This window comes from Lycorma delicatula, chromosome 2 (assembly GCF_047948215.1).
Source record: "Lycorma delicatula isolate Av1 chromosome 2, ASM4794821v1, whole genome shotgun sequence".
NCBI lineage: Eukaryota > Metazoa > Arthropoda > Insecta > Hemiptera > Fulgoridae > Lycorma > Lycorma delicatula.
This window is the reverse complement of record NC_134456.1, coordinates 93,052,671-93,166,191: the sequence shown is the minus strand read 5'-3', so window position 1 is coordinate 93,166,191 and position 113,521 is coordinate 93,052,671. Positions and strand designations below refer to the sequence as shown.

Here is a 113,521-nt window from a genome sequence, read left to right as displayed (position 1 = left end):
ATAATTTTTTTCCTGAAACTGATAACACAATTTCAGAACCATAGATTTATGGTTCTAAACAAATTTTAAATACTAATAGAAATATGCATTAACTTTTTATGTAGACACTGTATATTACATGACATTACAATTATATTATTATGTAACAAAAAATATCCTCAAAGTAACTACAATTTATTATTGCAATATTCATATTATAAAAGAGATAATGAATTAAATATTAATTGAGCTTTTGTTATAACTAAAAATCATCTAAAGAATACAGTGCTTTAATTAAAGCATAAATTTTTTTTTACATTAAATTTCTTTACACTTTTTTACTGTCATTTAGTAGTTAATGATACATTACTTCTTATAAACGGGTTATTTTCACTGGACACTTTTAATGTTGATCAAAAAATATAATTTTGTAGTTTGTTTCCCAAGTTTAGCACTTTACTTCATTATTAACATTTTTTCATAATCAAAGTAATTATTTTGTACAAATACGAGAAAAGAAAAGAAAAACAATGTTTGTAATAAAATGGGACAGTGCAATAAAAAAATGAGTCATACAAAATTGAAGATTTCAACATGTACTCTTATGCTACATTCTAGATGGTGTACAAGGCCGTAATATATGTTAAAAGATAATTAAAAAGTAACTTAACTCACCAGGTTGATCTACTGGTAAAACTGTGATCATAAATCAGCTGATTTAAGTTGAGAGTTCTTAGGTTCAAATCCTAGTAAAGATAGTTGTTTTTATTTGAATACTAGATCATGGATACCGATGTTCTTTGGTGGTTACGTGAAACGTAACCACTTGTCTCAGGAATGGTCGGCCTGATTTTATAAAACTACAAATTTATCAGTACATTACACTCAAGAAAGAAAATGCCGCACCATACAGTGATTGTAAATCTGTGTTAAAAACTGCCTTACACAGTTTCATGAGGATTTACTTCGATCCATGTGTGCTCATTGCCTAAGGTGTTGATGCCATCTCAAGTGAAATTTGCCTTCAGTAAACAAAACTTACTTTAAGAGTTGTCAAATTGTATTCCACCAGTTGCAAAACTCCAAGTGAAGTGGACCTCCTGCATGTACTGGCTGTTTATGATAGGGATAAAACTTCTTTTGTTTAAGTCTCCTCCAAACCACTGAATGTGGAATTTCAATCCGCTTAGAAATACGTTGTGTAACTGATGCCTGCACTGTGCTGAACTGCATCGATAATAATAATTTCCCAATAACACATCGTGTTGACAGATCATAGCTGGTAAAAATACTAGGTAGTGAACCTCGTATTCACTATCTAGTATTTTTGAATTAAACTCTACAAGTTTTATGTGTTTATTACCAATTTACTACAGTTATTGCACGTCAAACATAAAGAACAATGTTTTTTACCCAATTTATTGGTTTTCAATCCAGACCTCTAAAAAAAAATTACTATTACAGTTACAGTTAAAAGATTACTATTGCAGTTACAGTTCTGGGGCATATTTTATTCAATTTTTCAGGTCATAAGCCATAAGAAATCACTAATTCTGCCCCTTAATTAACATCCTAAAAATTTCAGTACAATTCATTTTTATAGTAGAATAGGTTATGAAATTCCCAGGAAAACTTACTTGTGATATACTCTGTATATATAAATATATTAAAAAAATAAAAACAAAGTTATAATCATAACTAAAATTATTATTTATTAAAAAGTTCTGCTTTTACATGATCAGGTATTCTAATTCTACGTCTCCTTTTTTTACCAGTTTCAAAATTTTGTTGTTGCACAGTATGTATTTTTTGCTTGTTTGGCTTTTTACATGATAAGGGATTAGGACCACCTTTTTTCTTTTTCTTTCGTTTTGTTTCAAGTTCCTTCACTCCAAATTCTTCTTTCAAATTAGAAATATTTTCTGCATCAAATTTAGTCAAACCATTACTGGAAATAAAACAGTCATTAAATTTTTATTAAAATAAAAATGATATCTGTTACATAATAGTTTTTTCTTTAAGATCTTATTTCTTAAAAATTAAGAAATAATTCACCATGATCAGAAAGTAGAATTCAACTAAATAACTGATCTTAAGTAATCTACTTTAGTCTACTGATTGGAGTAAATAGTATAAACACTGATAGTCAAATTCACATGTTAAGTAACAGTAATACTTATATAGACCGAAACTAAAACAAAACTTCTGCTTTGTGGAATATAGCTTAAAATTATGCTATTAAAAAAATGCTAATATTTATTTAACATATTGAGTTCACTGTCTATTAATATAATTCATTAAGTATTAATTAATTATTTGAACCACACAGACAATAAAACGATGACTCCTAGATAATGGTTGTTAATCACACCATTTGCAGTCTAAATAATAAAAATTTATATATTGAAACACTTTGGTTGAAACCTCATCAAAAGCAGAATGCAGTGAGGTCCAATACCTCACTACTCTGAGGCTAGAGGCAGACTTAAATGCTAAATAAAATAAACCTTCTTATAATCTAATTAGTTAATTAGATTTGGTGATTTATTATTTAATTTGGTGATTTATTAGTTTAATCTATCTCTAAATTTATATAATTAATCCTTTCCAATGCTATCAATTTCTCTTTTATTTTGGTTAAAATGTTGTATTTTCCTTTATTCTACTGTCATTTCCAATCATTAGATTGTATTTTATTATGTTTTTAATTAAATCATCATCATCTTCTTCAAATGTGATTTGGTGGTGTTTATATTTCAGTTAATATTAAATTTTATTAGCAGTGATCAGTATGAATTATTTGAATTCTTAAAAAAAATATATATATATACATAAACTTGTCCATACTAGAGAATTGCCTGTATATGGGCAAAACATTTCAGTACGACTTCAGCTGAAACTCAGGTAGTTTCAGCTACCCCAGTGAAATGAAGTCGTACTGAAATTTTTTGCCCATATACAGGCTATACTCTAGTATGGACAAGTTTTTGGAACCAAAAATTATACATTTTACTATCTCTGTAAACACATATACTAAAATTTAAGTGATTTATAAGCTGCTTGAACAATAAAATGTTAACAGAAGCTGCTGATTTGTAGTAAAGTAATTAAATTATCAAAAAGGCAATAAAAATGTTATTTTACTGAAATAAACATTTTATTGCTCCTTTCCTTTATTTTGTTATATTAATATACTCGAGTCATGTTTTACTTAAATAAACAATAAATTAAATCATGTACTATACATCAATAATTCAAGTAATACACAAATCAATTCAACTAAGTGGCCCTCTTGTATATGCACACTGTTTATCCAGATCAAACTTTTTTCACAGCAAATGTTCAGACAAGAACAATTCTACTGCAGTAATACAATAAATTAACCAAAAACTTTATTTACTACAATGCTGTCTGGTGTATTTCAATTTTTTATTTTCACTTGCGTAGTATTCTTCACAATTTCATTTCAATCCTCCAATGATTCACTGAAATGGTCTCTTAGTACTTATCTATAACACTTTTGAAATCAATTAATTAGGAAAATTTAGCACAAATAGATAACTTTTATAAAAAAAAATCATTCAAATATTTTAATTAACTTGGCAATGTGAAAAGGGGCAGCTTGAATATTGGTGGCACTGAAACACACTACTAAATTGGCTGCTGGGGATGTCAGCAGTGGTTGCTTAGGAATTCTGGCATCAACCTTGTTAACAATGAAGTAAGCTGTTTGGTTTGAGAACTCTCAGAATTGACAGCAGCTATGAATGGATCATTCAGAGGGTCTTTACTTCAAAGTTCTTAGAAGAACCATGCTGTCTCACTACCAAGTGGATGGAGTCAGAAGCCTGACTGGAGTGATAGGCTTCAATCTCAAAATATGGTTTGGAAAAATATCATTTGTGCTCTTTCGTAAATGGCAACAAACAATGCAGAAATTGGCAATGATGGTGAAGGGGCTCAGCTCCTCTTTTTTCAGCATCTCATCCATCATCTTCTTAGGATCATCTGAGTTAATTGTTCACTTTTTGTACACACAATTTAAAAACCTTTCTCATAGACAACACACTAAATTTTTGGATACAAACTATTGAAATAAGCATTTCTGTTAAATCAACATTGGATTACAGTTAATATTATACACAATTTATCTTTGGATCTATCTTTGTACGCTTGAATGTGAAAATCTATACCATATATTCATTTATACAAGGCAGCAGAGCTTTTTCTGTTGACATTGCACTAAACAGAGATAGTCTTATAAACAGTATAGTCTTACCTTGGAGTACAAAATTATTGAAATGAATAAAACCTTTACTTATCATTAAGCCTGACTTATATGCTACAAACATTTTTTACCAAGTAACTTTGTAAATCGTACTATTTTTAAGAGACCCTCTTTTCTGCTTGTAACAAACAGAAATTGATAAGAAAAAATACTTTGAATTTTGTGTAAATTTAAATATTAAAAAATCCTTGCAATAACAATCATAAAAAGAAATATTTAAAACATTAAAATATAACAAAAACATAAGATAAATAGTGCATATCACTTTTGTTCTGGTTATCGTAATTCTCCTCAAACCTATAAATTTTTCTCACATGGATTAAAACTTCTTTACCTTGATTTATGTCCTTCAGCAATGCCATCTCTCTTTAGCAAAATAAAGTAATCGGCCATCACATTAACATTCCATCTCCCTTCGTACCTCTTTTTCATGTTTTTGATGCCCTGATGGAAATGTTCTCTTTGTTCTTTGCTGACATCTCTGAGGTTCTCAGGAAAAAATCAATATATGTATATAAAAAATGAAACTTCACTCTCATGTTACAGCCCAATTTCATGAAATTCTGCAACACTGTTTTAACTATGGCTTTGTAGTTCAGATCTTTGTTGTTACCCAAAAAACTGGCCACTTCTTTAAATGAAACCCAAGCACTTTCATCTACTGGATTCATTGATAGTAGGTTCAAACTCTTTATTCCATTAAATTCCTGGTCTACAGAACTACAAAGATTCCTTCTTTAAGTTTTTCATAAGATATCTTTGAAAACCTTGTTATTAAGTCCTGGAAACAGCCAACATATTTTGGAAGGGCTTTGGTAAACTGTTTGATTCCTTCTTTAAGTTTTTCATAATATATTTTTGAAAACCTTGTTATTAAGTCCTGGAAACAGCCAACATATTTTGGAAGGGCTTTGGTAAACTGTTTGATTTAGCCAAGCTTGATATGAGGAGGAGATAATAGTATCTTTTCTGATTAAACAATTTCTTTACTTATGTTCTTTGAACCAGGTTGGAGTTTTTCTCTTTTGGACTAGTCTGTTACCTTCCAATGCTTACCTTTGGCAATTTTTTCACAAATGAAACATGGCATATTCATATACCTGGATTACTGACTGAGCAGCATATCGCAACGGCTTTCAAATTGCCACAGACTTTCGAAGAATGTTATTCATAGTTGATGTTTTTTAAAGATTTTAAAACTCCTTAAGATGCATTGAACGACCAACAGAGACTAAGTCAAAACAATTACCACTGTGTAAAAGTATACCCTTCAGACTTTGTTTTGACAACATTCTCCACCGACTTGAGTCATGAGTGACATTAAAAAAAATTCATTAAGCATCAATATTACAGCAGAAAATCAGAGCACTTCTTTAAATAATTGTAACAGTGTTTTTTTATGTTTCTATACCAAGGGAACAATACTACAGGTAGTAAAAGATTTTTTGCTTTCAGTTTTGATCCTAGCAATTCAGCAGCATCTTTTGTCAGAAAGTCAAATTTATATTGGCTGAACAATTTAGATACATTATCTTCTGGTTTGTAATCATCATCAGTTTAATTTTCTGAGTTGCAATCAATAACATCTGACACATCTTCAAGAGTTGTAAGTGAAATTGGAATACAAAGAGATTTTTTGCAACTGGTCTTATGGTAGAAGGAATATTTGGATATACTAAATTTTTTTACTTTTAGTGTTGTGACCTTCATAGCTAATCATCCAAAAATTAACAATCATGTACATGATTTTGTGGCTCCCTCCAAATCATTGGAACTGCAAAAGGCATTGATTTTTTCTTACCATATTTTATTACAGTCTCAGTCCCTCTACAACACATATGGCTGCTTTATGCAACACCCAGCTTTTATCTTGATCTCTATGCCTTGTACCAAAGTATGCATAATATTCATTTTTCACAAAACTAGTAATATCTTGCCTCTGCTTTGCAATTATATAACTACCAAAAACATTACAGAAAACATCTAGCTTAATCAACCACTTGTGCGAGCTCATTTCTACAAAAGGTGCACAATCTAAAGATCACAGCATAAACTTAACCTCAAAACACTATAGCAATTTAACAATAACTACAGTTTGATGCTTTAAAGCCAGCTGGGTCTACCAAGTACTGCCAACTGTTCCTTCCCTTAGAAAGAAAATATTACCTTTCCCCTGCAAAAACTTATGGAAATTACATTTTAGGAAATAAAGCACTTATTTGACCTGCAAAAAACTGTATGTGACAGGAAAAAACAAACACGAAATCTGAAATCGGCAGAAAAAACTAGTATAAAACACCTAAAATTATATGATCAACAAAACTCATTCAGTTTGGACATTTGGATAAAGGGAAAGAAATTAGAACGAGTAAAATCATTTAAGTACTTACATAATTACAGAGACTGAAAGCTGGAATGGAGAAAAGAAGTAGAATTTATAATGGAAAAACAGCATTTCTACAAGTTTAAGGATTGTTAGGAGCAACTAAAATATTACTGGAATTATGGAAGACTCATGAAATGTTTTATTGGAGTATATAAACATGTATGAAAGGGAAACATGGGCATCATGAAGAAAATAGAATAGAGAGACAGAAAGATATCTGCTGAAAAGTACAAAAAGGAAAATGTCATGGAGTGGACATATATTGAGAAGGAACTGCTTTCAATCAAAAGGAACCAGAGAACAAGGAAGAAAGAGGGCTATAATTACATTGTAGGACAAGGTGTAATGAAGGAGTTATGTTCAGGTAAACAAGGATGTATGGGATGGAGAGCCAGTTGATATATTTCTTAGAACAGTTTAATTAAATAATAATAATAATTATAATACAATTACAGATGAACTCATAGAACTTATCTTCAGAAGTTAACAAGGCAGCAAAGTGGTGACTTTAACTTAGAGAATGAAAATAAGGTAGTTAAACTAGTATTTACTAGGAAGTCAGTAAATAAAATTTTAGATTAATTACAAAACCAAATTCTGAAGTTAGAACACTCATGGAATGCATGAGATGAAGTATTAAATTTAAACAGATGATATAAATTCTAATGGCATCATATGTACAAGAAGTTTGTAAGGAATCTGAAACAAATTAACAATAAAAAAACTACAAAATATTTTTAAAAAGTGGAAAATTATATATTCCAAAATGTAATCAATTTTAATTAATAAAAATTTGAAAATAACAAATTAACAGTAGATTTATTTATTATTTTTTTTTTTTTATAAAAACATTTAATTAACCAGGTATTATTATATATGGTAACTAATTTACTAAAAAAAATTGTTCACACCTTAGAGCAGATCTTTCTTGTGCAACTTCTATACTTCGCTTTGATGGTTGCTCCAAAGTAGGTGTTTTTTTATGTAAATATAGAACAGGAGTTCCCGGAGAACTGCGAGCAATTTCCTGCAATTCCCTGTCTTGTGTTGCAATTATATATCTGGAAGTATTAACAATATCAAAATATCACAAATAATTACCAATGAGATAATGTCAACAAATGACATAAAAAATCTCTTTAATATAAACTAATCTTTGTCATTGAAGTTGAATAAAATATAATACTTATTAATATTACATTAATAAATGTAACATTATTAAGAAATAATATAATATGAATTGGTTAAAGTTCTATTTTTCCTATTCTAATATCTAAACAAGCACTATTTGCTTGAATTACACTTTGAATTTATATTTACAATCAATTCATTTCTTTTAAGTCCTGTAACACTCATTGTATGCTAGGTTCCATGAACAAATGATTTAAACAATATACAAGCTACCAGGTAAAATAAATATTATCTCATTTATTCTAGCTTGTACCCAAGCTACTTCCAAAACTGGAAAACTCATACCAAGAATAACAAGTATCCCACATTAAGCTTACTAGGAATGAGAGAATAAAGTGGTGTTCCAATGTCTTATTCATCAAGTCAAATTTACTGTTGTGCTTCAGCATTACAAGCCTGCTGAATGCAGATGATACTCAGCCTTACAACTAACATGATCATTCACCACATGGTGAATGACCAAGGGTGAACAGTAAATATCAATACTGTTAAGTTATTTTAGCAATACTTTTTAAGTTACTTACACATTTTTTAAAGTTTACAGTAAAAGTTTCTCACAGAAATAAACAAAAAATTCCTCTTTACAGTAGATAATGTAATAATCTGCTTCCGTATCAACTCCAACATATCCATCATTTGCTCACTCATAAAACATTACATTAGATGAAATATAGTTTGTTCGCTTCCATCAAAGCAAAACATTCTAATCACAGGGTATGACTGAATGCCGTGATTTATCACCACAGACAGTAAAGCCAACAAACAAACATTTAAAGGATGTAAAGGACATAATGAAACATCAAAAACTGTGCTTAAACTGGCATATACAATAAAATGCATTTTAAATTCTATTTTTACTCTCCAATTAAATTCAAAATAACAAAAAGACTGAGCTTCTTTAATGTTTTTTAACTCAATAAATATTTAAAACGCTAAGCCTTTTTTAAAAAAGTTTTCTTTTCAGTTCTTTCTGTTAGAATTCAACTCTTATTACTGCAGAAAAACTGTGAATACATTCTCACTATGGTTACCAGAGCATGAAGTACCATGCATATGTTACTCCACATGTATGATTTTAAGCTACATGCTGTGTCTTTGCCATTAAAAAAAAGTATAGCAAATACAGATTAATTTTATTTAGAAAAGAGTAAACCTTTATATATGTATGTATGTGAGTATATATATATAGGCGGGATCAGTGAATATATAAAATTAAATGTCTGTAGAGAAAATTTACTGATTAGATATAGCTGAACTAAGAAATAAATATGTTACAATAATAACCTGAGAGGTAAGACATTATGAAATTGTAGTTAGATCAGAAGCATTATATACTATACAATATTTGTCACAAAAAAAGATACTGGCAATGAAGATTACTGAGAAGAAAAAAAAGGATAATTTTGAGGAAGATTCTAGGACCAATTAGAGTAAATGTGGAGAATATAAATTAAGAAGCAATTAAGAAAGATCTACACAAAAAAAATTCAAAGGATATTCCTAACATTCAAGAAGAGAAGGTTAACATTCTATGGTAACATTAAAAGAATGAATAAGATAGATTAATGAAGAAGCCAGTGCTTCTTCATTAATCTATCTTATCTATTCTGAAAAACTGAAGTTAAAATTGAAGATGTCCAAAATAGGATTATTATATAGATATGACAAAAGGATTACAAATTAAAAATTTAATGAAGAAAAAAAGCACAGGTACTTTAGAATGAGAAAATATTGGGAAAAAAGGAAAGAGAAACATCAGAAGAAAATGTAATTGCTAACTTTTGGGTGGTTTTATGAGATTAGAATGAATTAAAAAATAATAATAAATTAACAACTTGAAATGGCATTTTTAATGACAGTATAATCATAATTCATGATCACAATCAAGTAACTGATGCTTGATTGATTAAAAATCAATTATTTGAATTATTTTTATAAACTTTATACACACTGAAGTTTTTTAGGTGTACATCTATTACTTTTGAAAAAAATTATATATGCTGATATTACAACAGCTGTTTATGTACAATATTATACTCGTCATTTAATTTTATTTTACGACTTTTTTAACCCCAACAAAAGTCATCCAAAATTTAAAAAAGTGACATCAAATGTTTCATTAATGTACATTTTAAGAGAATACTACTCAAATTTCTAAGAGAGACTTTAAAATATTGCATTTAAAAAAAATAGTATCATAAAAAATCTATAGAAAGTATTTAGAAAACCAGTCATTGTAATCCCTTAAACGTTGGCTCAATTGACAGGAAATATCTCTAAGATTTGTTCTGAATTATCTCAAAGTCAGCAGAATACACTTGCACAGGCAAACTGACTCACAATGCAATTGTAGTCAATCAAAATTTGGACCACCACAACAGAAGGTTCTGTGTGTGCTTTGGTTAACGGAATTTCAATCAGTTATATGCGTTCAACGGAGTGTACAAATTGAATGGAATATCGATTGTTCTACAAATTTACTTGTCAGTAGGGTATGACTTTACGAGAGACTGGAAACTTGGTTTCTCAAACTGAAAATCATCCAAAACTTTCAGTTAGTGGATCGCACATGCGATGCATTCACTGCCAGTCCTGGTAAGTTAATTAGTGGATAGTTATGACAGCAAATTTCTCATTCCACTGTTCACAACATTGTTTGTAAGTGGCTCTGTTTATGAGCGTACACGTTACACCTCATTCATTGCATTAAACAAAATCATCACCACCTACAATATAAGTTTGCTACAGAGATAATTCACTGTGTTGAAAACAGTCCTAACTATCTTGATACATTGTTATTTAGCGATGAGGCAACCTTTCATATGTGCAGGAAATTTAATGGACACAATTACTGAATTTGGGGTACTGAAAACCCTCAAACAGTAATCAAAATGAAAGGTACACACCAAAAGTCAATATCTGGTAAGGACTGCACAAAAATGGCGTCATCGGCCCATTTTTTTTTTTTTTTTTTTATGGAGCCGCTGTGACAGGGCACATGTACCTCAACATGCTTGAGAACTTTGCTCTTCTCAAATTCCTGCAGGCTTTCAACAAGATGGTGCTCCGTCACACTTTCATCACGATGTTATCATGTTCTTGAACAACACTTTCCCTGGATGTTGGATCGGATTGAGGAGATGCAACTGCATGGATACCTAGATCTCCAGATATCACTCCTTTGGACGTTTTTGCTTGGGAATTTATTAAAAGTTGTGTGTACCAAAGGATAGCTCAAGATTTGGATGATCTAAAACTGAGATGTTGATCTAATAATGCCTAAGATGCTCCTAAACACCTGGCAAGAGTTAGATTATTGTCTAGACATCTGTAGAGCTATAAAAGGTGCACACATTGAATTTGACTAAGGAGCATTAAAACTTGGTAAGTTAATGTGTTTATAGTAAAAAATTATTAAATTATATTAATTAGTTTTCTTAATATAAGCTGTTACCTTTGGATACCTTTAGCCTGGGCACCCTGTATTGGAGAAGCAGTTTTTCAAAATCCTTCCAAATCTGTCAATTCTAAAAAAAATGTTATTTTTTTAGTTTTAAGGCTTAAAAAAATCAGTCTTAATTTTGGTACCAACCTTTAGATGGATTTCAGCAGTTTTGGGTTTTGATAAAAAGCTAAAAACATGTAAATTCAGAATTGTACTTTAAAGATGAATTATAGTTTCACCTCCATTTAACAGATTAATTATAATTCATTATAATTAATGAATTATACAAGATAATTCAAAATTATATGAGGACTTTAATAAAGTTGATATTTTCTTATATTTTGATAAAGAACAATTTATTTTGAACTCATTCCTAAAAATAAACCTAATATTATGCAGATATAAACTTAATACTACAATTTTTCCTATTGAGCAGAAATAATACATATAAGCATTGTTTCTTGACACAGAAATACATTAATCTGTTGCTTTATACTAACACTCCTGGTCTTCCTTAGTCATATATGTATCTAAAGCATCTGAGGTAGAGATACAAGTCAGGTTGTTTTCTTTGCGAGTAATGATATCAACTAACTACCAATCATGGGATAAACAAAGTGAAAGTCAATTATTCTTGCAGTGACTGAATATGAATATCTCCTCCATTTTAATGGGTTTTACATGCCAATATATGACAGTCAGTAAGTTCGGCTCAATAATAAAGGCAATGGGAAGCCTTTTTATCTCTCATTTTCCTAATTAAGCCTGTCATAAAATTATTTTTAACTCGAGAATGACTATGTATGTCAATTTCAAAAAAAAACTTATACTTATGTCAGGCTGCCTAACACCTTTTATCTTATTATGGTACCTAATGTACATATATACTATAAAATAAGTGTAGAGAATAACATTAAACAAATCAAACTTCTAAAACTTGTTTTTTTATAATAATTTATTTGTTATTCAATCTTCAAATGATAAATATGACGATCAACTTCAAATTGAAACATCAAATAAACACAAAATAAAGAGTCAGATAAAAACTAATATAATAACAGAACAAACTAATATTTATATTCAGTAAATAAATATATAATTTACATTGTTATTTTTACCTATTTGGATTATTATCAGCGATCATCGACTCAAAACACACAGAACCAGGAACTGGTTTTGAATCATGGCCACACTGATGTACAGCAAATTGTTTTACAATCAACATAGCACCACACAAATGTTTACCTGAAATAAAAATAATCTTTTCTCTTTCAAAGTAACAAAAACTATAATAAATAAACATTTGGAATAAATTAGGAACAACAAATACTATTCACGATAACACTAATAGAACTACTAAACTGCTGTCTCAACAGTCAGGAGTTGAAGCATACAATATCTTTACCAACATTAATTTGATGAACATTAATTTGTTAGTCAGAAGAGAGTAAAATTACATTGTACTAATTATGTAGCATTAATGTTTATTATGCTAACAAACGATGATGAATTTTTATAGTAATCACTGATGGGAGCCATAACAGGTTTAATAACCAGAAAACTCTTAAACTAATACACTGCTGATGGTGCTTACATTCTTGTAGCACTTGGGTAGGCTTTGGAGGTGTTAAAATAAACAGGATAATGACTACATTAACATTGTTTTATAAGCAGAAAATCCAAAATTAAAAATATTTTTCCAATTAGAAAATAAAACATAAAAAAGCTAAATGTAATAGGTTAAATTAAGTTAAATTGTACTTTTAAAAATCTCCATCCTTTTCTGATATACTTCATCTGATCAGTTTTCATGTTCGATTTTTAAAAGAATGATATTATAAAACAAAGAAGATTTATCAGCATAAAAAATCTACTTTTTTGAGTAGATATACATTTCTTTTTGTTCAACCAATCTTCAAAAAGTTATCTAAATACCTACTTTCTTTTTTCTTTTTTTTCCCTGTTTAACCTAATTACCGTTCAGGTATTACTTCAGAGGATGAATTAGGTTGATATGTTTGAGGGTAAATTACAGTCTCAGTTCAACCATTCCTGAGATGTGTGGTTAATTGAAACCCAACCACCAAAGATCACTGGTATCCAAGATCTAGTATTCAAATCCATGTAGAAATAACTGACTTGAATGCTATAACTCTCGACTTCCAAATCAGCTTATTTGAGAAGACACGTTCACCACTAGACCAACCTGGTAGTTATCTAAATACCTACTAGGCTAGCTTTTATTCACCATGCCATTACTTGCTCCCTTGATGATATGCTAGAACAAAACTGCAGAAACTATACCTAACAAGGCATACAAAATATGTCAATAAGGAAAACTTATTTTTAATAATCTGTCTTTTGCTATAAAATTTTAATACGGCAACTTCATTAGGTAACTAGACTGAAATGTTTTCACAAGAATTATCCAAGATTTGAAAACAAAGGAGATTATAAAGAGTATAGATGTTAAACGAAACAAGATACATTTGATATTGTCTCCAATATGCAACAGTATGAGCTGTTGCTTATCATTGTACTAACAATCATATGTTATCTGTAGAATTTAATTATTTACAGGACAAGACACTTACTACAAGATAAAATAAATTTAAATAAAACACATACATACTCCAAAAAATGGTTTTAATAGTATAAGAAACAAAGATTAAATGAAATAGATTCACAATAAAGGACAAAACAACACAGTTCATAACTGCCAAGACAAAAAACACCTCAAAATAAGTAACTTATATTGATTATTTCTCTTTAACTTTCCAAGGCAAATACTGGAGAAGTTCCATTTTATAACAAACGTTTTTTGGAATAACAAACTTATCATTCCTGATGTGAAGTATGTAATGTGTAATTTTGTTATAATCTCATACTGTACTTTTAACAGCACAGAACATATCAAAACCAATCAATATGTTACACTACACTAACTGTAGAAAAAAAGCACACCGAAGTACATTCTTTTATAGGTACGAACGACACTATAAATAAAAAGATTCTAAATGTAACCTTACCTAACATTTCAGTTTCTAAGATTACACATTTAGTAGTCAATAGCTTCACATCTACACCAAGGTAATTTTTTAGCTGATCTTGAATATTTACTTTATTCTGAAATACAAAATTCAAATTTTAATGTAATGCAAGACACAATGCAGTAATGCAGTAACACAAATGTACATAATCACAAAGTTTGTATACATTCCAATGAGGGTAAAAATATTAAGTATCTATGAAAAAAATCCCTTTCGGCATGCCGGAAGGTGGAGGTAGATTTCACTGGTGCTAAGTAGGGGATAAAAAATATTTCCACCTTAAAATTAAGAAAAACTTCAAATTTACATAATACAACGATGGTTGCATGCGAAAAAAGTTTCACATGTTTAGCATATGACAAGCTCATCTTAATCTTGCAATTCCAGCAAAACTTTTGTCATCCCTTGCCGTACGAGTTGGTCATATCAAAAATTGATTCAGACAAAGGTTTTAGGTAATGTTTAGAGGACTAAAAAACACTTTAAACCAATACCATACAGATGCCTATAGGTAGGTATGGATTTTTTGTCTTCAAAACCCCATTTTTTCCATCCCCTGGGTCAATGTTAGTTATATCAAAACCTTTACTTTTTTCTGGTGTTTTTTTTGTGTTTAGTTTTGGCCATCCCTTGCCGTAATGGTTGGTCATATCAAAAGTTGCTTCAGACAAAGGTTTTAGGTAATGTTTAAAGGACTAACGACCACTTTAAACCGATGCGATACTGTGCCTATTAAGGAAGATATGAATTTTTTTTCTTCAAAACCCCCTTTTTCCCACCCCTTGAGCCAATGGTTGGTGATATCAAAAAACTTTACTTTTACTTTTAGACCTTACTCAAAGAATCGTAAGAACTTTAAATGCATTTGATATTTTACTTAATAGATGATACGTTTTAGAGATATTTTGTTTTTTCAAAAAAACCACCCCATTTTCACTCCCAAGGTCCGATTTTGGCCATTAACAAACTCAACCGAGATTTTGGGTCGAGTTTTTGTTAGGGAACAATTTGAAAGTGACTGGTGCAAAATTACGGCAGTTATCATGTCCACCATAAAGTGAAATATATGTATATAGACATATATATATATAAACTTTTGAGCTGATGGTGGTTTTTGGAGTTTGGGGGATGTGAAATGCGAAGATATCAAAATTTTCCAGAAGTTGAATCGTGGTACCCATTACAATAGATAGCTTTCTTATGAAATCTACCTAAAAAATAATTTTATGTGAAATAAGGCTGACCGGAATTACTTACTGAAAACAATTTTTAAGGACATTTTAAAGTGATGGGTTCTGTGATTAGAGTTTTAATATGCATAATAAAATATGGTTACGTTTAAAAAAAATTGCTGGTTAAAAACACTGTTTGCTTTCTACATACATAGATAGTGTTTCAAAATTTTAAACAAATATGTGCTTTTTAACTATAAATGTACTGAATTGTATGTTCCCACATCGCAGATGCAAACTGCATCAACTTAAATGAAGGAACAGCAAAGCAGTTTCAAAAAATGTTCTAGTCACAATCCCTTATATTTATTAGGTGAAGCAACATAATTTATGATGTTTCAAAGAAAATCACAAAAATATATTCAATTAAATTATGCTTGCAATGATGAAACTATTAATAAATCAGTAGTAGTATTTGTTTAAAGTTAATATATCCAATCCATTTTACAGGTATGATTTCTTAAGAGCTCAATTCTTTATATTACTTGGGTATAAAGTTCTACTATATTTTTTACTCTTTTAACACCTGTTTGATATTTCAGAGATTAAAAATACTTTTTAAAATCAAAATATATTAGAATATATAAAAAAAAAATGTTAATCTGGTAAGTTAGCAAGAACTTTTTATTATTTTCAAGAGAAAACATAAAGGCTAAAGAATTGAGAGACTCAAGAGAACAGTGACTTTACTCGACTTTAATAATTACTATTTTAATCAAACTAACCGAGACTCACTGCCAAAACGCCTACTGTCGACCAATCAAATATCCTAGCCGAAACCTTAGCCTCCTGTGAACCTACTCCATTTAAACACCTTCAGCCAACCTATGTAATCCAAGAAAATGAAGGAAACCAGCCACTACCAACCATTCTCCATGGACCTTCTAATTAACTCAGAGATCCAGAAAGGAGTTCACCCTCTCAAGTTCTCTAACTATTCTGGTACGTTCAGCATCGTACTGGGAACAGACATAGAGGGCATGAGCCACTGTGTTCTCAACCCCACAATCTGGGCATAGACACGAATCTATTAAACAAAACCTAGCCAAATTTCCCCTAAAGGCACCATGCCCAGAAACAAATTGTGTAATATACCAATAGGGGGAAATCCACCTAACCGCACACAAATCAGTTACAGTTGGGAATATACCATGCATGTAATGACCATAGAAGAGTCATCCCATCTGGCCTGCCAAGATCCAGAATCTTGCTCCTCAATCTCCCACATGCATTTTGGAGTAAGAAGATTAAACTTCTTGGAAATATAACGTTCCTTATGTTCAGTGGCAAGAATATCTATCGGCTTAATGCCTGCTATAACATAGACTGCCTCTCGTGAGACAGTCCTATAACCACCAACAACAGCTAACAAAAGGAGATGCTGGGCTCTCAAGAGAAAGCTCCTATAACACCTTAAAACCATATGATGAGCCCTAACAAGCGCAGCATACAATATAATAGCCTCACTGACACTCTTGTAAATGATACGTGTGGTAAGGAAATTCAACCCCCAATTGGGATGGATAACTCGATGTCTAAAAAAGACATCAACGGCCTTTTTGGCAACATATTGAAGGTCCTCCTTGAATCAAAGATTCTCATCAAGGATTACACCCAAGTATTTCTGAATGGAAATACTGATACAGAAACGTATCTGATAGGAAGACAGGCCACTGAAACTCGAGCTCGATGCAAATTGGCCAATCAACCTTTCAGCAACATCATCGTGGTTTTTTCCGGACTGAAAATCATCTTATGCTGAAGACTCCACAACCTGAGAATCTCACAAGCATGAACAGCTCTAAATTCTACTTCATTCTGCAAGTCCCCCTCAACTAGCAATAGCCCATCATCTGCATAAGCATGTGACAGCCAGTAGGCAACCTCAACATAGAATCAAACTCAATAATCCAAAGAAGGGGACTCAGTACATTGCCCTACGGGCACCCTTTGGGCAGGATCTTCCCTACTTCTGAGTTGCCATCATGAAGGGCTGAAATAACTTGAGAGAGTTTCTATTTCATTCCATGTACAACCACACTTCTGCATTTGAAATAAGGCAGAGGGGGCCACCATAAGTTGTTAAAGGCCTAGGATATATCCAGGAAAACACCTGGCACATACTTACATACACTGGAGGAGGCAATATTCATTACACTCAGTATAGCCTGCTCTGTGCTCTTGCCAGGCCGGAAGCCATATTGGCTGTCCATCAACAAGTGCTCACAAGTTAACCTATTATTAACACAGAGATACAAAATTTTTTCAAAAGCCTTACCAATCACAGGCAAGAACGTCAAAGGCCGGTAAGAAGAACTAATAATGAAGTCCTTGCCGCCACCTTTAACAAGCAATATCAGTTCTCCATGCTTCCAACAGGCCAGGAAATACCCAGCAGAAAGCATTCTATTATAAACTCTAGTCAGAGGACTGAGAACCACAGGTAACGAGTGAACAAGAAGTTCCACCGTAATGCAATCATACCTGGGGGCTTTATGCCATGCCATACCACAGATCACCTGATGAACCTGCATCTCGGTAATCTCAAGAGATTGTTCCTCAGTATGGAACCCTACGACTTCCCGCTGGACACGTTGGTGGTACAAAGTCTCATCAGGAAGTAAATTATTCAATAAAATGTGGAGGGCATGATTTTTGCCCATCACAATACCATCCTCAGTCGAAAGGGCCAACAATAGTACATCCTTTCTATTCTTACGTCCAAGAACTCTATACACAACACCCCAAGGGTCCTTATTCCCTTACTCTTGAACAAAAGAGTGCCAGGAATTCCACTTAGAGGACTTAATACAATGAAAGTGCCTGGCCCACTTCCTGCGGTAATCCACCAGTAGAGCTGTGCACCAATCAGGATCGCTTTCATGTTGCACAGCCCTCCTGAGTCGACACACAGACTGCTTCATCTCAGTCAAGCCCTGACTCCACCAGCCTGCCTGCAATTCATTCTCGGCTAGTGCCCAGGGGAATGGAACTATCAGCAGCTGCTATCACCACAGAAGTAAAACGTTCTGCCAGGTCATCCAATGGAAGCTTGTCCAGGTTCCAAGAAAACATCCTAAGCCCGGATGCAAAAAGATTTGAAAATCTAGGCCAATCCATCCTCTTGTGCAAGAAGTGCCCCTGTGGAACAGGAAAATGTCTTCTATGGACATCGCGCAGCCCGTCCACCAGTTTAAAAAGTATCTACATTGATCAATTATAAAAAGTACAACTGGACTAAATTAAGTGTAATCTATCAAAAGGCTAGCTAACAAGTATAGACAAGATGATGAGGCAGGTGTAAAATTAGCTATGATAAACAGCAAAAACCGAAAACCTCAATTTTGAATAATTGCATAAAATTATTTACCAAAAATTGGATCATATTCTTAGCAAGAATTTTTTCCTAGCAGAACAAACAAAATTTGCTAAACTAAGTGTAAAAAAAATTGCTAAAGACTAAATAAAAATTTAGTCTAAAAATATTTGACAATATTTCAGTACTCCCAAGACATTTAAATAAATCCATAGTATTCTGTATTATACCTGCAGGTTTAATACAGCTAACAACTGTTTTACAGCATATTTGTACAACTGATGTTTAGAAGCGTAATTCCCAATTTGCATACCTTGGAACAGATGACAGACAATGGTGCATCTCTCTACAGCGCAAGAATGGCATTTTTTTTATAACAGTAACTAAATCTAAGTCATGAGCAAATTATTAAAATAATCACATTTATCAATACAAATTATCATTACACATCTATATTTGGTCATATAAGAGATAACATCTAATCTTATTTATTGTATACTTTATTAATCAATATCAATAATAACTTTTCAATTGATTATTGTAACAGTCTAATTAATGATTATAAATGTTATATTTTCTGTGGTAACAAGAAGGCACCACAAAGCTAAGACACATTACATCTGAACTCTGTGCTAATTTATTGCAGAAATAAGATATAAATACTTGAATTATAAAGCAAGATTATCAGATTGTCAAAATCTATGTTACCAGCTGACAGACATAACTATTATTCTCAGCTATAGCAAAAGGTGCATTAATATAGTGACCAAAGTTAAAGAATTTAGATGAAACAATAATTCTTTTTAAAGGAAAAATATGACAAGCAAAGACAACCTACCTATGGAAATATTGAAGAATTTCAACCAAAGAAAAGTAGTTTAAAACTATAGGGAGGCTATATTAATAAATTGGTTGATAAACCAACCAAACCTAACCTTAACCTAAAACTAAACCCAACTAAATTTCACTTAAACCGAGTCATTTACTTTGTAAATAAGATATAATGCACTTAACTTAATTTCCACTTCAGCTTAACCTAACTTAATTTAGTCTTAAGTGAATCTAATCTCATTCTTAACTTAAATAACAAACTTAAACAAATTAATTAGTCTGAAAATAATGTATATTACACTTATATGGCGATAAATAATGAAATATTTGGTAAGGGTACAATGTAACTTACGAGGGATGCAACTTGGATGAAAAGCATTTCTGATGAATAATTTCAATTGTAACAAATAACTTAGGTCCTAAATATGTTCAAATTTCATAAAAATTGGAGGAGAGACAGAATCTCCTCCAATTATTCGTGTAATTATGTATAATAATTATGCAGAATGCAAAAGTTGATATAAAACTTGACCATACAATCTTAGGCAAGGTTGAACTTTTTGCTACCTAGAGAGGATTATCGGTAATGAAAATTAATGACAGAGATTAATAGAATAGCAATAGCTAAAAAAATGTTCCAAAAAAATATACTTTTTTACTAAATAAATTTATAAGCTTGGAGGTTAGGAAAAGGTTTGCTAAATTGTTTATATGGAGTGTATTAATCTATGTTTGTGAGATGTGAGCCTTCAGGAAAACAGAAAGAGGCATGTGGAAATGGAAAGATAAATTTTGAAAAACTAATTAGGACAAGCTGGACGGATAGAAAAACTACTAAACAAGTCCTACAAGTGAATGAAATGAGATTACTTGAATGGACAAAGAAAATCAAAATTGATTGGATATGTGTTATGGCATAATCAATTTTTAATGAATGTATTTAAAGGAAATGTGGTAAGAAACCCATGTGGATGTCCCAGAGCTGCATTTTTCAAGAATGATTAAGGATTACAATTTTTGACATCATATTATACAACAAAAAAAATATATATATATTTATATATAATAAAATTAAAAGCTTATAATTAATTTATGTTAATAAACATAATAGAATGGATACAAAATCTAGTAACTTAACTGGATACTATACAGACTGTTCCAGTTTTAAGCATATATACAGGGCAGCAGGTCTCAACAGCCAGTATGGGATTTTAATTGCAAGCCACAAAAAGAAGGTAATTTTAAATATAGGAAAATTTTTATATCTGATAATGAAATTTCATGAATGGTTTAACTATAAGAATGAAGATGTGAAACTAACAGCAATCACTCGTGTCAAGTTGTATCATTCTATTATTTTGTAAAAAGAAAATAACATGTAGCTTTAGAAATAAATAAATACGAAGAAAACAATTACCATTAGTGGAAAGTGGTACATATATAAAAAAATAATAAATTAAAGATTACTGGAAATAAATCTTACTACATTTGGAAATGTAGTTTTTTTAAAAAGGTACACTCACACTTTGATTACATATCATACATTTAAATATACAGCAATAACTGTTGTGAATTCAGCAAGAGAATAGACAAAATTTAGCGGCTGGAGGGAAAAGTAAGTCTTGTTCCCATCCATCTGTAGTATTTGTATAACTCTTAAGCAGAGTCCTATAAATATCATTTGGCACAATGTAGATTTGTAAGCCTTGTTTGCACAATGTGTAAATTAAATAATACTAAACTTATTACACTCCCTTTACAAAAATCAATTAAAAACCGGTGATCTAAACCTACTGAGACAAAAAATAAAGATTGGTCATACCCACTTAACTGTTTCAAAATGATGGAAAATGGAAAAATGATGGAAAATCTCATCATCATGCATGAAATTTTAGACTCCTAAAACATAATGAACCATCACACAAGTTTCCTAGGCAAAAATTAAATAAAGAAACACTAAACAAATCTATCTTATACTCAACATTAAACTCAGAGACCAAATCATTTTAATTTACTACATACTGTAAGATAACATTGCATAATTACAAATACTGTTTTCATACAACACAACAAAATAATTAATTCTTCCATTAAATTACAGTTATTAGCTATTAGTTCAATGAACATATTCAATATTCTATTATCAATACAACAGTTTACCTTCAATGCACTATAACATAAAGTTCCATCAATTAAAACTTGAAAAGGCTTCCTAAAACCGAAGTTGTTAGAAAAAAAGTTTAAACATTTATGAACTTTTTTATGACGATTAATTCTCATTTTAGAAGCACAAAGTGTAATAAACAAATGGCAAATATATTTTTCACATTAAGGTTATGTGTTAAAACATTCAACATAGTGTTTTATACTCAGTATCAAAAGAATTACTTTTATTCGAACAAATTCTACCGAAGTACTCATGGTGTTGAACTACTCCACCATTTCTAGTTATCTGGATTTAGTTTACAATATTGCTAAAAATCTACAATCGTATTTTTTCCTTGAGTTTTACAACTTTGTACGTACAACATAAGTGATTTAACGAGAAGTATGTAATGGTTAGTAAAAAATGCTAAATAAAGTTGTAAGGTCTGCACAACCTTAAAAAAAGTAATTCTACGAAAAAAACTTTTTCATGAACGATCAACGATACAGAGAAAGAAATCTTTAATAATTCTAATAATGAATTGCATTTATCGTTTAATTAATAAAGTAATTTATATGATTTATTCATGTTAACTATAATAAACCTCCTGTTTATTAATAGTTGATAAATATTCTGTAAATAAAAATCACATTCATAAATACTTTAAACGATGAGATTCTTATTATTATTATATATATATATATACACACATAGTTATCTTTTATGACCGCATAGAATCACTTTAAAAGTCCGTTGTCCACGTCTCTTCGATGGGACTGTTAGTCTTGTGGTCCTCTCAGTACTTTTTCATACGTTTCGATCTGTGTGCCCTCTCTAGACTTTAAAATGTTTGTGTTGTGAGTTTTTACTTCTACGAAGTAAGGAACTATTGCGATCGCGAAAATTTCGGTTTTCAGATTTCAACGGAAATACCCATTTTGACCATCCCTGAATCCATTTTAACTAGTTTCGGAGTGACGTCTGTACGTACGTATGTTTCTCGTATAACTCAAAAACGATTAACCGTAGTATATTAAAATTTTAGATTTAGGACTGCTGTAACATCTAGTTGTCCACCTTCCCTTTTCATTGCAGTGGACTGAACCAAAAGTATCCCAAAATCCAAAAACGTTTCGATCTTGAACTTTTTCTTAATTGCATTAATAAGCCCTCATTGAGAGCTTTTAAATGATATCATAAGTGGTACTTATTTTCATTGGTTTCAGAGTTATAGCCAAATGAAATCTAAAAAATGAAAATTTGGATCGCACAAGGGAAAGGCACATTGGTTCAAATCAGATTTCATTTACTTTTACATTTAAGCTTACCTTTTTCTTTTTTTTTTTTTGTTTAACCTCCGAGTCCACAGTTAAGCATTACTTCAGAGGATGAGATGAATGATTTGTAGCGTGTGTGAAAATGCCATGCCTGACCGGGATTCGAATCCGGGACCTCTGGGTGAAAGGCCGAGACGCTACCACTCGCGCCACAGAGGCCGGCTACATTTAAGCTTACCTGAAATCTAAAATGTTATCATCATGTCTGTTTCTTTTCCTGTTGTAATCCATTATTAGCTTTAGATTCATGATCTGGTCTGAACAGCTCCGCCAGGGTCTGAAACCTCACTGTTGATTCTTCGCAATTTTCGATTAATTGTTTGACATGGTTTTTGGGGATGTTATTTGTGGTCATGTCGTGTATATCTCAGAACTTTTCTGTTTCTTTACGGTGTTTCGGTTAATTATTTTTATTATTAGTGGGTGTTTATTATAGTATAGATTTTATAAGATGCTTTTAGGGTGAGTGTTAAGATTCTTGGGGATTGTGACTTGAATTCTTGTACGGAGTTTATTATTTTGAGGCTGACTAAAAAGCCTGTTTCAAAGTGTGGGACATATATATATTTTAAATATTTAATAAAATTATGTGATATCATTTTTTAGTTGAGGTATATTTCTATTTATAAGGTTGTTCATGTTTGAAAACCGAATTAGACCTTGAAAGTGTTTGTAAATAATTTGGTTGTTATGGTGTTGCTATTCGATATTTTAGCCATTGAATTTAACGTCATTTGTTCAATAACAGAAGTGATTCTGTAAAATTAATTCTTTGTTTAATTATGTTATGAAAGATAGTTTATATTTTCACCTTGCTTTTATTAAGATTTAAATAAATGTTTCAGAGAACAGAGGTTAGAATCGGTTTTAGTTTAAAAAAATTTTTTTTTTTTTTGAAGTTGTACGTTGGATAACTGATAGATATTTTTATTACAGTTAATCTGATTAAAAAATTTGTTTAAGTTTTTTTTAATCCTGGAGTTCTTTGATGGAGTGTTCTCTATCTGAGAAACACTCTCTCAATAAATTATAATATTGGTGTACTTCTTTTTACTAATAAGCTGTTATTGAAATATAATAAGTTTTAATTCATTTCTTTTATAAAGAGCGATATATTTAGTGATGTTTTATGTAGGTTACCTTAAGAATGGTTCTGTTAGTAATGTTTTTAAATACACATGAATTTATTACAACCTTTTGCTTTCGAGTATTTTTGTATTTTTAAGGTTCTTCTTGTAGTTTAAAGTATTTTTATTTTTAACCATGAAAACTAAGAAAGTTACTAAAGATTACATTAAAGGGTTGCTTTGATGAAGGTAACACAATGTGTGTGTGTTTGTTTATTTGTTACTTTCATCAAATTAATCTGTGCTCTGTTGTTCTCATTTGTATTGTTTGCACAAAAAAAATTTATCAAATTTTCCTTAAGAGATAATAAAAACTTAATGATATTATGAAAGATTATTATACGTTCATGATCAAAAAAGAGTATATTCAAATTGTTGGAGGTGTTTAGCATGTAATAAAAATTGTTTATACTCTATTGTTTGTTAATAGTTAATTTGTTATGTCAAAATTTGCCTATAATCAAATTAATATTGACAAGTAGTAATATATGATAATAAGCCATTTAAAAAGTAAACCTTACTAAATTAAACACATTAAGAAATAAATAGTTTTTATATCATACGGTTGTCTGCCCTGTGACAGTGTCTTTTAATTCTGTATTGTCTCCCGTCCTCTCTAATCCCAGGTAAACTTTTAAGATTCTGATAGTTTTCTATACTTTTTACCATCTTATGTCACTTTAGTTGGTTTTAATCACTCCTTCTATCATGATATGTTCCATCCAGTTAGATTTTATATTCTGAATAGTTCTGATTAAATTCTATTCTCATTAACTATTACTTGTATTCTAATATTCTATTACTGATTCATTATTTCCTGTCCAATCATTTCTTTGCCCATATTTGAGCTGTCTCCCGTGTAATATGTGTAATTAGATAACTTTACATACAGTTAGATATGATTAAATATAAATCAATATTCGACTGAGAGTACATAAAGTAATCATAGTGTAAGCATTTAAAGGAAATAAAAAATTAAAAAAAAAAAAAGATTTTTTATTCCTGAAGAAGGAACTACTATATTTGCTGGTCCCTGGCAGTATTTATATCCCCTGGCCTGCAGAATCAGTACCCACCTTATCCCTTAAACTGTTGAAGCGTAATAATTTTCATTGCCCGCATCTTTACATTTTTTTCTACAAATTCTTAGGCATTAAGAGTAGGCGATCTACTTCTGTAGTTAGTTCTTAGATGGTGCCTCCAAAATGCTACATTGAAATAAGAAAATAAATACAAAAAAAAATGAATAAATGGTTTAATATAAGAATAATTAGAACTATTTTTATTTAATTAATACCGAAATTATAAATATAATCTAATCAAACTTAACCTATGCTCGCTAGTTAAGGTTAGCAAGCTTAGGTTAAGTTTGGTTAGAATATATTTGTTATAAGCATATAATTATAATATGAGCAAGGTTTATTTTTTTTAAATTAGTCCATTTATTAATTTTTTTTATTGTATTTATTTTCTTATTTCAATATAGTGTTTCAATGGCACCATCTAAGAACTAACTACAGAGGTTGGTTGCCTACTACATTAACACCAATTCTTATTCCAATCTGGTAACCCTTTTGGGTCGAACAACATCTTTTGAAGATGCCATTGTCTGTATTACTAAGAGCAGATTGTTAAATGGATTTGTTAGTCTAAGAAAAGAATCCCTTTTAGTTCCTTCTTGATTCTTTTTCATTATTATTATTCTCTTTCTTTCTTCTTAATTGGAAGAAATCCATTACCCTGGTCCGTTATACTGGTCCTGTTACATTAATATTCATTTGTTCAGTGGGACCAAGTGTTTATGACTTGAAAGACAACCTTAGGATCATCTTAATCTTAAGATTGAAGACAATCTTGGAATCATCATGTTTATGAATATGGGCTTCGGAGATTGTTTTACGAAGTGCCCCCCTCCCATTGTTCAGTTACTATGATGTTTCAATTAACAGAATATTTTCTTTGTTTAGTTTTAAAATACCAGGCATGTATCATGCTGGTTGTTGTGAACTCCCTGGTGTAAGCTTAGCGCATATGTACTCCCATCTAATATTAATATTATTGAAGAAAGAAATTACCCATTACCTGGTACATTGGTTAGAGTTTTAATTTTTTTCTGTAATTTTTGGTTAGTTTATATTTGTGACTGATGGATTTTTGTTTCCCACTCTTAAAAAAACTTTGCTTCTTTTTCTATAAAGTAAATTTAATTCTAAAAAAGTATTTGCCGAAAAAGTCTTAGGTCCTTTGCCATCCCTTATTGCTTACATTTGTTGTATGCTGTATTTGAAATATTTATTTTGGTCTATTTAATTTCTTCTATTCAACTTTTTTTTATAAATTTTGTAAATGTTCCCTATAATTTGATACTATTTAACATATTATTGCTCCTTTTTTCTGACAATAATATTCTAACTGGATGTTTATAAAAAAAAATTGTTTGGTTGCAGTAGAAAATGAGTTCCTATAACATATTAATATATTAAATATTAAATTTAACATATTAAAAATTAACAATTTAAATGTTAATTTTATTTACAGAAGCGTAATTAACGTAAACCATAAAATTGTATAGCCTATCAATTCTTAGAAAAATTCTGTGATAGTTTTGAATATTTTTTTTTTTTTTTTGTTTTTTTAATGAAAAGCCTTATTTTGCTTAATAAAATATTTACTTTAGTACATTAGTTTTGAAAACTATAATTTATGAACTTTAAACATTATTAAATAAATACCTTTACAGTGTCTATTCTTCGTAGCTCAGATGATTTCATGTAATTGTGAATCTTTTTAATAAAATTGTTTTTTGTAGGCATTAAAATGTTATAAATCTCATCATCTTATTATGTAATAAAATATTATTTAGTATTAGATATTAAAATAAACAACAATAACAATTTTTACCATTTTCTGTTGGTAAAAAAATTATTTGTAGTGACATTTCATTAATCTATCAGAAAGTATTATTTTTTGTTTCAGATCCAGCATTTTTTTAAATAGATCATATCAGTGGTATCCCAATCTTTTCAGAGTTGCAGTGCTGTTTTTTAATTAAAGTTTTTTCATGGTGCCCTACTCTTAAGTAAAAGTATAACTACTCATAAGTAAGAGATAAAAATAAATAAAACTCGTGTAGCTTCATTATTTTTTTTACTTTATTAACATTAAATTAATAATTATAAATGCCTTGGTTCAATTAATTATGAAGCTTTAAAATATTTCGCGGCACCCCTCTGAAGAGGCCACGGCTCCCCAGGGCGCCATGGGGTGCAGTTTGGGAATCACTGGATTATATATTCTTCTGTTACTGATGTATTTATTTTTCAGATTTGAAACACGCTGTTCAAAGAAAGAAGACATGTAGAATAACAATTTTAACAATAACGATAAGAAGTATACAGTAACATTGAAGAAACTAAATCATGACGCTGTATTTTGATTACACAGTTAATATTGAGGATCCGGTTACTGCAGTTAATTCTGTGGCATGGCATTCTCAACAGGCTTTGTTGGCAGTTGCTTCTTACAGTCAGGAAACTGGAGGAACAGTCACAGTTTGTGATGAACTGGTAACTTTATAGTTTATGGCATTCTGAAGTCTATTAAGGTTAATCATATTTTTTAAATATTTATTCTTTCTTCAAAGTATTGCCTTTTTTTGTTAGAATTGTTATTTTGAATCTGAAAGAAACTAATGTGCTTTTATTTTTGGAAAAATTACTGTGATTGTATTTTTAATTTTTTAACTGAATTCTATTGGGAGTTTGATACAATCAAGAATCAAAAACCTAATATATTTCATCTTTCCCAAAATATGTGTTGTTATCTGTCTTAATAATTACATGATCAGTTTTCATTGGACAAAAGTTTCCAGTAAACAGAAGGAAGATTCATAAAAATCCCATCTAATATTTATCTTAAGATGTTAAGGGTCCATCATAAATTATATGAGCATAAAATTATTTGTCTGTAACCATCTGAAATGTCAGATTTTAGAAGACTCCCCCTCCCATTTTTACATAATGTTTGGATCTATACTATTATCTATTATTAAGAATAAGAGGATTATTTCCTTGTTTGGGATAAATGAAAAACTACCTGATAAATCACAACCAAATTTTTACCCATGTTTCTTAGCATAACTGAAGTTTTTAGATATATTTCATCTCGGAAAAAAAAAAAATGTAGTAGTGGAGATTTGCCAGATGAAGTACAAACTTGAATGAATTGTGTACTGTGGGTATCTATTACTGTGTGAACTGGGTTTTAACAGAATGATTATGAATATCATCTATAAACCAATTTCTAAAGTTTTTGAAATTACCAGTTTCAAGTGTTAAAGGAGAATTTTGAAACCCTGTCTTTTTTCATTTTCTTGGTCACAAATGAAGAAATCAACCTGATTTTTTGTGAGTATAATCTTCATGTCATATCAATTTCTAGATATTTGAAAGGGGATAAAGAAAGGTAAAAAAAATTTTGAACAATGATTGTAAATTTTCCCAATCCTGACTATAGTAAATGAGATATTCAGTAGATTTGGGCTGGAAATACTCTTTAGATAAATATTTAAAAACCATTTTCTGTTTTTTTTAATTCACATTTTTTTAACAGGTACAAAGGTATAGACTATTGGATTCTGGCTGTTCTAATTTTATTTCTGGTGGTTTATTAGGACTTTTAAGTTGATTGGGTTTTATTTTTGATAAGTTTACTTTAAATATTTCTAAGATGTAATTTTTTTTTATGCTGTAGCTCAACCAACACAGCCACTGCCACTGTTATTGTATGTGTGACTGGCTGCACCTTCTTTTTCCTGTTTAGCCTCCGGTAACTATCGTTTAGATAATTCTTCAGAGGATGAATGAGGATGATATGTATGAGTGTAAATGAAGTGTAGTCTTGTACATTCTCAGTTCGACCATTCCTGAGATGTGTGGTTAATTGAAACCCAACCACCAAAGAACACTGAAAAATGACTGGCTGCACCTGCCACCAGTTACTTGACTAAAAAAAAAACATACAATAAAAAGATTAACCGCTACGGGAAATGCAAGAAACCATATAGAGCAGGTGAAGCTGCAATTGGGGAGCTAGTTAAGAATAAATGTAAGGAGCAATGAAACATTTTTTTTTTACAAACAGTTAAAATTACCTTAAGATATTCAATTGAGTCCAAATTGAGATATTCAAAAGTCAGTCGGTCAGTTAATTCACCTTTACACAATGCTAATTAAAAACATTACAATAAAAATTGCTTTATGGAAGTTCAGTAGATTAAAAAATAATTAAATATTAACAAACAAATCTTTTTAAAAAAATAATTTTTTTTTTTTTAGTTTTTAGTAGTTTTTAGTTTATCTGTTACTTGTCTTTTGACATCTTTTTTCCCCTAGAAAAGATTGTTTCTCACAATGAAAAATTAAATATTGAGTTACTGAAATTAAAAAATAACCCAGTTTTAATGTAACTCCTTTACAACTATTATTTATTTGACATTTTAGTACTCTATTGGTTCTCTGTTATTAGGATTATGTACAACATAAAATGCTTAAAATATGCATGAAAAGTGTCAAAATATGCAACTTTATAATAAAAAAATAAGGTTCAAAGCCTGGGTGTTGTTCAAAATGTTTTCAAATTTTTCTTTAAGTTTACACAGGAATACCTCTGGCAATGCGGAGTCCATTATGTGGATTTTATTCATTATTTGAATAGATTCAGTCAATGCCAAACCTTTAGTTTCAAGCTTTTTAATACTCACAGATTTGTGGGAAAAATGAGTGCTAATCACAGTTATGTTTTTTTTTATACTAGAATCATTAAATGTTTCCAACTGCCATAGCCTCTGCAGTATCGAAGTCGTTTACTATACTTTTGATGCCCTTGAAATGTTCATTGTAAAACAGTATAGCTTCAATCCACTTTCCCCATTGAGTTACCACTGGTTCAGGAGGTAAAGGCACATTTGGCAGTCTTTCTTTGTAAGGCTTATTGTGAACAGATGCCTTAAGAAACACTTTATTTACATTCCCAAACGTGGATCGTACTTCTTCAGTGAGTCGATGTACTCCATGAACAAAGCAAGTCACATGAATCAAATTGGGATAAAATACTTGGAAGGCTTTGGCTGGTTTGGTCAAATAGGGAGCAGCATCTAAGAGAAATATAAACACTTTCATCTGCAGAAGATTCAGGAAATAAGTTTTTAATATCTTCATTCACAAATCTGGCGATCATAGAATGATTTGTCTTTGCAGGCCAACAGATAGGAAGAAGAAGGTTCTAGTTTTAATGCACCAACAATTAAATTCACAATGTAACGGCCACAATTGTTGGTAGTTTTGTCAGCTGAAATCCAAATAATGCTATCCCAGTTCATTGTGTATTTCTTCCAGAACGTAGGTAAATTGTTGGTATGTAATTTTTATGCAATATTGATTCATCTGGTTTATTTTGATTCAAGCAATATTTTTGCAGAAATTCTTTGAAGGTAGGATTTATAAGTTTGTGAAGAGGAATATTACTTGTAAGCAATTCTTCACATAAATCCATGCTAAAGTGTTTTTTTTTGTTTACCCTTGGAAATGAGATCACTGCTACTTGCTGCTGTTATGAGTTGTTGTTGTGGGCCTTTCTTTTGCAATCCTGCAATATGAAGACTTGTCTTGACATGCTGGTCTGTTTGAAACCTTTTTTGCATGAAATATTTTTCTCACAAACTCAACAATATAAAACATTTCTGTCATACATAAATGTTCCAGGATAGTCTGCTATCCACAAAGAGACACTTTTTTTTGGGAGGCATGGTACACATTAAACTTTGCACAAATAAACGAAAAAGTAAACTGATCCATTGAGTGCTTCAACAATAACATGCATAATTTACTTGCCTAGTGGGAGTAGTGCTGCAGTAGGTATGCGCAATGCAGAACTGTTATCGTCTATCCTTGTCTTGTGTTTTACTTGGCCTCATAATAATACTATACTACCAAAACAATAGATTTGCAGCTGCTAAGTGTGCTTTAAGAGCCATGCGGCTAATAAGTTGAGCTAGCTATAATGTAATATTTCATTTATTAACTAGGTATCCTACCGAAAAATATTGTAAATATTGCAAAAATATGCATCATCACTAGATTTTAAGGAAAATATGCAATAACCAGTAAGAATGGGTGTACTATGCAAATGCATATAATCTGGCCTCTAGTTATTACAAACTTATCAGCAAGTCAGTAAACTTGTTACAGTTTTTGTTGTAAAATGCTAGGTATAAAATTATGTGTTTCAAGGTTTTTGATCAGCACCATCAGTTTGAAGTGCTAATTTATAAATTAAATATATATTTGCACACTTTCATCAAATTGAGCAATTTAAGTAAGAAGGAAAATATAAATATACTGATTGATGTATTCTGTATTACTTGGCAAAATGCCATCAAAAAAAATTTGAGACTTCTTGCCTTAATTCACACCCAAGCAGATGAAAAGCATTTTTTCTTTAAATATGAAAAAAAAATTACTAGTAAAAAAGCAAAGAGCAAAAATCATATTTCATAAAATATGTCAATTTGAGATGTATCACATTCTATTTTGTAAAAATTGATCAATATCTTTTAAAGAAAGTACGTAAGTTTTTGTTGAAAGCATGCCTTTCTTACAAATATACAGTTTGTGAAAGCCAATATTATTCAAGAATATTTTTTTAATTTAGTCAAAATGTAATACCCCTGTACAAAAAAGCTTCCTATATACAGGTGTTTGCCAAAGTTCTCCCATGACTTTCATAACTTATTACACTCATGAAAATAATGGGAATAGTTCATATAAACATATGTCCTAAAATGCTTCCTTTGCAAGTTACAGCTAGTGAAAGATTTCGCTTAGATTTCAGCTACCTCTGTGAAATGAGGCCATATTGAAATTTTTAGGCTCTTAATTAAGAGGCAGAATTAGTGATTTATTATGGTTTTTGACATGGAAAATCGAATAAAAAAGGTCCCAGAACTGTATCTGCATTAATTTTTGAGAAATCAGGGGATAAAACCAATAAATTAGGATAAAAACTGCTATTTTATTATATTTGATGTACAATTACTTTGTTAATTGGTTAATAAACACATAAAACTTTTAAACGAAAGATGTACAGAACTTAATTGTAAACAAAATGGTGTAAAATAATTAGAATAAAACAAAGAAGTTAGAAAAATTTGAATTTATTTAGAAACAGTACTGTTATTTTTAGAATATTTCTTGGTACGCTTCTTAAGGTTCTTGGTTTCTTCAGGTTTGTCCTTAAGTTGCTGAGCTGCATCCATATTGCAAACAGTTAATTCCTCACAAGAATTTGTTTTGTTTTGTATACAATATTTTTCATCCACTACCAGATACAAATATCTAAAGATGTTTGATCAGGCAATCTTGGTAGCCAGGAATATGATTCTCTACAACTGAACCATTTCTCAGGGAATTGATGATTTAAGAGTGGAAACTGCACAAGAGAATTGGGGAGACCTGCCATTGAGCTGGAAGTATATTCTTAATCTTAGTGATACAGGAAGATCTTCAAGCAGAGATGTGCAATTCTTCTTGAAGAAAGTAAAAGTAGACCTCCACATTTAAGCAGTCAGGAAAAATGAGTGTTCCAAACAGCTGATTGTGAAGAAGGCATACATTGATGCTAAATCAGTGTTGAAAATTTCCTTCCATCGTTTCATGAGGATTTACTTCTGCCCGTGTGTGCTCATTGTATAAGTTGCTGATGCTATCTCGATTGAAATTTGGCTTGTCAGTAGTCAAAACTACTTGTATTCCAAGCAAAGCAGACCGTATTCTGAGTATAGAAATTGCTTTTTTGATAAGGAAAAACTTGTTTTAAGTGTTCTCCAAACCATCGAATGCGAAACTATGATCTGCTTAGAAAGATGTGTACTGACACCTGGACTGTGCTAAACTGCATAGATAATAATTTTATCAATAACAGTGTCATGTTGGGCTGATAGTTCATTGCTGTACAGTAGTGAATTTGTTTCCCAAGATTGTGAAAAGTTGTGCTAATTGTTTAGGAATCTGGAATCCTGCAATTCAGAAAATACATTTGGTATTCTATTGAAGCAACTGTAGAATTACCATTACATACACCCAAAATGAATACCATATCAGTGTATTCCTCTGTTGTAAGGCATAATAAGTAATGCATTACTTCAATGGCAAACAGATCACATTCAAACTAAAATTCACAGAAGACCTTCGCCAATGACAGCATAGTTAATAATACCTGATATCCTTAATATACCTTACCAAATGATTTAAAAACTTACAATATTGTGCATTGTTGATCAGTTTTTCATTTTATTGCCAACTTTGAAATAATAACTTTTTAAGTAATTTATTTTATTTCTGTCGTTTACATGTTCAATGCGGAAGACGTCAAATTTGTGTTCCTTATTTATGCTTTTTTTAAGTGGTAAGGGATCAAGCAGTAGTACTTATGATTTATTCACTACTGCCTAAAGGAAGGCTTGAATTACGTATTCACGGCTTAGTTTACCATTCCTTTCTTGAGTTAATTTTTTACAAATTAAACATTTTTTCCTATACTACTCAAATTTTCTAAACATTTTTGATTTATTTTAGATTTTTTTCAATTTTTTTCTATTAGAATTTAATATAAGTTGAACATAGGAATATTGAATATAAGTTCTTTGAAAATCAGCCCAGCAATAACATATAAAAGAGTAAGTTCATCTTTTGATTGTATTTTTCAGATGATTATTTTAGTATTAATACTAAACAATTTTAATATGTAACATTTTTTAGCACATAACTTCATGTAATCACTAGTTATATACTGCTTTGAAATTTAGAAAAAATTAAATTTAAAAATTCGTTTACATAATGAAAATAGTTCTTATTTTATGTCGTATAATCATATATATGATTTCAGTTTCTTTGAAACTATTGCTTTATCTTAATTGATTCGTCACTTTTACATATTCTTTGAATTCATAAAATGCGTTTCACTTTTTTTATAAAATCATTTATAATCATTTTTTGTAATCTTTTCTTTTAAAAATGTGTAAGATTATTTTCATGTTAATATTCCTGATTGTTTGAACTTCTTTTTTTTAGAAACATGAAGATAATTCTGAGCCACCCTTCAGGAATAAATAAAAGAAACCTGTTCGTTACTGCAGAAGAAAGACTCTTATCATTGGAAGAAGTGTTTAATTTCCTAATGAATTCAGATATCGAAGAAAATCAGCTGGGTGATAAGGGCTATGTAGGAAAGGTTTTAAACACCTACTCCAGGATTATTTAGACATAGGACACATTGTATATATGGATAATTTTTATGATAGTGTACCTCTGACCGATGAATTGTTGGGAAGAAGAACTTATGTAACAGGGACCCTGAAAGCAAACTGTGAAGGAAATCCAGTCCATATTATTAATAAAAGAATTTCAAGAGGAGAATTTGAGCAAGGTTACACAGTGTATCTGTGTAATTATGTGGTTTGACAAACACCAGATAATGATTTCTTCAATGCAGTGCATAAATGACATCCATCAAAATCAGATCTGGAAAAGAAAAAGATAAGCCTGCGGCTATCACAAAATATATTGAAAGTTTGGGCAGAATTGATCTTGCAGATCAACTCATGGCACCCAGAAAGTAAAACTTTGCGATGTTATGCAAAAGTTGGTATTCATTAGAGTGGTCCAAATAGGGCAAAATTTTTGTCTAAAAACTGCACGTTTTTAATCAGGGGGTGCACCCCCCTGATTTAAAAGTACTCTCAAAAACAAAATTTTCTGACGCGTTGATGAACCCTTTCCGTTCTAAAAAAGTCATCCTCCACTCCACTTGAATTTTAAAGGGGATTTAACATGGGTTTTAGGTTATTTTCAGTCGTTACGATATAGCGCTAGCATGTTTCATCACAAAACTTCAAAAATAACGTATATAATTGTTTTTGGGGTCGGAGAACACGAATTTGAAGTCAGAAACTTATTTTGACACATCACAACTGTCAAAATTGCTGTCAATCAATTTAAAACTAGCGTTTTTATGAAAAAAAATCAATGCTCAACATTACAAAAATTGCCAATAAGGGTTTTTGGGGTTGGAGAACATGAATTTGAAGTGAAAAAATTGTTTTGACACATTAAAACTGTTGAAGTCGTTTCAATTAAAAAAAATCTGAAGGATAGATTCAAAAAGATCAACTCTCATATTTTTTTCAAAATTTTTTATTCATGCATATAATTATTCAAATATCTGAAGGATATAATATTATTCAAATAATCTGAAGGATAGATTCAAAAAGATCAACTCTCATATTTTTTTCAAAATTTTTTATTCATGCATATAATTATTCAAATAATGTTGTTAAAATTTTATGATTTCTATTTCTATTATTATATTACATTACATATGTAATGTAATTATATACATTTGGATGTTTTTTGCGATGATCATTTAGAATTTGTAGTATATATTGCAATTGACTTTCATCTTTACTGAATTTACATCTAAATTCTTTGACCAACTTAACCATTCTTTCTGAGCAGTCATTGACGACCTTTAGATTTTTAACACAATTCAAAGCAGCCAAATAATCTTCGTTTTCGCTCTACTTACATGGATCAATTTCTAGAAAGCTAGTCGCAAGTTCGAATTGTTTAAAAAAATTCAAGGACTCCTTGTTGACAAAAAAGTCGATTTCTTTGTTTAACAATTCGTTAACATTTTTAGTTTCGTGTGAGCAGGTTCGTTATCATAATCACAATCATCATCTGTCGCAGATAATAAATTTTCGTAAGTTTCACCTGAAATTGCTAGTTTTTCAACCATTTTCAGTTTTAATTCAGTTGAGATGTCTTCATCAAAAAGAGCTAGCGTACCCAGCCAAAATGAGTTTTTTTACTTCAAATTCGTGTTCTCTGACCCCAAAAACCCTAATTAACGTTGTTTGTAATGTCTAACATTGATTTTCCTTCATAAGAACGCTAGTTGTCAATTGATTGACAGCGATTTTGACAGTTACAATGTGTCAAAATAAGTTTTTGACTTCAAATTCGTGTTCTCCGACCCCCAAAACCCTTATATACGTTATTTTTGAAGTTTTGTGATGAAACATGCTAGCGCTATATCGTCACGACTTGAAAATAACCTTAAACCCATGTTAAATCCCCTTTAAAATTCAAGTGGAGTAGGGGATGACTTTTTTTGAACGGAAAGGGTTCATCAACGCGTCAAAAATTTTGTTTTTAAGAGTACTTTTAAATCAGGGGGTGCACGTTTTTAGACAAAAATTTTACCCTATTTGGACCACTCTAGTATTCATATGATTATGAATAATGCCTATCTACTGTATAAAAATGTAGGCATAACAAGAAAATGACATTGTTAAAATTTCAAGATGTGTTATTGAAAAATTAATCTATATTAACCAACAGAAAATAATGCTGGTACCATCAGTTTATAGAGACATTGAAAAGACCCAAATTCATATTCCACGGCAAATGGAAAAGAATGAATCTGATAGAAAATCATGGAGGAAATGCTGAGAGTGCTCTCAAAAAAGAGTTAGAAGAGAATCTCAATATTGTTGTTTGTTGTGTCCTTTGCAACCAGCTCTTTGTTTGTCTCATTGTTTTGAAATCTATCATAAGTACATTTAGGCTAGTTTACACTTAAATTAAATTTTGTTTTTGTTTTTATTTCCATTTCAATACTGTGTTTTATTTACTACTGTTAGTGTTATTCCTTTGAACTGTTTTTTCAATACTGTACTGTATTATGATTGTATTTAATAAAATATCAATGTTTTGTTTGATTATTATAATAAAATTGATAATTATCAATTCTGATATTTGTGTTTTTATTTTATGTCTCTTATAGTATAACTTACACATAATATAATTAAACATAACATAGTATAATTTACACTCTGTTTTATCTGTAAAGTTCATAATATCTAATAACCTTCTATTAGTGTAGATTGTGCAGTATGAATAAAACTAATGAAAATATAACAAAATAATTATTTTGTTTGCTGCTTATCATGTTCTACAAAGTAACCCATAACATGAAGATATATTTGAATATAAACAAGCCTATATTTTGATAAAGAATATAAGTTATATCGATGCGATAAATATTTCATTATTTACAAATAATAGCAGACTGTATAGTAAAAGTATGGATGATATGGTAGATGTAGTCAGATGATGTGTTAGGTCTGTGTTCTGTGGTGAGCGACATCACTGTGATGTCTTAAATATCGTCGGTTTCCAGCCAAAAAAGCATTACAAAATTAAAAAAAAAGAAAAATATTGGCATTGATAAAGGTCTTAGAGATGAATTAAAAAAAAATCAGCCACATTGATTGTTTTCTTGATACCCCACTAGCACTGAACGTTTTAATAAAAAAATCTGATGTGGATAACACATGACTTCCTTGTACACCTATTAAATTACAGACACATTTTTTTACAATCAGAGGTTAATAATTATTTATAAATCAATATATTTAAATTAAAAAAAAAGCTATAAAAAAAGTAAATGAAGTCTGATTTGAACCAATGTGCCTTCCCCTTGTATGATGCAAATATTTCATGTATTTAAATTTTATTTATAACTCTGGAACCAGTGAAAATAAGTACTACTTATGATATATCGTTTAAAAACTCTCAATGAGGGCATATTAATGCAGTTAAGAAAAGTCCAATATCTAATTTATTTTGGTTTTTTGCTTTTTTGGATGCTTTTGGTCCAGTTGCTTGCAATCAACAAGGGGAGCTGCACAACTAGTCCTAAATCCAAAATTTCAATATTCTATGGTTAATCGTTTTTGAGTTATGCAAGATACATATGTACATACGTCATGCTGAAACTGGTCAAAATGGATTCAGGAATTGTCAAAATGGATATTTCTGTTTAAATCTGAAAACCGAAATTTTTCATAATCACAATACTTCCTTTACTTTTGTTCTTAAAATTATTATCTAATTAATTTTTATTTATTTATTTCTATTTTACAATTGCTGTGTAATTTTTTTTTTTAATTTTTCAATGGCAATTATTAACAGTAAAATTTTTTTTACAAATTTTTCACATCACCAAAAATAATTTGGTTTTTTTATATTATTAAATAAGTACTTTTCTGACAAATGTAGTAGTAACATATTGTATCTAAAGAAAATTAACATTTTTCCAACTTTTCTTTTATTCAACTTATCTTTTACCATTTTGTTGAAAATTAAACTTTCTACAAAGTTTTGTTTTAAAATTTTATGTTTATTTACCATTTAAAACAGTTATTGCACATCATACATAAAAAAAGAAGATTTTTGTTCTCCATTATATTGGTTTTCACCCCAGATTCCTGAAAAACTAGTGCAAATATGTTTCTGGGACCCTGTTGTATTTTATTTTTCAGGTAAAAGAAATCACCAATTCTGTCTCGTAATTATTGTCCTAAAACTCACAAATGAAGCATTTTAGGACATATTTATATGAACTTTCCCATTTTTTCATGTGTAGAATAGGTTATGAAAGTCCCAGGAGAAACTTCATGATACAATCTGTAGATCAAAGTATTTAATTCTTTAATTTCAAATCTATCAGATCAATTTAGGTCATGAATAATCCAAGTCAGGTTATAGACATGTAAATAATTATAATAAAAAGATTAATATTAGTATTTTACTTTTTTATCAAGCTACCAATAACAAAATTAAAAAAAAAAAAAAAAACATTATGAATGGGGTTTATTTTACTAAAAACATCCCAAAAGAAATTTTGTGCGTTTGAAATGTAAAATGTCATAATTCATAGAAAAGGAACATATTTATTTCAGTTATTTTAATAACTGAAAATAACTTTTTCTGTTGTTAATTACAAATATGAGGAAAATTTCCTTTTATGAAAAATTTAATTTTTTGTATGAAAAAAGTTTTTTTCTAAACTAAACTAGTCAGCTAAAAATGTGTAATGAAGATCCTGTTTATTTATGTAGTTTTGATTGGTTGAATTTTAAAAATGTTGATTAATAATAATGATTATTTAAGGATGTGTTTTATAAATTTAAGGTAATTTCGTGAATTATTTTTGATACAAAGTAATCTCACTGATTTTAAATTAAAGAGAATTGAATAAATGTCATCATTGAAGGAACCTTTGCAAAAAAATTATTTTTTTGTGTAAATTGTTTTTGCAAAAGGAGTAAAAGTACATTTTTTTAAAAATTATATTTTGATCAATCTTTAATGAAGCTGAATGTGACAAATCTCAGGTTAATGAAAATTCAGTAAAATATAAATTTTTACTCTTAGGTGTGTTCTTTTTTAAAGTCAACAGTATTTGAAATAGTTGTCTGATTATCTCAGTTTGTGGGATGATGGATGAAGTCCATATATATATATATATATAGGTTACATTTTAGGGGTGTCAAAAAATCCAAAAAAATTGGATTTTGGTCTTTTTCTTAACTGTAGTAATAAGCCCTCATTGAGAGCTTTTAAATGATACATCATAAGTGGTACTTATTTTCATTGGTTCCAGTAGCCAAATAAAATTTTAATTAATGAAATATTTGGATCTTACAAGGGATGGCACATCGGTTCGAATTAGACTTCATCTCCTTTTCTTTTTTTTTAATTTTAATTTAAATATATTGATTTATTAATAATTATTAACCTGTGATTATTAAAAATATATATATAATAAATAATTCAATAATAACAATAAAAAAAATATGAAAATTGTTTGAGTTATGTAGCTTTTTTTTACATTTATTTTATTTATTTTTTATTAAAGGGAGACGCTCTTAAGGATGTTCATTCCACAAGACATTCATCTTGTTCCGCATCTGGACTTGCCTGGCATCCAACTCGTAGAACTCTTATATCAACATGGGAAAATGGAGAACTGAGAGTGTGGAATGGTGAAAAAGAATTTGTAAATATTTCATCGCTTCATACTTCTCCAGTAGTTTTGGTTAGATGGTCGCAGTTGGGAGGTCGTCTAGTTACTATTGATTCTGTGAGTAAAAGTTCTTTACATATATTTTATGTCAATCGTATTAAAGTAAGTTGCAAGTAAAAATAATAATTATTGATTAAACAAAAAATTTATTTCCTAAAAGAAGTGAAACGTCTTCAATTACAGTGGAGTCTCAAGTAATCCGGCAGTGGTTGGAACCAAGGGGGTGCTGAATTACCGAACATGCTAACATCCCATATCTTATGGGATATGATTTGAAGAAAACAAGCTGTCTAGGATTTAAAGAAAAATACTAGAAAAAGATAGATCTTTCTCTAGTTCTTATCTTTAAAAGCCAAAGGTTTTTACTGAGAGCTGTTTTTAGGCAGGTTCACCATTGATGATTGAAGTTGATACTTTAATTTGGTCTATTATTATTTACCATACAGAGTAACACTTTTTTTATGGATATTTTGGGTTAAGGGTATTGCTCTTAGATATCAGGGGTTCTGCTATCACTGATATCTAATGCACCTTGTTGGAATTTGAATGTGAACTGCAATAAAATAAATCCTTTTATCATCTAAATGCTGAATTTTCTCCCTATCTACTTAAACTTGGCTGCCTACATTGTGCATTGGAAGACTCATTTGTGCAGATGTGTTTTCTGTAGTTGCATGGATTGTAGGGTTTAGACTACTAATTTGTACCACCATTATCTAAGCTTTCTGTTTTACCTTATCAGGTCTTCCTTTCTTACTGAATGGTTAGTGGGTGAACAGGAGTCTTACACTGCAGAAATTTTTCTGGGGATTTATGTCTTTTATTGGATGCATAAGCCTATTGCATTTCTGCTTATAATATATATATACATATATATATATATATATATATATCATTGTATATTTTTAATGAGATCTTTGCAGAATACAATTTTATAATTTAGAGGATAATTTTTTTATATAAATGCACATGGTTTAATAAAGTCAGTTGCTATGCAAATTGTGCTAATATACAGCCATTCTAGATAGTGAAGGTTACTGTTCACCTTCATGAATGGAAAGAAAGTATTTCCTGTAATATTGAATGCCACTTGCATTTTGATGTGCTTGGCACAATGATTTATGTTATAATACTGGTTCAGTGAAGAATACAAGGAAAAAAAATTTTTGTCTTATTTTTCTATTAATCATGGGATGGGATATTTGTTTTCTTGAAGACTGGTATTTAGGGTTATTTGCATCTCATGTCAGCTGACCTGTAATAGTTTATCTAGGGCACTTATCTGATAACAAGTTTCTGCAGGATTGTAGGAAGTTCTCTAATGTTTATGTTTCTTTATAAATAACCTTGTTTTTTTTTTGGAGTTACTGCTTATTCATTCTGATTTCCAGTCACTGCTAAGCCCTGTATTACTTACTAATTCTGATCATTAATTTAATTTATGTACATCATTTCTGGTATTTATTTTGAACATTATCTTCTCTGTAACTAGTTCATTGATGTTTATTTCTTAAAACTATATTATATATTGTTTGAAATATTTATTTTTATTATTTTGTTCTTTATTCTTATGTATTTAAACTTTTTCTTTTCTTTTTTGTCTCTAATTTTATTTGTTATTCTTAATGTTTATGTTATTCTGTGTTAATGTTAATAATTAATTTTTCAATTTCCTTTGTTGTGTTTACAGTATTTATGTTTAATTTTCAGCACGGCATGATTGTTGGTTGGCGTGTTGATTCTCGTGGTCAACTTGTAGTTGTGTATCAGCATGATTTACCAGCACCTCCTTCATGCATGGAATTTCGTCTTACACGTCCAGGACCTGATCTGAGTAATCTAGCCAGACGTGCTGTTGCTGGGGACCAACATGCTTTGGATATGTTTAGTGCATGGAGACCTCGAACTGCTGGGCACCATACTCTACTTCATCAAGATAACATGGCTCTTTATATCGCTACCCGTACTGGTTAGTGATAAAATTATGTTAATTATCTCTGTAGTTTTACTGCTGAATTTACTGAATGAATTGTTTTAGTTTTATTTGTATAAGTAATGTATTTTTATTATTAATCATGGCCAGTTGGTATTGATATAAATTAATTATATAATAATTTCCACTTACCAACTATTTTTATTATTATGTTGGAACACTTTAGGATATTAGTCCATCATCAGGAATATTTGTTTGTTACGCATTATAATCATTTCCTTCACAATTTAATATATTAAATGGATTTTGAATTTTAAAAACAAAAATTATAAATACAACAATTGATTGTCAAAAGGTGAAGCTCTCAATTATTGTTTCAACAGAAACGTAACAATTGAGAGCTTCATACTGACATGATGGACAACATCGGCATTATTTTTCCCTTTGACAATCAATTGTATTAATAATTTTTATTTTTAAAATTCAAAATTCATTTAATTTAATAATTTGTGAAGAAAATAATTATAATGCGTAACACATAAATGTTCCTGATGATGGATTAATATATGAAAGTGCTTGTACATAATAAAAATAGTTGGTAAGTGGAAATTATTATATAATTAAGTAATGTATTAACAAATCTCTTGTTAATTAAAGAAATAGAAATTGTTACTTAATGGTAGAACATTTTAAAACATTTACGTACTGATTTAGAATTAATGGCTTTTGGTAGGAAAGTGTTATTATAATTAGCACCATCAGATTTTGTAATTTTGGAAAATTTCTACTTACTTATTATCTCTATATGTCTGCAATAGCTACTGTATCGTAGAGATAATCTTAGTAAAAAATGCTTTAGGGTATTGCTGACAAAATGAGGGCTTGTATTGTGCATGTATTGCTCAATGAGGGCTTATTACTGCAGTTGAGAAAAAGTCCAAAATTCAAATTTTTTTTGATTTTGGGCTTTTTTTGACACTTGGTTCAGTCCATTGCAGTCAAAAGGGGAGGTGCACATTTAGATGTTACAAAGCTCTAAATACAACATTTCAACATCTTATGGCTATTTGTTTTTGAGTTATGCGAGATATGTATGTACATACTGTCACCAAATGGCTTCGATGGCATGTGGCACTTACTAACATTATGGTAGCCCTGAAAAGGGCTGTTGTCATTGAATGGCTTTGACGGTTCATATCTCATAACCTTGTGGTGGCCCTGAAAAGGGAGTTTTTGCGTTAGCTCAGAGAAGAGCTGTTGGGTCCAGAAGCTGGTCTCCAACGAAGTCAGGGAGTTGTGGCTCGTTCATTGAAGTCAGACTGGGCTTTCCCTCAGTGGCAGTTGGGTCCCCACTACAGCTTGGTAGTGGTGGCCCCCATAGCACCTTAGTGTCAGGTCGGTGTTAGTCATCCTTCTCCAGCATGGCTGAGGCAGTTCTCCCTGAGCGATCCCATACTGGGCCGGCTCCTGCTGCTGAGTCTGCTGGCCAGGGTGATTGAAGCTTGGTGAGCTGGAGCGGGAAGGTAGCATTCGTGTCCAGTAGCTCCCTCAGCTGGCTGAGGGAGCTGCTGCTCTGGTGGAGATGTTGGCATCCACCGGGAGGTCCCACGTTAAGCCAGCCAGGGAACTTTTTCTGTCTTCTTCTTGTTGGTCTTCTCCAGGTGGTGGTCGATGATGAATTGAAAATTCACTCTCGTGCGTGCTCTTTTATTGGAGCCTGAGAATGGTGGGGCTGCAGCGTTACTATGGTGGGAGAACTGCATGGTCACCTGCACGGCAGTAGTGATGCTTGTATCAGTGTGTCTACATACTGTGCGCCAGTTCGAAGTTGCTATACTGTGTTCAGCCACTGATATTAAATTAGACATATATGTGGTAACAATACGTATATACATGCGTACGTACAGACGTCATGCCGAAACTAAGTCAAAATAAATTCAGGGTGGTCAAAATGGATATTTCTGTTTATATCTGGAAACCAAAAATTTTTTGCGATCACAATACTTACTTTACTTTGTACAAGGAAGTTAAAATTGATAAAGAAAAACCTTTATTAAAGCTTATAAATTTATCTTTGATTTCTCTTTTGTTTTTCTATGTGAGAACTGATTGAGATAGAATTTTTTAACCTTCAGTAAATTTTATGCTTTTTTTTTAAAGAAAGAGGTTATTTGTCATTAGTAAATATGTTGTAATATAATTATAGAATTTAATAACAACTGAAGATGCAGCATCCCATGGAAATTGATTCCTGGATTTAATATAGTAAGTTTAATTTTTATATTTCTTGTGTTTTGGTGGTTTATATTTCATTTAATATATAATACCATGTAAATTAAATTAAACTATATATTTTTTAAATTTTCAAATGCTTACCATCCAAGAACTGCTTGACTTTAAAATGAGAGACTTTTACTTAACCCATTTAGAAATATGAGAATTAAAATTTTTAGAGTTTTTTTTTTTTTACAAAAGTTACTTTTTGATATATGACAATAAACTTTTGTTGCTAAAAGATAACTCCACTAATCCTTCTTCAAAGTTTATTGAATAATGGGAAGAGAGTAAATGTCTTCTTCATCTCTGATACATATGTTGGAATTTTTTTTTATGTGTGGTAAGTCTAAAATATTGTAAATAAAATTACTTGTGAAATTTTAATTTTTAGTGTACTGTCAAGTAGGGGATAAAAACTTGTTGCTTTTAGGATATTACTTCCTACTGTTACTAAAAACCATAAAACTTTTATTATGATTTTTAATGTATTTCATTATTACATAATAACATTGCAAATTGCAATTATTTTCTACAGGAAAAGTGTATTACATGACAGAAAATGGACAATGTCAAGAAACATTATCAGTAGGTGGAAGGATTGAGAAGATATTATATCACGAACGAGATGACAGCTTAATTATTTTGTCAGATGGTCTTAGTCTTGGACATTACAATGTTAATCATGATGGTACACTGAATGAACTAACAAAAGTGAGTATGAGTTTTTTCTTCTTGCATTTGATATCTGTATTTTCATCACAAACACAAGTACATGATTAAATAATTAGTAGTAGCTTATTAGTGGAACTCTGAGTGTGATAAAAATGATTTGAATGCTACATATGATTTACTATTATAATTTATTTTTTTTTTATAATGAATTCTGTGTTAGCAAGTTTAAATGTTTAAATAACAATATTAAAGACAACATTCCCATTGTCTTCATGATGGCAGACTATAGTTTAATAAAATTCTCTTGAATGAAAAGAAATTACAAAAAAAAGGTTGTGTACTTTTATGTCTAATCTAAAACTGGTATCAAACATTTCCACATGGTTTTTTTTATTTGATCAGCAGAATATATTCTGATTATCTCTATGTGATTGGCTGTTTGCTCTTTAAAACTTGACTGCTCTCAACATTGCTAGGTTCAATGATGAGAGTAGAAAGGTTTTAATCAATTCTTTCAGGATGGTTGGAGTAGTAAAGAAAGTGGCTGATTGTTCGCTTCTTTTAATTGTTTAATAATTCTTCTGTTGTAGTTCCAGTTTACGACATGCAGTATTTCTTTCTATCCTATGAAATTTAGTATAAATCTCTAAGAAAATTTAATTATGTAAAAATAAGACTTAAATGCTTACTGAGGTATGTTCTCTTATTTTATTTAATATAAAATTGTTGTCTGAACGGTTTATATTAAGAAAATGTTTTTTATTTATTAACAAAAATATTATTTTTGAGTATTTTCATTATGATGTTATAGATTTAATTTATTATTCCAGGTGAAGTTGAGCGGGGTAGGCTTGGGTGGGAGTGGATCAGTTGTGTGGGCTGGTATTGGTGTGATAGCTTGTTCAGTTGGTGAAATGATCATTAGGTGCTGGGAACCTTCTACTGGGGATTCGTATTCATTATCAGCACATTTACCTGATACACAGATTGGTGTTTCATCTAAGTCAAAGCAGGCTATTACTGCACTTGCTTACTCGTCCCAAAAAGGTATTCTGCATCTTTTCTTGTATATGATAGTTTGTAGTTATTTTCATTGTTTTCATGTCTTTATCAATTAAAATTTGTCTTGGGAATAAAATATATATTTTTATGTTGATCTTAATATATTATATTAATTGATCTTAATATCAATCTCATTCTCTTTTGTCGCTTCTTTATTTATTTTTTTTTACCTTAAAAAAATGTGGATTATATTTGCAGATTAATAATTAGTTAATAATGCAGTTACTGTAAATAAAACAGGGTTAAATACCTACCATAGGCAGTAATTCCAATCATGTCCCAACCAACCCTATCACCCACAGCCACTGAATTAGCTAAAAAAAAGTAATCTTCCCTTTTCCTGAGACTTTTTCTTGTAACATTAAAACTTATTGGCTGTGTGTAGTTAGACATCTTTGTTGGATTTGTAAACCTGATCTGTCAGGTTTTAGACAAACCTGAAATCTATGCATCTGGTGGGAAGAACAGGTATGAAAAATCCAATAAGGTTGTCAAACTGATTTCCAATTACTACCTGCAATTGTAGAAACAGAACTGTAAATCTCTTTCTTAATAACATTTATATTAAGCTCTTTGTAATTAATTACTCTGCCTCTTCGCAGATGTGAGATATCCTATCCTGCAAACATCAGTCAAACTATATGCTTGTCATTTTAACTCTTGATCATTGACATCATGTCAGATTCTAAATAGTCCTTAACTGTTGAATATAATTTCAGATCATATGTGTGCACATCCTATGTATTTTAATTCAATGTTGTGTGTTGAGTACTATAACCAAATGGTTGTATACAAGTCAGCCCTGAAAACGGTTTATTAATACTGAAAGAGTTATAAAAATCCCATGCCGGTGTGATGATGAGAGTGAGATGGCTTTTTTCCCTTCTTCACTGAGCTTATCATGTAATATTGTAGCCAGCATGCTAAGCTAAATGAAATATAGGTACATTTGGCCCTACAGATGACACTTCACTCTTCAAGTCGGGTAATTAATATATATAAATTATTATTCTCAGATAACATAACCTGACTGGTGAGTCTTGTACCTGCTGTAAAGGAGGCATCAATAAGTTACCTTATTAGTACATAACTGTGTGTAATGTATGGGTATCAGGAGTACCCTGCTTCAGGTTTTATCTGGTTGGTCTTATACTGCCATCATCTATCATATCAGCAATAAATATTATTCTCACAAAAATAATATAAAAAATATGATTTGGTAAGAATTTAAGTACTTTCCTAAAAAAATTGTTTTAGAATTTTATGCCCATTAATTTTTTTCATTTGACTTTTTGTGAACTGTATATTGAGTGAGTAAATCATAAAAAAATGTTTGTACCATGCTATTGCATATTTTATGTCCTTTTCCAGTTTTAATTGTTTTGAGTAGATGCAACCTGAAATATTTTAAAATGTTTTAAATCCCTCCTGTAAATATTTTACATTAAAAAGTAGAATATATTTCAATCATTGTCAAGATAACCTGTTTCGAAGTTTCAAGATCAATACTACTGTAGTTATACGATTAATTGAAAATTGATTGATAGGAATAATATAAAGTCAGATTCAAACGTGTTATTTGTGTGTTTGTGACACTTCATGAAATTATTTCGTTGAAACTATATGTACTCAGAATTTTAATTTTATACTTATAGCTAATAATAGTAATTAATATTTATAAATATTGATTTTTAATTAATTAAAGGTCCTCAGATTCTCATAATTGATTGTTGTGCAACAAGTATAATGGGACCCAGATCTTTTTGACTTTACCAACTGGCTTCCAAAATCAAAAGAGGTTTTGAAAAAATGTTAACTATCATATTTCAAATTTAAATTTTTAAGTTGGGCTAGAATCCTGAATTGAGAAGATTGACAGATAATATCAACCTCTTCAAAATTATTGAACTTTTCACATACTCTTCAAGGTTAATTGCGCTTTGAAAATAAAGATTGAATATCACAGAATTCCAATTTCTGTTAATGAGAAGGGCTAAGAAACCTAAGGTAATTGACAGGGCAATGGAATTCAGAATTTTTATTACATGAATTTTTTTACTGGCTGTATTGACCTAAAACAAATCTCTTTAGATATCCCAGTGTATAAAATTCTTTAATTAAGGGGCTAAATCACTGCATTCTATGGGTTCCAAATCTCTTTAAAATCATCAAATTTAAATTTATTATGGAAAAAATTATAAAAATATAAAACATCTCAATTATGGAACTTTTAATTTTTTGTAAATTAAGAACTTCAGGACTAGAGTACTGCAATTTAAGGAAATAAACTATTACAATTGTGTTTTAATTTGTCCTCAGAAATGGAATGTGTTCTGGAAATTAATTGCTAAAACATGGCAGTTCTTTGATTTTCAGTAATTATGGGGACCAAGGGGTTAAAGACCCCACTTGGAGGATAAACTATTTGACACCGCAATTTTTGTTACAGTTTTTGTAACGGTTCCAAATACAGACCAGTTTTAAAAGAACTTGTTTAAATGTAACTTCATTTAATCTTCAGAGCTAAGCTATAAAAAAACCTTGATAGTTATTGGTTGATTTTTTGTTTTGTTCTAATGACTATTATTATTGTTTGTTCTTAATGTTAGAAGTGGCTGATTAGTTGAGTGGAAAACAGTTTAGTACTACTGTCAAGTTCTCAAAGTTGTAGTATCATGGTGTTATTTTCTAACAGTTTGCAAACAGTTGACTTAGTTTTGAGAAGAAGAATAAAGAAGTCACCTGGGCTACCAGATACATAAAATCTATCCAATCTTGTAATATAATAAACATTTGAAATTATTGTTACTATTTTTTTTTTTTTTTTGTCTGGTGTCTAATTCTAAATCTTTAGCAGGTGTTCTCATTCTCTATATATCTAGTATTTATTTTTATTTTTTAGGGGTCCTATGTGGTTGCACAAATATGGGTGCCATTTTATTTTGGCGATCAGGTGTTGATGGTTGGGAAGAGATGCCAGGATGTAGAGTGCGAGGGCATATTCATGAATGCTGCTGGGGAGGTGCCAATTTAGCTGTTAATACATTATCTACAGCTTATGTGCTTCGAGAGCATTCTTTATGTGCTGCTTACAGTAATGGGGTAAATAAAATTAAATAGTATTGCGCATGAATAATGGAATACCTATGTGTGGTCTGTGTGACATGTGGATTGTAGAAGAAATGAGTTATATTTCTCTTGAAGTAACACTGCAGTTATATAATAATAATTAAATGATATTACAGAGAAAAAGTGAACAGAAAAATAGAAAGAAAGTAAGAGATGGGATAAAAATATTATTGATTAGATTCAGTGTTCTTGTACAACTTCAGACTTGCTGATCTGGATTGAGCATCAGCTTCTAGAATTGGTCATTATTGTATTTTAATCGCTCAGCAAAATTTGTATTGCATTTTAAAACTGGTAATTACATTTAATTGTAGTTGATTTATTAATAGATTTCAAATTTATGAAATGTTTAAATTATATCAGGATGTCATATATTTATTTTGAGGAATTAAGGAAAAACTTGACTAAACTTTGATTGGAGTAAATATAAGTACAAATAAAAAAATGTGTACTACATGTTAACACTTTAAAATTATAATAAATTAGTGGTTGACAAAATATTTATAATTTAATCAACAGTGTTAGACTAGTCATCCATTCTTTGTTCTCTTAGGTGAACTATCAAGGTTATTATCTAAAAATCTTAAAACTTAAGTTTACTGAAATAATTATTTAATCTCAAACTTCCAAAACCAAAGTAACTTTTCCCTAGCATTTGTGCATTATGAAAGAATTTTTTTTTTAGGTTGTAATGCAGTTGTGTACAATATGTATCATACGAGAAGTGGCAGGTAAGCTATTCAATGATATTAAAAAAATATATTCAGGATATAAAAAAGGAACTGCTCCAGAGTAATGTGGGTTATTGTCTGTATGCATTTATTACTATTACTACAGAGCAAATCAGTCCAAAAGTTGCCTGGTTATCGTATAAAACCATTATTTGTTCAAATGTAAAGAATTAAAAAAAAGGACCATGTAAGCATTATTTGTGTATGGTGTGCCATGTGTACACAAGCTGTAAGAGAATGAAGGCTTTTAAAAATATGTTGGGATGACATATTCAAATATGTTGGGAGGAAAAAATTCAAGGTATATGTCATGGTAAAAGGATCTGATGATTGAAAAACAGTCTGTAGTATTGGAGTGTTAATTCAGAACACTTTAACTTAATCTCTGACCAGTACACCAGATTGTGATGGTCTGAAGCTAAACCACAGACGTGCGGTCACTTCCTGGAGGTCATAACCTGAAATCTACAGGAGCTGAACTTCCCAAAAATATTCATGAATGTTAGATAGGCCTAAATTTCTTAGTTTGCAAAGTGGTTATGAATCTCATAAATTTAACTAACTGGTGGCTCTTGCATAAAGAAGATGAAACCTTTTATATTGAGCCATTACTAATCTACTTTGTCGTATTAGAATACAAGGTTTCCTTAAAATGTTTGATAAACTGGTATTATCAACCAAACCAAACATAGTATCAACTCCAGAACCGCAGAGCCTACTCCAGAATTGTGGAGAGATAAAGGGAAGATATCTTGATGAGAGTTGGATTAAAATTAAAAAATTAATGAATAAAAAGCAAAATATTATAAAACATGGATGTAATTAAACTGTTGTTTTAATTATTTTTAATAGTTATTTTTTTCTTTGGTATTTCCCAGCATTGAAATTATAGCTTAGGTTTAAAGTTATAATACATTATTTTTCTGGAATTTTAATTATTAATTAAATAAACCTTCTTGAACTCTTCTTTACATTCAATTGACAGTAGTTATGTAGATTTTCTTAGAATTAAATTTTGTCATAAAATTTTATTTGTTTGCTGGCAGTTTAACAAAGTTGTTTTACATCATCATACCTAAAAGACTTATGTTTTGAGACACCAGTGTTTTATGTTGTACAATAATTTTCTCAAAATTATTAGAAATACAGACTAAGAGCTGTTTTATTAAATTTTTCAGGCCAAATATCATATGAAGTTATAAATCTATTCCTTAATTTAAATTTCAAGAATTTCAGTATTATTTCATTTTAACCATGGAACAGAAATCAGAGTAAATTTTTTTTTGCAATTGTAACTTGGAAATGAAGGTTTTTTCAGATCCATGTTTATATGTAAGCTTTTGTCTTTATTTTCAAATACAATAAAAATCTTTTATTTGTCTTCTGTTTTAGCTGTCTGCAGTTCAGGTATCTGCATCACAGTTAGTAGTGTCTTCAAACGAAGAAAATTCTGAATTGAAAACTGATGTTAAAGTCTCTGGTGTTTGTATAAGTAAGGATAACATAGCTGTTTGGAGTGGTAAAACTGTTGTGGTTTATCAGTCAGCTCCTCTGACATCGTTGAATGTTATTAGTAAGTTGAGTGTTAATGCACTTTTTAGTTATAATTAATTGAATTAATAAATTTATTCAAATTAAGTTTAGCTTATTTTTTAAAATATGTTTGCAAATTTGGATTTTTCTGTATTGTTATTGTTATTGATTTTTTTGACAGAATTTATGTATTCTTTAATCATGCATTTCACATTAGAAATAGGAATAATATAGTTCTGTACTACCAGGCCTATTTATTAAATTTTTCAGAGATGTCTTGTTAGCTTTGATTATGAACATAAATTAGTTGTATTAAATATTATCATTTTGAAACTAGTGTCTCATATTAGTGTATTACAATAACTGTGTACATTAATATCAAGCTTGTTACAACTGAAAGAGTTACAATATAGAATGGAACAACAAAGATTTATATTTAGAATTAACTTGAAATTTTTTTAACTAGGGTTTACAAAAAAGTGGTATAACAGAGTATTTGTTGTTATGTATCAAACATTTCTTAAAATAGTTTTTAATATTGTTTACAGGTTCATTCAGTTGTGAATGTGAAAGTGTTCAGTTATATGAACAGAGTTTAATTGTATTGGAGATGAAAGGTTATGTACAAATAATGACATTCCAGGGAACTGTTAAACAGACTTTGGAATGCGATAGCACTCCAATTGGTATACATCTTTCTAATTCATATCTTGTAATTTTTACTATATCAGGTGTATTACATTTATGGGATTTAACTCGCAGGTGATTGATTTTTTAATTGATTGATTTTATGTCTGTATTTTAATCATATACATTTATAATGTAAGTGGATTATAGATATATTAACTGTTTTTCATTAGTTATACTCTATATAGTTTAGTATTTTTTATGCAGCATATATTTTGTCTCTAAAATTAGATTATTAGATTTAGTAATTGTTTTATATGAAAAAAAATTACTGTTAAGTGGTTATTATATCATGTTCAGAAATGGATAGATATGCTATTCTATGGATAAAAAACAAGGAACTGCCATGTTATTTTACTCTTGCTTATTTTGAATTTGTGTAGTTTTGAAATTATATTGTCAATTTTTTAAAATGCCTTCTTTTGAATGTAAATCACTTAGGTTTCAACAGGAGATGAGTTAAATGAACAGGAGATTATTATGAACTTAATATTATCAACGAACAAAACTTTTTAAGAGAACCTTGCATTCTATTATGACAAAGTAGTTTAACAGTGGCTCAGTATAAAAAACTTCATATTTTTTGTGCATGAGCCACTATTTAATTAAATTTACAAGATTCGTAGCCACTTTGCAAACATTAACTTTGCAAGTCATTAACTTCTGTTTAAGCTTCTTCAGAAGATTGTTAAGAAATGTTCAGATTTTATGAGAATTATTTTTGCATTAGTCTAATTTTTATAAAATTAAAACAAAAAAAAAATCATTTTGGCATGCTGGAAAGTGGAGGTAGATTTCACTGGGGCAAAATAGGGGTAGGTGAACGCGGATTGTAAGAGCTTGTATCAAACATTACTTTCCATGTTTTACAGACACTACGTTTTCTCGTTAAACTGCAAGCTATTGTTAAATTTATCAAGACTTCCTTATGATTTTTCCTGAAGTGCTTGACAACACACCTATTTGAGGATTAGTGGGAGATTCTAGGTTTGTCTCTTTGTATTGATAAAAAAAGACAATGTTTTTGGAAAGTTTTATTTAAAAAATGTATAAATGTAACAACAGTGATTTTGAGAAGATGATTTGAAAGTACAATAGGCCTACATTACTCACATAAAATTTTGTCACTTGCAAAAATTAACATATACCGTACTGGTATATGACTTAGTACTTAAGTCATGGCATTTTAAATGTGTTCTCTTCAAATTCACTCAATACGACAGTGGTTTCATATGTAAACAAGTTTCACATGTTTAGCATATGGGAAGCCTCTTCTTCTTACAATTCCAACAATATCATTCCTAGATTTCTGCAAAACAAATTTCATTCATTTTAACAAAAAAAAAAAAATTAGTTGAATGGAATATATGCTTCTCTCTATACATAAAACAGTTTTCAGAGTTCCATTCTGTAGTTAAAGAAAGATATAGCTGTTTATTTCACATTAATAAGATTTGATTGATTGGTTGGTTCCAGGTATCTAATATAGTTTTGTTAAATTGAAGCCTGTAAGCTGTTGTATCACTTTTTCACATAGTGAGTGTATGTTACTTTTGTGCAAATTTGAATATTAGATCATGGATACTGATGTACTTTGGTGGATTAACCACTAAAGTACACCGGATTCAATTTGTGTACTTTGGATTACAATTAACCACACATCTCAGAAATGGTTGACCTGACACTGTATTACACTTCATTATTCATACACATCATCCTCTGAAGTAATACCTTATGGTGGTTCCAGGAGCTAAACAGAAAAAGAATTGAGTGTATGTGCAAATTGTTTCATTCAGACTAGGGTGTGACGTCAAGGCAATGGTGAGAGAGGATCATATAGATAATTTTAACATAAAACTGGTGCAGTACACCCCTTTAACTGTCAACACCCCCACAAAAATGCAAATACTTAACTCTTATCATACTGATTCACATTAATTGGTAATAAAGGAAAAGGAATTGATAAAAAATGTTTTATTCTAATAAATTATACAATGACATATGTACATTTGAATGCTTAAATTAGCAACTATATCTCATAAAAAAAGATAAAAAACTTGCCTGATGTATTAAGAGAAAATCAAATTAAAATTGATGGAACTAATTGGTTGATAGTGGTAAAGGACTGATTTGGATCAAGGCAATTTGAAATATCAAGAATAATTATTCCTTTGTTATTTAGAGTTGCAAACAAAAATGTTTTGCTACAGTTGTATTGTAAAATGCAATTTTATATTTTACTGCTACCTTAATTATCTATTGTTACTGCTACATTAAGAATTATTTTCTTTTTGTTGTTATATATAATTTTTTATTTGGTTTGAAGGGAAGCAAAAAGTGTTGGACAGCCTAAAGATTTAATGGATTGTATTGATGATTTTGGTGAAGTGATTTGTGCTCGAGTGAACAGTAATGGTACCAAAATATCTATGAGTATTGCTGGTGTTAATTTGTTACCTGTACCATGTTTATATGTCTGGGATATCGAATCAAATTCAATTTACAAGCATTCATTTTCTGCTAAAAATGAGAGGTAAGATGTATTTTGTTCAATGTAGTGTTTTGTTTAATTTAATTATTTTTTTTTTGTAAGATTGTTTATTTTAACATTTCCCTATATCAGATTGTTAATGTTTACTATGTTAATTTCCTATAGCTGTTTCTCATCAGAAATATCAGAGTTCGTGATTATTTTCAATTTCCTTTTCTTCTTGAGAAGTGTCAAGTTCCTTTGACTATTAAAAGAATATGCCATTGAACTTTTCAATGATAGTATCAGGGTGATTAAATTGTTAAATGTTTTTTTGTTTCTTTGCAAGATGGTCAACAGTACAAGCTCAAGGATACAATATCCTAGATATTTTATCTTGACAATTTCTTTTTTAAATTTGTTTTTGTAATTTTAAACATATAATTAATTTTTGTTTACAGTGAATCTACAAGATTTGTAATCAATCATTACTGGGATCAGGAAGAACCAAGGTTATTAGTGTGTGAGGCTAAACGTGTTCCTCCTGCTTCAAACAATTCAGGACCAGCTCCCTCTTATGGTCGGCAGACGAGTTATGGATCTTCTAATCAACAACCAGTTACTGTATGTACTCGTAATTAATTTTTTTTAAATTTAAAGCTTCATTCGCCTCATTATTATCTAGCTGACATTAGTGCATTGTGCACTAATGTTGGGTTGGTATTAGGTTTAATTATTAACTATATTATACTTCTATACAGATATGAGAGTTTTAGTGCTATGCATAATTCAGAAAAAATACTACCTTGCAAAAATGAGTTTTCAGTTGAATAAATTTAGTTAATTAATTTTTTTATATTGGATATATTATAGTACTGTTTGCAATGTTATATAAACGCAAGGAATTGTTAAGATGTTACTTTATGCTGTGCTATAACCTTTGTTATTGTCCTTTATTGGCAAACATTCTTACTAGTTGATGACTTATTTGATGTTAACAATATGGTAGCTCTTACATGACTCTGTTTAAAATTCTTATTTTAACAATTCTGAATTTAAAAAAGGAAATATTATTCCAGACTTATTTGTAGAAGAACCTCTAGAAGCAAGTGTTCTAACTAATGAACAGAGGGAAGTAGACAGTCCGAGTGGACGCCAACTTAAGACTGATGCTCCTACTTCTTATGCAGAGATAATGAATCGGTACAAGAAAAACTATAAATATGAAAAAACATGACTACACAGTTAACTATGTGTGCTTAAAAGATTTCAAACACCATCCAAGACCAACCAGGTTGGTCTAGTGGTGAACATGTCTTTGCAAATCAGCTGATTTTGAAGTCGAGAGTTCCAACATTCAAATCCTAGTAAAGGCAGTTACTTTTATATGGATTTGAATACTAGCTTGAGGATACTGGTGTTCTTTGGTGGTTGGGTTTCAATTAACCACACATCTCAGAAATGGTTGACCTCAGAATGTACAAGACTACATTCTTCACTTACACTCATACATATTATCCTCATTTATCCTCTAAAGTAATGCCTGACGGTGTTTCCCAGAGGCTAAACAGAAAAAAAAACACCACCCAAGACAATTTTCTTCTATAGATTATTCTTTGTTGCTAATTTATCTCTTGTGGAATTCTTTGAGTCAATTTTAAACCCAAAACAGTTGGCTTATGTTGTTTATTATATATAGATACAGAAATATATATTTTATATTTAAATTGTAAAAACACAAACAAATGCTTAAATGAATTAAAGTAATTTAATGGAGCTATGTTGTGTCAAGGGTTCAAAACTGTCTGCAGAGAAGAGACTATACTGCGACCCTTTTAGTGGTATGAGGATTATGGTTGTTTATGAACTAATTCAACCTGATCAATTTATTCAAGTCTTGTGTTATGTTCACTTTGCTAATAACACAGAAATTTCAGTTGTAATAAAATGTGAATATTTTAGTCTCTTATGAATAAAATAAAAATAAAAATGTTTAAATATTTTGAACCTTCTCAAAATCTGATTTGATTAATCTGTGATTAAGTACTATGGATGTAGCTGGTGTAAAAAAATTATTTAAGGAAAACATATAAAGTCCAGTTGCAAATTGTATTAGTGATGCTTACCTGTGAATTTTTACATGCACCAAAGGAATCCAGGTGGAACAGTGTATGAAGAAAAATTTAGAAAATGTGTTTCAATTTTAGTACTGATGATAGATGAATTGTCAGATGAAAAAAAAGTCTTTGTGAGTCGTCTATTCTTTTACAAAGATCAGCCTGCTCTACCAATAGTTGAGAGAATGGACTTGTACTATCTCTGATACCTGTAAATCTAAACAGTGCCCTGTAAAGTTTTAAGGAAATGAAGAAAAAAGTATGGAGTACATGACTCAGCAATATGTACAAATCATGGAATAATTGTGGTAAGATAGTTAGATAATGCTGTTGTAACAGTTTCATAATATGTTTTGGAGTAAATTCTGCAAATAATGTAAAAATATATTCCTCTGTTCAGACAAAGTGAATTCAGGTACAGTACTCTAACTTGTCAACAATAAGAATATAATAGGAATTAATAATCAAAAAATGAGATCACAAAACCGCTAACTACAAAATAAAACATTAGGCATGTAAAATATACTCATAAAAATTACAGCTTAGCACATTAAAAAATTTGTGTAAAAAAATATATGATTAACATATTTCATGTAAATGACTAATCAAAGAAAAAAAAAGTATAACAATTTTTATTCAACTACGTTAGTTTTGGGTTTGGGTTTCATTATTTTATTAGGTAAAATAGCAATGAGTTTTTTTTATTATCTCCAATTCGTTATTCAATTTCCATGATTATTTTAAAAACTACTTTCAGATATTTGTAGTCAGTTTTGCTGTAAATGTTTCATTAATAACTACTTTTGTGTGAAGTTTCATTAATGAAACGACATTATCAATGAAGATCATAATGCCTTTCATCAGTCAGGTCTTTCAGTCATTCTCTTATCAAACCCACAGAGTTCTGTAATGTTGAATAAAATAAAGCCTTCACCAGGATTTTTTGTGCATTATCAAGAACAGCCGAATTTCTTTGAGGTTTTTATTGCTATTTAGTTTTGATACTGTCTAGGGAAATCTTTGTTTGTAACAACTTTTTAATATGCTTATTTTTACTTGTTCCATGAACAATTTGTTTTTTTTTTTATTACATTGAAAATAGTGACTTAATTTTGTTTCACTATAGAGAAATTTGACATTAAGTGTGAAGATTTTTTTGTTGTTGTAATAATTGGTTGTGGATGGTTTTGTATATTGATTTACATCATTGGAATGTTACATTAATAATGTTAAATTGTTAGAGTATGTTGTCTTACTTCGTTATGATGTAACACAAAAGATGTAGTAGGTATTGGTGACAACAAATGTTATTTACTAATTGCATGATGGTGCAATTCCTATAATTATTATTCCAAGTAATATTTTTATTTCATGCCTAAAATTTAAAGTACAGAGTAAATTATATGGTATTATTTATTTATTCTAAAAATTTAATGTAACAGTTTAGATAAGAAGAAATTTTTCTGATGAAAAACCCATGTAAAAAAAAACATTATGTTTTGTATGAATAAATATACCTCCATGTAAAATCAAATCTGATATTGTCAAAACCATGAATACCTCCATGTAAAATCAAATCCGATATTATCAAAACCATGAATTGTGACCTACAAATATTTAAAGTTTCTTCAACTTTAACTCATTTTATTTTGTCAATTTCATTTTCTAATTGTTTCTTATAGACTTTGCTTTGTTAATATTTCTGATTTAAATCTTTTCCATTTTAACAATCTTCTTTTACTAAGCTTTGTCAGTCTTTTTTTTAAATTTGTCATTAATTCATTCTTATTTTTTAACATTTGCTTTCATATAATTGTTTGGTTTTTTAATTAACAACACTCAGGACTATCCACTTTAGAGGTTAGAAAAGATCAACTGATAATTTTGTGATTGTCTTTTAAAGTAATAAAAAGAAATCTACGTAATTATGCTCATACAGTATACGTGCACAAAAAAGCATTCTACTTGTTTGATAATAGATCTTTTCTTTCCTACCATAAGTTTAATTAACATGTAAAAGTTCTTAAAAGATGAATGTTTCATTTTGATATTAAAGAGAATAGTGCAGTTGTAATGTAGAATATATCAGTAATATAGTTTTCAATTTTAGTTGTTGCTTTTGTTGTATTTTTGTATTAAATGGTTATATTTTTTGTCTGTGTATTTTTTTATAGTTACTGGTCAGTCTCATTTGTTCTCCAAATCATGGTCTGCTAGTTCAAGACAGTGTACCTGTATCTGATGATTTTGTATCTTTGCTTGCTGTTAACACACCACATTTCATTGTTCTTATTAAACTTCCTAATCAACAAGTGAGTATTATGTGCTTATGTCAAAGGTAAAGGTCAGCTTGCCATAAAAATAAACAACTGAGGCAAAAGTTTATTATTAGCTAAATTTTGTTAAATCCATTTCATTTTTTTATATAAACCATTTCTGAGCTCTTTTACTCCCAAGAAACAACCTCTTTCATACTGTGTGTAAAATTTTCCTACTGGGTTTCAACTTGTTCAATGTTGCTGTTTTTTTTTCAACTCTTCAGTTTTTGAGGTGAAAATGTATAAGTTAGAAGGTGAGGAGGGGTTTGTTTCAAAGTGTAGTGATCATTCAGTTTCATTGGAATTGCTGAATACTCTTGTCAGTGTGGGCAACGGTGAGTGAACAGCTGTAATTGACTCTTTCTTATTTCATCATTCTGAATGTTTTACCTCAATTTTAAATCATTTCTCAATATACTTCATTGTGATTGTATTTGGTTCACAAGTATTTGGTTCATTGTAATTGTATTTGATGGAAGGCTAATCACACTTTTGTGTGATTAGCCTTCTCGGAATTTTTGTCAGGTAAATGTCAAAGTTTATGGTAACTTAATTTTTCAGTAACATTTCTGAATATAGTATTCTGTAAAATGTTTGAAATTCCATCGTAGAACAATTATTGTGATCTATTAATTCACTCTAATTCTCGCATTTGTTTGTTCAGCAAGGTTATCCAATGGACCTTCCACTCTTTCATCACAGATATTTTTAAGGCCTTAAATAAATTAAAACACCAAGACATCATTTCTTAATACTTCATGATGGAAGTAACTGTAACCTTTTACGATTTCCTTTTCTTACTGTTGATAAATTTTATATAATTTATGGTGAATTTTAGCAGCATGAAAACTTAGGCAAATGAAAAACTGATTTTCAGATTAGATTTCACAGCTGGCTGGATTGTTTATTATTCCAGTTATATTCACTGTCAGGGGAACACAGACACAGCAGAATTTTACTAGAATACCTAACAATATTTACTAAACCTGCTTCCTCTGGATTATAATTTATTTTTTTGGTTTTATCAGTCGTAGTTCTTGATATATGTGATTATTTCATAATCTGTCTTTTAACGTTCACCTTTCACTGATCTTCAAAGATTTCACCTCAAAAGCTGGCAGTCTTTATTAATGCAATATCGGTTTCCAATTCACAAGTCAGAACAGGAACAGTCATCATTTTATTAAATTTTAATATTATCTAGTTATTTATTCTTAATAATACATCTAGTAATTCCACACATAAAGATAAATTATATTCATCCCTTTCAAATGTCCCTAACGTTTTATAGAGAATGTAAGTAAAGTAATCTTCATTGTAAAGTCAAAGTTCAGGTAGTTGAAATGCATGATCTGTTCAAAGAGATCATTGTTCAGGACTAATTTAATTCTGAACAGTTATTTACCAAAAAAGCCATCGTTTTGTTTTTTTGTGGTAGAATTTCCATATTTTATTCTTTACTTAATAAATATAATTTTTATACTGAATTTTGTGGTTGATCTTTACTAATGTAGACAATTACCTGATAATCTATGTAAGTATCGGCATGAGTAAAATGTACCCATCACATAATTCAGTGCCAGTATCAGCTTCCAAACTACATCTTTGACAAGGCCTTCGATGTTAATATTAAACAAAGTATTAGATAAGTTGCAACCTTGTTTTATTCTTGATTTATTGAATGGATGTGATGAAATTTTATTAGCCATCTGGATCATGGTACTAAATTCATCCAACATAAACAATTTTGATAACGTTTTGATCCTATTTATTAATTAATAGAATTTTCTTACGAATATTATTAAGTAAAACTTTAGTATAGTCAATAAAAGCTAGGTTTGTTTGATGGTGATAAATAATATGCTTTAAAGTAAAAACTTATCTATACAAGATCCACTTCTTTGTTGGAACCCTGATTGTAACTAATATTTAAACATTCTAAATCCATTGAAGATATTTAAGATCTTTTAATAAATTTTGTTGGCACTTAATAAAACAGATTCCAGTGTTAGTTCTTTTATCTCACTTGCCTTTTTTAAACAAAGATTCATTACGAAAATCATTTAAGTAAAAATCAGATCTTATTCTTAAATTGTGTTTTTTTTGTTTTTCATTTAAATACTTTAATATGAAATGCTAAACTGTTGATTTGATCTCCCATTTATCTATCTACTCATATTTTCTTTTGTATCATAAATCATAAATTTCTTTTTCTTCCTATAACACTTTTATCAGATGGTTTTTCTTATGTTACTTCTACATATTTCTGCTAGCTATTTACTCTTATTTTTCTCTCCAACAAATCTTTTTCTTTTTCTCTCTTTTCCATATGCACTTTTTAGAAGTAATATATCTCTGCTTCATTTTCTAAAAGTTGTTTTTTTATTTTTCTGCATGTTACACTACTTTTCCAGTAATTGTATTTTTTGGTACTTCAAATTACATATTTCCTTCAACCAGTTTTCCTTTGCTATTTTTTTTACTTTCCATTTATTTAATTTATTGTACATGATACAATTTTTTGTCTTCATTGTTTGAGTTTTTATACTTTCTATGTTCATCCACAGTTTTAATATATTTCTGTTTGTTCTGTTATTTTCTACCTAATATCTCTTCTGTCTTAATTATTTCAGAATTCTAAAACTAGATGATTATTCTTATTGTTAAATAATCATAATCTGTGCTTACTGAAGAGAGTTATTATATGGTCATCTTTTATTATATTTTGTTTGTAATTTTTACTTACTTCTACCAAGTAAAGGAAGTATTGTGATCGCGAAAAATTTCAGTTTCCAGATTTCAACGGAAATATCCATTTTGACCATCCCTGAATCCATTTTGACTAGTTTTGGCATGATTTCTGTGCGTACGTACAGAATGCTAAACATCACTGTACGTACATACGTACATATGTATGTGTGTATGTGCATGTATATACACGTATGTACATACATATGTATCCTGCATAACTCAAAAATGATTAACCATAGGATGTTGTAATTTTGGATTTAGGACTGTTGTAACATCTAGTTCTGCACCTCCCCTTTTGATTGCAATCGACTGAACCAAAAGTGTCCAAAAAAGCCCAGAAAACAAAAAAAATTAGATTTTTAACTTTTCCTTAACTGTAATAATAAGCCCTCATTGAGAGCTTTTCAACGATATATCATAGCAGAACTATTTTCATTGGTTCCATAGTTATAGCCAAATAACATTTTAATTAATGAAATATTTGGATCTTAAGGGAGGTACATTGGTTTGAATCAGACTTCATCTACTTTTTTTTTAAATTTAAATGTATTGATTTATTAATAATTATTAATCTCTCATTGTAAAAAAAAATTATGATGAATAATAATAATTCAGTAAAAAAAAATCAGGAGTTTATTATGAAATAAAATTTTATATAGTTTAATTTTAAAAAATGTGTAAATGTAATTTAATAGGCATATAAGGAAGTCATGTCTTGTCTACATCAGATTTTTTAATATGTACTGTTTTCAGATCTAAGTTAATGATTGTTTAACAATTTGAAATAGTCATGTAATTAAAACCTTTTAATTACATATCTTCACTTAGTGTAAAATTCACTTAAGTGAATTTTGAGCATTTTATAATTTTGAATTTATTTTAATAACTGTAGTTCTACATAGCTCTTACTTTGATCTTAGTATTAATCATTGTTATGGCATCTTTTTTTGTTTTTTTGCAGTGGGTAACGGAGAAAAGAATATTAATGAAAGATTTTATTGGAATTGAAAAATGTGATACACGAACAAAATCGGCTATTTTAAATTTTAGTTTTAGTCTTAGTATTGGAGATATTGATCAAGCTTTTAAAACAATTCGAAACATCAAAAGGTATGTTTATACTTTTGTTGTGAATTGAAATTTTATTTTATTTATTTGTATACTTCTTATGTTATCTTTTTAGATGATGAATTTCTTAAAGAAGGGCTTGGAAGCAATTGTCTGTTGTAAATTTTTAATATTCCTTATTGTTTTAATTATAAAGAAAATTAATAAATTTGATTTAAAAATTGAAAAAAAAAAATTTAACAAATAAATCATTTCATTAATTTTGAAATGATGTGTAGGTTCTTCCTCTTGGAATTCTGGAATTATGAAAAGTCCAGATATAAAAGAAATTTAAAATAATGTAAATATTATTTATGACATTTAATATACTTTTAAAAAATAATTTTTTAAATGTATAATAATTACTTTTCTTGAAAAAAGACTATTCAATATAACAATAGTTTAAAATATAATCTTAACAAATTTTATTAAAAAATAAAAAAAAGTAATATTTTGAATTCATATCCTGGTTTGATCCTTTAAAATACCTTTAAAGAAAATAATAAATCCCACTATAAAAAAAAAAAATATTCTCTGAAAATCTATGTAAAAAAGTTTTTCAATTTAAAAAAGAAAAGAAATAAATTTATGCCAAAAATTATGCTCTGGCTACCAAGGGCCTCTACTCTTCACAGACTAGTATTTAGGAGGAAAATTAAGTAGAACACTAAAGTTTCTATGTCACGTAAAGGATTATGTAAAAAACATTATTCTATTCTTTCATTAAAATTTGGCGATGTCTGATCCATGATGACCTTCACACCCTCTTTGACTAAATTGTAACCGAAATTAAATGACATTATGCCTCACATACAGAAATTACCAGATATCATTCAAATTGGTTCTTCTAGACTGAAGATATCAAGTAAAAAACTACCCAACATACATAAATACATCCTTCTTGAATTTTTTTAAAATTGTGTTTTTTTTTGTTTGAGAGGAGGTCATGAAACGTTAAGCTTTGCAAAAACCTGGATATGCAAAATTTGACCTGATTAGCATACTTCTCTTATGTAGTATACTTTTAATAATTTAAAGCTATAACTACGATATAGCTACCATATACGTACTAGTAGTAGCTACATATATGTAGCTACCATTTACTGACGCATATTCTGCATTTTTTTAGAGGAAAGAATTGTCTTAAAATAAGACTGTAAATTATGCAAGAACAAAAAAAATTAGAACATTTCACAATTGAGTTTTGTTTGAACCCTACATATTATAATTTCTAAGCTAACACAATAAATTTTCTATATTTAATGAAGGAATTGAATTCAGTTGCGATGCTTGTGTGTTTCTGCTTCTTCAAGGCTGGTTTTTTACTATCTGAGTGAGATGGCTGTGGAAACTGTCTTACATGAGAAGGAACTTTAGATGAAGCAGGCACCTGATCGTTGTTTCCAAACTTTTTTTGATCCAATCCAAAATCAGTTTGCTGGATATCCACTCTTTCTCCTGTGCCACAACATGAACACCAGCAGGAAACCTTAATGCTTTAGCTACGGTTTGCCTTTGGAAAATGATGTTTGGTGATAATTTCCTTTCATTAGCAGTAATTGCCAGCGTCTCAGTGCAATGCTGTTTTTCAGCACCAGATATAATTATCAGCATATTTGATGCTTCCTTTTCTTCTATATTGGTATAGCTCAGCATGTTGAAGTACACCAGCGTCTGATCTGCATTAATAATTTATGACAGCAGATATCTATTCTTTTTAATGTACTCTAGTGACACGTTGATAGAGGGCAACCACTTTGTCCATATAATCTAGGGGCAGTTTCTGGCATAAAGTTGTAAACCTTCTCGGGGAATAGTTCTTCCTCCTCATGAAGCGCCAAACCTACCCACTGCTAGCTTTGAAACTTGCTGTGCAGAATTCCTTTAGCAGATATAAGCTATTAGAACTGCTCAAAAATTTTTAATTGGAGTTTATTCAGAAAAGGGGCCGAGTTAGAAGCTGCCATTTTGGATTTAAAGTAGAGACCTCTCCTATCACCCTGCAAAAGGGTGTCAGTAAACTCTGTTGTAAGCTCTTGTAAAGTATGCTCTTGTAAGCTTAGATATTAATTTTAAACCTGAAATATTTGAGCTTATAATTTTGCAAATATAATCTTCCTAGTCATTCCAAAAAAGGTTATAGTCAATTTCATACACTTAAAAATGTTTGTTGTCATGAATTTTGTATAATTGCAGTATAAATCATTTGAATAATTGCTTACATATTTTGTGTGGAAATTTATGTTTTGTATTTAATTTAAAATATTAAGACTGTGTTAGAACCGTTTTGGCTTTCTAATAATTTGAAATGAGAATTAATTTTTATTAATAGTTTATTTATGTTATTATGTAAAAATAATTTTTGTGTAGTGTTGCAGTATGGAGTAATTTAGCTAAATTGTGTGTGAAAGCAAAAAGATTAGATGTGGCTGGTGTTTGCCTCGGACATACTAGGGATGCTAGAGGTGTAGCTGCACTTCGTGAAGCTCAGTCATACCCAGAACAGGAAGCAAAATTAGCAACACTAGCTGTACATTTGGGTTTAATAGTAAGTAAATATCCAAAATTAAATATTTTAATTATAAAATGAAAGATGACTCTGCCCTTGAGCCATATGTCACACCAGTCCTCAGTGAGAAGTCACAAAACTGGATTCATGGTTAGTTTTAAAGCTTGTTCTTTTCTTAATTAATTAATGTATAGTACTTGTAATAAAAAACAATCAAATCAATTTGCAGTTTATTATTAAAGAAAATATTGCCTGATCTTTACTAAATCTTTAATGCAAGTTCATTTTGAGATCATGTAGCTCGTACAAATTTATATTGAAAAAAAATATTCTTTAACATCAAATATATGTGATGTAATTTAGAAAAATCTTAGTTCTCTTGTGCAATAAATTTAAGAGTTAAGTTTTAAAAATATCTCATTTCTGTTCCTTAGGTATATAGGAACCATAAATGGCTCAAACACTGTTATCCTTATATTATAAGAAAGAAAGGAAAGGCTAATTTTTGTGGATTTTAAGACTTTATTGTAAAAAGAAAAAGTGAAAGAAATTGAAAAGTAGTGTATAATACTCGTACTATAACAGTGTGAATGTAACCACAGAGTAAATTCAAATTTGAAGAGCTCATGCATAGTAATGATTATATTGTAGATTTAAACATTACTGAACTGTGTGACAGTTTGGTAGATTTCATAAGAAAGCTACCTATTGTAATAGGTACCATGATTCGACTTCTAGAAAATTTAGACATATCTTAACGTTTCATATCCCCCAGATCCCAAAACCATGGTCAGTTTTAAATTTTATACATACATTTATATATTGATTTTTCTGAAGTCAATACTTATAAAACCCATATTGTATTTTTTGTAATCAAAAACTAACTTCAACAACCCAAGTACAGAATTACAAAGTAAATGAAATTGCACTTACCTTATTTTTTTTTCTTTATTCCAATTGTACTTTCATGGGATACCACATCATCAGTGGCATATAAATTATATAAAGTTACATATCAAAACAACAATTGTTTTTTTTTAGAAAAAAATTAATATATTAAAATTCCTATCATATATTGAAACATGAAGTCAATTAAATAAAACAATTACATATATATTTAAATATGATGTCAATTAAGAATAAAAATTAAAATTAACTTTAAAAATAAAATAATTGGAAGATTATTTATACCATGTAACCTGGACAGCCAATGTTACATTACTGAGTGAATTTGAAATTATTTATATACATTCTGATTATATCTATTTTTATCTAAAAACATGCTGCCATCTGTTGCTGCTTTTATAATAGTGTTGTCATCTTCATACTCTGTCTGAAAGTTGATCAAGTTGGAAGTTCTTTTGTACTTATATATATAAAATTTCTCAAAAATTTCCAAACTTTTACTATTATTATTTAAATTAAATTTCTTGATTTCCACTGTTTTCAAATTTGTCCGAATATTAGATACAGAATGTTTGTTATTATAAGGTGGTCAGCAACATTAGATAAATCCAATTTACCATTTTTATAATTTCTAACGTGCTCTAAAAATCTAGTTTTAAAAGACCTATTAGTTTTGTTTTATATATATATATATCGTCATAATCATTGCATTTTATTTTATAAATTCCGCATGAATTATGTGTGTTTGTTATTTTTTAAATATTTTATTATATGATTGTTTGTTTTGTGTGCTGGTTTGCAATTCAAACCAGCATACAAAACAAACAATCAAAGTATGAAGATGACAACACTATATAACTCATCCCAAAATCTCAGTCGAGTTCATTAACAGCCAAAATCAGACCATACGGTGGGGGACTTTTTTTGGAAAAAGCGAAATATCACTATAACCTTCTTACTAAGTAAAATATCGAATTTGTTTAAAGTTGTTTCTACTATTCTTTGGATAAAGGCCTAAAACTTATCTAAGTAAAGTTTTTTTGATATCACCAACCATTAGCCCAGGGGATGGAAAAAATAATTTCCATCCCCTGGGGTTTTGAAGACAAAAAAAATTATACCACCCTTAGTAGGCACAGTATCATATCAGTTTAAATTGGTTGTTAGTCCTCTATAAACATTACCTAAAATGTTTCTGATATCTAAAACAATTTTTGATATGACCACTTTTATAGTAAGGGATGACCAAAATCTCTAAGGGATTAATTGTAATGTAAGGGGTTAATTGAAATTCAACCACCAAAGAACATCGGTATCCACGATCTAGTATTCAAATCCATATAAAAGTTACTGCCTTTACTAGGATTTGAACCTTAGAACTCTCGACTTTGAAAATCAGCTGATTTGCGAATACATGTTCACTACTAGACCAACCCGGTGGGTTTTTATCCCGTACTTAGCACCAGTGAAATCTACCTTCCGGCATACCAAAAGGGATATTTTTTTTTAATATGATATGTTTTAATTTCCAGAAGTAAATGTGCTAGAGTGTAGTAAAATTGTGAGTATTATAATATTATTTAAATAAGTCTAATAATATCCTAAATATTAACAAATATATTGTTCATATAATTAAATTTACCTGCATCTGTGTGATTCGTTATGAAGTCTATTAAATAGTGGATAATCAAATACTTACTGGATAATAAATTATAATTAGATAATAAATAATGATTCTAAGTTCTGGATAGTAAAAATTAAATTTAACTTTAAAGAAATATTAATATACTTATGGCCATTTTTTATCTTAATTTTCCATGAGTTTATGATCTTTTTAGTAAAAACTTTTTCAAAATTATTATTTTTTTCTTTAATAAGAAGCTGGAAGTTGACTTAAAAAAAAACAAACAAGTTTTAAACAAGCCATGAACCCAGTTTCTTTTTTTCTTTGTCTTCTCATTAATGGGATATGTGGTTTCAAAGGCAGGCTTCATCCTTTATTTTATGCATTTTGATATGTTCACTGCTTGTTGATCTACAGTAGAACATCTTTTGTGATGAATGTGTTTATGTGAAATTTACTTCAGAAATTCCTGGTGAGTGTAACAGTTTTGGTTTATATTTTTTCATTTGTAAAAATTCATTTAATATAAATAAAAACTTACGTGTGTTGTATGGATAGTTTGGTACTTAAAAAACAGATGAAAGTTTAAAGAGTAGAATGTAGATCTTCTATATTAAATACTTCTCCTGTATGTATTTCTTTTGATTGATTTTTTGTTAGCATCTTGTACGAGTAGTGTTTTTTAATTCAATTTTTCATATTTAAATAAAATCATTTTATACTTTATGTTAAGTGTATGAAGAGAACATTTTTTTATTATAATAAAATAAATGAATTTATTTTCTTTACATTTAGGTGGGTTAATTCAGTTGTAACTTAACATTCATTTTTTCTAAAAATGGGATATTGAAAATATAACCCATTAGTATAAAATATAACCTATAAGTATAAATATATACAGTATAAAAATAAATCTTGTTCATTTAGTGGATTAAAGCAAGCAGCCATCATTTATGTGGTTGGTATTAATTGCTACAAAATCAAGCCTAAATCTCATTTTATTCTTTAATCTCTTGTTAATTCCAAATATGTTAATTCATCATCCTGTGTAATCTTAAAATCTCATTATTGCTCTTTCCTAAATATCATTTCTAAGCCTTTTTCCTGCTCTTGCCTGTTATTTAATGTCAGTTCCTTTATTACTGTTAGGCAGCTCGGGTGCAGCGATCATTTTTTGCAGTTTTATTTAGTGCTTGATAGTTACCTTGCAAAACCTCCTAATTTTTCTACATGTAATAATCTCTCATTCGCAGTTTAGTTTGTGCTTGGTTATTGTATAAAATAAAATATAAACAATTGAGATTATATTTACTTTATGTCTATTTTTTTGTTTTGGAATAATTAAATTTATACAGTATTTTAATCAAATAATTATTTTTCTTTTACTTTTGGTTATTAGTTATTGAACAACTTACCTGTGAGTGAAAAGGTGACAGAAGGATTGGAAGAATTAATAATGCAGAATTCCAATATGAAGGGTAATTAATAATGGTGATGATTAGGATAATGTAGGATGGTGAATCTAATCTCACAATGAATAAATATTTGATTTAAGAAATGATTAAATTTAGAAGTGAATGTTTAACAGGAATATGTGTAAAGAAATCTCTAGAAGAAATGGAAAATAAAAATTAATTTGTGTAGAACATTATTAGTTCTCATAAATAAAAAATAACAAAAATTCAGTTAGATTTTTAGTAGTTGTGTTTAGTTATGTGATAAGTTATGGGGTTTTTCAGTAAGTAAAAGGTCAAGAAAATGGGGTTTTGAAGACAAAAAAAAATCATACCTTCCGTAGTAGGCACAGTATCGAATCTGTTTAAAGTGGTCGTTAGTCCTCAAAACATTACTTAAAACGTTTGTCTGAAACAATTTTTGATATGACCAACCCTTACGACAAGGGATGACCGAAATGTTGCTGGAATTGTAAGAAGATGGGGCTTGTTGTATGTTAAACATGTGAAACCTTTTTCACATGCAACCATTGTAATATTGAGTAAGTTAGAATTTTTTCTTAACTTTAAGGTGCAAATCTTTTTTCCCCCCTACTTAGCACTGGTGAAATGTACCTCTCCGCCTTCTGACATGCCGAAAGGGATTTTTTTTTATTTATTAATGTTGTATTTCATGTTGTTTTGATCAAAATTTTCCCCATAATTTTGTTTGTCTTTTCTGAAAAATGGTGGAGAAGTTTCTATTTTAATTAGTTTTTATCTATTGAATAACATATCCAATCATTTCTGATATCTGTACAGTGTTTAATTATGTGTAGTTTTGCATCAAATATTTCTTTATTAAACAATCGTATGATATATTCAGTTGAGTTACATTTTTCAATTGTTAAACATTTTGAAAATCTTTTTTAATTTGTTTGTATTTTAACAGGAGGAAGCAGAGAAGTTATATGAAAGCTGTAGTCGATGGGATTTGTTAAACAAATTATATCAGAGTTTAGATCAGTGGGATAGAGCAATCAAATTGGCTGAAGAGAAAGATCGTATTCATTTGCGCCATACTTATCACGCTTATGCTCAGTATCTAGAAGAGAGAGGGGATACAGAAGGTGCAGCACAGATGTACCAACGAGCTGATACTCATCGTTATCAAGTAACAAGAATGTATCTTGATGATCCTTTAACATTGGAATCATATGTGTTGAAGTCAAAAGACATGTATGTTTATAATATTACACCATAGTTAGATTGTTAAAGTAATCACTTATTTATTATATAAATTGACACCCTTTCAAATTGTTTATTGTACTTTTATTTGAATATTATGAAAATCGTATAAAAATTTGATTCAAAATCTGTCTTATAGCTTAATTATTTTCTTGTAGAGTTTTTATAATAATTTAGTGGTAAGTATTAAATAGTTCCTAATAACTTTTAACCGTGTTGCATATCTTTAGTTATGTATAATCTCTGTATTGTAATATTGGAATAGGGGTTATAATAACAGTAAAAAATTATGTGTAAGTGAAACAGCAGCTTTTTTCTATGGTCTTCAAGATTGGGTTCATGTTTTTATTTAGAATGGTCAACATTGAAAAATTTATTAACAGATAAAAGCCTGTTTCTTCATTTCTTGATTGAAAGATACTATTGATATGCTCTTTGAATCAGATTTAAACAGAAAATTTTATCAACTTTCTTCAATAAGAGGAATATAAAAGGGAAATAATTTGGGCCTGATTCTGTTTTTTGTGGTCATGGATGAAATGCATAAGATCTTTAAGAACATAAACAGCTTTCGTTGGATACTAGAAATTATTTTTAGTTTCATTGATGAAGATTGTGATAATGATAGATGACATAGAGCTCATTAAGAATTCTAGAGAGAAATTCCAATCAGCCATGAGGAGTATTACATTTTAATTCAACAAATTTTCAAAAAATTTCATTGTATCACTATTTTTGATTTTGATGATATTTGGTATATCATAACTACCCACCTTGCAGTGGCCAAAAAATATTTTTTTTATATTTAAAAAAAAATTGTTCTTGAGTAATAGACTATTTTATAACTCGGCAACAGGTAAAAACAGCCATTTTTGTCACTTTTTCCATGAGCTGTAGTAAAAATAAAAAAGGGCTTTTTGGCATATGTATGCATGTGCACATATATATATATATATATATATATATATGTGTGTGTGCGTGTGCGGGTGTGTGCGCGCGCGCGCGCGCGCGTGTGTGTGTGTGTATGTTATAACTGTTTAAAATAAAAAGATGCTAAGTTATGTAAGAAAGTTATTTTATTCCAAACCTAAAAAAGTGTATTTTCTGACAAAACATTTTCATATTTTACCCCATTTTTTCTGAAAATCTAAGTGAGATAGCGATCTGGGGCCATTTTTATTCAATTTGTTACGATTAAAAACCATAAGGAAGCACCAAATTTACTCAATTTGTACCCCAAGAATTTTAGTATGGCTTAATTTCACAAAGGGGGCAGAAAGCAGGCTAAATGTTTTGCAAGCCAAATCTCCTGAGAGATTTGAATCATCTCCTGAAAGATTGTTGTGCAATTTGGAATCATTCTATATATCTGGAAATGCAGGAATGACTGCGTGGAAGTTTTCATTGAAAAAGAACTTTTCTTATTGCCAAATCAAATTTTTATTGTTACCAGAAGGTTTTTCTTATGAACCTCTGAATGTATCTCAAAAACTACAATATGTATGACATAACTGGAAGCTCAAAATTCTGCAACATAAAAAAAATCACAGTAAAACCTAAAAACATAGAATCACAAAAAACATATTTTTCTACCTAATGAGAAACATTGCTATTATACCAAAAAACCTTAAAAATATCTCATATTTATTGTAAAATCATTGATAATTTGAAAGTCTTTATAAATATATCAGATGTTTATAATTAACCTTTTTACTATTACCATTTTATAAATTGAATGTATTCACATAAGTTTTAGATAGTTAGTTTACATGTTAGTAACATTGGGGCTTTTGTCCACTTTAGAAAACAACTTATCTCTCTTTCTGTAGTGTGCTTTATAATTTTAAATCCAGATACAATTTTAGTTTATTTTGAAGTTCAGTTGTTTATGAACATGAAGACTTATTTTTTTTCCTGAAAACTGGTCTCGGGGTTCCCATTCAGTTAATCATGTCTTTCTGATAAACTGTCATATATATAACTTATGTGTCCACCACCTAATTCAGATTTAATAAAATTTCATATTAAATACCTGGACTAGCCACAAAACAAATTAGAATAAAAACTGAACATGATTTGTAATGTTAAGTGTCACTTGTCAGTGGTATTTAAGGATACTGGTAACGTCAGCACATTCAATGATTTTAAATTTAACATGCCAGTAGTGGAAATAGTTCATTTTAAATCCTATGAATTATGGAATGTGATGTTGCAAAAATGAATCCAGTTGCACAAACATGATGGTAGTATTCTACCAGCATAGTTGGAAAAAAATATACCCAAAAGCAAGTTATATGAGTACTTTGTGTACATGTGATTCCAGTCATTAGTTAAAGAATATTTTTTTTTGTGAATTTGTAAAAAAGCTTAATGCTTATTCAATTTCTACATAGGTTGGATTGTACTGAAGAAGGGTTGTGCTATTTTTCTCAATTCTACACTTTAGATAACTTCTGTTTCTGTCTAATTTAATAGGAATCAGTATGTTGTGAATGCTTTATGGTTAAAATATAATGCTTGAATCGTTTCTTCTGTATTATAATACAGTTTAATCTTAATTTCCTTATATTATTTATAGTTTGAGTAAATTTTTGATAATTTACCTATTGACTATTTTTTATAATGAAAAATGAAATTTTTTATAAGTGAAAAATTAATATTCACATTCAAAACTGGTTGAAAGGAAGAGATGCTGTCTTATGTTTTGAGATATTGTACTTATGTTTTTCCTTCAAATTTTTCTCATCAAAAATCATTGGCTAAGTTATAAGTATGTTATTGGCTGTAAGACAGACAGAAGGTAACTAAAAAATGACACTTGTTGAGTTAGACATTAGTTACAGATGAACATTTATTTGCTTGAAAAAATATCTACACTATTACATTGTGTATATTTTTGTGAATATATTAAATAATTTTTACAGGTCACTTATAAAATGGTGGGCCCAGTATATGGAGAGCAGTAATGATATGGAATTAGCAATGAAATATTATAAAGAGGCAGAAGATCACCTTTCTATGGTCCGTGTTATGTGTTTTCTTGAAGAATTTGATCGTGCTGCTGAAATTGCTAGTTCATCTGGTGATAAAGCTGCTTGCTATCATCTTGCTCGGCAGTATGAAAATATGGGTCATATTCCAGAAGCGATACACTTCTTTACTCGTGCCACTGCATATGCTAATGCAATTCGAATGTGCAAGGTAACTTTTTATTCAGTATTTTTAACAGGAAATTGTTTGGAGTTTTGGCTAGAATTAGTTATCAGTTGACAAAAAAAAAATAAAGATAACAGTTTAGAGTTCTTTAAAATAACTATCAGAATGACAAATAAACTGAATTTCAAAATAAAATTGGATTTGTATCTAATAACTACTTATCCAAATTAATATATTACTGGGTAAGTGATTTTATTGATTAAAAGAAAACTATTGAAATAGATTATATGAAATGCATTTCTTTAATTTTTTTGAGGAACAAAACTTGGATGAGCAGTTGTGGACTTTAGCATTATCTGCTGGTACCAGAGAGCAAGTTGAAGCCGCTAGACACCTTGAACCTACTGCTCCTGATAAATCAGTGCTTTTATATCATCGTGCTGGAATGTTACGCAGAGCACTTGATTTAGCATTTAAGTTAGTATACTTTCTACAATTATTTTAAAATAATTTCTTTCTCTATTGCTTATCAGTAAATTTTAAGCTTTCCATATTAATATTATTGGACTGACTTCACCTGTTTTTGTTCATTTATTAATTTAAATATTTGATAATAATTCTAACTTATATTTTTAATAATTTATTTATATTAATGAAATAAATATAATGAATACATTTTCTTATAAATTCATTCTTAATTCTTTATTGAATATTTAAAAATGAAATGACATCCCTTGTACAGATTCCCTAAAATGTCACAAGGGGCTAATAAAAACTATTGGTGTGAATTATGTAGAAAAAGCTAAAGGAACAAGTTTATATCTTAAAGATATGCCTTTATGAATTAACCAAAATATTTAATATAGTACGAAATATAAACCACCAAAACACAGTAATTAGACAAGTTAAACTTACTATATTAATTTCCAAAACTTATCTAATTACTGTTTTGGTAGTTTATATTTCATGTAATATTAAATCTTATTAAAACAGTGGTCAATATGTTAATGAATTATTTGAATCTTCAAAAAATTGTATATACAATACAATTTTGTGTATAAAAAATATATTTTTACAGTTTAAAATTATATATATATATATCTATCATTTTTTGAAGATATGTGGTATTATATATCTTCTTTATGAATTTTTATATTATGTAATAATATATTATATATTAACTGATTAATATTTATAACTAATATATATATATATAATATATATATATAAAGGATCCTACATCCTCAGCTATGATTGAATTATTTAATTAAACTGCATATTAAAAAGTTAAAATTAAAAGTTTTAAAATAAACCATACACATGATATAATGTTTGTTACACTACTGTAATATTGTAATGAAAATTGCATATTAATTTATTAAATGATTGCTACTATCTGTTGCAATTTTTATAAGTCTCTCTCAAATACTGTCTTAATGGTTTGTCAAATTTAAATTTTGTTTAAATATGTAATTTATTTGTTTTATATGTATAATTATATATGTATTTTATTTAATATGTTAGTATAATGTATTTAATTTTTTTTTCACCTTTACTAATCTCTAATATTTCTAAATTTGTGTTAGTATCAGAAATAGTGTTTATTGTTTATTAGATGGTCTGTCATATTAGGTTATAGAAATTTATTATTTTTGTAATTTCTGTAATGTTCAAAAAATATAGTTTTAAAGGATCTATTTGTTTCTCCTTTACAAATATTATCACAATCATTACATTTAATTTTATAAATTCCTCACAGATTAATTTATTATTTTTCTTTTTTAAATATTCTATTATGTGGATTAGTCTTGTATGCTTCATTGAATATTTCTTTATTATAAGTTTTAGTAACGTTTTCAGTGATATTATTTGTATATAAATAATTCTTGTATGTTTTCACTTTTTTGTCTTATTGTGTATTGTTTGTAAGGTAGTTCTTTTGTTTTTTATAAATATTATTAATTAAAGTAGTATCATATTCATTTTCAACAGCTATACGTTGTATAATGTTATTTCATTAAAAGTGAAATTAGTTTAAATGGCTTAAACTAATTTAACTTTTCTTTTGTTATTATTTGTGTTCTTGATTGCTCTATTAATCATATTTGTATAAGTGTTAACTTTATAAGACTAGGGTTATTTGATTTTTTATGAATTTTCATAAACTCCACTATCAGAATTATATCAGAAATATTTTTACAGGATGTTGAGAGTAAATTAATGCATGGTGTCAATCTTTCACATAAAGTTTTAATATACATGGCATGTTGATATTCTCTTTATATATAACCCGGTAATAAACAGTTAACGTTTAATAATATTAAACAAATTAAATTCCTATAATGAAAATTTAAAATTCACAATTGAAATTGAAATAGTAGAGTCTTAAATTGTTTAGATGTCAGTATAAAAAACATGGGCAACCAAACTGAAACATCAGTATTTAGAAAATCTACATCTAATAATATAACAAATCATTAAAAAAATCAAACTTTCCTTGATCTCATAAAATTAACAATGTAATATACACATATATATATTTTTTTATTCTTAAACCACCTTTTGAATCAGGAATCTTCTAAAATATAGATTCTTTTGTAATAGGTGATACAGAATTATCTTTCATAAACAAGATAATTTTTTATTGTTTTTTATGAAACTAACAATTAAAATCAACACCTAGTTTATGCATTATTGATTTATGCTCTAAAATAATTCAGTAGAGCTGATTGGTAACATGACTTTAAAAATATTGATTTTACTGAAATAAGGTTGTTATGAGTATACCTGTACCTTCATAGGTATGTAAAAATAGATAAGCCTTTAGAAAAAATTGTATTTATTTGGTTCTTAGTTTAAATAAAACAAACTTCGTTTAAATTAATCAAATACAAAGTCTAGGTAAATAAAATCTATATTGGTCTATAAATTCTATATTGGTTCCATCATTAAGTGGTTTTATTCACAATGGAATACCAATTTTGTATTCCTTCATCTTGGAACTAATTCATTTCTATGAAAACCAATTCTATTCTGATGTTTGATATTATTATTGTCAAAATGCAGACTTTGATTGTTGTCAAAATTATGTTTGTTCTAGTTACAGTCATTGGTATATGATACCAATGTCTTGTCTTCAGTGACAGTACAATTTAAAACCTACCACCTCTGTATTTCATTGTAAAGGAAAGGATAATCAGTACAAAGGATTTGTGCTCTTTAAAAAGCTTCTTCAGCACATAGTGCCAGCAAATCTTTGGGTAGTTAAAATATGACCCAGTTTCATAGAGGAAAGTCCTTGAAATATTAGCAAAAAATGGCAAGGGACAAAATTATGAATTATTTGTACTCAATAAGTTTTTAATCTATTGCGAGCACCTTATCATCACTGTATACAGTCACTGGTTACATACAGCATCGTGCTTATTATCACATTCTTCTTTGAACTGACACCCATTTTCTTACTATTTAACCATTCATGATATTTTCATTGCACTTCCAATACATTTGATGGTTTTCAGTCGATTTTAACCTAAAAATCAGTTTTTTTAATCTAAAAACCAGGTAACAGACTATTTTATAGTCATCAGGATCTCTAAGAAGCTTAAAAACAATTTAAATCCACAAAAAAAGATGACATAATTTGTTGTTAGTGTGTTAAAATATGAGAGAAGTTAATCACAGATTTGGCAAGTTATATCTACAGTGCTGCAATAGCAATCACAGATGGTATTTATTTACTGATTATGATTTATTTATGATTATGATTATTTATATTAGTAAGATATATATATATATATATATCTTGCACATTTGTCGTGTAGCACTTTTAGCTTAGAATGTATGCCGTATATGATGACTTCAAATAGAACCTCATCAAATTTTCCTGTAACATATTTATATCTTTTAATGAATTAAATGAATGAGAGTCTTTTGTTTTGTTGAATATCACTATTCTTACAAAATGTTTCTAATTTTGTGATAAAATTAATTTTTTTTAAATTAACACTGGAGCAGTGGTGCCCTCTACAGTAACATGAGTGAGTGATGGCGCCAAGTTTGACAGACACAGTTTACTTTTTTATTGTTTTTATTTTAAAAATCAAATAGATAAATATTTCATAATGCTACTTTCTTATCACTCTACAGTAGAGATTTCCACAGATATAAAATTCATGCACCACATTTCACAAATTTTAATCATCTATTTTTAGAAACATCAAAAAGATGACCTGTCATAAACAAAAATTGTTTTTTTAAAAATCTAATGCACATTTTTTTTTCTTAAAAACCTAATACTTTACACAGTTTTAGAGTATATGAGAAACAGTAAAAATATATCACAAAAAGTATTTCATCAGTAAGTGTAATTTTGAACTGAAACATAAGAGTACAAAACTACTTTTGCATTGAACAGTCAGTGCAAGAAAATTGTGCACGGCCCAGGAAAAATAATTTTTTCAGTATTTACAAAAATACTTAATCTTACTGCCTTTCCTGCACATAAAATCCCTTTTTTGAGTTCCCACAGGAAATTGGTTAGCAGTTGGTTGATGTGTCTTCTTTGTCGAATCTCTGGTGGCAGATTGGTTACAATGATCTTTGTTTGAAGTGATTTGTCAAAGCAAGAACTAGACCTTTTAAATAAAGCCTGCATGGTGTTTTTGTACTGTTGTTGTTGACAGTATATATGATCTGGGAGTATTCCTACAACATTCATTAGGCCATAAAAGATCATCATAAGCCACCTTCTTGTGTTTCTTGAGACATCATAAGACATATATAACTCATCAACTACATCTGCACCTCCTTTTGTGCCATTATAAAATCTAATAACCTCAGGCTTATTTTCATTTGTAGAGGTATTAGTTGCGTTATCATGATGCATAGCATTCTTGAAGCTTAAAGTATATTATTTTTACCCTTCTTTGCTATGTATGACACAAGTGTCAGATTCTTCTGAAAGGCAAACATGCTAGAACCTACAGGCCTCTTAAGTAATAAGAAATTCTCAAGGTTCCCTTTTGTTCTTATGAACTGTTCCGATCATTGATCATTGTTAGCCTGTTCTCATTATGCAGCTTTTTGAACAAAGGGAAAGAAGTAAAAAAGTTGTCACTAGTGACATTCTTCCCTGTTGCTGAGATTAGACTTACCAGTCTCTGCACTAGAGAGCTATTTGACTGTTATCTGTTGTGAAAGGCCCTTTCAGGTTGTTGCCCCACTTGTGGTTCCCAGTGTAAAAGATATCTAGTGTTTGCATCCACCAATGCATCAATTTTTAAACCATACTTATTAGGCTTTTTAAGCATGTATTGCCTGAAGGGGCAACGGCCTCGAAAACCCAGAAGTATCTTATCTACAGTTGAGTATTCACTTAACGTGTAACTATTTTTACAGTTTTCAGTAAACTTTCCAAACATTTCACGAATGGGAACGAATTTGTCAATCTCTCTCCTTTTTTGTCTACTAGCAAATGCATATGCTGAAGAAGGAATAGAAAGTGATTTTCCAACATTGTAAACTAAAACCTTTTTACACCAGTGCCATTTTTATTCCATAGGGCTTTTGTGTTGGGACATTCTTAGGGCTTTTGTGTTTTTTAGACATCCTGCTAAATAAATCAAACTGATTTAACTGAAATAAATAATTTCAGTTAAATCTGTTGGGTTTGCTGCTCTTTCTCTAGAATATTTAGATCATTTACTTTTTATATACATATTTGTGTTTTCAACATACAGTTTAGTATATTGACATAAAAAAAAAGGCTCCAACAATCAAAAGGGGTTTGAGCTTTTTTGCCATAGGCCTTTACTTCTGGTAAGTGAATGACTATATTTGATTATTCAGTTCTTACCATTCTTTTTGTAGGACAGTACAATTTCCAAATGGTTTGCTTATCTTTTCCAACATAGAAAGAACTGTTGTATTTATGTGAACAAGGTCTTCTTTTTCATTGTTTTCGTCTCCCTTTTGTTCAGTGGCTGTATCTTCATTGAATTCTTTCAAAAAATCTTCTTTGTCACTATCTGATTCAAACTATAAATCTTCATCACTTAACTTTTTCTCTAAGAGCAATCTATTTTGTTCTCTGTCTGCCTCATTCCCTATTTTCACTTAATTTTAATTGTAAATAGTCAATTACATAAAAACACACCAACTGCACAATTATCACTCAAGCAATAAAAAAATATGATAAAAACACGGTTTTTATTTAACTCATGGGAGTAGTGATGCCTAATCTAGTAGACCCAAATAACTATTATTTTGAGAAACAAACAAGATGCTGCCACAACAAAGTACAGATGTTGACTGAAAGGCAAAAGGGACAGCTGTACAGAAAAATAGGCTTCTACTACTCACCTACTCTCTAGAGATAACAAAAACAGTAGCGCCGAGTATGTGAGACTTGGCGCCACTACGCCAGTGTTAAAGCCTTGTTAAATAGTTATAGTTTTTACTAATTTGTTAATATTATAACTTATTTCCTTTTTTTTTTCTACAGTTTGTCTAGCATATAAAATTTATTTTCTTGTTAAGTTTAAAATACAAATATGATTTTCTATTAATTAAAATTGAGTGAAATTTCAATTTTTTATTTATTTTAAAATTGCTTGATTTAAAAAAATTGATTTAAGTATAAATATGACAAAGAGTGTGTAATTAAAAATTATGAAAGAGAGTTTAATTAATTACAGTTTAAGTATGGAAATTTTTTGTTCATTAGATTCACATTTATAAGTTTCCTAATGAATATTTTACTTTCTTCATAGCTGAACAGTTTATTTGTTCCATGATCATATCTCTAGAAAGTTGTACATTTTTAAATATATTATTTCAGGTGTGAACAGTTTGATGCAGTACAATTAATTGCCACAGAGTTAGATTCTGATGCTGATGCAGAACTTCTTATAAAATGTGCTCAGTTTTTTATGGAAAAGCAGCATTATGAAAAAGCCGTTAGTCTACTGGCAATTGCAAAGAAGGTATAAATTAATTAAAAAAAATAATGTATCTCAAATTTTGAAACCATGAAACCCTTACATTTTTCTATTTTAAATGTGGTAGAGAAAATATTCACAAGAGTTTGAAGCATAATACAAAAATAATTATTCAAGAGATCTTAATACCAGTTTATTTTTTATGGTGGTTTACTTTTTATATACAGAGTGATTCCAAATTGCATTGTAATCTCTTGGATGATGATTCTATAGCCAAAATTAAGAAAAACATTCGTATAAACAGAGGTCAGAAAATAATTCATTAGCAAGTTTCAGCTTGTGAAACATTTAGCTCTGCTTTCTGCTCCCTCTGTGAAATAAAACCGTACTAAAATTCTTGGGATACAATTTGAGGGTAAATTTATGCTTCCTTATGATTTTTGATCTATGAAATTAAATAAAAGTGGTCTCAGACCTCTACCTCAGTTAGGTTTTAAGAAAAATGGGATAAAGTATAACAAATTTTTGTCAGAAAATACATTTTTTTAGGTTTGGAGTAAAATAACTTTATTAATTTACCAATAAATCAATACCTGAAACTCGCTAAGGAACTGTTTTTTGACCTATGTTTATATGAACTTTTTTTCTTAATTTTGGCTATAGAATTATCTCGTGAGAGATTGCCATGCAATTTGGAATCATTCTGCATATTATTTAGTTAAGAAAAAAAGGGCACCAGTTTTTGGCTCTACTGTTGTATAGCTTGATTGCTCAGTATTAAAAAGTTACTGTTCTAGTTATAATTAATTTCTACAAAATGTAATTCATTTTATTAGCTTACCTTAAATTGAATTTTGTAACTGTAACCATTTTATGTGCTCTAATTCAATTTTTAAATTATATCTGTAGACAAAGAGTTTGTGATACAAACCTAAAATCTTTACCTTTGTATCATTTTCATTAGTTGAGTATGATATTCAGCAGGATTATTTATATCAGCTTATTTAAAGTTTTTGATTGGTTATTTTAAAATTAGATAGGAATGTACCTTTGAGAGGCTTAAACAGTCTTTCATAGCCAGCTTCCCAGCATAGTGACAGTATAACTTACTGAATGATAAGTTATGATACCTATCCTGAGGAGGTTTATCTTTATAAATCCTTGAAAATTCTTCCACTGTTGAGTACCATCACCTGATAAGTCATGCTTCAGTATTATAAACCATGGACCATCAGTTGAATTTGATTACCTGATCCATCCAATAATATCTACTGGGAGGTAGGAGAAGTAATTGACCAGTTTTGTATATCATCATTAAATCTTACTGAGCCTCTTTACAGGTTCTTGGGAGAAATGCGAGGACTCATTGAAATTTATCAAGATGGCTGTTTTACCTGGTGAATATCCAGCAAGATATCTGAATAATCTCATTTCTGATATGAGAAGTTGAAATTAGAAATTTTAATTATTGAGCGCAATGAAAAAAAAAAATGTTTATAAGGAATATACAAAAAGCCTTTAGCATGGAAGTAGATAAACTCCTTACATTTATTTTAATATATTTTTATTTATTTTGTGTTTTTACATTGTCTAATTCTATATTTTTTTATCACTGTATCAATGTTATCAATGTATAAATTATATTTTTTATTACAGTATGAGGAAGGAATATCACTTAGTTGGGAACATAGTGTGCCCTTAAATGAAGAATTAGCAGAAGCACTTACACCAAGTCCAGGTCATCCTAATCGTGCAGCTCTGTTGGAACATCTTGCGGAGTGTGCTCTATCTCAAGCTAATTACCATCTTGCCACTAAAAAGTTTACCCAGGCTGGAAACAAGGTAAATTAGTAATATAAATAAAATTTCATTTTTATTTAAGTAAATGTACTATTCTGTATTTGCATTCCCATACTTCCACCTTATAAGGTGAATTTATACAGTAAACTTTATACCAAAAATCTGTATTTTCACTAATCTATTTAAAAAAATAATAATTTATGCTCTAGATATATTACTCAAGATCTAAAAATGTTAACAAACCCAGTAGATCAAGTTTTGTTGTCCCTAGATTCATGTAATGTGAAATGTCATTTTTTTTTTTAGCAATTTATCACATATTTTTATCAATGTAAACAAAATAAAAACCTGCAATTTATTCAATGCAAACATAAAAACAAAAATGTAACGAAAATCTTTGTTAGGTTTTATCGTTAACAAATTACTTCAACGTTTTCAAAATGATTTCACTTTCATTAAAATACAAACTTATCGATATATCATAGAAAAGAACTTTTGAAGAGCTGTATTTTGGAATCTAATATATTTGTAGAAAAGTGAACACTTGGTATTTCCAGAAATAAACGTAGCTGCAATTACGCACTTTAAGGTGAATAAGCAATTATTAATTTATTAACTTTATAATGAACAGGTCTTAAATTAAAGGTACATCTAAGAATCTTTTTTCCAAGAACTAGATTTCTATAGAGCTAATTGCTTTGGTTAAAGATGAACCATAAATTTCTTAATGGTTTTGTTGCAATTTTTCTATCAAAGTTATCTATATATTTTGGTTAAAAATATTTAAATTAAAGATATTATTTTTGCAAATACTGTCATTGACACCTTTGAGACAGTAGAACATGATAATACTCAGTACTGAAATTTCTGACTTAGAGTTGTTGCATTTTTAGCATTTAATTTCTTAAGATGCTATTTATAATAACAAAGGTAACAAAACAAAAACAAAAAATCAAGCATTGAAAATTACTACTGATAGATTTGTATGTAATTTTTATTGAATCTTTTTTTATGAAATTTCTTCCAGATTGGGTTTTCCTACTGTAAGAGGATTGCAAATTTTTATAAATTTTGTTTTTTTTTTTTAGAAAATTTGATTAAGGGTTTCCTTCCAGGTAACACATAAACTTACGTTATCTTGTATCTTGAGGTCACTGGGATAGTTTGCTATTGTGTATCTTATATTACACGGTAAGGACAATTTTCATTTTAATTGAATTTTATAAATCAGATTATCAACATGATTAATTATATGTTTTTAGGTGAAAGCAATGAAAGCTCTTCTGAAATCAGGCGATACAGAGAAGATAATTTTTTTTGCGACAGTGTCTAGACAAAGAGAAATATATGTTATGGCTGGTAATTATTTGCAGTCATTAGATTGGCAAGCACAGCCTGAACTATTGAAAAGCATTGTAACTTTTTACACTAAAGGAAGAGCTCCTCATCTTCTTGCAAACTTTTATACTTCTTGCGCACAGGTAAATTACTATTAAATTGTTATAAATTTTTTCTCATGTAGTTGAACTATTAAAAAAAATCAGAATTGCAGAATCCTTTAAAGAAACTTGTACTGTTTTTTTTTTTCTATCTTTAGTATGTATTTAAGTTTAAAGCTTTTGGAATGTTTCACGACTACAAACAATTTTTACAGGTAGAAATCGATGAATATGGTAACTATGAAAAAGCATTGGGAGCTCTTAATGAAGCAGCTCGTTGTCTGTCAAAAGATGCTGATCAGTATCCTCAGGTTGTTGAATCTGTGGCCCGGAAAACAGCTTTGGTTAAAAAATTCATTGATACTCGAAGGTATGAAAGTAGATTTTCTAGTAAAATTAAAATTTTTATCTTTGATTTTACCAGTCTTTAACTGTGATTACATAGTGCTTAGGTAGGTTATTTATTATTAACTCATATGATATTTGTTCTGCAGTTTTGATCAGCTGATGCTACTGCTAGATTAATATGATTTATGTGCAGTGAATATAAAACAATATTAGTTGTTATTTCTATGTAAATGTATAAACCTTACTATATGCATACATATTCAGTAATATAGGCGTTTATATTCTTATTGATTATCCATAAAAATTACAAGAAAAACAATCCTAAAAAGTATTATCCAAATGAATTATTTTTGTGTGAACAGCCCTATATGTTAGCATGTGAGAAAGGATTTTATGCTTCCATTACCATTTTTTATAAATTATTGTTTAATTTAAAAGATTTCTTATAATTACGAGGGTTATTTTTTTTTCAAGGTTTGATCGGTAACGAAATTAAAACCACAGTGTAAATAAAAAATTTTTTATTTGTAACAAGTACTTACATAGTTATGCTATTTCTCTACATATTCGCCACTTCGATTTAGACATTTGTTGTAGCATGGTACCAACTATCCAATACCCTTGTCATAGAATGGAGCCGCCTGTGTTTTCAGCCATGTTTCTACGCTGGTCTGCAGCTCGATATCTGTGCCAAAATGTTGTCCTCCTAGCCAGCATTTCAGGAAATGAATCCCTCAATACAGAAATTGTGAACCGACAATTTTCTCGAATTGCCAAATCCACTCGCTCAACGGGATCATCGGTTGACACTCGCTTCCTTCCCTGACTGCCTGCATCATGAACATCTGTACGTCCTGATTTAAAGTTCCTGTACCATTGTCGCACTTTGCTGTCAGTCATTGAAGATTCACCGTACACATTACTTATTCGTCGATGAATTTCAGCTGCATTATACCCCTCAGCCTGAGGAAATCGAATTACCGCACGCACTTCATATTATTGTTGTTCATGCTATTGTTGTAGACATGTTTACGTGTTAGCTGCATGTTCAGAACTAAATGAAGTGACACAGCGTGATTGAAGGCCATACTAGAGACGCTGCGCAACACATATACGCAATGGTTCATCCGATTTTTGCATGGGTTTTATTTTGCGACCGATCGGACCTTGATTAAAATGACTCTCGTATTTAAAATAAAATCATTTTTTTTTTACAGAGACAATATTAATTTCTGTCAAATAGTTAATTAACACTAATTTAAAAAACCTAATTTTATGTGGTATAAAAAATATGTACTAAAATAATATTTATTAATGCTGGCTGCAATCAAGATAATATCATGGTTTTCACTTTCTATTAAATTCGCAAAAATCGGGATATTTGCTTTTTTATTCGTGGAGTCATACATCTGTTTATGCCTGATATTAAATATATAGTTATAATTATATACTGAACTGAGAAAAAATCTATTTATCCAATAATATGTAATTGTAATCTAATCAGTAAATCATTGAGTTGATTTGTGTTGTGCAGGTCACAAAGACTTAATTTATGAATAAATTATCATAATAAAATCAATTAATATACTATGATGTACTTGTCAATACAAACATATGCAAAATAATGAATCCATGGTGGAATGATTGTAACATTTTTACAAAATTCAAAACTTCTGAGACCAGTACTTTTATAATTTTGGTTTATTTTCTGAATTTCAGGGTAACAGAGTACTATGAGAAAAAATAAAATAAATTTCATTTATTGATTTTTTTTCTTGTATTGGAAATTTCAGAGTTTTACATTTTTTTAGATTAGCGACTCATCTTTTAATACTTCTGTTTATGCAATACCTTCCATGCTGTTACTTTAAATAGCTCTTTGAAATTATCTGTTCTCATCCGAAAATATTTAGGTGGCATAGTAGCTGTGAAGGCATATCCACATTATCATTTTCTATTTTTAATTCACGTCTAAGATATTTTGCCATTAATTGTGATTTAAATTTGTAAAATGATGACTAAAAGAAAAAGGGTGGTCATTTGTATGGAACAAAAAAAAACAAAGCTGCATTTTGATTAGACAAGTGTGATATGTCTGTTACAAAAATTTTGATGAATTAAGAATAGGAAAGCAAACTATACTGGATTGGAGAAAAACAGGAATGAGTTTCAGTATTGTGGCTAAAGATTGTTTAGTACCATAACAATTATCAAAGAGGGGGACAAATGGTAACTTAAATGAAGCTTTGTTTTTTGTGGTTATGCTAGTGAGGGAGCAAGGATTTTCTGTATTGGGTCTTATTTTTATCATCTAAGATACTAATTGTAAGGGGAGCTTGTACCATATATCATGCCCATGTTAAATTTGGTAACATTAGGTACACTTTTTGAAAAAACCACTGCAGCTAGAAATTTTTACACAGAGTTTAAGGGATTTAGTTTTGCTTACTGAATCTTATTTATTGAAAAATCTCTAACAAATTTTGTGCAAAATAGTTACTTCTAAGAATTGTTTTTTCACTTTTTTTTATCAATTTCTTGTGAATATTTTTTTTGTAATTTTTCTACTGCACTATAAAATACTCAGTAGGTACAAGTAGATGTCCTACATGCTATGTAAATTTTTCACTGTCTTGACTGTAGTGGTTGTTGAGAAAAATTTTTGTTTTAAAAAATGAAATTTGCAGAAATATTAAAAATAAAACACCTAAGATTCATGTAATTCACTTAAGATTCATGTTCTTAGTGAATTCCTGCTCCATATTCAGGATCATCTGGGTCATCTTCTATTCTAAGGTTTCTCTTACATGTGTTTGCTTCATTTCTTCTTGAAAGCAACTTTTCCAGTTACGTTTCTGCTTTCCTTACCCTTTTGTATCAAACCGTTCTTCTGTATCCCGTGTATTTCTTTCAACTGTCAGTCTCAGTTTTTCTGCCACTTTTCACCCTTCTTGCATTTCCATCATTGAAAGTTAACACAGTCATAAACACTAATTTTTATGTATTTCGTCCAACAAATATTGATTTTGGCATTACCATATAACAGAATTAAAACACTCATTAGGGTTTTGTGTCTTCCAATGTAGACACTTATTTGGAAGTTCATTTTGCAACAATTGTCTTATAATTGGCTTTACTGCATCTATGACAGCTGCAGGTATTATATTGTTGTGAGTATAAGGAACTCCATTAGCCAAACCTTTATTATACTTGCACCACGAATTTTCATCTTGTGGGCACAGAAAATGTTGTGGTTTGTCGTTAGTCAATCTTTTGTTCAAGTACAATGCCCAGATGTCTTTCTACATATTGTTCACATTCTCTACATTTTTTTGGATGACCAGAGCATAATATTTTTGTAAGCTGTCAATAGCTTTGTTTGAAAGCCTACCCTTACCAACTTATCTTCCCAAGCCGATAGAATTTTTCCTTTTAATCCTTGCTGTAGATTACAAAGGTGAGTATCCATGTGCTTTGCAATATGTACTATGCATTCTAGCCTTTTTATTTCTTGATTTCCATAAGAAGCAATCTCTGTAACTCTTTTGAATCCCTTGCTGTCACTATCTTCTAAATGTTTAGAGTAATGAACATCGTGGAGCTGTTGTGAACAAGCAAAGATTGCCATAGCACCTTTTGCTTCCATCTCTCCACTTACTATGACCAAAATTTTTTTGAACACTGACCTCTTTCCAAAATGATTTGTAATCTTATCTTGATCTCTATCTCGCATACAGTACAATATTTAGCCAGAATTTCTACATCCAAATCCTTTCTCATACTCACAGATGTAGCAGAAACAACTCCATTTATAATCAATATCATATTAATCTATAATCAGTACTATATAATCTATATTACAACTTTATTTGTAATCTTGACCTGGCAAAAATACATTCAGTGATGTACAGAAAAAAGAACAGAAATTCCCCTACATAGTAGAAAATTTCACAACAAGAAAAAATAGAGTAAATATTTTACAAAAATAAGTGTAACAATAACTTAGTATAAAAACATAAATTAAAAAAAAACAATTTAAGAAAAATAATTCTTTTTCTACCAAACTGTTAATATCAATTGAAAGGGCATACTTTAAAGTATTAAAAAACATAAAAAACAAAAGCGATTTTTTGAAGAATTTCATGCTACAAGCCCCTTAAATGAAAAAGAGATGGTGATTTTCATTCATGGCAAATGTTACTGGTTTGATTCATGGAAGGTCCAATGCATTATTCTACAGGCCAGCATATCATAGGCTATGCTACTAATAAAAAAACCACAAAATTAGATTTTAAGAATTTAAGAAGATAATTTATTATGACTTTAGATAAGTGCTGATAATTATTTTTTTAAATGGTATCAGAAAACCTTTGCCTTAAAGTTAGACTCTACTGTCAAGGGGTATAAGGTTTTTAAAGTATGATCCTTTTGTGTAACTGTTGGATGAGTTGAAACTCCCACTTTTTGTTTTGAGTAAGTCAACTAAACATTGAGATATAAAGACACTGTTTTTCGTGGTGTTCTGTGTGTATACAAGTTATATAAAAATCAGCTTGATATTCCTGTGGAATTTTCATTTATTGATATTTTTCAAACTTTGTTTGGTGTGAAAGATCTTTGAAAGAAGAAGGGCTACCAAAAATAATTATTTTGTTTATCAATATGTATCTTGCTATTTTAAGAAAAAATAAAAGATGGTGATGTTTTAATCTGATTTTGGCCTGCAGAAATGTTGACACTAATGCAACCTGTATATAAAGAAGTTACAGAAGCCTTAAAATACTGTTGTTAGAAAATAAAATATTGACCTAACTTATCAGAGTGATACCAAAAAACTGATCAAGTATTTTACCTTCCCCTTAAAAAGATACATATTAAGACCACAATTTGCAAAAGTGTTTCAGCATGAAAAGGATTTTGTGGTTCTAATTTAAAAAAGTTGGAACAAAACCTTGGTAGAGATTCAAACTGAATCCAATACAGAAACTATTGAAGTAATCAGCACTTATTTCAAACTACTTTTACCACATATAAGTTGTATGAAGTGGAAGTTGAAGACGTTACACATTGGATGAACTATAAAAGTGATATTTTCACCAACTTTTCAGTAATTATGATAATGTGTTAGCATATTTTTCAAATAAGATTGTTATTGTCAGCAATATTCAACAGTTCAGATGCTGAAGTACTGAAAGGAGAAACTGAAATGACTATTTTCAGAAGCAACAGAAAGTGATGTGTAGAGGGAAAGTGATGTAGTTTGAAAGTCAAAGTGAAACATCTTTCAAGATTGAGTGAGAAGAATCTTAGTGCCATCAATTAAGAAAAATACAATTAAGATTTTTTTCAAATGTGGTTTACTTCAAAATTGGTTTTATTATGAATAAAGTGTTATAATAGATTTAATGTTATAAAAGTAAGTGCACTGTTTTAGAGATGTTTTGTTATTAGTAATGAAAAAGCATGTCATTTCATTAAACTCATGAGATATCCTTCCTTTTTCCTGTTCAGCCTCTGGGAATTACCATCAGGTATTACTTCAGAGGATGAATGAGGATGATATGTATGAGTGTAAGTGAAGTGTAGTCTTGTACATTCTCAGGTCAACCATTTCTGAGACGTGTGGTTAATTGAAACCCAACCACCAAAGAACACCGGTATCTATGATCTAGTATTCAAATCTGTATGAAAGTAACTGCCTTTAGTAGGACTTGAACGCTGGAACTCTCGTCTTCCAAATCAGCTGATTTGCAAAGACGCGTTCGCCGCTAGACCAACCAAACTTGAGTCTAGAATACATTTATTATATGGTACCGCTGAGTGTTGCAGTAACATGGACATAAATTTTTACATGAAATCTTTTATTCCTCATTTAAAAGAGCTATTTCTGATATTTTAATGTGATTTAGAGCACTAGAACGTGGTGAAATAGAAGCAGGTTTACAGCAATGTAGACAGCTATTGTCAGCACCAAGTGATCTGGTGCGAAGCGGTGATGTTTATTCATTGATGATTGAACAAGCTACAAAATCTGGTGACTGGAAACTAGCCTCTCAATTGGCTCATGATTTACGAAGAGCACAACCACATGACAATCTAGCACTTTATATTCCAAGAGGTAATTAATAATTACTTTTGAAAGTTTATATTCATAAATTTGTATTTTTATTTATTGTGTATTCTTATTAACAGTATAACAGTAATATTATTTTTAAGTAATCTGTCAATTATAATTTAGCAACAAGTATTTAATCATTATTGGATAACATTTTCCTTAGTAGTGCTACAATAATTTAGTTAAGTGTAAGTTGTTTAGATCAGTGTTCTCAACCTTTTTTTTTTATGGCGAACCGGTAAAATTGTAGAAAAATATGTAGGAACGGCAGACCCTCTGCTTAGATTTTTTGACAAGCAAAAAAAAAAAAAAATACTTATATTTTTATTTTATTAGTAACTAAATTTACATATACATAATATTAATTTGTATCATTTCTATATGTAAACAATAAGACAGTGTATAAATGAAAATCAGAAAATAAATAAAGAATAAATGTAGGTTGTTTTATTTAAAAATAGGAACTGCAAACAAATCATATTACAAACTAATTGTAAATAATGAAAGTGAGAAAATTTGTTGTTACTCATTTTGCACAATTGTTTCAATATCAGGTTGTAAATTACTTAAATGTAATCGAACAGATGAATTTATTGATAAACGATTTCTTGTTTTGGTTTTAATAAGTGTCATAGCTAAGAATCCAGCTTCACACAAATATGTAGTTGCAAAGGAATGTAGAATTTACATGGCTTTGTTATGTAAATTTGGAAATTCATTTTTTATTGCAATCCAAAATTTAATTAAATTTATAGTTGAAAATTTATTTTTTAATGTTATTTCTGAACTTTCCGTAGTAATTTCTTGTTCTTTGTTTCTTAAATTTATATTATTGCAATTGTTCTTAATAAAAGGATTAGTTATCCATAAATACATCTGGAAGTTTATGCTTGTAGGGAAATATTTTTCAAATCCATGATATATAACAGTAAATGTTGACTTATTATTACATTCAGATTATCAACTACTATTCCTTTTGTGTAGTAATAACATTTTAATAAGAATTAAATACATCAGGATTATTTTCTACAATTTTTTTAACCAAAATTTAACTTTTTGTAAATGCATCATTTTTATTAAATAAATTAAATGTAATTGTCATACTTCTATGCAAACTTAAATTTAAGTCATTTATGTAAGAAAAGAAGTCTTTTAAATATTGTAGTTTTGCAATCCAATGCATACTGGGAAAACAGTTTGATAACAAAGACAATTTTTCTATCAAAAATATATCTCCACTTTCGTCCTAATTCATAAAGTGTTGTGAGCACTTTTACTCACATGAGTGTCATCTTACTTGTGCATGAAGTAAGAGATGTTGGTGTTATACTGCCTTTTAACAAACATGGTAAATAATCAAGGGTTAATATCAATATTCTTTATGAAATTAACAATTTTTGTCGATTCCAGGAGTACATCATTTAATTCAGATGAAATATTTCTAAGTGCTGCTGATGATGTGTGTGCTGCTAAGTGCTGGCAATATATTATGCAATGTTGTCAGCAGAAGCGATTTCTTGAATCCTTTTTGTTACTCTGCAATGTTTTTGAGCCATATTTGGTGCTTTGTTGATACACAGACCAATACTTTTTTCAATTTCAATAATGGTTATTAATATACAAATTTGATTAATCAAAAGATTTCAGAACTTGTCGTGTAGGAATCTAAATCTTTGCAAAATAATAATTCTTCTTTAATTCCTTAAGAAGAATAGTCAGTATTCCATAAATAGCAGATGAAAATATCACATGATTCATTGATCTGGATGGCAAACATTGGTGATTCTTTACTACCATCATATACTTTTTATTAAATGTTATTCATATTTTCAGAGTTTCAATTTGACAACTAATCGTATCATTTAAAGAAGGAATTGATCTAATCTGCAGCTGAGAGTCCAAAAATTTCATTACAAACATCAATTAATACTGGTTCAATTAAACTTTCTCCAGTTGTGAACGGGTTTTTTGTTTTGGCTATATACGGTGCAAATAAATATGAACATTTCAATTGTGATTTATTTTGATTAAAAGTTGATTTAAATTTTTTTCTTTTGGAGATTAAATTCTTGTTTTTGTCGTTCAAAATATTCCAGTGGTTTCTGTTCTATTTTGGGATGTCTTGATTTTATACGGTTTTATGGTATTATTATTCTTAACTTCCTTAAATATTATGCACATTGAACGTACATCATCTTCTGTAGAATCTTCCCAAAGTATAAAACCATATTTCAAGTACTCATTATTGTAACACCTTATGAAAGCAGATTTATTTTTCTTGTTTGGTGGACATTCATTTTCTGTTCTCGATTCTCTTAACTTGATTCTTCTATATTTTCATTTCCTGGAGTAGAACTTTCAGTGCGGAAAAATTATGATGTAAAGTTCCTTGTCTTTTTTTACTCATTTTAAGACGAATAAATATGTATGTTTTTGCAATAATTAAAAATAAACTACTTCACTACAACAGTACACTAAAATAAATTAGTTGATTGTCCAAAGTAATGAATGTAATTGTAAATGTATTGTTTTCAATAAATTGAAAATGCGCATAGCTAAGTCATAAAACAAAGGCATTGCCAAAGCCACATTCTTTAGTGTGGTGTTGTTTTGATATCGTCTGCTACTACACTTCATGCGTTGCAGGCTAGTTATTGTTGTTGATTGTACAAAGAATAAAATGCATTCAATAAATTAAACCTACACCAGTATTTGTCAATGCATATGTATCAAAAACTATTAAATAATTATAATATGGTATATAAGTTTTATTATTGCTGTTATATGAATTTTTTCTCATATTTTTAAAGTTTAATCTTTTTTGTGGACCAATTTGTTCAGGGGTTGGTAGCATTATCTTATGGGCCAGTGGTTGAGAAACACTGGTTTAAATGATTTTATATCTTTTTTTTTTAATTTGTGGAGAACTTATTTAAAACCAATTATCTTGAATTGAACTCTTTATAAACACAGATTTCAGTGAATTAAGTGTTAACTCTCGTGGAGTATCAGCTGTTGTCTGTAGTTACTTATAACTTACAAGAGTTGAGTGAGATTACATTAGTGTTAAAAGTGATTGGCTTGTGTATGCCCATAATGTATGTAAATAATTAGGTAAGTAAAAATATATGATATCATTTACATTAGTATAATCATAAATTGTTGACTTCCACATCACCTTTGATTTCACTCATCTGGGGTCACAAATTCTTCATCAGACAATTTTATATTTGTGTTCTATTTTACTTTTAAGTAATGTTAGAAAACATTACTAACTTTTTGTAGCTAAGTACTAAAAGAAGTGAGTGTAAAATGCATTACATCAAAATAATGTTAATTAATTGTTTTCATTTTGCACACTACCTTGTATAATAGCAAATTTAGTGTCACTACCTTGTACAGTAGCAAATTTAGCGTGACTCATAAAACTTGTCCATTAATTTCGAGAGACATTCAGTACAGTTTTGTCTTATTTAGAGTTCAGTGTCTTTTATTTTAGTAATCCCTGCCAATATAAATTAACATTTTTCTAATTAAAAAAATACAGTGGTGTTTTGACTTATGGTAGGAGGATATAAAAAGATTTTGCTTACACTTCATAAATGTTAATAATATTTCATTATGTACTCAGACTATAGAAATTAATGAAAGTAAAGGATTTACATTACTATGTGTTTTTTCTTTTAACAAAGATTATCTCAAATAAACAATTGAACAAATTTCAAATGAAAAATTGTGTGTCTGAAATTGTTAATGTATTTTCATAACACTTTGATTAATGCCCTTTTTTGTCTTAAATGCTCTCATCTCTGAGATCAGCTTTTTTTTTGTTAGTGTTGTAATATTTTTATTTTAGTTTTATTAGTTACTTTTTAGGTATTGTTATTATAATATGCTGTTAAACGTTTTTAGTTTTACTTAAAAGTAAAACCTTTTTAGTTTTTAATTACTAATACGACAAAAAAATTATTAAATTTGCCAAAGTATTTGAACTAAGCCTATAATAAAATTTAATTTAAATCCTGGATAAGATGTTAAGCTAACCCCAGGCAAGTTTTAACAGGAACATTTAAATCACCTGAGCTATGAGAGGTTTCATTCTTAGTTACTTTCTCTGAGTTACTGATGTAGACTATACAGACAGTACCTATTGTGTACTGACTGAAGATGTCACTTGGGCTGAATATCAGCTGAATTTTGATCAGTTTGACAACCTTGTTTTCAACATTATTTGCCTCAGTGGAGAATGCAGTAGGAATCTACTTCACTCCTCATTTTCCCATAACCTCCTCATACCATAACCCTGGTATGAAATTTTTCTACGCTAGAGAATGACTACGGCATCTTCAAGATTGCCTTGTAGTATGTCAGGTTAGATAAAAAAAGTCTCAAAATATTTTTCAAGAGAATAAATAAAATGTGCCGCTGTAATAAAACTCTATAAGTATGAATTTAAAAATTATGTTTCCTTACTTTGTAAACTACTGAAATTTAATTTGGCTTATATTATTTCATAAAAATTTATCAACTTTATTTTTGAGTAATTATGTAATTCTCTTAAACAAATATATTTCTCTTAATTGGTTTATTTTTTATTCTCTTTAAGATATCATGGAACGCTTAGGTCTTTCAAGTACAACTCCAGAAGATGATTCAAGGGAACAAGAAATAGAAGAAGTGGTTGAAGAAGTAGATGTAATGTAAAAGTATGTTTAAATTCTGAATTGTAACAGAATAAGCAATTTATTTTATCGTAAAATTTTTATTAGGTTTTTAATATCTTTTATTTCTTGTTAAAAGACTTGTGTGTTAACCTTTTAAGGAGCATACAAGTGAATATCTGTTTATACTCTATTGATTTAAAAGTAGTAAACTCACATATACTCATTTTGAAATAACATGATCAGTTTTGTTTCATTTGGAATAGTAGTCTAATATTTGAGTGGTGCTTTATATTGGCAACATGTTAAACTAATTTAATTGCTCTATTCCTCTTAGTAAGATCAATTTTTTCATGTCAAAATGGAGTAATGTTATGCAGTTTGTTTTCTATTAGAACGTATGAGTTTTACAGCCTGTAATTGTTATTTTTGTAAGGTTTATAAACTATATTCAGTTTCATGTGTTAGTTTTGTTGTTTTGTTAGATTATATTTGAAAAAATCCTTTGCATTAATGTTACGTAAATTTTTCTTTAGGTTTTAATATGTACATTACTTTTATTTCTTTTACAATAATACCATTTTTCAGTAGCAAAAAAGAAAGGCTTGCTGAAAAATTACTGATTGATATTCTTAGACTTGATAAATACCAAAAATATATTTTCTATAAAAAAAAAATCTCCTTTTGGGAGGCTATTATATTTCAATAAAAACTTGTAATTTTTCTTGTTAAGAATGGAACACTAGGCAATCCTAGGTAATCCTAGGATGGGCAATCCTAGGTTTATTAGACTGTTGACATTGTTTGCTGTGCACCTTCATTGATGATTTATTTATAAGCTGTCAAGTTTTTAAATGAGTAAGATGACTGGCAACACCACCAAATTAGAAATTTAGTCAGTAAAACATTTCTGTGGACTTTCAAAACATGATAGTAGTTAAAATCCATGGGTTACTGTATACAACGTTAGACCATAAATGAAAGGAATGTTTCGAAGTGATATAAAATTTTCACAATGTTATGACTGCATGATGAAAAATGTGCTGAATAAAAACAAAGATAAGTCATTTTTGTGAATTAGGAAATTATTTTTTTTTCAAATGTTTTTTAGGCAGTTTTTGGTAAAGCTATCAATAAAAAATTTATAACAATAAAAAATAAATCTACAATAAAAAAAATGTGTATTTTGAGCACAACATATTAATAGAAAATCACAAGTAAATGTGAATGCTCTATTGGAATTTTTGATATTCTACACTAAAATTATATGATAAATTTCTGGATTCTGTTATGATTAGCTATAAAATTTGGCTGCTTTATAGTATTGCTATAAAGCATTGGTAAACTAGTCTCCCGTTCAGATCTCCAGATGGGGACTACTAAGGAGGGGGTCACCAGAAAATTAAAAAATAACATTCTCCGAGTCGGAGCATGGAATGTTAGACGTTTAAAAAAGGTTGGTAGGCTGGAAAATTTAAAAAGAAAAATGGATAGGATAAATGTGGATGTAGTAGGAATTAGTGAGGTTCGGTGGGAAGAGGAAGGCAACTTTTGGTGGTCAGGTGATTTTAGAATAATGAACTCAGCTTCAAATAAGGGGCAGGCAGGAGTAGGTTTCATAATCAACAAGAAGATAGGGAAGATAGTAGAGTATTTCAAAACGCATAGCGATAGAATCATTGTAATAAGGATAAAATTAGAACCTAAACCGACAACGATTGTTACAGTCTATATGCCTACAAGCGCCCATGATGATGATGAGGTAGAATGTGTATACGAAGAGATTGATGAAGCAATTAAACACGTAAAAGGGGATGAAAATTTAATAATAGTTGGAGATTGGAATGCAAGCATTGGAAAAGGCAAGGAAGGAAATATAGTGGGTGAATACGGGCTGGGCAAAAGGAATGAAAGAGGGGATCGACTTTTGCACGAAGTATAATTTAGTAATTGCCTACACCCAATTTAAAAATCATAATAGAAGAATATACACTTGGAAAAAGCCAGGCGATACTGCAAGGTATCAGATAGATTATATCATGGTTAAGCAAAGATTTAGGAATCAACTCGTTAACTGCAAAACTTACCCTGGAGCAGACATTGATAGTGACCATAATTTGGTGATAATGAAATGTAGATTGGGGTTAAAAAACCTGAAGAAAAGGTGTCAGATGAATCGGTGGAATTTAGAGAAGCTTGAGGAAGAGGAGGTAAAGAAGATTTTTGAGGAGGATATTGCAAGAGGTCTGAGTAAAAAAGATAAGGTAGAAAATGTAGAAGAAGAATGGGAGAATGTTAAAAAGGAAATTATTAAATCAGCAGAAGCGAACTTAGGCGGAACAAAGAGAACTGGTAGAAAACCTTGGGTTTCAGACAATATATTGCAGCTGATGGATGAACGTAGAAAATATAAGAATGCTAGTGATGAAGAAAGTAAAAGGAACTATCGACAATTAAGAAATGCTATAAACAGGAAGTGCAAACTAGCGAAAGAAGAGTGGATTAAAGAAAAGTGTTCAGAAGTGGAAAGAGAAATGAACATTGGTAAAATAGACGGAGCATACAGGAAAGTTAAGGAAAATTTTGGGATACATAAATTAAAATCTAATAATGTGTTAAACAAAGATGGTACACCAATATATAATACGAAAGGTAAAGTGGATAGATGGGTGGAATATATTGAAGAGTTATACGGGGGAAATGAATTAGAAAATGGTGTTACAGAGGAAGAAGAGGAAATTGAGGAGGATGAAATGGGAGAAACAATACTGAGATCTGAATTTAAGAGAGCATTAAAAGATTTAAATGGCAGAAAGGCTCCTGGAATAGATGGAATACCTGTAGAATTACTGCGCAATGCAGGTGAGGAAGCGATTGATAGGTTATACAAACTGGTGTGTAATATTTATGAAAAAGGGGAAGTTCCATCAGACTTCAAAAAAACTGTTATAGTCATGATACCAAAGAAAGCAGGGGCAGATAAATGTGAAGAATACAGAACAATTAGTTTAACTAGTCATGCATCAAAAATCTTAACTAGAATCTATACAGAAGAATTGAGAGGAGAGTGGAAGAAGAGTGGACAAGGGAAGCAATTTTAGACCTCAGATTAATAGTAGAAGGAAGATTAAAGAAAAACAAACCAACATACTTGGCGTTTATAGACCTAGAAAAGGCATTCGATAACGTAGACTGGAATAAAATGTTCAGCATTTAAAAAAAATTAGGGTTCAAATACAGAGATAGAAGAACAATTGCTAACATGTACAGGAACCAAACAGCAACAGTAATAATTGAAGAACATAAGAAAGAAGCCGTAATAAGAAAGGGAGTCCGACAAGGATGTTCCCTATCTCCGTTACTTTTTAATCTTTACATGGAACTAGCAGTTAATGATGTTAAAGAGCAATTTAGATTCGGAGTAACAGTACAAGGTGAAAAGATAAAGATGCTATGATTTGCTGATGATATAGTAATTCTAGCCGAGAGTAAAAAGGATTTAGAAGAAACAATGAACGGCATTGATGAAGTCCTACGCAAGAACTATCGCATGAAAATAAACAAGAACAAAACAAAAGTAATGAAATGTAGTAGAAATAACAAAGATGGACCACTGAATGTGAAAATAGGAGGAGAAAAGATTATGGAGGTAAAAGAATTTTTTTATTTGAGAAGTAGAATTACTAAAGATGGACGAAGCAGAATAGCACAAGCGAAACGAGCCTTCAGTAAGAAATATAATTTGTTTACATCAAAAATTAATTTAAATGTCAGGAAAAGATTTTTGAAAGTATATGTTTGGAGTGTCGCTTTATATGAAAGTGAAACTTGGACAATCGGAGTATCTGAGAAGAAAAGATTAGAAGCTTTTGAAATATGGTGCTATAGGAGAATGCTAAAAATCAGATGGGTGGATAAAGTGACAAATGAAGAGGTATTGTGGCAAATAGATGAAGAAAGAAGCATTTGGAAAAATATAGTTAAAAGAAGAGACAGACTTATAGGCCACATACTACGGCATCCTGGGATAGTCGGTTTAATATTGGAAGGACAGGTAGAAGGAAAAAATTGTGTAAGGAGGCCACATTTGGAATATGTAAAACAAATTGTTAGGGATGTAGGATGTAGAGGGTATACTGAAATGAAACGACTAGCACTAGATAGGGAATCTTGGAGAGCTGCATCAAACCAGTCAAATGACTGAAGACAAAAAAAAAATAGCATTGCTGAAACAAATGTCTGTGAGTGGCATCACCTTCAGTCACTGAAATAACCATGAAAATGTTAAAAACATCTGCCTAAGTGCAAGTTGATGGCTAATGTCTTTTGCGATTTTTTTGTGTCCTGATGTTGATATTCGCAAAGAACAATGGTTACTAATATAAGCCCACTACAGGTCAGAATATGCATGGTCACCATTAAATAGTTGGAAGTTGTGGATTTTATTCAAAACTGATAGTGGGAGAAATGGCTCAGGAAAGGCAGTTTTGTTGTTGCTTAATAATATGCATTCATATTTTGTAGTTTGATGAAGTCAGTTCATAAGCAATGATGAATTATAGGAACTGTCAAGCACTTAACAGTGCTTGAATTGGTAATTGATTATTATGAAATTATTTTGAAACTAATGTATTATGGTAAATGCCAGAATCTTGGTAGTGGTAAAATATAGTTTCATATTTTTAGGAAAATTTATTTCTTATTATTTTACTTCCATATTAACAAAATTTCTGTTAAGTTCAAAAATTGAGTAAAAATGTTAAATTAGTAATCTCCCACAGAAGAAGTTAGAAATAAGTAATTTAATAAGTTCATTGAGAGTTTTTGTTCCCAAAATTGATGCATATCCACTATATTTTTATAATTTTCTAGTTAAAAAAAATTTTCTGTGCTTTTTATCGTATTTGGTGTTAATAGAAACTGTTGTACTTTTCTTTAAAGTAGTCATCTTTATTATTATTCTTGACGTCACCATATGTAACTTCCTCTGGAAAGGGGAGTGCATTGCATCCTCCAATGGACTCAAATGGTGGAATGTCCCAGAAAGGTGATTTCTGCTAGGTCGGAAGGTTATAGCTCCAAAAGGACTTCAAGGGAGGGACTTTGTTCTCCTGGCATGAAATCGCACCAGGAGAATGAAATTCATATACAGCTAGTCTCCCGTGGTCAGCTCCGGTCTTAAGGATCAGAACACAGCTAATAAATCCGCCGATAAATTTAAAAAAAATAGTTATAACCACCACTAAATAAATAATTGCCCTCCTGGTAAATGAAAGATACAGCAGCAAGGGACATTTGTCCAGGTTGTGTGATTAGTAGGGAGATACAAGTTCTCCCACTATCTTTGTGTTCCATTCTGTTTTGTTCTATTATACATCTGTATAATAATTTTAAACCCCCAATCTTTCATTCTATGTTGAGGAGATAATCAACATTAGATGTATTATAAAAGTTTACAAACAGTTTGTTCATGATCCCTTTTGTAGCTCTTTGTTAGTGTGGCTTTTGGTTATAACTTTTGTTTTATTTTGGGACTTTTATTGACATTTTATTTATGTAGTGCTGACGATTTCTCTTCAGATTCTAGCTCAGGGTTGATGATTTGTGTTTGAAAACTTCAATGTTGTCAAAAAGTGATTTCTAAAGGTTACCTGTCTCATAACATCCTATTGTCGCTGAATGGCTTCGCTGGCACATTGTAATTTAAAACCTTGTGGTAGCCCTGAGCTTCAACAACATGTAATTTAAAACCTTGTGATAGCCCTGAAAACGGTTGTTTGAGGTTTTTGGAGTGGTGGCCTTGAAAAGGGTAATTTTTGCGCTAGCTCTGTGAAGAACTGTTGGGTCCAGAAGCTGGTCTGCGGCAAAATCGACTCGGCTGTAGTCAGGGAGTTGCAGCTTGTCCATTAAAATCAAACCGGGCTTCCCATCAGTAGCAGTTGGGTCTCCACTACAGCATGGCAGTGGAGGCCTCCAGATCCCTGCAGTGTTGGGTCGACATTAGTTGTCTTCCACTGACGTGGCTGAGGCAGTTCTTCTTGAGTCTGCTGGCCATGGTGACTGAAGCTCTGGGAGCTGACTGAGATAATAATTTTTACTGATGTAAATGTCTGCCGACGCATTTGCATTGGTGGCACTCCGACTGCGGCCTAGCTGATGATTGTGAGATGTAATTAGTTAAAGGGTCTAAAGACAACCTCTGGTAAAGCCCCTCAGGGCTTGGAACAGGGGGGTGGTGTGGCAGCCAGAATTGCCAGAAGGTGGGTGTTTTCCCCTATGGGTTGGGATGGAGCGGGAAGGTAGCATCTGCACTCAGCAGCTCCCTCAGCGGGCTGGCCAGGCCTGCTGTTCCAGTGGGGATGCTGGTATCTGCCAGGAGGCCCCACGTTTAGCTGGCCAGGGAACTTCTGTCTTCTTCCATCTTCTTTTTCCTCTTCTTCTTGGTCTTCTCCAGGCAGTAGTTGACGATGAATTGAAAATTCACTCTCGTGTATGCTCTTTTATTGGAGCGGTGGGGCTGCAGCCCCCGCTATGGTGGGTGATCTGCATGGTCATCTATATGTGGGAGTGACGCTTGTGCAAGAGCATATGTATACTACGTATACTGTACTCCCGCTGACATCTGAGCTGCTAGTGTTGTGTCTGCCAATATTACACTAGACATATATGTGGTAACATTATTTTGAAACTGATGGATTTTAAAGTTCACTGGAATTATCTCATTTAATTTTTCCTAAAATTAGTCTAAGCTTTGAAAATTAGCATGAAATGGTTCTTTTTAAGTATTCTTATTCCTTAATCTGTTATTTCCCAAAGCACCACATAACCTTTAGTAGCGTTAAAATTAATAATTTCAATATGATTGGCAAATCTGATGACCTATTTTGGTAATTTTCACTTAAAAACGCCTATTATGACATTAGCCATAAGTGAAATTACTATTAATATTTGAAGCTAATAAAGGAAGCATTTCTTTAATACAATGTTTCAGTTTTAAACCTTTGCCAACTGCAGTTTCCTTTTAATGCAAAACAGTTTTAAAAATCTACATTTTATTTTATCTTTATTTTCCCCTATAAAATTCCCAATGTGTTTACTATTTTTTATTTTGCCATAATATTATTTATTGTTTCACCTGATTCAGTTTTTTATAATACTTTAAGTTTTATCGTTTAAACAAAGAACTAACTCTTTATGGTTGGGCATTATGGTTTTATCTTTCATTCCAGTCACAGTTTTAGGATTAGAGTATTAGATCTAAGTTTATTTTTTAATTCATTGTATATGTAGTACTGAGTCAGTAGGTGATGTTAAAGAAATTGTTGCTGGGTAATTTACTGACTTCAGATGTGCAATTTTATTTTCATAATCACTGGGCAAGTCAGTTAAATAATTTATACCACATGCAATAATGAATATACAAAAGAATGTAGTTATGTGCCTCCTGATGGAAGACATGATAGATGGGCCCAAATTTGACATTCCCAAACCTCTGTTATTTCTAATGAAAAATGAAAGAAGTGCATGTTGAGTGATTGATTATTCAGAGAGAGTAATGATTTAACTAATCTGGATACATATCTGCTAGGTGTGACAGGAAACTTGTTTCTGCATGATTGATCTTAAAAGTAAATTTTATCAGAAATAATTTTGATATTTATTGTGAATTGTATTGGTGTAATATGATCAATATGGTGGCGTGGCAGTAAAGAAGTTGACACCTTTTAAAGATGATAAATTTGATATAAGAATGAGGGAATTCGAATATATTTAATACTATTATTTTCGTCAGTGTTAAAGAACATGATGGTTAATTTAGGTTATTTTAATGAAAATGATGAAGAATCTTGATTTAACAAAGAAATGTAAATTACTAAAAGTATAGGTTTTTAAAATGACTATTGATATTCTGTAGAGTTTGTTATATGTTTTATTATTTCCATAAAAATAAGAATCTTAAGAATAACAATAAAAAGAACAAAGTTTATTATAGGACACAACTTAATTTAGTCTTCCAAATGTGTAGTGTGTAAGGTGTAAGCTGTAACTTTTTAAATATAAATGTTTCTTTACGCTTTGTGTAAGTTAGATGAAATTTTTATAATTTTGTTTCAGATTCATCTGTTTAGACTGACTGTAATTAAAGCATAGTTATGCAAAGAGAGGTAATACTACCACTTGTGATTTTAACTACCGTAATCCGTCCAGAATGTCTGTGATTTTCTTTTTTAGAAGCAACTGCACGATGATTATTTAGTAAATATTAGATTGTTTTAAATTAGGTTGTATTTTATTTTATTGGATATGTATTTCATCAAGAGTCTCAGTATAAAGTAAATAATAATAACTATTTATATTATTAGCTTAATATTAATAGAGAAGTAAATTTATTTGTGTATTTGTACAATTTCATTTAATTTTCCTATGTGCAATTATTATTTTTTGGAGTGACTGCTTACATGACAGATTTTTAATCGAAAAATTTATACTAACTTTTATTTACGTAATATAGTACTATACTAAGATTAATAGAAGTACTACTTATAAAATTTTAAAGGATTTGTAGAGTAATTTAGAAAAGTATCACTTAGAAAAATAAAATGTAAACCCATATTTTAAGTAAGATTTTTAAGTTTTAATAAAAATTTTACTTTTCAGTATTTCACATGTATTACTATAATCTTTTTTTTATTTAGGAGGTTTTTAATATGCTGCAAATATAATTTATTTTCCAGAACAGCAGACTGATAACCAATTACAGTTTCTTGATGTTAGATGAATTCTGTAGGGGATGAAAAATGCCAAGCCTTAGCAGAATTTGAATCTTAGAACTTTTTATGTGAAAGGCAGAGATGGCATTATTATTCTGCTGAAGAAGTTGGCAATGTTAATATTTATATTCAGTTTATTTTATTGGTAATGAATTGTACAAAAAAATAATACCAGCTGTGGTTAAAAATACTTTATAAAATCGAAAACAGTAAAAGTAATAAATCATCCTTCCAATACCATAGTCTTATAGACCAACCTTCCTTTGCTTCTTAAGTAACCTTTTATCAATTAATTTGTTTCTATATGGCCATGTTGGTCTATTAACATCAGTTAATAATTTGTAGTTGTTTTACATTGCAGTAGTATGTTAATTTTTGTTGGTTTCACCAACTCTGTTCCAGACAGAATCCAACTTATGAATGAATGTAACAAAGCAATTAGCATATTAATTTTGATGAAACTGCACCAGGTGTACACAATCTGTTTCTTTTTAGTTTAATCTTTCTTCCATGTGAATTATTTTCAGCCTGAATCTCCTGTTGCACATTGGATTATTCAGGAATTTATTATCAGATTTTGGTGTAAATTGTTTATTTTTATTAAAATTGAGTTTGTAAAAAGAAAGTGTGATCTGTTATTTCAATCCAGTAGCCTACACATCTTTTACTTTTCTAGTTAATTTGTAATGTAAAATTAAGTATTGTAGGCATTTATGCTAAGCACTTCCAACAGCCATACTGTAAAATATCTTTTGTAATAAGTTTTATTACTTTTAAACAAACAAATAAAAAACTTTTGCAAATCTTAAAAAGAAATGTTCTTACCAGTTTATACATTTTTTTTTGTGCAGAAGGAAAAATTACACGCCTGACTGGGTGTGTGAGGTTTCTCATCAGAGAGAGGACTCACTAAACAACCTCCTCCTAAGACAACATGCCCCAATACCTGCCTGTTGGCATTACTCAGGGCTTTTGACCCAGTTCTTAAGAATCCTAATTTGAGGAAGTATGAGGACCGTCCACGTTGTACTGCGCCTGTGGGTATCCGTACATGACGTCTGCTGCAGCGTATGAATGTTGGCACTCCCTCGTTCTTTCCATCATGTCCGTGCTCGAATCCCCCGTGGAGAATAAACCATGTAAATTTTACGTTTGATCTTACAACATATGATAAACAATCAACTCCACCTACTGTTTACCAGCAGGTGTTCCAGTTTCTCCTCACCAAGTCGAACCCAGACGTGGTGGTATACACTGATGGGTCGAAGCATGACGGTAACGTTGGTTGTGCTTTTGTTTTCAATGAACAGACTTATATGTTTGGCCTACCCGGTGTTACAAGTGTGTTCACCGCGGAACTCCTCGCTGTGGATAGGGCTCTAAGTATCGTTGGCCCTAAATATAGGAACATTCTTATTTGCAGTGACTCGTACAGTGCTCCCCAGGCACTGGAAAACTTTTATTCCGGACATCCTGTCGTCGTTGGCATTTATGATAAAATCGCTGAGTTAGAAAAACGAAACAAGGGGGTAGTTTTTGCTGGATCCCTTGCCACGTTGGGATTCTTGGTAATGAGAGGGCAGATTCTGCTGCGAAAGATGCGTGTATTCAGCCTCCTTTCACCACCCGAGTTACTACTTTTGATGTTATTAATCATATAAAACAATCCCTGCGAGCAAGGTGGCAAAGTGGCTGGACAGCTGCCGTCGATAGTAAACTTTGACGGATTAAAGACTCAGTGCTGCCGTGGGGCTCCTTTGCAGGAACTCTCGTCGTGAGGAAGTGGTCCTCTGCCGGTTACGGTTGGGGCATACGAGGATCACACATGAATGTCTAATGTCAGGAGGAGACCCACCCCTGAGCACACGATGCAACTGCTGCATGACTGTGCACCACATTCTCGTGGACTGCATATGTTATGCGGTGTCAGTTTAATATACTCAGCAGCATTCGTGATGTCTTGGGCAATGATGGCAAGGTTTTAGAGCGAATGTTTCTCTTTTTGCATAGTACTGGGTTACTGCAAAGGATTTAATATACTATACATATATATATACATGTATATAAAATTTATATACAACATCGCACTACGCAGGTTCAACTTCTGATTTCGTCGAGGAATTCTTTGGTAATTGTGTTATCGGTCGAGGCTTGTGGCCACCAAGATCTCCAGATTTGACTGCGGCCTACAGCAACAAAGATGGAATTGTTTAAGAGTGGATTACGTCAGATGATACGATTATTCGGATTTGTGTTGAGAACGGGATAATTATTCGGTTATCTACTTCAATTAGTCGAAATGATGATAAATCATTTTGTGGTTTTATATATGACTCAAATTCTATTTTTTTGGAGTCTGAATATTCATAAGATCAGTATCATTGATGTCCAATTGTTTTAATAGTAATTGATGGTTTGATTACTTCTTCTATTAGGTATAAGGTTTTAATTGCCACGAACACTTGAACGATTGAAAGTCAATATTGAACAAGCTGTATTAAATATCCAGCCACAAACTTTGAAAAAAGTTGCAAGAAACGCTGTAAAAAGAATTGAAGCTTGTATCCAAGAAGATGGCGGCCACTTCCAACATTTAGTCTAAATGGATGGTAATAATAAAAATTACATTTACATTTACACATACCTTTTTATTATTTCAATACCTACCAATATAAGGTTGGGTTGCGTTTTATATGGGACACCTTGTATACATATATATATATATATATATATATATATATAGAGAGAGAGAGAGAGAGAGAGTGATTCAGGAGGAAAAAAATAATTTGGGAACTGATTCTAGAGATTGAAATAAGGAAAAATGTTCAAACACAAAATGAATGTAGTGAATTCTAGGTCAGCCAGTCTTAGGTTTAATCCCCTGACCCACTGGGTTGGTCAAGTGGTTAACGCGTCTCCCCAAATCAGCTGATTTGGAAGTTGGTAGTTCCAGCGTTCAAGTCCTAGTAAAGCCAGTTATTTTTACACGGATTTGAATAACTAGATCGTGGATACTGGTGTTCTTTGGTGGTTGGGTTTCAATTAACCACACATCTCAGGTATGGCCGACTGAGAATGTACAAGACTACACTTCATTTACACTCATACATATCATCCTCTGAAGTAGTACCTGAACGGTAGTTACTGGAGGCTAAACAGGAAAAAGAAAGAAAAGGTTTAATCGTTGACAAGGTTTGATATTTTATCAACTATCATTTTAAACATTGTATCTTATGTAATAAAATATAAATTGCCAATTGGCGGCTTGTCATCCATTGGCAAACAGCATGTAACCAGATTAATGACAAGCTGTTGCTTGCCACTGGGTGATTAACAAAAGTTGGTGCATATATTTGAACAGCTTCTTATGTTTCGCCAGTCACCAATGGAAACAACATCCTGCTTGCACCCACTAGCAACCTCGTCTCAGTGAGATGACGCACAATGAGCCCAGGTCTCAACTGGTGCTCAGCCACCCAACGGCGTGCTATGACCATAAATTGCCATTTAAACCACCCATCGGTGAGCCATAGCACAAACCACCCAGTGACAAGCGTTCAGGATGTAGAACAAATTTTATTTTAGTTACCCTTTTTGAATGGTTGCAATGAAACAGTATTTATAATAATTTTATTGTTACTTTAATTTTATGTAGTTTTTACCAGTATCCACATGAATTAATTGATAATTTCAGTTGTGGTTACTGCAAATTCCTTTTTCCCTTGGTGGTTATCCAACCTGATTAAAATAATCAGGTTGGTAACATTACATTTTAAATATTAAATATTTTTATTTTACTTATTTTAATATTTAAAATGTTGGCAGCACTGTCCAGATTGGTAGGTGGTAAGTACATGTATGTTTTCTTTACATGTATGTAAAGAAAACATTGAATGAACAGTAAATATTGAGTAAAGTACTCTTTATGTGGTGCGATAACATACTGACAAACTTTAAATATGTATACATATACAAACAATTGTGATTTGTTATATCGACGGTGTACATGATGTATGCAAAAGTTAACTTTCAAACACCCCATTTGAATTTTGGATGATTATTTTGGAGATATTACAAGAGAACCCCATTTGTAATCAGTATGGCAATGATTGGTGTAGCCTCTGATGTGGTGCTAACTCGCAGTCCGCACGAAAAGACCATTATTATGAAACAAATATTATTTTATTAAAAGTAAATTTAATTCTGTTATTTTTGTAAAATTATTCATTAAATTGATTCAAATCAGTCAGTTCAGTGATAGAGACGCACAATTCATTAAATGTTGTGCACACACACACATATATATATATATATATATATATACGAGGTGCGACAATAAAGTAATGAGACTGATTTTTCTTTGCAAGATGTGCCGCAACCCTGCAGCTTGCGTAGGCACACCATCTTTGACCTTGGTCTATAAGCTACTTCTAGTCCAAGCGGCACATTGATGCAACTGCTCAGTCGTGAGTTGTCCTGTAATAAGTAAACACGTGTTTGTGTTTACCCTGCAGCAGTTGCATCAATGTGCTGCTTGGACTTAGCTTATAGACCAAGGTCAAAGATGGTGTGCCTACGCAAGCTGAAGGGTTGCCACATCTTGCAAAGAAAAATCAGTCTCATTACTTTATTGTCGCACCTTGTGTATGCAGTAGTGAAAATCTGCTGGTTGAAAAACAAATATATATATGTATGTATATTTTTGACAAATGTCTTAAAAATTACACCGAAACATATGGATGGTACCAGAACAGAAATTTGTAGCATAACAAAAAGATCTATATCGTCCTGCCTTAAGAACACCCTAACTATTACTCATGCGGTGTCATTTTAAAACTTACCTCGCCGATACAACTTTGTGTTTGTATCACTTACAAGCGGGTTGACGGGGAATTATGTTACATTAGAACCACAGCAAAGAGCGAGGATAAAGTATTTTTTGAGCTGCTAGATGTTACATGACCAAAATGAAGGCATAGGATAAAATAAAAACAAACTCATAGTCAAATTATTTATGAAAACCTAGTATGAGATACAAATAATAAAGAATGTCATAGCTGTGTTAAGAATAATGTACCATTCTAGGATTATTTCAAAAAATGGAAAGTTAAGCAGTTTCCATTGTCTTGTTCACTAAATTACAATGCTACACATCAGCATGCTGGCCGCTGAAATGTGATCCAGTTGATACACTTACAAAAAAATCACATTGATAAAAACTGGACATATATTAAACATTACTCTCAGAGAAAGCAATGACAATTGATGATTCTTATATATCATTTATGATCATAAAGGCCACTGGATAGATAGTGTATTCAATGTATTGTAGTGAAACAGTGTATTTACATATATATAAAGGTGTCCAAAATTGAGGTATCATTTTAATTTTGCTGCCATTTTTTTTCTACTTGTAATTTTGATTCGAAATTTTTATTTTCAGATTCTAAATACATTCCGGTTAGTTAATATGGAATGTTACACGAAGGAACAACGTGTTTTTATTATTAAAACATTTTTTGAAAATGGCAAAAGTTTTCAAGTTGTAATTAGGAAATTTAGAACAAAATTCGGTAGAGAAAATGCTCCAACAAATCGTGCGCCATCAAGCTGATGATTGAGAAATTTGAAGAATCTGGATCCGTTCATGATAACAGAAAAAGAATTTATCAACGTAGAGGTCGTTCAACCGAGAATATAGCAGCTGTGTTGAAGAAGATCCAAAAACATCCATTCGTCATCGTTCGCAGCAATTAAACATCAAACGATCCACATTATTCAACATTTTGCATCGTGATCTCCATTTAAAGGCTTATAAGATCCAGCTGACCATGCATTAAGTCGGCAATTCTTTTCTTGGGCTATCAAAAAACAAGAAGAAAATGAGAATTTTCTTAACAAAATAATCTTCACCGACGAAGCCCATTTCCAGCTCAATGGCTACACGTCAACAAGCAGAATTGCCGTATTTGGGGTGATGAGAATCCAAGAGCTGTCTTAGAGCAACCATTACATCCACAAAAAGTAACGGTTTGGTGTGGTTTGTGGTCCAGAGGAATCATCGGACGATATTTTTTTGAAAACGAAAATGGAAATGCGATTACGGTCAATGGAAATCGCTACAGGGAGATGATTCGAAGCTTTTTGTGGTGGAAAATTGATGATTTAGATGTAGAGAATATGTGGTTTTAACAGGATGGTGCCACTTGTCGTACAGCAAGAGAAACAATGAATCTTTTGAAAGAAAAGTTGGAAAATCGCATTATTTCTCGTAGAGGAGGAGTAAAATGGCCACCAAGATCGTGAGATTTGACACCTTTAGATTTTTTTTTGTGGGGTTTTTTGAAATCAAAAGTGTACAGAAATAATCCCACAACAGTTCAGATATCGAGCAGATATCAACCATTGAAAACAGTTTATTGAAAAACGTGATTGATAATTATGGTAAAAGATTGCAAGCCATTAGTCGGCGGGGGGGGGGGGGTCATTTTTAACCGGAACCTAGCTGGAACTAGCAGTTAATGATGTTAAAGAACAATTTAGATTCGGAGTAACAGTACAAGGTGAAAAGATAAAGATGCTACGATTTGCTGATGATATAGTAATTCTAGCCGAGAGTAAAAGAGATTCAGGGAGAACAATGAACGGCATCGAAGAAGTCCTACAAAAGAAAACAAACAAGAACAAAATGTAGTAGATATAACAAAGATGGACCACTGAATGTGAAAATAGGAGGAGAAAAGATTATGGAGGTAGAAGAATTTTGTTATTTGGGAAGTAGAATTACTAAAGATGGACGAAGCAGCAGCGATATAAAATGCCGAATAGCACAAGCGAAACGAGCCTTCAGTAAGAAATATAATTTGTTTACATTAAAAATTAATTTAAATGTCAGGAAAAGATTTTTGAAAGTATACGTTTGGAGTGTTGCTTTATATGGAAGTGAAACTTGGACGATCGGAGTATCTCAAAAGAAAAGATTAGAAGCTTTTGAAATGCGTTGCTATAGGAGAATCTTAAAAATCAGATGGGTGGATAAAGTGACAAATGAAGAAGTATTGCGACAAATAGATGAAGAAAGAAGCATTTGGAAAAATATAGTTAAAAGAAGAGACATACTTATAGGCCACATCCTGGAATAGTCGCTTTAATATTGGAATGACAGGTAGAAGGAAAAAATTGTGTAGGCAGGCCACGTTTGGAATATGTAAAACAAATTGTTAGGGTTGTAGGATGTAGAGGGTATACCGAAATGAAACGACTAGCACTAGATAGGGAATCTTGGAGAGCTGCATCAAACCAGTCAAATGACTGAAGACAAAAAAAAAAAAAAAAAAAAATCCCGGAACCTTAAAACAGCTTTTTGTAATAAACTGAAATAAAAATATTTTTAATATCGGAAAAAAAAAATTAATTTTTTTTTTTTTTAAATTAAAATGATACCTCAATTTTGGACACTCCTTATAATAAAATAATAACTAAACTCTATTCTTTGGTTAGACAAATATAAGAAACTAAATAAGTTAGAAAATTATCCAAATTAATAAAAAATTTTCCAATGCAATTCGTTAGGTCAACAACGAAACAAACAAAATAACAAAAAAAAAAGCAGAAACCTCGATTTTTTGTCCAAGACATAAAACCTCGACTTTAACGTCGAGGTTTTCTGCTTTTGTTTTTGTTATTTTTGTTGTTGACCTAATGAATTGCATTTGAAAATTTTCTAACTTCTTTAGTTTATATATATATATATATTCTTTGCAACATGTGGCAACCCAGCAGGTTGCATAGGCACACCATCTTTGACCTTGGTCTATAAACTACTTCTAGTCCAAGCGGCACATTAATGCAACTGCTCAGTCGTGAGTTGTGCTGTAATAAGTGAACACGTGTTTGTGTCCCTCGTCACAGCTTTTTGGACATCTTGTGTTGTTTGAAAATGGTGTCCCTTGACCGCCATTTTGACTCTTGGTGTTTCTCGCTGTTGTGGTGTGAGATTTTTGGGGACCATTTTTGCACAAATCTTTCTCATACCAAGATCTTCAGTTAATATTAGACGAACCGTTCTCGATCGATGTTGAGTTCTTCTGCAATCATTTTCACGGATAATCTTTGATCAGATCGTACGATTTCATGCACCCTGGTCAAGGTGACATCTGTCCGTGAGGTTGACGGTCGTCCACTGCGGTCTTCATCTTCAACATTCGTTCTGCCTTCACTAAAAATGTTATGCCACCGAAAAACTTGAGCTCTTGACATAACCTCCTCTCCGAAAGCCTTCTGAAGCTTACCATATGTTGTCGTCCTGTTTTCACCTGATTTAACGCAAAAAGAAATGGTATACCGTTGCGCAATATTTTGCAGTTTCATTTCTGTGATGAGAGACACAAACACGTGTTCACTTATTACAGCACAACTCACGATTGAGTAGTGCATCAATGTGCCGTGCCGCTTGGACTAGAAGTAGCTTATAGATCAAGGTCAAAGATGATGTGCCTACACAAGCTGCAGGGTTGCCACATCTTGCAAAGAAAAATCAGTCTCATTACTTTATTGTTGCACCTCGTATATATACACAAAACCTTTCCATCACAGCAGGAGGAAATTGCTTAGTACAGTTATACCATACCACGGTTCCCACCGAATTGGGGAATCCCGGGTAACCCACTGGGTTAATCTAGTGGTGAATTCGTCATTGCAAATCAGCTGATTTTGAAGTTGAGAGTTCTAAGGTTCAAATCCTAGTAAAGGTACTTTTATACAGATTTAAATACTAGATCTTGGACACCGGTCTTCTTTGGTGGCTAGGTTTCAATTAACTACACTTCTCAGGAGTAGTTGACCTGAGAATGTACAGGACTACACTTCATTCACAATTCATACATGTCATCCTCTGAATTAATACTTTGTATTGGTTCCAGAGGCTAAACAGGAAAAGAGAGTATTTGAATACTACAGAGTGATTTTTTAGTTCTGTTAGCAAATTTCAAATATAATTTAAGAAAGGGAAATTTAAGTGGAATAAAAAAATATATTTGTTACTTACAAAAGAGATTTAATAAAAAGCTATTACTTACGTAATCGTTAAAGAATATGCTCAAAATGACCACCCTTTGTGGTTATACATGCACAGACTCTTTTCAGCATATTAGCAGAAACTTTTTTAAGAGTCGCATTGTAAATATTCACGATTAAGTCTGTAATATTGACTTTAAAGTTCATCAATAATGTGTAGATTGTTTTTGAAGCCCGACAAAAAGCAGTCAGAAGATATGAGGTCCAGGGACCTTGGAGGCCATAAGTCCTTGCTTATTATTCAATCATTAAAGAACTCTTACAGAAAATCCACGGTTTCTCGAGACGTGTGGCATGACGTCTTGCTGAAACCAGCAATACCCGTGCTTGAGATTCCAGGAGAGACACAAATTGGCGTACAATATTCCTGTATACTTCACCATTTACTGT

At 30.2% G+C, this 113,521-nt stretch overlaps 2 protein-coding genes across 2 annotated transcripts; one reads left to right on the top strand and one right to left on the bottom strand.

Moving 5' to 3' along the window:
• Positions 1 to 1,665: 1,665 nt before the first annotated feature.
• On the bottom strand, positions 1,666 to 22,102 carry LOC142320221 (rRNA-processing protein UTP23 homolog). The gene is made up of 5 exons (XM_075357915.1): positions 21,879 to 22,102; positions 14,319 to 14,415; positions 12,408 to 12,534; positions 7,565 to 7,714; positions 1,666 to 1,927 (listed from the first exon to the last, which is right to left on the bottom strand). Exons 1-5 carry the CDS (start codon positions 21,996 to 21,998, stop codon positions 1,687 to 1,689), a joined length of 735 nt encoding a protein of 244 aa, XP_075214030.1. The 5' UTR covers positions 21,999 to 22,102; the 3' UTR covers positions 1,666 to 1,686.
• A 1,784-nt stretch (positions 22,103 to 23,886) lies between these two features.
• LOC142318998 (intraflagellar transport protein 140 homolog) lies at positions 23,887 to 104,672 on the top strand. The gene is made up of 24 exons (XM_075355777.1): positions 23,887 to 24,055; positions 27,653 to 27,894; positions 40,151 to 40,375; positions 42,029 to 42,287; positions 45,064 to 45,239; positions 46,031 to 46,247; positions 49,165 to 49,364; positions 51,515 to 51,695; positions 52,204 to 52,417; positions 54,669 to 54,875; positions 55,274 to 55,436; positions 59,104 to 59,241; positions 62,960 to 63,108; positions 65,476 to 65,653; positions 70,530 to 70,816; positions 73,750 to 74,026; positions 74,298 to 74,458; positions 80,823 to 80,967; positions 82,579 to 82,764; positions 83,985 to 84,203; positions 84,377 to 84,531; positions 90,419 to 90,627; positions 95,231 to 95,330; positions 103,401 to 104,672. The coding sequence occupies exons 2-23, from the start codon at positions 27,748 to 27,750 to the stop codon at positions 95,326 to 95,328; spliced, it is 4,191 nt and encodes a 1,396-aa protein (XP_075211892.1). The 5' UTR covers positions 23,887 to 24,055; positions 27,653 to 27,747; the 3' UTR covers positions 95,329 to 95,330; positions 103,401 to 104,672.
• Positions 104,673 to 113,521: the final 8,849 nt, after the last annotated feature.

What these genes read in the sequence shown, in the direction of transcription:
- LOC142318998 (XM_075355777.1), top strand. Translation starts at nt 27,748, where the DNA reads ATGACGCTGTATTTTGATTACACAGTTAATATTGAGGATCCGGTTACT. An exon ending in TCACAGTTTGTGATGAACTG is followed by an intron (nt 27,895 to 40,150) that starts GTAACTTTATAG and finishes TTTTTATTAAAG; the next exon opens with GGAGACGCTCTTAAGGATGT. An exon ending in AAATTCATTGATACTCGAAG is followed by an intron (nt 84,532 to 90,418) that starts GTATGAAAGTAG and finishes AATGTGATTTAG; the next exon opens with AGCACTAGAACGTGGTGAAA.
- LOC142320221 (XM_075357915.1), bottom strand. Translation starts at nt 21,998, where the DNA reads ATGAGAATTAATCGTCATAAAAAAGTTCATAAATGTTTAAACTTTTTT. An exon ending in CTTAGAAACTGAAATGTTAG is followed by an intron (nt 12,535 to 14,318) that starts GTAAGGTTACAT and finishes TTTTTATTTCAG; the next exon opens with GTAAACATTTGTGTGGTGCT. An exon ending in CAAGAAAGATCTGCTCTAAG is followed by an intron (nt 1,928 to 7,564) that starts GTGTGAACAATT and finishes TTTTATTTCCAG; the next exon opens with TAATGGTTTGACTAAATTTG.